The following is a 144,179-nucleotide window of genomic DNA, read 5'->3' as shown; positions in this document are numbered from 1 at the left end:
TTCTTCTCATTTTCCTTACACTTGGGAGCAATGATCTCTCTCTCTCTCTCTCTCTCTCTCTCTCTCTCTCTCTCTCTCTCTCCTTTCTAATGATCGACTTTTCCTTTGTTGAGTGGTGTTTCTTATAATTCGATGCCATTCCTTGTGTGAAGTTGTTTGATCAAGGATTATCTTTTATGAAAGAGGTGTAAGTCCTTGTCTACAACCTCTTCTTCACTTGGCAATGTACATCTATTATAAACTTACCCCCTCACATTGAGTTAAAAGTGTGTCATCCTTCATGAAGAATCTCTTTCACCTAGTAATAGGGGGAAGGCATGTATTCTTGTTCCCCTTCCTTTATTTTGGTAGAAGATGTTATATTTGTTTAATAAACTCATCTTGGAGGTAGATGTATTTTGAGAAAAGATCTCTTCTCCTCCAAGGATCTCCTTTACACTTGTTGCTAGATATCTCTTTTTTAACTATCTTTTTCTTGCTTGAAGAGTATTCCTTTTTAGCTTGGAATTATGAACATTGTTTCCTAAAGGATATCTCCTTAGTGTTGAAGGTTAGGTATCCTTATTTCTAGCTTCCTTAAGACATCAACATAGGGCTATGTTGACGTCTTAAGGGGGGGGCACCCATATCACTCCCTTTGTACCATATTGCACTATATTTTTTCATATCACTTTTTGTATGTCTTAGACGGGGTGTTCATTCTCAAAACCAGAGGAAACAAAATCTTACATGAGATGCTTCACGCCCGAAACTAGATGCAGCATTGATATATGTCTTAGACGAGGGTATACATTCCCAAAACTAGAGAAAATAAACTCTTACACAGGATGTCCTCGAGACCAAGCATGTATCTATTATTTGCCCCTTGGCATTTGCATTTACATTACATGTGTTAAACAGGTCGATGCGCACTCGAAACTAGAGGAAACAAACTCTTATATGGGGTGCTATATACTTGAAACCAGACATCATTTGCACACATGCATGAGGATGAGTGGAACTAGCGGAATAGGGATAGACTATTCTTACTCTCCTCCCCAACATGGATAATCTAGAAAACACATCTAGGGGTGAGGTATCTATGTTCTCCTTTTTCATAATTCTTCTCGTGAATCACCTAGAAAACACATCTAGTGTGTATTCATTCTCTCTCTCTCTCTCTCTCTCTCTCTCTCTCACACACACACACACACACACACACATGAACTCATAGCTTTGCTATTGATACTTCATTTATGATGCTTGCTTTTCTCTTTTATGTGATTGTTTGTGTTTGTGAGATGGCATTTTTCAAGAATGATATTAGTTGTTGAGACATTTTGATATCGAGCTCTCTTCAGCTAGGTGATTCAAGGTCTTGTTTTTTGTCTTTAGCTTTTGTTGTGTGTCTTTTACCTTTCTTTGTCTTTGTTTGATTTTTTTTTTTTTTTCTTGTTTTTTTGTGTGCCCTTGCATATGTTTGAGTGAGTTAAGATCCTAAGATTGGGGGCTTGGTTCCTTGAAATTAGTGATGTCTTATACTCCTTGTGAGCTTTCTCTTCCTTCCTCCTCTTCTTTATTTCTCTTTCTTCTACTTTAATGTGAGTATTTGTGTAAGTTGATACTCCCGCTAAAGTGGGGGCTAAATGTAGCATCCTAAATTGTACCCCCTTACAATTTAGAAAACATTTGGGGCCCTCACCTTAGTGTTCACATCCATATGCTTGACTAGGACCCATTTATGCTTGCATCATACAAATATGGAATTGATATTACATTTTACCTTGCATTGCCCCTTTATCCTAGCCCCATATTAGGGTAGGACCAGGGTGTGGCACCTTGGTCCTCACTGGGACCATGGCGCCACGCCATGGTCCTCCCTAATTGGGACCAAATTAAACCCTTTTCCCCATCTCAAATTTGAGTGATAAACCTTTCTCTATGTCGGCCTATGTTGAAAAAGTAACATGATTTCCCGAAGGGCAAGTATATAAGGAGGTCTTCCCCTCTCATTTTGATATATAGATACATTCATACTTTCATGATAGGTGAAATTGAGAGCAATCAAGCATTCAAGCATTCAAGCATTCATCATCAAGCATTTCTAGAGGTCTTCAAGGCTGCATATTCTTCATATATCTATTGTGGGGCAACTTTACATCATTCCTATGCAAGCATGTGTGTGTGATTAGGGTTTTGTCATGTTCATGCCATTTCATATAGCGTATGTGATTACATTCAAGAAGCAAAGCATCATTATCAGTAATTGCAGATCTGAGGTATATCTTTCCATTATTTATTTTAGTATTTGCAACATTTCATTCAAGGTTGATTCCTCAACCAAGGTTTGACTTAGACAAACCCCTATTCCCAACATATTTCCCCTTATTTCTATGTGTAGGAAACAGGTTTGGAGCTGTGATCTTCAGGATAAGATTTAATTGTAGAGATGAATCAATCCCCCTTCGATGCATGAAAAGTGCAGAGGACAATGGTGATGGGAACCACGGTCCCAATATTTTAGGTTCTTTTTTGGGAATCAGATATGAGTTTGCTCACATTTCTCAATTCTAGGTGTACATCTCAATCCCGCATATGTAGCTCACTATTTTCATGTTTTTATCTGTCATTTCTAGTACTTTATCTAAATTCAACAATTCAATTTACAAAAGAGGACTCCAAATCAATCAATCCAATCAGTATTCAATCTGAATCTTTGTTGATTTGTGATTGAATCTATTAGATTCCTCCTCTTTTGAATGTAATGGTTACTCCAAGCAAAAATTAATGGTTTTCTCCCTCTAAAGGTGGAAACCCTAATTTTTTACCATTACAATATATATATACATATATACATACACACACACACACACACACATATATATATACATACAGATATATATATATATGTGTGTGTGTGTGTGTGTGTGTGTATATATGTATGTGTATGTATATATGTATATGTATGTATGTATATATGTATATGTATGTATGTATACATACATATACATATATACATATATACACGTACATATATATACATACATATACATATACATACATATATATGTATGTATATGTATGTATATATATGTATATGCACATGTATATATATGTATGTATATATATGTATATGTATATATACATATACATATATATACATACATATACATACATGTGTGTGTATATATAATATGTATATATAAGATTGCAAAGGATGTACATATATACATGTATATATACATATCCATACACACACACGCACACACATATATATGTATGTATATATACATATATATATATGTGTGTGTGTGTGTGTGTATATATATATAATATATATATATATATATATATACATACATATATATATATATACATACATACATACATACATACATATGTATATATGTACATATACATATATATGTATGTATGTATATATGTGTGCATACATACATACATATATATATATATGTACACACATATATATACATATATATGTATATATATGTGTGAACATATATATATATGTATGTATGTATGTACATATATATATATGTATGTATGTATGTACATATATATATATATATATATATGTACATATATGTACATATATATATATATATATGTACATATATGTACATATATATATATATATATGTACATATATGTACATATATATATATATGTACATATATATATATATATATATGTACATATATGTACATATATGTACATATATATATATATGTATATATATATATATATACATATATATATATATATATACATACATATATATATATATATATATGTACATATATATATATATATATATGTACATATATGTACATATATATATCAAAAGAGATAAGATGTTGCGGTGCAAGACAAGACTCAAATGGGCCCAAAATTATCTCAATTAAATTTCTCAAAGTGGCATGGACACAAAGAAACATGGCACAAGCATAAGAAAAACTAATTTCATTTAGCCCATCAGCCATTAGTCACCCAAAGAAATAATATTGAACAACTTACAGAACTGGAAACATGGAGAACCTTCATGCACTTCAAACCTTAAGCATTTATGAGATATGTGGAGAGCCTATATGGGGTCATACAACATAAATACACAACCTTCTACTAGCACAAGTATATAATCATATGTATCGATCAAGACACGACATACTAGTTCAACTATATTACTTTGACACTTTAAAAATTGAACTTGTGATCGACAAATTCATCTAGAACTTGAATAGAACATACCTTAGACATCCATGAACATGTACTCAAAACCACATGACCATGTCAATTAGTATGGTGGATTGCAAAGCATTATGGCTTGTCCTCTGAGATCCCTTTACTCTGTCTTTACTCTTTATGGGAGAAGTGAGATTTATTTGAGGTCCATTAAAAGTAGTATCATTTATATCATATTTTTCATGGAAGTTGTCATACTTGGTAGTCTAAATATGATAGTCACTATAGTTTTGACAAAGAGTCATTGAGTATGGTGGTGGTGGAGTTTTTCTTCGTCTTTGGTTAAATTTTGTGGTGTCATTTTAACTTTGTGGTGGGAGTTAAAACAATCAATTCAAAATATCATTTCAATGTTTCCATATTTGTTGGTCTTTGTGAATTTGAAATTTGTATTCGATAGTGCTCTAAGTTTTGATTACTTTAATGGTCACCACCCAATGGAAGGAGGTGCATGTGTAAAGATAATGATCATTAGTGGTTGGGCTTAACTAGCACACTTTAAGCTAATTTGTCTACTTAGGTGGTAGTTGTGGGCCCTTGTTCCTATCATCCATGTCTGTTTTTGTTGCCAACACCAATGTTTATTCCTATTCAATTGGTAGTTGTTGTTAATTTTGAATTTAGTCTATCCTCGAATGACATCAAGTGGATGCATGTGATTGAATAAAATATTGTTGCTTCAAGTTCTAACCCCCAAAAATATTTTATAAGCAGTGACAATGGGATCTTCAAAACAAGATATGTGCATCCATCAAAATACAATAGAAAGGGGATTATGGTTGAGAAAGAAAGCCAATATGACTTGAATCATTAAAGAATAGAAATAATAAAATTTATGGAACTAAGAGAGATACAAAAAGGAGCTTATGTGTTTTATAGGGGGCTATCTATATATAAAAAATTGTTCAATATTTTTTATAATTGATAAACATAGAACTATAGGTTTTATCCTTCTATTTCACTCACCCTATCCTTCATTACATAAAATTAATGGTATAAACCATCTTTTCCATGTCAAATAATTCCTTAGTTGAGTGTCTCCTCTTAGGTTCGTGAAGCACAAAAACATCCAATTATTGGTTGTAAAAACTCACAAAACCTTTGAGAACCTTAAATATTAATAACTATTGTATCCAACAACATAAATCCAGTCTCAATGAAATGAAGAATATCAATCAAAGTAATCACATGGAATTTCAAAGAAATATTACTCATACTTACCAAAGCAATTTTCTTAACAATTTATTCCATGCTTATCGTGCTCTTATTTCAAATGTAATATTATCCCATGGAGTTGATAGGTTCCTTGTCGTTGAGTGTATATATATTACATAGAACTATGGAATATGTCAATGTTGACATTGTATCAAATAAATCCTTTGATTAGATGCATACCAAGCACTTCTAAAGTGAGAATCAAGATAGCACCACCATGGAAGAAGAAGAATTTTCTCAATATAGTTTTGTTGATCTTCACAAGGATGGCTATCTACTAGAATTCACCATCAAAGTGAAATGGTAAACTCCATTGTGATACTTTTAGTAGCAAAGAGCCAAGAGAGAAGAGAGCATGTATATGAAAAAATAACTATCATAGAGTTGAGGAGTGAGAAGCAACTAGAAAAATGAGAGGCTAAAAACCTTTCAAACTAAACCAAATGTGTTTGAAGTAACACTCCAACATATGAATTGATTGGTGCGCAAGGCAAAGAAAATGCTCACAAACGGTGGAATGATTGTAGAAACATCAATACTAAATGTCTTATTGGTCCCTTATATTGGTAAGGCTAAATCTTACTATTGGTGATTTTGTTAACAATAAGAGCAACACCAAGATTGGGAATGATATATCTTAATGACAATAATTTGCATAAAGTGGATAAAAGTTTGTAGTGATGCTAGAAACAAATTCATTAAAGATGCTTTGGATAGCATGTTAGATTGCTAAGTTTGTTATTAATTAATGATAGTGATTTGACTAAATATGACTAGATTTATCTTACATATGTAATAATTCCAACAAAATTTTTGACTAAATATGATTAGATTTATCTTACATATGTAATAATTCCAACAAAAAATTTGACAAATAAATTTAAATACATTTTTGCTTTTTTAAAATAAAACATTACAATCTTAGATCATATATACTTTTTACATAAATAAGGATAACCTATAATAGCAAATAAAAGAATAAAGTAAGATTGTCCTACTTAAACCCACAACAAATAATTATATATAACAAAAACTTGAATAGTTCGAATCTTGCAATTTTGAAATCTTATTCACAAACTTTGAGTCAGATTGTTATCTAGGGCCAATGAAGTATGATCAAATCTTATATTTAAGTTATATCACCTTTTATAATGATATATTAGGGTAAGTGCACAAAGATGGTGGTCAAAAAGGGGGGTATAAGTGGACACTTTTTTTAAATTTTTTTCTGAAATCAGATGAACCTGAACTTGGAGGCAAAATTTGAAATTCATCCATTCAAGATATGAAGATAATTAAAGAACAAATATTATATTACTATGAATCTAGTTTCCAAACTACTAAACTTTTTCAAAATTGGATAAGATTAAGGGGGTCAAATCTTTTGCGCACAAAAAACAGACCCTGATTTTTTCTGAAAAACATAACATAGTGTCTGACATGTACACATCAAAAAAGTCATAGTTATATTTTGTATTTTGAAAAATCCTTTGGCGAAAAGATAGTTAAGAGTGAGCACTAGAATATGTGTAATTTTTTGTTGAGTATTTTTTTTTTATGATTTTTCCAATCGAGCACATCCTGAAAAATTAGGTACATGTTCATGCACGAAGCGTAAGTTGCACTAAAAAAATTGAAAATACGATTTTATTTTTTTAAAATTGTAAAGAATCAAGTTCACTACAATAATATATAAAGTTTTTTAAATTTGGACAAGTAGATCAAAAGTTATTAAAAAAATGGTACACGTATGTCTGTGAGAGCTATGGAGACACTGGTAAATGAAATTCAATAAAATATGTTATTGTTGTTTAAAATTAAATAAAATTATATGTTTAGAAATCTCAGAAGATGGGTGAAAATATGGTGGCATTTTTAGAAATACCCACTTGATGAAGTGTAAACCTGATGATGACAAAGTCGAGAAACCAAGTTGATAAAACAAAACATGTCAAAAAGGAGGGAAATGGAGGGAAATCAAACTTCCAAACCGTAGCTTTGTCATCCAGGCCTATTTCCAAGCCTAACTAGTCAAAACTGTGTACGGGGTACCTATGGTATAAAAAGCGCGTACGGGGTACTTCTGGTGTAAGAAGCATGTATGCTCTATCTTTACTATAAACAGCGTGTACGTGCTACTTTTGTTTAAAATTTGGGAGTGTGTATAATATGATATTGTATATATAAGATGTATATACATTTAATATATAATTTATATATAATATATAATCTTTATATATGTATATAATAATATAAAATATATTTTATATAATATATAATATATTAATTCTATATATACACACATGTGTATTGTCTCCATGTCTCCCCCTCTCAAGCGCGTATAAGGTCTCTCTCTCTCTCTCTCTCTCTCTCTCTCCTCTCTCTCTCCTCTCTCCTCTCTCTCTCTCCTCTCTCTCTCTCTCTCTCTCCATACCCCATCCCTCTCTCTCTACCTCTCTCTCCCTCTCTCCCCCTTCTCCCTTCCTCCATACCCCATCCCTCTCTCTCTTCTTCCCTCCCCCCTCTCTCTCTCTCTCTCTCTCTCTCTCTCTCTCTCTCTCTCTCTCCCTTCTCTCTCTCTCTCTCTCTCTCTCTCTCTCTCTCTCTCTCCCTTCTCTCTCTCTCCTCTCTCTCTCTCTCCTCTCTCTCTCTCTCTCTCTCTCTTCTCTCTCTCCTCTCTCTCTCTCTCTCTCCCTTTTCCTTCATAGTTTCTTTACTACAAACAACGTGTACGGGGTACTGAGCCTATTAGTTCACTACCCTGCCATAACATTTTTAATGCGTAGGAGTGCATATGCGCTAATTATGAGTTCTAAGTGCGTACAGGGTGAAAAAAAAAATATCGTTGGGCTTGCCAACATTTTAGGGACTAACAGCGCGCATGCGGTTATTAATATACCATGTACAGGGTACTTAGACATATTTTTATATGCCCGAGAGCCTCAACGACCTCAAAAGAAGTTTTTGAGGTCGTTGAAGGCCCCACTGCAACTGTGTCTGCACTTCTATCACTATTTTATACATAGAAGTAAGTGAATTTTCTATTTTTGCATAATTTCAAATGATTGAGTTGTTGTTCTTATTAGTTTTGTCGATATTATTGTGATTGTTTAATAGTTTTGATTCAAAAAAATAATGATAAGATGCATATTTATGGTTATTTGTTTGTTTATGAACTTTTGTTTACATATATATGTAATATGATTCTATTTAGGACAACCGATATCAACCATGGAAAAGAACAAGCGAGGAACGATGGAACAACAAGAGGCTGAAAAGGAAAGACAAAGGCAATGTATGAAGAAATTACGTGACATAAGAACAATGGGAGAAGAAAGTATGCCATCCTCAACATCTCAATTCGATTTACCAAACAAACATAATGCACTTGAAGAATAGACATTTGATTTACCATATGAACCTAATGCAATTGAAGAAGATACCACATTGAATAATCAATTAAATGACGAACATACACCCTCTCTATTTGATGAATTGAATGCACACAATGCACCGATGTTAACACCTCCTAGAATCATTCGTAGGAAACCAAAGTATCTAATTGACATTGATGAGAATATATTGAAGCCAATGCCTGATAAAATGAATGAATGAACTATTAGGAGAATGGTTAAAAGAATATGGCAAAACTATTTTGAAAACTTAAATCAAACCACAAGATGTCAATTAATTGTTCAAATGATTAAAAATTTGAATTTTAGAGAGATTGAAAATTCTAGGCCTAAGATCATCTAAAAGTAACAACGAAAGAACTATTGTGAGAAATCTATTTGATGCATATCAAGCTATTGGTTCAAAATCATGTACTAAAGATTCTAATGCTACTTGGCGTGTCATTACATCAACCATAATGAGCAAGAAAATAAAAAAAGATCGTTTGATAAGCAAAACAATTAAGTCATTAAACGTTACTAGAACAACATTAAGTAAAGCATTACAGAGGCGAGAAAAAATAGAGGAACCTAACAATAATTCTCTTTGGGCATTCTCGGGTAGACTACCACGCAAAGACAAGGTTGTTGTTGATGAACTAAGAACATTAATTGAATTTTTTTGGCATGACAACACAAGAGTTTCGCCCAACCAAAGAGATGTTGTTAGAAGGCGAATCGGGTCTACAAATCATGAGCCACATGCCAAATACTATTTGGATATGACTCAAACAAAATTTTATGAAAGATTCTTTGAAAAGTTTCCTCAAATAAGAATTTCTCAAAGATTTTTTGAAATGGTAAAACCTTTTTTATATTAAGATTAATCATGTACGCACCACATGTTGTTGTAGGATGCATATTGAATTTTCCATGCACTATGATATTTTTTGTCATATTTGTTCTACTTTTCACACTAACGATGTTTTGTAGGAACGCAATATACAAGCACCTCCCGAGTCGGTAAGAGAACTTATTTCAAGTGTGCCATGTAATAGACATGATGGTTGCATTTATTATAAGATGCCTTGTTTGGAAGGTTCTTGTGCTATATGTGGTGGTTTGCAACATTTACCAAGATGTGTATATTTGGAGAGCACACATGAAATTGGTAGGAAACTAGTTTCTTTTGGAAAATACAAGATAGACACATATGGAGTTAAAGATGAAAAAGATTTGTAGAGATGTGAGCTAGTGAAAAATGATATATGTGTAGCTGAATTTATGAAAATGTTTCAAGAGAAACTAGTTTATGAGTACATAATGCATACACATAGAACTCGATGCTTAGATGAGCAATTTAAGTTATGTAAGGAAACATTTCCTCTTGGCACCATTGTCTCTATCATTGATTTTGCTTAAAATTATACACTACAACCTCAAAATGAAGTGCAATCTATATATTATCATTCTACACAAGTTTCTATTTTTGTACACATAACATTCATGCATGCAGATGATAGCACAGAGGAGGATAGAAAGGTTGTAAGAGAGTATCATTTCTACATAAGTGATGATTGTACTCATTCATCAAAGTTTGTACAAGGACGCTTTAAAGTTTTCTATGATAATTTAAAGGAAATAAACATACAATACAACTGACACTTAATATGGTCAGATAATTGCACCGCACAATTCAAGAATGCAAGGATGTTTTATTGCTTGACAAGGATGCATATCACAAGTGGTGTACAATATTTTTGGAATTTCACTAAGGCTGGACATGGTAAGGGAGAGCACGATGGTGCAGGAGCATGTGTAAAAAGAGCCCTAGCTAGAGAAGAATTGAAGTACGAAGGTGGTGCTGAGTTGATAGATGCAGAAACAATTGTGCAATGGTGTAACTCTATGATGGGTCCAGGTAATACAGGTACATCAATGGTTTATAGATATTTTTGGTTGATCACTAAATCTAACATTGAAAACTATCTAGATTGTTATACAGTTGCAGGATCGAGTGACATGCACTCATTTATGAGTTCAAATGCAAGTTCACCAATAATTTATACGAGCCAGATGGTATGTTTTTATTCTTCATGCATGTATTGTTTGTGGGAAGAATGTGAATCACAAGAGTGGGTTGACAAATGGTCTTGTAGACCGTTGGTTCCCATTGATACATATCAAATTCCCAAAGCAATACAATTGAGCCAGATGGAGACATCAATGGATTTTGACCATGTATCCGACCTAGTGGATTTGGGTGATTTTTTGAATTAATTTTTTTGCAAGTATTCTTTTTGGTTCATTTTGTTGTACATCACACTTTATTTTTGGTATTAATTATCACTTTATAAAATGCAGGTCATGTGTATGCAGTTGTTGCAGAAGAGAACAATGAAGAAGGAAAAAATTACTATTTGTGTCATTGTGTTGAGCCTAAAACAAAATTGACAACCACAATCATTAACGGAGAGGGTATTGAGTACCCAATAGGGTCTGTTGTCGTGACAAGAACATGGCTAAGGAGATACCCTATCAAGAATTCTGATGTTTGGTTGTTCGAGGACTTTGAAACACATAGACATATTCTTCATTTCTCTAACCTTGTTGTTGCAAGAAATATTCATTTGATGAAGTATCGTGGTAGACCTTATAACAAGATTTTATGGAAAGTTCGTGAATTTGACCATGAGGCAATACTTGACACAATACAGGTTAGAGTCGATCCTGAAGGCTCTCTTGATTGATTCTACGATTAAGAGTAGAATGATTTTGAGAATTTTGTATATATCATCGACGAATTGTTCTATATTCATTTTTTGTATATGTAAATGCCCATGAGCTGATTTTTACATGTTTAGGGGCATAATTTTGTACATTTAAATGGCAATGAGCTAATTTGTACATATTTAGATGCCAAATTTTGTATATTAAAATGGCGATGAGCTAAATCGCACATATTGTAATGCCAAATTTTGTATAAAAACCCATCAGATGATTTGTAAGAATCTTTTTTGTATATTCAAATAGCTAAGAGTTGATTTGACCATATTTAAAGGGAAATTTTTGAATAATATGTGACAATGTTTTGTGACCATTTTTTGTGTCTATGTTTTGTGACTATGTTTTGAGTTTATGTGATGTGATAAGATCAATCATGACCATTATTGATAAGGTCAATCATGAGCATTATTGATTCTTGTATAATCATGGATAATTATTTGAGTCACTATCAGGTCATAGGAGTCATAGATTGAGTCTAGATACAATTTGAGCAAAAATTGTCATTATTTTCAAAAAAAATTGTCTAAAAAGTTGTCAAGCAACTTGTACATCGCGTCGATAGGGTATGACTCTTGATGTTCTGATCCTTTAAGATGCACAAGAGGAGCATGCTTAGTGTAAACCTACCCACTCGAACGCGCTTGTGACGTCAGTTTGTGCACACGACGAACCGAATCAATTCTAGCCTATCTTGCAACTTTGCATTGCATGCAACTGACGGTTTTTGTAGCAGGCAAAAAAATGCTACTAATTGAAAATGGCTTTGAGTCATCAAAAATAAAGATAGGCCATTGTAGAGGAGCCTCACGTGACCCCACATGTTCAAACAGATCGATCATATGTGTCCTGGATTGGAAGAAATAGTTCGTCAAAGTTTGACAATTTTTTGGACTCAAGGCACTTGAGAGATCAGGTCGGTAGGGTATGATTCTCAACGTTCTAGCACTTTGGGATGCATGAGAGGGGCATGATTAGTGTAAACCTGCCCACCTAGATGCACTCGTGACATTGGTTTGTTCACACGACGAACCGAATCAATTCTAGCCTATCTTGCAACTTTGCATTGCATGCAACTGACGGTTTTTGCAGCAGGCGAAAAAATGCTACCAATTGAAAATGGCTTTGAGTCGTCGAGAATCAAGATGGGAAATTGTAGAGGAGCCTCATGCAACCCCACAGGTTTAAATAGATCGATCATATGTATCCTGGATTGGAAGAAACAGTCCGTCAAAGTTTGATAATTTTTTGGACTCAGGGCACTTGAGAGATCGTGCCGGTAGGGTATCACTCTCGACGTTCTGACGCTTTGGGATGCACGAGAGGAGAATTCCTAGTGTAAACATACCCACTTAGATGCACTCGTGACATCAATTTGTTCACACGACGAACTGAATCAATTCTATCCTATCTTGCAACTTTGCATTGCATGTAACTGACAGTTTTTGGAGCAGGCGAAAAAAATGCTACCCATTGAAAATGGCTTCGAGTTGTCAAAAACCAAGATAGGCCATTGTAGAGGAGCCTCATGTGACACCACAGGTTCAAACGGATCGGTCATATGTGTCCTGGATTAGAAGAAATCATCTGTCAAAGTTTGATAATTTTTTGGACTTAGGGCACTTGAGAGATCGCATTGGTAGGGTATGACTCTTGACGTTCCGACACTTTGGGATGCATGAGAGGAGCATGCCTAGAGTAAACCTACCCACCCAAACGCGCTCGTGATGTCATTTTTCTCACACGAGAACCAAAATTTGATCATTGCGAGTGTGAGGGTGCTTTCGTACCACACACATATTGTTGTTTATATTCATATTGTCATTTTTTGTTGTTTATATTCATATTGTTGATTATATAGGCAAATATTAATTTAAATTTATAAATGGGCAGCCACCAAATACAACGAATACACAATAATGAACTGAATACAAGGAGTTTTGTAGGGTTAATTTGACATTTTAGAAATTTTATCAAAATCATATTCCATGATTGCAATGTTTATATCATAGATTTTTGTTGTTTATATTCATATTGTTGATTACATAGGCAAATGATCAATTAAATTTATAAGAGGATAGCTAACAACGAATACACAATAATGAACTCAGTACACATTTATTGGATCGAATATCAATATTTATATATATATCAAAAAAAGCCATGTTTGCCAAGTCAATACAAGTATTACAAAAATGTGGCATATGCCATGTCTAAATCGATATACAATAAAAATGCAGAATATATCTACATGTATTGGTCATTCTATGACCACAACTAACACTATATGATCTTATACTTATGGTGGATCATGAAAATCGAGCCTCTTCGATGCAGTACGTGGCTCTGTAGATGGCTGTAAAACCATAATTCAAAAGCCAAGTTAGAATTATTTTGTAGAAAATAGTTCACAATTAACAACATAACTATGCAATTAAACTATAATTCCTTTGCAATTGAAATGTAGATTACCTCATCAGTTGATCTCGGAGCTAATATCTTCGCTCTCCTCTCCTTGTCACTCTTAGGATTTTTCTTGAAGACAAACTTAAATGTACAATTAATATTATGGCCAAACTGTGAAGGGGGCTATTGTAGATTAATTGTACAATTAATGCAATGTACTAACATAAATACATCAAAAACACTTGAAAGCTATAATATAGAGAACAATGACATACCGGTGCCTAAGATGCTTCTCCAATGGACTGAGGATGGCTCACCATCGATGGAGAAACTGTCGCTATTACCTATACAAAAAATGATCAAAGATTAAATATAATTAATATAATGATAAGTATTGTAGGTTAAAAACAATTAATGTAATATATCAAACAAAAGTGTATCGGATCCTGAGATGCTTCTCTAGTGCACGAAGGAGGGCTCGCCATTGATGAAGTAGCTATGGAAATTTCCAGTATGAAAAAAATATAAGATTATAATTTATCATAAGTTCACATGTACACTTGCATATAATCATGAAATCAAGAAAATAAAGTAGACATAGATACCTCCGCCCTCTCTCGATCCACAGGTGAATCAGGTGCATTCAACAAATCCACATAGTTCAATGGTCGTTGTACATGTAAAATAAACAAAAAACACTAATCAATCTACAAATCCCAACTAAGACTTGATTTCAACATTTTCAAACAATTGTACAACTAAAAATGTGTTCAATTACCTTCTTCCCACGTTTTGGTGTCTTCAAGGAATTCTTTTGCTTAGGACGAGGCCTAGATGCGAAGGGGGTACCCTAAAAAAACAAAATTAACATGAGATATTAGTACAGATAATATATTAAACATAATTTTAAAAATCTAAAATGAAATGACTTGCATATTCCATCAAAACAATACATAAAAAAGGTTGTACAAAATATAATACCATATATCCTTGTAGGCCAAAATCGATCGCTAAGAGCGTGATGTCATGAATCTAGGATATTTGGTCCCCTGGCAACACCTACAAACCAAAAATTGGACCAAGCATTAAATATAGTTAGTATATCTTGTAATTTTTTTGAATTAAAAGTGTACTATTTTATTTTAACATGTTACAAAATTTATACCTCATGCATCGAAGTTGCAGCTATAGTAACTGCGGGAGGAGTATGGGATACCGATGCTACAACTTGAAATGCATATTATTTGTCTCAATTTAAATCGATGTATAAATGAAAATTTATTTATGTAATTACAAATTTAAAGTGACTGATAAATAAAATACTATGAATTCAAATCAACACACCCGTGTCTGCGGTTGATGGGCAAACAATATGTCCATCAACTCCTTTGTCAGCACCACATCCTCAACCATGCGGGCCTGACATCTATTCCCGCAAATCGTGCATGAATGAGATGTGGATCCATCTGCAGCAGCCTCGTCAGCCGTCCCTAAGCATATCCTCGAGTAACTGACACATAGATGCTAAATGGGCTCTCTGTTGCCACCTGGAGCAACTAATGGCTCATCATCCAGTACAAGAGGGTGTGCTAATGACGTCCCATGTTTGATGATGGCACCAGTCAATGTTGTGGCCACCTGAAGAGTCTGTAGCTCCATTGACTCTTTCATCTCTACTGGGATAGCCTAATGCACCTTGGGTTTGGGTGCTAGGGGGCGAGGACTCTCTAGGGCTACTAGCCTATGGGCTCTAGGTCTATCTTGGGCAGAGCCACCACCTCTACCATGGAACTCTCTCATGTCAAAATAATTTGGCCGCACATTGAGGACAAACTCACAGTATACTTTTCTCAAAAAATACAATGGCACCTCATAATTATTACAAGGTGGATCATCAAAGACCATCCACCACCTCTACCAAAATGGATTCTTCATCTGCACATTGGTACACCAGTGTATGGGAAACCTCTTTGCATTAAGAGGTAATGACTCACCAGTTTTAAGATCAACAAAAAGGGCACATATTTGTTGTTTACTAATATTTTTGTTTTTCACTCCCTCGTATGATAACCCATTAGCATAGTATTGGCGACACCTATCCCTAAAGTTTCCCCATTTTGTAATTTGTGTGGAAATGGTTGTGGAACCACTAGCTAATGTTTCTAGGCTAGTGGCGAGGGATTTATGATGCTCAAGATCAGATGTTTTCAATTTATTAATCAGTCTATTTATTTTAGACGTGTTTTGCCCTAACTGATTAATCAATTGCTCTTGTGTTTCAAGTATACAGTCAAAAGGAGGAATTAAGGTGTATCTTATGGGTTTTCTTCGGGGTTTTCAGGAGGTGCATTTTGTTGTTCTTGTTGTGGATTATCAGAATCTGGTTTTTGAAACAAAAAATAAAAAAACCTAATCAAAATAAACGAAATTAAATTCAAAACGTAAAACAAATCGAATAAACCGGAAAGAAAGACAAAAATTAAGAAAAACTAACCTTGATCCATAGCGTCTAGAGGAGAAATAAGGCAGACCATTCGCGGTTTCGTGGAGGAAATGGGGGAAAAAACGTCATGGTCACCGGAAAATAAGACCCAATTTTTAAATTTTTTTTTTTTTTGACAGGTACTTCGTATGCGGTTCTTTAGGGCTTATGAGTGCATACGCACTCACTTTCCTAAAAGAAGTGCATACACACTCACTTTCCTAAAGACAACGCGTACGCGCTATATTTTTTAGGCTCGGGAACAATGGACCTAAGCGCATACGGGGTGATTTCAAATTTTAGAACCACGTACGCACTGCTTGTTTTTTCATTTTTTTTTGGGATGGTGTCCACTTTTCTGACCACCATCTTTGTGCACATACCCATTATAGCAAGTAGTTCAAAACTAGGCATAATTTTGATTCTAAAATTACTTCTAGTATAAATTTAAATTATTATTTTTAGACTAACCCATATGCAAGATAAGGCACACTCATGATAATAGTACTAAAAAGGTGATTAGAACAACAAAATTTAAGATCTTGTAGAATTGTAAATTGTAACCAGTCCAATTTACACCTCATATTTGTGCTCCTACTTTAGCGTGTCCTATCTCCATCCCTTCTCTAGGTTTGTTTTGGTCCTATTATCCAACCCTGATGTCATGAACACCACCTAGTGGACCCCATCCTGGAGGTACCCTCCTCATTTCCCTTTGTATTGGTCCTCTTTGTAGGAGGAGTGGGGTGTGGAGCACCCTGGTGTGGACTAGGGTGCCCCAAAATGCGCTAGTCCCCCTTAAATAGGCCCCAATTTAAAATGGGGCAGACCCTTTATCTCCCCGATGGCTTTTGGTCCCTGTGGCTACACATGACCATTGGCTTAATCTTGGAGATATAGTCTTGGATGTTGTTGAAACTTTTTGGATCAAGATTCATCATATCATTATCAATCTGATAACCCCTAATCTTATCAGTTTTACCATACAAGTTTTCAAGAGTCTCCCAAGCCTGCTTAGGTGTCTTGCTTGATTCAAGATGAAATTGTAAATCAAAAGTGACTAGTTAACAAATATAACCAAGATATCTATCATTATTGATCTCCCATGCTTGAAGACCATTAGCATTAGTAGGTGTAGGAAAAGATTATTTAACATAGCCAGTGCAACCTTTTTCCCTTAGATAATTCCATACTATTTTTTTCCATGATTCCTAATTATATGGAGTTAGGAGTTCAATTTGAGTTTTCCCATTGTACTAACACACGACAAAGAAATCAAAACACACAAGATCACCCCCCCCCCAAAAAAATTTACTCAATCAATGATACCCCCCAAGAAAAATATGATGGTGACACTTTATAAATTAGTGCATTTACAATGAAGTTTTAACAAAGTTTTACAATGTTCAAATGTGGACTCAAATACTGAAAGTACAATACAATCTCAATATGAAAACCTCAAACTAGCACCATTGTGTAGTGCTTAAAAATTATCAACTTAAAAAAAAATAACACCTCGATCCAAGGTTGTATGTGAAAGTTATAATTGCTTGAAGTTACAAAAATTGAGGATTGTACTTCAGATTTAATGAAAAAAACAAAGTTTCTAGAAAATCTGGATCACTTGAAGAAAAAATGATGACACCACTGCAAATCTTGTGAGATTTTACCCCAAAATTTTTTTTAAAATGCTCGCAAAACAGAGCTCAAATGCCTAAATTATTGCCTTCTGAAGTTGAGGTGCAAAAGTGAAAACTACAATGGTGAGGGGTCAAGTTTACAAAACTACCAAATTTGGCAAGGTTCTTCTAAATTTGGAATACCCCCAAATTTGTTAAAATTCCTCCAAATTTAATGTACTACCAAAATCACTGCTAACTATTGTAGTATGCCAATTTTAGTTGATCTCCTACTAAGTTTAGAACACTACCAAATTTGATGGAAATTGCCAACTAAATTAAATCCGTCACCAAAACTGGAGGGACCACCAAAAATGCTACTGAGTTTAGCAAAGATGCTAAAATCTATTCATAGGTGGGGCCATATGGTCCTACCTAAAATTTGTTTGCCTCAAATTTGACATTATCAAAATATAGAGAATTTTATATCAAAATTCATCTGTTCATCCTTCTAGACTCGACGGTGATGCCCTTTTTAGCTAAAAATGCACCCAACAAAAGCTCAATGTTGAATTTCTCCCAAATTCAAGAAGGGGCTTATAGATCTAGAAGATTTGATACCATGTGAGAGTCACTCATGGACTCAATCTCCCAAGATCATCTACAAAACCAAGGTCAACCTTCTACATGAGAACAACAAAGAGGATGAAATATAATGTTTGAATATGGTGTGATTGATACAATATGAATCAACACTCCCTTGTACTGACTGATCCGATATGAACTCGTCTAAATTAACTTATAAGGGAGAGATGAGTGTTGATTATATAATAAAATGTGAGAATATAATTCCAAGAGGAGTAATAACTCTCAAAGAACCAAATTAGGTGGGAGTTGCACCTACCTGGAAAATGCCAAAGATGTGGCTTAACCTACTCAAAAGGAAACAAACCAGAGGTTATGAGAGGTGTCATAAGAAGCCAAAAGAGGGTGTGAGAATCAAACACCCATGTGTGGGTGAGAGCAACACATGTAATCAGTGGATTACACCACATGTCCTAACATAAACCATGTCCCCTATAACCTAAGTATGCTTAATAATGTGTAAGAAAAATAAATATAAAAAACCTATGCTAACGCAATCTACATCCAAATTTCAACTCAAAATAGGGAGATAACAAATTGGTGAATTTAATTAGTGCTTAAACCATCCTCCGAATTGAATTGTGGCTAGATCTATTGAATTCACCCCCACTTTCTAATGTTTTGGTTCCTTATGTAATATTAGTGGGTTCATTCTCTTAGTTGGTGAAATCCTAATTTTCCCACCAACAAATTTTGGTGAACCTGACTTCTTTCATGTTTATTTTTTATTTAGTTTCTCATATCTAATTTGTATGCACTTTTACAATTAAATTTGCACTCATCGGTCATATATGCATTTCAATTACATAAATTTAGAGGTTAATTCCATAAAAACCCTAATTTATTCTTCTAAAATTGACTTGTGGGTTGCATATTTTTTCAATTGTGGTTTCAAATCTGATTGTTGTGACATTTTATGTTCAAATTTAGATGAATCTTGTGTTCACATTCATAAGTCATATTGTTTAATTCATTGGTTAATCAATCATTTTACAAAGAAATTGCATTATTAATCATAGTTTCAAATCTTTGCCTTCAATTTTCCTTCTTTGTGCATGAGTTTTGTTACTCTTAGTCCTACATATGTAATATTCTAGTGAGAAGAAGTCATAGACTTAGGGCTTCCCAAGGTTTAAACACTAAGGACATGGAACCTCACTTTACTAACCTATTCCATGTGAATGTTGGTGCTTCCTTTAATGCAACAAATAACATCACATATTCCCACTCACCTCATATTTCTCATGATGAGGATGAATCACTAACCAGGGTTACTAGTGACCAATTGGAGAAGATTGATAATGAGTTTGAAAATCTTCAATGATGGATGGGTCAATAATACCTGAATAGTGAGGCAATCCCCTTGATTGCATGATTGAAAAGAATGATACAAAGTGATAAGATAGGTGTGGATTTGTTGCATGGCCTTGCTCATATTATTGATACTAATATTATGCCAATCAAAAGTTGAACGGAAGTCCTTGGTTACTCTCAACCTACTAGCCAAGTTAATTATTCCATTCCTATGCCTACATCCTTGCCTAGTGTTCCTACGTTTCATCTTATATCATGACTACTATTACAGAAAATGTTTTTCCTACACAGGTTATTCATGGAGTAAATCCTTTTAATCAATATTATTATATACCTCCTTCTGTGAGTCTTTTATTTCACAACCATCTCCCATACCAACATACCATAATGTACTCCCTCCATATTCTCAACCTCCACCTACCTATAAAAATGTTACTCCTCCATCACAATCTAATATGCCCAATTTTAATCCATCCACTAAAGCAACTATCAATAACCTAGCTCAAACTGTTACATCCTTACATCACCAATTGGCTTCCATTACTCAATCCAAATTCAATGTTCCCAAATTTGATATAAAAAGCCCACTATCCAATGACATTGTCCATGTGGTTCCTCCTAAGCATATGGAAATTTCCCAATTGGAGTTATACAATGGAAAAGGTGACCCCTTGACTTAAGTGGAAACATTTTAAACTTTGTGTAGTGATTTCTCTCATGATCAAGGAGTCATGGCAAAATTATTTACGTGAACCTTTAGAGATAAATTCTTGCAATGGTATTGTTATTTCTCCTTATTCCATTACTTCTTTCCAACAATTGGTTAATGATTTCATTAAAAAAAATTAAAATAACATTGGTCCTAAGATTACTTTGATTGATTTGATTCATTGTAAGCAAGGCGTTAAAGAAAAAGATTGATTTTATTGGTATATATAAACATTTGCATTCACAAATTGCTTAACTTGTGCCTAATCATTATGTTCAAAGAGTTTTTATTGCTAATTTACAAAAGGTATAAGAGATAATATTTTGTTTTCTAAGTTTGTTTCTTTCACACAATTGTGCATGGTTCTTCATAATTATCAACTTCAAGTGAGTCAATTTGATTCATCCTCTTTAATGGATCTAGTTGATAAGAATGAGAGTTATCAACAATTGTTTATGAAGTTTACACATAATAAAGGTTTCATCAAGATAAATAACAACATCAATACTCAAGTGGCATCCATGACATCAAGTGTGGTCTTTTTATCTAAATACTTTAGAAAATAATCAAGTCCTTTTTCTAAGCCTTTGCATAATATAATGTTGAGGTTGATGAATGATAATGTGTTGCAAATTCCTCCCATAAAACAATTGACCATTCTAAACTATTGCCAACTTCCTATGATACTAAAGTCTTTTGTCAATATCATTGTCAACTAGGTCACGATTTTGAGAAGTGCTACCAGTTGAGAAACAAGATTCAATAATTTATTGATAAAAATACTATATATGTAGCTGGTTTGAATGAAAAAGGAAATAAGTTCGTAGCTCCTCCTAACCAAAACCTCTAAATTTTCACCAATATGTTGCCTTCTAATTCTACCAATGTTGTTGAGTCTGAGCCACTTCCTTTTTCTCCTAATGACCTTATCATAGGATCTAATAATGTTGTGAAACTTGTTGGAAAACCGAGCAACCTACAAAAGACACATGCATTACATTTGATCCTAGTGAAACTATTGTTGCACTTGATGGCCCATTATATATTACTACAAAGAGAAAAGACAAACTCTGAGGAGGGATGATCATGCTCCTTGATCCAACATGCATGGTGAATGTGATTACCGAAGAACATCTTTTTACTCAACAATTTCATGAAGTAACATATGATAAATATGATGTTATGGTTAAGGTGTATGATGGTTTCTCTTGCCTTACTATTGGTTCCATTACTCTTCTCATTGAGGCTAGCACTAAGTTCTTAGATGTTGCCTTTGTTATTATTCCTACATCGGATCAATTTTGTTCACCTTTGTTATTATTCCTACACCGGATCAATTTTGTCTGAAGCTGGGACATATTTGGCTCTCTTCCATGAAAGCCATCCCTTCCAAAATTTAAATGTTTGAAATTCCCTCATAATGACACCATTGTAACTATTAATCATAGCCCTTTTCAACCCATAATGAAGTGTGAAAATTTCACTCTTGATTACTTTTGGCCTAAACAACCTAAGCCTTTAAAGCCTCTAACTGACATCCTTTTCTTATCTTACCAAAAATGGAAGAATGATATGCTAATGGACTTGAGTAAACCTAGAGACCCTACACCCATGGATATTCATCCTCTTTATAATGAACTTAGTATTCTTCCTACTCCTTCTATTCCTCCCATATATGTGTCAGTCCCACCTCCTATGTCCTACAAAGGAAAGTGTTTGACATCATCCTCTATCTCTCAACCTATTGGGGTTTCTTCCATTCCCCCACCTATAAGGGAAGAAAAGAAGCCTATGCCAATTGATCCCCAACCTTCAAAAGCCTCAACCAAAACTAAAAGTAATCATTATGCGAGAGAATGTTGAATAAGATGTTGTGATAAGGTTTGAGAGCTTTCTTCCCAAACCATTTCCTCCTTGAAGACACCAAATGTTGACTTGGTTCCATTTGTCCAACCTTCGGCTAACCCTAGGGAGGAAGTTCAACTTAAATCACCTAAATTAAAAATGCTCAAGAAAAATGATGGTTCAACTTATTTTTGTGTTAAAGATCTTTTATATTAATTTAGACGATGATATTATTGTTCATGCTAATGTTGATGATCTTAATGATCTTGATGATATGTGTGAGCTTGTTGAGATTAATCATGAGTTATCTTCAGAATTTTGATAAGAATTAACCCTAGATCCTAGTAATATACAAAGTGATTCATCATTAGAGCATGGTCCTTGTTTGGAACTTGCAAAAGCTCCATCTATCGGGATCGATGTGGCTACTCTTGCACTTTGTCCACCATCCCTAGATGATATTAAGCAAGATTGGAAGACAGACGACTTGCTTGACTAGCTTCATTCATGTTGTGGTTTCTCTTTTGTTTGCTTGCTTGCTTGTAATGTGCTTCCCCCATAATGTGTTGCTTGATATGTTTTTGTGTTATGTTAGGTTCTCTTTGGATGACCCTTGCTACTTTGTTGGTGCAAGGTAATAACACAAGTCGGATCTGTTGTGACATTATTTTATTTGTATCTAAATTCTTCTATATGCCATATCTATGTTATGTCATACATGTGCTTTTTTTCGTAAATGTGCCTTATGTTGTCTACTTGGAGAGAATGCAAATCAATGAGATCTCTTTTTTGTCTCTTCCATGTTGACCCAAAAAGACATTTGCTTGTTATCTCTTGTGCTCTTCTTCCATTGTGTTCATAGTTCCACTACCTTTGGAGGATGAGGTCTGATCAATACAATTATTTTCGATATACATTATTTATTAAATGCATATTGATCCTAGAGTTAGTGGATCCCTTATGTGCTTTTTCCTCTATGTTTTTTTACCATTATCCTTTGATTTGTCCTTTCTTGGGGCATATGCGTGCTACCTTAAATCTAGTACTCCCGATATGCAATTGCTTTAATGTGGGGGAATACACTCAACTCAACGTTACACTTTATGCACACACCATGACACATTTTCAATATTCAAGTTACTTTGCAAGTTGAGCCTTTTTTCTTTGTAATTTGGTATTTTCTTTTTCATGACTCAGACTAAGCAAATCTTACTAGGACCCAGTATAGTCAATGTCTTTATTTCCCTCTCATGTGTTGTCCCTTTTATCTCGATATTAGAGTAACAAGATCCTAAAGTCCCTGGGGGCTTGGTGTGTCTTTTCTCTTCAATATCTTGGTGAAAGTTTTTCAATGCAACTTTGTACTTTATTGTGAGTATGGGTGGAGTCTCATACTCCCGCTAAAGTGGGGGCTAAATGTAGCATCAAATTGTATCCACATATGATTTTGTCCTCACCCAGACCTTACCTTGGTATTTTGTCTTTCGATGTCCAATGCCTTTTCTGATTCTGTTCACACCCTTCACAAATCTGCTTTTCACCTTCTCTCCTGTCTCTATCCCAAAGTTGAGTCTCGATTCTTAGGATTAGGGTGATAGGGTGCCTTGGTCCTAGCTCAAGAAAATGGCACCACAATTCCCTAATCCTCTCAATAAGGACTCAAATTCGGTCCTCACAGTGGTCACTTTAAGTGGGAGAGAATTTAGGTCTCGTGTCGGCCTGCTCTGAAAATTCAAATAGTTTTTGGACAATTAGGTATAAAAGGAGGCCTACCCCTCTCATTTGAAGTTTAAATTGTCTAATATAAGTTTAATTATACTCTAGAAAATTCTATTCAAGTGAGAAAGCAATCAAGCATTAGAGAAGAAGTGAAGTCAAGTTCAAGCATTCAAGATGGCATCCATGAACAACCTTCTATGAAGACATTCTACATGACATCCTAAAACCCTTGTGTGATGATTCAAGGAAGCTTCATCAAGGTATTTATTTTCATTATAAATATTCAATTTCAGATCTTACCATTCCCTCAAAAAGGAAAGCATCTTGCTGCAATTTCTATTACAATTATCATTTCAATTTTAAGGTTAATTCCTAAACTAAGGTTTGACCTAAAGCAAACCCCTATACACAACCTCTTTTTCTCTCTTTTTGTGTGTGGGGAATTGACTCAAGAGTTGTAATAAGAGATTTTGACAAAGTTAATAATGATGAACAATTTTAGATTTTGATTGAGCAAAAAGCGGAGGACTAGGGTGACCTACCATCCCAGTCTCGACAATTCCGCCCAAGCTTTCGATAATGGATCCGATGCATCTCCCTAATTTGGAAAAGATCCCACTTGCATGTCTCAAAGTTACAGGACCAAGGCGGCCTACCATCTCAATCTCGACAATTAAACCTGAACTTTCTGGAATAGGTTCTAATCTTATTCCTCTACTCAAATCCCTGTCTATGGCTTTGTTTGACATCTGTAGCAGTCTGTTATTACTATTTCCTTTCAATTGTCCATGATTTTACTCTAATTTCATGATCTACATCCAAATTTCAACTTAAAAGAGGGAGACAACAAATTGGTGAATTTAATTAGTGTTTCAGTCCTCTTCCGAATTGAATTGTGGCTAGATATACTGAATTCATCCTTGTCTTTTAATGCTTTGGTCCCTTATGTAAGATTAGTAGTTTCATTATCTTAATTGGTGAAACCCTAATTTTCCCACAAACACAAAAATGTAGAAGAAAAATAAATTATATTTAATTTGCCATTTTTAAATTTTTATTTTATTTTTAAATTCATGGAAATTAAATAGACATGTTAAAATCAAATTAGAAATTTTATACAATTTGTGTTGACAACACTTTTTGTATAAAATTTACACAACGTTAATTTTAAATTTATTTATTGTATAAAATATAAACAACATTAATTGGGTCTTCTATTCGAAATTATGTTTGTGTAATTATATCGTAGTCTTTGATCATAACACTTTTGGTAGAAGGTAGGATGATTTTGATAAAAACAATTTAATGAAGCTATAAGTGACTCATTAGTGAGGCAATCTTTCTATTTACAATTTTTTTAAAATCTTTAAAGGGAGAACATATGAATTTACTAAAATGTATGAAAATAAAATTCTCCATTACATAAATCTTAAAGAAAAATTAATTATGCCAAATCCCTTGATAGAAAGTAACATAATTTTTTTAAAAAATGATTTAGTAAATTTTTAATTAACCCATTGCTGAAACACCTTTCTACTTACTCTTTTTTTAAAAAAAAATTCAAAGAATTTGAAAGTTGGATTCATGAAAATGTAAGGATTTAATATTCTCCATTACCTAGGTCTTAAGAAAATTAATTAAATAACCATCAACAAATGAATATACTAAGAATAAGAGATACCTAAATGATAAAGATATTGTATTAAATTAATAAAAATTAAATAAATAAGATAAAATATTGAATTTTTTTTTTTTTAATATAGAATAGTGTTCTAAATCAATTTGTTAATATGATTGTAAACAATGATATATTAGTCAAATGTATAAAAAAAAGTAATAAATTGTTTGTAGAAATGTGGATCACTTTAATAAATGCAAATGTATCTCACACAACTACAACATTAATTATGTGGTAATGGATTTAAACTTTATCATGAATGATTTATATTAATTATTTATCTTGTAAATCTATATAAAGCTTGGTTGCATGGTCAAAAAATTTCATGTAATTGGGATATTATCTCCCTTGTACCAAATCTTACAAAAATACTAATTAGTAACTTTTTAGAAAGATCAAAGACATAATGACTTAAAATGATGATGTCACTAGATAAGTTTTTCAATTTCTTTATTATTGATCATATACTAACTCTTAGCAAAAATCACACCCATTGTATCATTCATATTATAAAAAAGAATTAACTTAACTAAAATAAATAATACAAAGCAATGCATTCTTATGCAAGGTTTAACTGTTTTTTTATTTAAATTACGTTGAAGGTGTTCCTTATGTGAACTTTACAAGCTCAACTAAATGATCTAGGATTGATATCATCCTAGAGGTGTGCAAGACGTTTGAAACTTTTATAGTCATATGGAAAAGCAAAAAAAAATCCACAATATTTTATTTAAACTTAGCAAATATATTAAATCTTAAAATTTTGTTTAAAAATAATTTCATTTAATAAATTACAATATTTTTTTATAATTAAATACATAAATTCTTTTTTATTTTAAGTTGTTTTCTTGTTAAAAGTGTTTTTTAAAAGAAAATAGAATGCTTTTTAGTTAATATATAATCTATTTGGTATTTGATATATTTTATTTATTTTATTTATTATTCATTTAAAAATTCTAATATGAAAAATTAAATTAGAATTGAAAGTTAGTTTTAAATCTAGATTTTAGTCTTTTAACTTTTTCTAAAATTATATAATTGTGCATTGTTGATTTATTCACAAATGAAAAATTAATTTTATTTTAATTTATGTGCATTAGATAATAAATGTTTATGAATTTTAAAAGTTACAATCTATTATAATTTTAGAATTAATTGTAACCTTAAAATATTGTGGTGATTTGATTGAATTTTTTATATCATTGTTTGTTTTTTTCAATATAACTTATGTTTTTAGTATTTATAAAATAATATAACATGGTTTATAAAATATTTACACTTAAAAGTTGTCAACCACATGATATTTTATTATTAGATTTTTTTTAGGGAGAGATCTTATATCCATTTTTTATTATTGTAGTTTTCATTTAGTAATATTATTGTAATGGGCTTTTGCTTAATTAATTACTACTAATTGGATTCTAAACAAATTAGAGGTTCAATTTTTGCTTATTTGAATTATTTCAAAAATTATTTATTAAAAGAATTTGATTTGCTACTTAGTCATATGACTAAAATAGGATTTTACATGACTGCTAAGTTAGATAAAAAAAATACCTTTCATGCCTAGTTTAATAATTTAATTTTAAATTAACAAAAAGTTAGATTGATTAATTGTGAATGAAATTGAATAATTGACAAATGAATATACATTATAATTGTATAAATTTGACTGGAATTACTTTGACTTTAATGTAATCTCCATCTTGATTATTTTGATGTTGACAAAGATTTAGAATCTCTCTCTCTCTCTCTCTCTCTCTCTCTCTCTCTCTCTATATATATATATATATATATATATATATATATATATATATATATATATATATTCTTACCTCTCCTTGCATCTCTGTCTCTATCTCTCTTTCCCTCTATATTTCCCATTATCCATCCCTCTCCTCTCTCTCTCTTATTCACTCCACTATCTCTATCCATATCTTTTACTACTTATATCTCCCTATCTCTTTATCTCTATCGCTATCCATCTATATCTCTCTCTATATATCCCTCTATCTATATTGTTATCCCCCCCTCTCTCTATATACATATTGAGTTGTATCTCCCTCTCTTTCTCTCTACCTATCTCTCTTCCTCTCTCCCACTCCTCTAACTATCTATCTCCCTTCCCCCTTCTTAATCTTCTCTTTTATCCATTATCCATTCCTCTCTCTCTCTCTCTCTCTCTCTCTCTCTCTCTCTCTCTCTCTCTCTCTCTAATTATATCTCCACTTCTTAGTATTTGTCTATCTCTCTATCATTTTCTTACCGCCCTCCATCTCTCTCTTTCTCATTTTATCTCACCACCTATCTCTCTCTCTCTCTCTCTCTCTCTCTCTCTCTCTCTCTCTCTCTCTCTCTTCCTCTCTCTCTCTCTCTCTCTCTCTCTCTCCCTAAACACACACACACACACACACACACATATATATCTTTTAGTATATCTCTATCTCTCCATTTTTATTTAATTCTCCCTTTATCTCTATCTCATTATTTCTCCATCTCTCTAGCCCTTATATATCTCCATCTCTCTACCTCTCTCTCTATATCACTTTCTACCTCTATCTTTATCTTTCTCTCTATCTCTAACCCCCCCCCTCCCTCTCTCTCTCTCTTTCTCCCTCTCTCCCTATTGCAAACATAACACGAGTCTATTAACAATGAATCTTAATTATCTTCTTGATTTATAGTTTTTTGTTTTAGTTATGTTTGAATCATTGTAAGTGGATGCATAATTGATTTGAAGCTATCACTTAGAACTCCATTTAAACTTTTTTTGTACAAACAACATCATTTTCCCTAATTGATCTTTCACACCTATTCGGTGTACCTATTGCACACCAAAGTGCAATTGCTAGTACTTAATCCCACACAAAAATAGAATTGTACTTAAAAGTACTTATAGTATTTATTATTAATGCCAAAATTTATAATAATCCTAACCATAACCCTTATAATACTTAATTATGGTTATATTTAGCCAAGATGCACACATAACCAATTGAAAAAAAAATCACAATTATACTTAAGTTATTTAGACACAATAGAATATCCAAAGATTTGATCTAAATAATGTGAGAACATACCCTACCAAACTACATAATGCATCATTTGAGATATGTTAAATCTTAAGGTTAGGATTCAGATTGTGAATCAATTAATGTTAATGTTGTTTCTAATCTATTAGTTATATTTGAATTTTCATATATTGTGATTTTGTATTTAGTTTATTCTATTTCTATTTTTATTTTAGATTTAAGTTTAAAATTCATTTTTAATTATTTATCTTTTTATGAAATTATAAATAATAATTAAAATTTATTAGAATTAATTTAATTATAATTATTTATCTTATTAAAATTTTAATTTATTACAGAATAGTTATATTTTGAAATTTAATTTAAATTTATATAATACATTTAATTTATCTCTCCATCACTCTCTCTCTCTCTCTATCTTCCCCTCTCCTTCTTCCTCTATGTCTCCCTCTCCATCTCCACATCCCCCCCCTCTCTCTCTCTATCACTTCCTCTTTCTATCCCCATCTCTCTATCTCTCCCTCTTTGTCTCTCTCCTCTTTGTGTTACTCCCTCTTTCTATATCTCTTTATTTCTCTATCCTCTATCTATCTATCTCTTTAAATCTTTCTCACACACTCCTTGTTTCTCCTCCCCATCTCCATCTCAATATCTCTCACACTTTCACACACACTCCTCATTTCTCCCCCCCCCTCTCTCTATCACTTTCTCTTTCTATCCCCATCTCTCTCTATCTCTCCCTCTTCGTCTCTCTCCTCTTTGTGTTACTCCGTCTTTCTATATCTCTTTATTTCTCTATCCTCTATCTATCTATCTCTTTAAATCTTTCTCACACACTCCTTGTTACTCCTCCCCATCTCCATCTCAATATCTCTCACACTTTCACACACACTCCTCATTTCTCCCCCTCCCTCTCCCTGTCTATCTCTATCTCTCCCCCTCTCTCTTCTCTCTATTACCTCCTTTTTCTCTCTATTTCTTCCTCTCCCTCTCTATCTATATCTCATTATCTCTATCTTTCTCTTATTCACCCCATCTCTCCTACTCTATCTTCTTGAACATGATGATATATTTTGTGAATACCATCTCTCTCTCTCTCTCTCTCTCTCTCTCTCTCTCTCTCTCTCTCTCTCTCTCTCTCTCTCTCTCTCTCTCTCTCTCTCTCTCTCTCTCTCTCTCTCTCCTCTCTCTCTCTCTCTCTCTCTCTCTCTCTCTACCTATTCATATATCTATCTCCCTCTCCACCTATTACAAACATAATATGATCTTGTTCCAATAATGGAATCTAGTTATCTTCTCAATTCAAAATTTTTTGTAGTCATGTTTAGATCCCTATAACTAGATGCATAGTTCATTTTAAGCTATTACTTCTCGATTGAGACCTTGGTTGTACAAACAAAATCACTTTTTAAATGGCCTACCAATTGAACTTATGCACTGAACAAATGTATGCAAAATATCAAAATTTTCCCTCATTGACCTTCCACACCTCTTCGACATACCCATTGCACACCAAAGTGCGATTGCTAGATATAATTATCTTTCATCTTTTGTACTAATCTTTAAATGAAATTTATTTGTTTATTTATGTATTTAAAAAAAAAACAATTTTTAGTTGGATAAATTTTTTATAAGCTTTATATATATCATATAAAATTGTTGGATTTTCTAAAATGTTAACATATTCTAAAAAAAAAGTTAAAAATGTAAAGGAATGTTCTAATAGACTTATAATATTCTATTTTTCATAACTATTTAGATGATTTTTTTTAAGTAAAAAATCTCTTCAAAGAAATAAAAGCAAAATGTGTAAAAAATACTACACATTCACTTAAACTTATAAATATTTAATATTTTAGAACTTAAAGTATGTTAGAGTGGACATCTAATAATACCTTAAAAAACCAAATAAATATAAATGATGAAAGAATGAATCAAGGAAGTAAAATACTTACATGACTAGATTAACTTCGGATTTTAAGACAAAAATTAATTAATGATATGCTTGATTTTGATGATTCGAAAAGTTTTTCGAGGAATTTTGGCAGATCTGATATAGCAAAAGTGCGAATTTTGGTGACTCCCGACATAATTAGTATGTCAGGTCACGATCCGCCAGGGGATACCGCTGGTGTCACAGGATGCGTGGGATATTTCGATACTGGCGAGGTGGCAGGAAATAAGGATGATGACTCAGCGACCGGACAAGTTACTAGGTGTGATCCACCCTTAATCTCTAGCCCTAAACTTAATATATCGTTTAAATTTTCGGCTACTTCAGTACCCCATAGTATTAATTCATCTGCTGCGAAATCAATCCAAAACGCTACCAACAATGTGTCAAAACTGAGCCCAAACCCTGGCAATAAGCAGAGATCTTTTCTGGACGTGGTTGCTAAATCTTCTCCTGCAATCGCTTCTGGTGCTCGATTCGCCAAACCTGCGCAAAATGAAGTCACAACAAACGGTAAGCATCCTGGGGACCCTTCTGCATTTCATGTTACTCCCAATCCTGAAATGTTGAATGAGATTATTAAGGAAAAAGAAAGATTGAGTAACACAGCCATTTTCTTCTCTGCGGTTGAAATTGATAAAGTGCCTGCCAGAAAATTTTTAGACGATTGGTTTTATAATTATTGGAACTTAAAGCTTGGTTATCAAATCTCATTTTGTAGGCAGATTCAGAAAGGATTATTTGTTGTATTTTTTGTCAATAACGATTCTCAACAGGCTGTGCTAAAAAAAGAGTACTGGATGGTCGACAACACCACGTTTAGGGCTCTGGCTTGGAATGCAGAGGCTAACCTTGATGAGGTGGTTGCTCTTTCGGCTCCAAGATGGGTCCTCATAAAACAAATTCCTCCTTTCTTATGGAGTTTTATACCTCAGCTGGTTGAACCTCTAGGGAAATTCCTAAGAATGGATGATTCTGCTCGGTTAGTCCCGCATTTAGATGCAAGGGTTCTTATTGCTCTGAAACCTGGTCAGGATCTACCCAAAGAAATTAACATATCCATTGTTAATGAGCAAATTTCCTGCCCTATTGAAACCCTAGGTGGTTTGAATGCGTGTTTTTTATGTAGGAAAGAAGGGCATCTAAGGAAAGATTGCTCGATTATCAGAAATAAAAATCAAAAAGTTATTAACCCTTTTAACCTCCCCATTTCTAACCAGCCGATTCCGCCTTATTCTGCTAAAACTAATCCTGTGCCTTCCCTAAATGCTCCCTCTCAATCTTTCCCCTCTCCGATACAAACAACGATCTCTCAAAATGTGTCATTTACCAGCATTGTGGATACAGATGGTTTTCAAACTGTTACAAAAAAAAGGAAGAATCGGTCGAGCAAAAAGGACTCGACCCCTAATATGCTTCTTATATCCCCTCCTTCAGCAACTAATATGATTACTAATGATGTTGCCAAACCCTCGGCCTCCCCTCTGACTGTTCCTAAAGCTCCCACCAAACACACTTCCTCAAAACAGAACCCCCTTGTGAAAGATTTTAAAGAGATTACGGATGATTTCATAGTTGAAGTCATTCCGACAACCCCTGTCGCTAATAATCAGTTTTCGAAGTTGGAGGCTTCCTCTCCTGTTCTATCAGATAATGAGGACATCCTCACCGCTAGAAGGAAAGGAAGACCTCCAGGATCCAAGAATAAAAACAAGAACAGTAAAAAGCAAAATCAAACAGACTCTGAAGATGCTTCTCCTATGGAGGAAATTGTGGGTGCTGAGGCATCTAATGCTCTAATCATGTCACAATGAATTGTGTTTCTTGGAACATTAGAGGGCTGGAATGTCCTGATAGAAAGTTTATTATCAAGGATTTTATCAAGTCTCAAACTAATATTGATATGATTATGCTGCAAGAAATTAAATCTACTGGATTCAATCTTGAATCCAATCTTAATTTTATTTTGAGAGATGCTATCAAATTCTCCACTAATCACCCTCAGGGTAGGGGTGGTGTGACGATTCTTCTCAACCCCAAATGGGGACCTAAGATTAAAAGTTTCGGCTTTTCTCCTTGTAATAGAGCTATTTGGTTAATCTTTAATCATAATGATATGGAATTTGGTGTTTGTTCTGTTTATGCTGCCAATGATTATATGGAAAGAAGCTCGTTTTGGACTTGGCTCACCTCGCTTCCTGACATTCCCTGGATGTTTGGAGGTGACTTCAATATGGTTGAGAATCAGGAAGATAAAATGGGAGGTCTGCCTTTTTCTTGGAAAGATCAGGAAAGACTTACCTAGAACAACTTTAAAAGAGCTAAATCCCTTTTTGATCCTTTAAGGGGAAACAAGAATAATAACCCTCGCCTCTAGTTTACTTGGTGTAATTTTTAGAAAGGTCAATACAGAATCTACTCTAGGCTTGATAGATTCTATCTTAATAGCAATTTCTTTTCTGTGATACCTGATAAAAATAATAACTTGGTGCTTGTCTCCCCTACCACCCTTTCGGATCACCACCCTATCTCTATATCTGTTAATCTCGGTTGCTCACCTAACTCTAGTAATCATTCTGACCATAAATGCATTCTTAACACTAGCCTTCTTGAGGTTAATGACATTCTTGCTGCCATCTCCATTATTAGACTCATCAATGAGTCCCATTTTCCCTCTCTATCCTATATCCATAGGTGGAATCTTGATGTCTCTGCTTGGCAGAATTTTTTAAAAACTATTGGCCAAAAGAAGGCCAAAGATTATATGTTTAAGGAATCTTGGCTTAATAATAATCTTTATAATGCTGAGAATGATATCCAAAATAATCCGGATGATCCTTATCTCTGTCACCAGCTTGCCCATGCTAAAAATGCTCTCAGAAATCATCAACATCATAAAGCTCTTGGTGCGAAAATTCGTTCAAGAGCCCATTGGCTTCAATATGGAGATAGAGGAAGTAAATTTTTCTTTAATCTTATTAAACATAAGCAAGCTAAAGAGTCTATAGATAAACTGCTTATTAATAATCACTTGACTACAGACATAGAGATTATAAAGAATGAATTTGTTGAATTTTATAAAAATCTTTTTACTTCAGAGGATACTCAGGAGACTAGGGCCCTTAGAGACCAGTGTAAGAATCTCATTCCTCATAAGATCTCGGCTAAGGATGCTTCTAATCTTGAGCAGCCCTTGTCTCTAGAGGAAATTGAGAAATCCATCAATTCCCTTAATAATGATAGAGCTCCTAGACCTGACGGGCTGCCTGCTAAATTCTACGAGGCCAACATCAAATGGATTAGCAAAGTCTTAATTAATATTTATAATGAAGCCATTGATACTGGAACCCTGGGTAGGGACATTAATTCTGGTATCATTAAGCTTATCCCTAAGGTGGGTGATAAATCCCTTATTAAAAACTGGAGGCCTATAACTCTCTTAAATGTTTCTTATAAAATTTTGGCTAAGATTATGTCAAACAGGCTTGAGCCCATTCTCCCCAAATTTTTTTGTCCTACCCAAACTGGATTTGTGAAGGGCAGATATATTTTAGAGAATCTTGTTACCAGCTGGGAAGCTCTTAACTGGGCCAAGCATTCTAATCAAAAGGTTGCTATGTTCTTGCTGGATTTTGAAAAGGCTTATGACAGAATTGAATGGAGCTTTATTAATATGATGCTCCAGGCCTTTGGTTTCCCGTCCTTCTTTTGTGGCATTGTGAATATGTTTCTCAAGGATGCTCATGCTCAAATTGATGTTAATGGTTCCCTGTCTACTTCTTTCCCTTTGGGAAAGGGTGTCCTCTTGCTCCCGCCCTTTTTGTTATTGCTTCTGAAGCTCTTTTTTATATTCTTAGAGACAACACTTTATCCCCAGCTGTTAAAGGTGTCATTCTTCCTAATAATAAAGAGATTATTAACTGTCAGTTTGCCGATGATACTTCTCTGTTTCATGAAACCTCTGAAGACAATTTTGTTGCTATGATTAAAAAACTTAATTTCTTCTGTAAAATTTCAGGAGCTAGATTGTCTCATGCCAAATCTATTTGTCTTGGTTGGGATGATCAACCTCCTAATTGGTTTAATAAATTTGATTTCCAATGGGGTGGCCCCTCTAAAATTGTCAGATATTTGGGTATCCCCTTTTTTGTTGACCCCTCTTTGAAAGAGATGTGGGCCTGGGTTAAGGATAAGATCCATAATAAACTAAACAAGTGGCACAATAGGTCTCTATCTTTTGCTGGAAGGATCCAAGTCTGCCAAAAAATTCGGTCCTCTTACAACATTTATTATGCCTCTGCTTGGATGTTTAATGACTATCAAGTTATGGAAATCCAGAAGGCTATAAGAAATTATCTTTGGTCTGATGGGAAGGGAAATAAAAAGATGCATTCTGTCAATTGGAAGTGGTGTCATGTTGATAAGCTCCTTGGAGGCCTGGGGTTGAAAGACCTGAGACTTAGCGGTCTTGCTTTGGCCTCCAAATGGATCTTTCATGCCTTGGAGGGAGATGAGCCTTGGAAAGTTTTGATTCGTAACAATATTGAGAGGGGATATCCTAAAAGTGCCAAATTCTGGAAAAATCTTCCTCTCACTGATCTCATTTGTGGTGAATTTCCTATTATTGTTCAAGGCTCAACAGTCTTTAAATCCATCTGGAAAGCCTAGAACCATGTTAGGCAATTCATCACTAACAAAGATTTTTTTGATAATAAAACCCTCCATGGTGAAAGGTCCATTTGGTGGAACCTTAAGCTTGGTGATAAACCTCTTGCTCTTACCCAATGGTGCTCGGCTAAGTATTGGGCTAACCTTGGAATCAAGCAATTCATTGATATCTTTGAAATGGACAGACTTATCATTTGGGAGGATCTTAAGAATAAGTTTAAACTTCCTGATTCTCATAAAAAGACTTATAGTATGATTGTTAAAGCTAGTAAAAACATTCCTTTTCTGTGTCATGTGGACTCTAATAGTTATTTAAAAATAAAATGGCCTGATGGTATTATCATTTCTAAGCTTAAGGCTAAGAATATTTATTCTGTTTTAAATTATAATGTTGATGTTATCAATCATGTTAACAATATTTGGAATACTGATTTGGATATTTATTCTTGGAAAAAGTATTTTGATTATCTTTGGAAAAGCTCCATTGATCCTAAAATTAAATGTTTTAAATGGTTACTTATTCTTAATAAGCTTCCTGTTAGGAGCTCTTTCTCTGATGTTAACTATTGCACCATTTGCAGAACCCCGGAAACGGGAAATCATATTTTCTTTGAGTGCAGTTTTGCTAAAGAGGTTTGGTTAATGTTCGGTATTTCTATCCCTTCTAATTTCAATTTCTTTGAAGTTATTACTGGGTTTATCTCTAATGCTAAAAAAAATGTTAACATGTTTTGGGATATTACCTCATCTAGCATTTTATGGCAAATTTGGAAGTGCAGAAATGAAGAAAGGTTTCAAAATATCCCCAGAATGCTTACTGAGTCTTTTCGAAGTCTCACATATTCTAAATTTTTTTCGTAGATTCAGATCACCATGAAAATCAACAAGGCTAAATTCAAAAGGCTGCTCAAGGACGTTCATGCTACCTTTTTTGCCAATGACATTAAGAATGGATATTTCGGAGGTTGCATTTGGATAATATACATGATTTCAATCAAACTTTCAGCAGAATTAGAAAGGAGATTAAAAGAAGACCTCACAATGCTACTAATGAGACGGTTTACATGCTGAAACAAATTCAAGATCAGAAAAGCATGGTGTGGATGGATGGCGCTATGGGTTGGCTGGCTTGGGTGGATACCTGGGATGATGTGCTTTACTAATTGTCGTAATTTAAGTTATATATGCTGCTGGTTCATTGTAAATACTCTTTTTAGATGGTGTGAGGCTTAGCCTCTGTACTCTGATACTCTGCGATCTCTTGTAATTTTGATCTCCTTATTCTTAATATAAAAGTAAATATAAATAATAAAAAAATTATAAAAGAAATTATATAGAATTTATAATAATGATTAAATATTAAGGTTTTTCTGTTGCTGCAGAGTTACATTATTTTTCCTGCAAACTCTAAACCATTTTTTTTTTCTTAGGGTTAGGTGTGCTTATAATGTGTGACCGTCTCTAGAAAGGATTGATTTTGCTGGAAATTATTATATTGAAAACTTATAACTTGGAGGTATTTTATTCTTTATTCCTTGATTTAGACTTCAATTTGTTTGAAATTCGGCTGCTTCAATACTTTTATTCCTTCATTAGCTGAGAAGTTCTGATATTTCATTTCTTCTGTTAAATTCTCGTTAAGTTCCTGAATAATTAGAGATGCCAAAATCTTGGTTTTGAATGGTTTATAGGTTTCGGTCACTCAAATTGAAAAACATCATTAGGGCTTTAAACAAGCTAATTGCAGGGCACAATTTGAAAGTGTTTTAGGATTTTCTAGGCCTGTACTGTACACTTGAATTTGGGATATATGACTTTGCTACCATATGAGATTACCTTTTTTGTGATTTTGGCATGGAGATGACCGTGTCCAAATCTGTATTCGATTTTCTGGGTATTGGAACATGAATGCATTAATTTGGCATTTTGATGTTTGCAGGAAATGACACTTGGGAACTGGGGGTTAGGGGTTGATTGAACTGAAGTGTTTCTACGTTATAATCGCCTGAATTTGGTTACTTCGCAATGTGTGTGCGAAATTTGGGTTTTTTAACGAAATATTACCAGTTTATTAATTTTCCTATTACAATTAGGGACTTCTAAGACTAATGTATTTTATGCATGTATAAATAGAAATAAGAATTTATATGACCTTAATTCCAATGAGCTACAAATTTTCTTCTGGAACTTCTTAAATGACTTATTTTTTCACTATCAGTTGCTTTGAAAATTTTATTATATACTGTTGTGACCAATAGTGTGAGAGTATATGATCAAAATAAAGGGGTTGCTGGATGTTTAAGGATCCCACCTCTTCTTTCCAAGATTGAGTCTTTGTGCAGTAATCATCATGAAAGTTGGTAATTTGCTCTTATAAAATGGTAAGCTAAACTTTTTAGATTTTAACAGTCTTGTAGAAATTTATGCACCAATCCTTAAAAATTTTCTACGTTTGTAAGATTGAGGGTAGCTTTAATGGGGTTTCTTGGTAAATGACTTTGTTGTATGTCTTCTTGAATACGATGATATATTTTGTGTAGGCTTTGGGATTTGTCTCATATAAGGAAAGGAATGGGTCTTTTATAGTACACGATGCCAGCAATCTGTATATGGGTATACAGATGGGTTAGAGCAATATGGGACTACCTCATACTCCTTGCGGGAGGTACCTAACTGCACTACAAACGAGGCGTACATACCTTACCCCCTTGTGGGATTTAAACTTGTGACCTCTCTTTCAAGAGCACAAGTTTTCATTGTTTCTAAATCTTTCACTTAATTTCTGTCACACATAAAGTCTAACTGGACTGATTCTCCTTACCTTCAATTTAGTTTTCCAAAGCTTTGAATAGTTTTTGTAACGATAATAGGTTCTCTCTGTTTTTTAATTACTTCAAACTTTTAGTAGATTTTCTGTGTTTATTGTATTATACTGATTTTTTAATTTTCTTTTGTGAGATTGTTTCAGTTGCTCTGTGTAATTGTTTTTTTTTAATCAGTGTTGATGTGTTTTTTATGACACCTTTAAACATATAATAAAAAATTAAGTATCTTATCCTCTCTTGAACAAAAAGCTCTTGGATGCTAAACTTTGTGATCAAATAAGACAACTCCAAGGTTCGGATAGTCAGGTCTTGACTTTATATTGTGGATGGACTCAGTGTTCTGATGTGATTATTGCTGGAATCACAAGGGGATTTACGTTTTACTTGAACTCTTGAATGCAGTTGGAAGTTTACTTGATTTTAAAAAAAAGGACAAAAGGGATTGAGGGTTAAGAAAGCTAAATCTAATCCTAAGATGTAAGAGACTATGAATGATTTAGTGAAACTCTACTAGATTTTGCTATGCCATGCAAAGAACAACTCCACAAAGCTAGTGCAATTTTCTTAGGTAATCTTATGATGCTTAAATCACCACCAACAACATAGACACCATCAATGTGATGCATATCAATGGATTTGTAGTAATCAAAGTTGAGCTTATATAAAGAGTTTTGTTAACCATGCAAAGTATTTAGCAATCAACAAAATACAAGAAGTATGAGCATACGAATTTCACCATTAATCATCCACAATAACTTCCATCCATCTAATCAACATCAAAACAAATGAGAAGCAAACACCATGCAAAATGTTGAATCAACACATGAAATTCACCATATCTTCAATGAAAATAATATGCTTCTTGCAACAGAGTCTTGACAACAATCGCCTTTTCTCCTACTCACTCTAGCTATTTGCTAATGATCTACCTGCCAAGTATTGTCTGTTAACCTTTACAAATGAGGAGAGAAAGCCCTTTATAGACTTCCCTTTACAAATGAATGGCCAAGATCAAATCCAAATCAATTGCCAAGATTGAAAGATAGAAACCCTAATTAGGGTTTGTTATACCCATTACATAACATTTAATGCTTGACCATTGATAAAATTACATTTTAGGACACATGTCCTTTGAATGTGCACCAATGAGTGATGAGGCTAGGTACATCAAACTTTGTGCCTCCACATGTGGTAGTTATCCTCCTCGTTGGATGAGTCAAGTGCATTGAATCTGGACATCTTGACTTGGAATGATGTGATTGGGTTGAAGATGACTAGGTGCCACCTTAGCTTGCTCATCTTGTAGATCATCACAAAGTGTAGGTGTTTGAAGCATATCTCTTGAGGTGAGATGATGGTGGGAGATATTCCCAAATTGTATCATCTTATTTAATTTGATCACCTTCACCTATCCTTGATCTTGAATCCTTTCATTTGAAGCCTTTGTCTTGGATTACTCTCTTGTACTGGTAACAATTCTTGGATTTTCAGAAGAAATTCAAAATCGTCCAACTTCCTCCTCATTGTGAATGCCTGATCCTCTTTGTATGATTTGATTCTTGCAACCACCTCTTGTATGTCTTGACATTCTTGAATGCCTTGATGATGGGTAGATTTTTCTTCTTTGAAGGATAAATGTAATCCACCTCCGGCTTGTTGTCTTCTTCATATCCACTTTCAGGTTGGTGTGAGTCTTCGTGTGGCCTGATTTTGAGATGCATTCTCTTGCTGAAGTGCTGTAGAGAGAGCCTTGGTGAAGCCTTTCCCTCGAAGTGCATCCCTGCCTTGATGTTGCTCGCAACTAGCTCCTTCACTCTCTTCCTTATTCACCTGCAAAAACAAACAAGATACCATCAAATATACCTGATATTCCACTCTAAGTATTCTGATTTCTGATTTTCATGTCTAATTTTAATCACTTCAAGTCTGATTTTCCATTGACTAAGATCTGATTGGGGTTTTAAGTTTGAGATTTTTAACATTTTGAAGTCTGATCATGGATTTTGACAAGTGGTGGGCAAATTGTTGCACTTCACCAAGGGGTCGTGGATTTGAGAGAGTCATGGATAAAATCATTGCATTCCACCTCAAAATCGTGAATTTGAGCAAGTCAAGAAAAAATTTCACCTATCATTTGACTCTCACTTATCACTTGAGTACTTAGAGCTGCAAAGACTCCAAACTAGTCTAGAGGGCGATCCGATTGCTGCTAGACTACCCGACTTGATCACATCCTGATGACAAAGGCATTGCATTCCCTCACAAGAAAGAGGTTAAAGACACCAAAACTACTACCAAGCTAGACGACTAAGCAAAGGAACTATGCTACCAAGCAAAAAAGTGGGGGTCCCCATTTGCATTGGGACAATGTGTGAAAACGTTACAACAATTGGTAATAGAGTTTTTAAATTTTATTAATATATTGGGTTTTTGAAACTAGCCCGAAGGAGTTGGGGCTACAAATAAGGAGTTGTTGATGTGTTTTTCATGCACATGTGAACACAAAATAGAATACCGAAAAGTATCTTACCTCTCTTGATCAAAGTCCCTCAAATGTTGAAGATTAGCTTAAGGATCACTTGAGACAACTCCAAGGTTCATAAATGTCGGGTCACGGCGTGTAGATAAGTACAATTGGTCGTTGTGATTATGATGGAATCACAAGGGGACTTACGTTGTACATGAATGCTTGAGTTGTTGGAACTTGATCATCTGATGTTGCAATCTTGTAATGCTTTTTATCCTAAACTAGCTTGAGTTGAAAAAAAGGACAAAAGGAAAGGGTTTAGGAATTCTATTTTGATCCTAAGAATGCAAGAAAATGGGTGAAGGATTCAATGGAATTCTACTGGGCAAGGTCTCACCATCAAATTGAACAATCTAACACAAGCTCAGTGCAATCTTCTAAGAGATAATTCAAAGATATTAAAATCATTACCATCAAACATTGATTACCATTCAAGTTAATGCATAAACAATGGACATATAACAATTTGAAGTTAAGCTCATATCATTCCAGTTGACCACGCAAGACACACTTACAATCAGCAAGAGACTAGTGGTATGGACTAAACGAATTTCACACAAATGTATTCAACAAATTCCTCCATTCAATCTAATCAACATGAAAGCAAATGAGAAGTAGAAACCATGGGACTTGTTGAAATAACACATTTCACCATAACTTCATTGAAAAGAGTATCTCATTTACAAGTCTTAACAACAATTCCTCCTTCTAATCTAACTTCTATTCTATCTTCTGATCTATCTATCCTTGGACTACACACTATTCTATTGACCTTTACAAATGAAGAGCTTGAGCTTTGTATAGAGAGCTCATTACAATGAATGACCTAGATCAAACCCAATCAATGGCCAAGATTTTACAATGAAACCCTAATTAGGGTTTGTTACAACAAACTTTATTTTGGCCAATGAAATATTTGCATTCAGGTTCAATACTAAATGTGAACCAATAGAAAATGGGGGTAGGTGTCTCAAAGTTTGTGCCTCCATATGATGAGCTTGGTTCATTGAATTCGGACATGCTGATGTGGGACTTCCTTGATTGGTGAATGGTGACTAGAATGCCACCTCAATTTGCACTTGTACATGGTAGATCATCATGAATGAGTTTTGAGCAATACATCTTGATACTCAACATTTCAAGCTCGCTCGATGTGGTGGTGATGCGAAACATCGTTATGGTTGAGTCATTCCTCCATCTTCGCTTGCTTATCCTACCTTGAGGTAGTTGTGTGATCCCTCCTTTACACTTCAAGGTTTTGTCTTCTTCATGTCATCATGATGCGATGAGAGTTCTTGAATACCTTGAGATTCTCCCTTCCTTGATACCCTTGTGCTTGCCGATGAAATCTTTCCTCCTTGTGTTGTGTTCTTGATGTTGCTTCTAGTCCGCATCTCCATCCTTTCTTTAGTTATTCCTGCAAAATAAACAAAGATGGTATTAAGCACACATGATATATAGCTTCTATATAACCTCCTAATTTGATATAATCTCTGATTTTATGTGATTTGCAGGTTTGATAAGAGGAGGTCGCTCCTAAGGGTAGGCAATGGAAGTTGGAGCAATGGGGACCAAGTTCGCTCCTGATAAGGAGCAAAGGAAGTTCGACATCATTCCATCATCAATTGATCTCTTGTACCTCATTCATTCCTTAAGTTTTTCAGTCTCTATGTGCAAAAACCATCAAATTACCCTCAATGAGTACCTTAGAAGTGAATTCGGTCTCATGAAGGAGCAAAGGCAGGTGATTTCGCTCCTCTCAGGGAGCAAAGGAAGTAGATTTTGCTCCAAAATGGGAGTAATGGAAATGCATCACAAATTTGCCTCTTAGCTAGGTTTTATCAATTTCTTGCCTTTGCATCAACCTAGACTTTGTGATTTTGCCCTCCTAGTGTGTAGATATGTCAAATTAGCCTCAAGGGGGACCTTAGAAGGAATTTCGCTCCTAAACCAGGGCAATGGAAATGAAATTCGCTCCCACTGAGGAGCAATGGAAGTGGTAAGAAACTCGACTTTCTTAGGTAAATTTCACCAATTTCACATTCTTATGCCTCAAAATCATCATCTCTCCTATGTGAAATGCTTGAAATTGTCATCAAAATTGCCTTGGGAAGATTTTCGCTCTCAAAGAAGGGCAATGGAAGGTAATTTCGCTCGACTCCAAGGCAATGGAAGTAACCATTTAGTAAAAAATTTCATTCAATATCTCTAATCCATCAACTCAAATTCTAGGTTCCAATCATCCATGGGTGAAAATAGGTCAAAATAACTTTAAGACGAGCCTTGGAATCAACTTCGCTCCTATCTAAGGGCAAAGGAAGAGCTTTTCGCTCTCAAAGGGAGGCAATGGAACAAGGATTCGCTCCTAGAGAGGAGCAAAGGAAATTTTTTGATACTTAGTCAAATTTTTGTTCTTCATTCATCAGCTCATCTCTTGAATTTAAGTCCTCATATGCAAGAGTTGTCAAATTTCCTTCACCAAATGTCTTGAAGATGATTTCACTCTAAGATTGAGGCAATAGAAGTGAAATTCGCTCCCAATGAGGAGCAATGGAAGAACATTTCGCTCTAAAGGGGAGGCAATGGAAATTCTCTCACACTTAATCAAATTTCACCCTTCATCGACTCATACTTGGGTGTTTTGCTATGTATGCAAGTGGAGGTATCGAATCAACTTAAAGGAAAGCTCTATAAGCAATTTCGCTCCTAGACTCAGGCAAAGGAAGGCAATTTCGCTCCCACTGAGGAGCAATGGAAATAGCTCTCAAGTTGAAGTTTAACTCTCTTTTTCTCACTTACATTCATTCTCTCAACTCAAATGCATCAAACCATGCTCATGTGAGGCCTTAGAGGTGAATTCGCTCTCATAAATGAGCAATGGAAGTAAATTTCGCTCCCAAAGAGGAGCAATGGAAATAATCTCCAAGCTGAAGTTCAACTCCCTTTTACCCCTCAATTTTCATTCTACCAACTCAAATGCATTGTATTACGCTCATGTAAGGTTCTAGAAGCAAATTCACTCCCAAAGAAGGGCAAAGGAAACATATTTCACTCCTGGAAGAGAGCAAAGGAAGTGGTTTTTGCATTGAACCTTGAGCAATGGACATAGCTCCCAAACTCACCTTCTAGCTTGGTCTTACTAACTTGCACCCTAGGGTTTAGCTCTCATGCATCAAAAGACCTCAATACTTGCCTTGAATGTGATTTCGCTCTCAACCAAAGGCAATGGAAGGGAAATTCGCTCTCAAAGGAGAGCAATGGAAGTGTTTTTTCGCTCCTAGAGAGGAGCAAAGGAAGTGACCTCAATTTGCTATCTCCCCTAATTCCTTGGTCAAAATGATAATGCTTTCTACTTCTTCTATGATCAAAATGATGCTAGAGGCTTCAAAACTTACTCATCTCCCTCAAATTTGCTCAAGAAGTCTCCATCGCTCCAAGGTAAGTGCAATGGAAGAGGATTTCGCTTCGACTAGAGAGCAAAGGAAGTTGTCTCCACACTTGACCTAATTAAAAGTCATTGATCCTACATTGCATTCCTTGCTCAAATTAAGACATCTTATGATGATTAGAGGTGATTTTAGTGACTTGAAAGGCTTGGAGAGGGATTTCGGTCTTGAAAGAGAGCAATGGAAGCAAAATTTGCTCCAACTAGGGAGCAATGGAAATTTTTAGATACTTAGTCAAATTTTACTCCCTTACCCCACTTCTCACTGAAATATACTTTAGTCAAATTTTAGATACTGGTTTATATTTTAAAACCAATTCGATTACATTACAAATAATTATCACTAATAAATGCAATTTTTACATTCTGCAATTTCGTACCCTCCAAAGTATATTTTACTATCAATGTACCCATTGCACCTCCTTTCGGTTCATGTGCTAGTAAATACATTTATTTTGGAAGAACAATATACAGATGCCACGTGTATTTGCATTTGTTCAGCTCATTTCTGGAGTCTAATTTAGTAATTAATGTACATATTTGATTTGTAAATGCTTTTATGTGTTATCTATATTGCAAATCTGAATTTTTTTGTAAGATGCATGAATTATGATATTTCTCATTTGGCTTCTGCCAGTTCCTTTTGATGGTTTAATGTTGATAGGAAAGTACTAACAACTGCTATTTTATCATTAGTATGGCAGGAAATTATCAGGGATGATTGGAACCTCCCATGTTATCTAAATATTTGACATGTTTTATTATTTTATGAGATAATTGGATCATTTAGGTACTCAATTATAATTTGTGTAGTGAGAGGATTTTCCTGATTAACTATATTATGTATCAGATTTGAGACATGGCGACCCCAGCTTCTCAATTGCCTTCTACAATAAATCGAATATTGGACCTATTCACTAATTTTTCTGAAGTAAGTACAAGTCTGTTGCAAATGACATTTTTATTTTTCTATTATCTAGACTGAGAAATTTTACCTTGAGTGTTATTTTGCGACTAGAACATTGTTTTTAACATTTTAGAATAATATCTCAACTAATGATAATTGACAGGGCTTGACAGATAAAATTATGGAAGAGAATCTTAGAGGTGTTGAACTGGGAGTCAGAGTTCAGGCAATCAACTCGCTACTTCAAAAAGTGGGTATTTGCTAATTGTTGCATATTCTATGCAAACTAGCTTATGACATTTCAATTTGTCTAATTTTTTTTTCTTGGTGAATAGCGTCAAATCCAAATGTTCAAGCAGGGTGATTTCATAGTATATAAGAGACAAGCAAAAGATGAATCTGGAAGGTCAGTTTTCTATCATATGAAAAGTCATAATTGTAAAAATTTTAACTGCAATTTTGACTTATAACTCCAATTTTCAGCTCTTTTTCTTGAGATCTATACTAAGTTCATTTTAAAGCACCAAATGAAAGATTCCTATGATAACCTTCATCAAGAATAAGAACATATATGTCATTCACATAACTCTTTCACTTGTAAGACATCCATTGACATAATTACATCTATTACAATAGTTCTATTACAAACTTTCCACTTAGAATATTCTCAAATATCTTTCATAGTTACCAATACAAATAAACAGTTATTCATTTTAAAGCACCAAATGAAAGATTCCTATGATAACCTTCATTAAGAATAAGAACATATATGTCATTCACATAACTCTTTCACTTGCAAGACATCCATTGACATAATTACATCTATTACAAACTTTCCACTTAGAATAATCTCAAATATCTTTTATAGTTACCTATACAAATAAACAGTTACATATTCCTTTACATCATATCTGGAAAATATATTACAAATAATTGTCGTATATGGTGCAATGTTTAGATTTTGATATTTGGACTTAATGTTTAAATAAAGTCAAAGGTAGTTTTTTTGGTCACTGCCAAGAGAGACACCAATTTGATGTGTAAGACTTGCTTGGGAAAGTCCACATTACATTTACCTTATATATTTTTCAATAAGGTGTACACATCGTACCCCACTCTAGATTTAAATCTGTGCCTTATGTATGGAGTACACAGCCCTTCACTCTTAGGCCCATTCAAGATGTGGACATAAAATGGTTTAATCAGATGTGCACATTATTTCACGGTTCTCATTTTCCCTACACATACCTTGAAAGTCTTGACTCTCCCAAAATATTTCAAGCTTTGGTTTACTGAATGCTGGACCTATTTCCAGCAAGCTGAAAACTTATTTCCTCATTGCTGAAACTTTTCCCCATTCCAGCAATGTTGAATACCCTTTGGATGGAGGTGGAAACTGCTGGAGATGTTTTCCTTGAAATCGAATATGTTTTTTTGAAACCAGAAACATTTCTGGCATAGCAGCAGCATTTCCACCCGTCTCTTTCACTTTCTATTCTTTTTTAGTTGTTTTCCTTGAAAAGGTAAAAGTAGTGTAAAATTGAATTGCTTAATCCGATGTGCCATTTACAGTACATATTTGCCTGATCCTAATGCTGTTTTCATGTGTCAAATAACATTTCCTGTTACTTCTCTGTTTTGTTGAGAAACATTTTTTTAAGTGACTCTGTTTCCTGATCTCAGTTGTCTCACTCTCCACTTTTTGTGTGTTGCCCTAATCTAGTGTTTTAAAGTACACATTTTTTCTTCTGGGCATAACATAGGTTCACGACTGTGATTTATACCATTCTTGGTCAATCTGTCTCCAAACTCTATACTGTGTATTTGCAGTGTAGTCCTCTTATTACGATCTGTATATGATCATGTCTTAGAAGATATTTTGCTGTATATGATCTGTATATCTCACCTCAGATTTATGATCTGTATACGTTCATATCGCATGTTATTGACTTTGGCCTTATTGCATTTATGTCTGTGCATAAACTTTTCTTTTTCAAAATGAACTTCTATTTTTAAGAACACTCTACTTATCACACAATAATAGCCAATCAACCTCTCTCACTCTGCTTTGAATATGGACACACATAAATAACAAAGGTTTTCCAACCACTCATAACCGAGTTGGTTGGTGTTTACCAATTAGTTTGTGTATAGTTACAACCGCCAACTAACACACACTTAATATTGTTTAAAGCCAATGATAATTTGTATGTCAAAGTTTATAAATACCAACCACAATCATTATTGTTTCCATTTGATTCGAATGCCTTGGTATCGTGATAGTGTGAGGAAGATTTTATAGCCCATGATCTGAAAAATACATGAGGATACATACAGATATCAATTTGAAAAATCTTATGCTGTGAGAATACATATATCACACAGATATCAATATGAAGTTTTATGCAAGGTAATCAAGATCTTTGTTTTAACTATTTCAATTCTTCTTTGCCACCATATGAACTGAATCATAATTAATTTCTTTTTGCAGATGATACGTGTCATATTTTTCTCTTGAATAGATAGTATATAGTGTTGATTTTGTAACTAGGTTAGGAAAATAAACAGGATTCGGATTGCCTTAAGGCATCATCTGAATCCTTATAGGGCAGGGCCCTATCTATTGTATTTATATGTAATGTGTAAAACCATTAAGGGCTGGACCTAACATGTAAAGGGGCGCATCTCTAGGTCCAACGTGTGGACCTATCTCCAGCACACACATTTTGTGGCGTATAGTCTTATGTATTGATCATTTATGATGGGCTGGGCCCAAATGATTGTATTATTAAAAGGACACATCCCTTCTCCAAACATGTGGTCCTATATCTTATTTTAGCACATCTCTATGTAGCGTCGGCTCTTGTAACGTGGAAACTATATTGTTTAGGTCCCATGCTTATGGTGGCGTGTGGAACTAATAAATAGTGTTGGCCCCAAGGATGGATTGGGCCGACCCAAGATAGGGCTCACCTCTTGTATATATGCACAAGCATATCACTAGTCGAAAATGAAATCAAGCAATCCGAAAATTAGACAATCAATGTGAAGACCCTGTGCTCTGCAATAAAAGGTCAATGCAAATTCTGATCAAGGAATCAGTGAATTACTTCTGCCATCAGCATTTACCATACATGCAATCTTGGACAGCGAATACATTGAAGAGGATAGCGAGTTCCTCTTGAAGGTCTACAGACATCATTAGGTCTTCAATCTTCAGTGAAGAACTACGAAGAGCTGGAAGCTGTATGCTGATGATATTCTTATATAAGAAAGAGATAAGTCTGCTATCTTCTGCTGTTACATCGTGCCCTAGCTGGGTTACGACTGTAACTCTAATTCTGCCCTAGGTTGACAGTTATATCAGATAAGTAATTTGACTGCCATTGTATTCTACAATTAATAAAAGGATCTAGATCTGATTTGTTGCTGGGTTTTTCCTCCAAGAGGGAGGTTTTCCCAGGGTATGTGTTGTGTCTTGTTTCTTGTTCTGTGCATCATTACTTTTTTGTTCATTTTGCTAATCTGATCGCGAAAACTAACATGGTATCAGAGCCTAGGTTTGCATGTGCAATGATCAGATTTATAGCCTGGACTTCTAAGTGCAGATCTAGGGTTTTCAGATGATTACATGCACAGTCAAGGTCCTTCATCTGCATCAATGGATTCCTCATCCTCTTAGCATCTTAGAACCTTCAAAGGTGATGAATCTCAATTTATTTCAAGGGAGATAGGTAAGTGAAGTTGTAGGTGATTTGAAACTTACCTTATTTTGATACTTGCTGTCATCCTTATATATTTCTGCTATCATATACCTGCTATCACTTATATATTCAATGTGTTCATGGCTAAATAGTGATAGTATAGATATATGAATGTGTATTAGGATCCCAGTATAGATAAATGACTTCTATCTATATGTTTGAATCTGTGTTTTGAGGGTTTGTAAGGGTTGGTGTTTTGTTTTACTATATCATGTCTCTAAGGTAACCTAATGTCTACTCTTGAAGATAATGTTTTCAGATTATGTCTCTTTGAAGAAAGCTTTCATGCATGACCTGAGAAGCCCTCCCTCAATCAGATCTTGTCATCGGACTAATTATGAAAGTCTACCTTTCATCTCTCTCTTTTAAGATGCTATGGGTCCACTTCGTAAGTAAGAATGAATCATCAGGTCTGTGAATTCTTTATTTAGATAGGGTTTTAGAGGGAGTCTTGACATCTTTTAATATCTCAATTTCATTCTTGGGTTCTAATCATTATGGTTTAATAGAGGAATTGATATATATATATCTAATGTATATTCCTTGTCTATTGCAAAATGTTTATTTATGATGATACTAACCATGATACACTGGGTGTATCATCCACCCTCTACGGAGTGCAAGGTGGCAGTTCTCTCTCACCCTGTGCAGAGTGCAAGGTGAGTCCACCCTCTGCGGAGTGCAAGGTGGCAGTTCTTTCCACCCTTTGCGGAGTGCAAGGTGGCAGTTCTTTCCCACCCTCTGCGGAGTGCAAGGTGGCAGTTCTTTCCACCCTCTGCGGAGTGCAAGGTGGCGGTTATTTCTCACCCTCTGCGGAGTGCAAGGTGAGTTCACCCTCTGTAGTGTGCAAGGTGACAGATTGTCCTTCTCTGGGAGAAGTTTATGTATTCTCTGTGGTTGTGCATGATTTACGTTATATGGTTATATATATCTTTGAGTATTAATTATTGCAGGTGTGCATATGGAAAGGGATCCTCTGTGGATGTGCATGATGAAAGATAATGGTGTTATATGAAAGATAATGGTGTTATATGCAGGTTCCCAAGAAAGTGTGAAGTTATGAAGCGTTGGCTTCTTCCTTTGCAAGCATTGCAAGGAGAACGTCATGAAAGATTCATATTGTAATGTAATTGTGTGATCAGATCACGATGTGTATCTTGTTTGTACTCTTAGGGCTGGGCCCTAAACCTTGTAAATGTTCATGCCATGGGTTTGTCCATGTGAATTTGGTTATGTATTTATTTTCCTCCCTAGTTAAGAGGGAGTGTTGATTTTGTCACTAGGTTAGGAAAATAAATAGGATTCGGATTGCCTTAAGGCATCATCTGAATCCTTATAGGGCAGGGCCCTATCTATTGTATTTATATGTAATGTGTAAAACCATTAAGGGCTGGACCTAACATGTAAAGGGGCACATCTCTAGGTCCAACGTGTGGACCTATCTCCAGCACACACATTTTGTGGTGTATAGTCTTATGTATTGATCATTTATGATGGGCTGGGCCCAAATGATTGTATTATTAAAAGGACACATCCCTTCTCCAAACGTGTGGTCCTATATCTTATTTTAGCACATCTCTATGTGGCGTGAGCTCTTGTAACGTGGAAACTATATTGTTTAGGTCCCATGCTTATGGTGGCGTGTGGAACTAATAAATAGTGTTGGCCCCAAGGATGGATTGGGCCGACCCAAGATAGGGCTCACCTCTTGTATATATGCACAAGCATATCACTAGTCGAAAATGAAATCAAGCAATCCGAATATTAGATAATCAATGTGAAGACCCTGTGCTTTGCAATAAAAGGTCAATGCGAATTCTGATCAAGGAATCAGTGAATTACTTCTGCCATCAGCATTTACCATACATGCAATCTTGGATAGTGAATACATTGAAGAGGATAGTGAGTTCCGCTTGAAGGTCTACAAACATCATTAGGTCTGCAATCTTCAGTGAAGAACTACGAAGAGCTGGAAGCTGTATGTTGATGATATTCTTATATAAGAAAGAGATAAGTCTGCTATCTTCTTCTGTTACATCGTGCCCTAGCTGGGTTACGACTGTAACTCTAATTCTGCCCTAGGTTGACAGTTATATCAGATAAGTAATTTGACTGCCATTGTATTCTACAATTAATAAAAGGATCTAGATCTGATTTGTTGCTGGGTTTTTCCTCCAAGAGGGAGGTTTTCCCAGGGTATGTGTTGTGTCTTGTTTCTTGTTCTGTGCATCATTACTTTTTTGTTCATTTTGCTAATCTGATCGCGAAAACTAACATGGTATCAGAGCCTAGGTTTGCATGTGCAATGATCAGATTTATAGCCTGGACTTCTAAGTGCAGATCTAGGGTTTTCAGATGATTACATGCACAGTCAAGGTCCTTCATCTGCATCAATGGATTCCTCATCCTCTTAGCATCTTAGAACCTTCAAAGGTGATGAATCTCAATTTATTTCAAGGGAGATAGGTAAGTGAAGTTGTAGGTGATTTGAAACTTACCTTATTTTGATACTTGCTGTCATCCTTATATATTTCTGCTATCATATACCTGCTATCACTTATATATTCAATGTGTTCATGGCTAAATAGTGATAGTATAGATATATGAATGTGTATTAGGATCCCAGTATAGATAAATGACTTCTATCTATATGTTTGAATCTGTGTTTTGAGGGTTTGTAAGGGTTGGTGTTTTGTTTTACTATATCATGTCTCTAAGGTAACCTAATGTCTACTCTTGAAGATAATGTTTTCAGATTATGTCTCTTTGAAGAAAGCTTTCATGCATGACCTGAGAAGCCCTCCCTCAATCAGATCTTGTCATCGGACTAATTATGAAAGTCTACCTTTCATCTCTCTCTTTTAAGATGCTATGGGTCCACTTCGTAAGTAAGAATGAATCATCAGGTCTGTGAATTCTTTATTTAGATAGGGTTTTAGAGGGAGTCTTGACATCTTTTAATATCTCAATTTCATTCTTGGGTTCTAATCATTATGGTTTAATAGAGGAATTGATATATATATATCTAATGTATATTCCTTGTCTATTGCAAAATGTTTATTTATGATGATACTAACCATGATACACTGGGTGTATCATCCACCCTCTACGGAGTGCAAGGTGGCAGTTCTCTCTCACCCTGTGCAGAGTGCAAGGTGAGTCCACCCTCTGCGGAGTGCAAGGTGGCAGTTCTTTCCACCCTTTGCGGAGTGCAAGGTGGCAGTTCTTTCCCACCCTCTGCGGAGTGCAAGGTGGCAGTTCTTTCCACCCTCTGCGGAGTGCAAGGTGGCGGTTATTTCTCACCCTCTGCGGAGTGCAAGGTGAGTTCACCCTCTGTAGTGTGCAAGGTGACAGATTGTCCTTCTCTGGGAGAAGTTTATGTATTCTCTGTGGTTGTGCATGATTTACGTTATATGGTTATATATATCTTTGAGTATTAATTATTGCAGGTGTGCATATGGAAAGGGATCCTCTGTGGATGTGCATGATGAAAGATAATGGTGTTATATGAAAGATAATGGTGTTATATGCAGGTTCCCAAGAAAGTGTGAAGTTATGAAGCGTTGGCTTCTTCCTTTGCAAGCATTGCAAGGAGAACGTCATGAAAGATTCATATTGTAATGTAATTGTGTGATCAGATCACGATGTGTATCTTGTTTGTACTCTTAGGGCTGGGCCCTAAACCTTGTAAATGTTCATGCCATGGGTTTGTCCATGTGAATTTGGTTATGTATTTATTTTCCTCCCTAGTTAAGAGGGAGTGTTGATTTTGTCACTAGGTTAGGAAAATAAATAGGATTCGGATTGCCTTAAGGCATCATCTGAATCCTTATAGGGCAGGGCCCTATCTATTGTATTTATATGTAATGTGTAAAACCATTAAGGGCTGGACCTAACATGTAAAGGGGCACATCTCTAGGTCCAACGTGTGGACCTATCTCCAGCACACACATTTTGTGGTGTATAGTCTTATGTATTGATCATTTATGATGGGCTGGGCCCAAATGATTGTATTATTAAAAGGACACATCCCTTCTCCAAACGTGTGGTCCTATATCTTATTTTAGCACATCTCTATGTGGCGTGAGCTCTTGTAACGTGGAAACTATATTGTTTAGGTCCCATGCTTATGGTGGCGTGTGGAACTAATAAATAGTGTTGGCCCCAAGGATGGATTGGGCCGACCCAAGATAGGGCTCACCTCTTGTATATATGCACAAGCATATCACTAGTCGAAAATGAAATCAAGCAATCCGAATATTAGATAATCAATGTGAAGACCCTGTGCTTTGCAATAAAAGGTCAATGCGAATTCTGATCAAGGAATCAGTGAATTACTTCTGCCATCAGCATTTACCATACATGCAATCTTGGATAGTGAATACATTGAAGAGGATAGTGAGTTCCGCTTGAAGGTCTACAAACATCATTAGGTCTGCAATCTTCAGTGAAGAACTACGAAGAGCTGGAAGCTGTATGTTGATGATATTCTTATATAAGAAAGAGATAAGTCTGCTATCTTCTGCTGTTACATCGTGCCCTAGCTGGGTTACGACTGTAACTCTAATTCTGCCCTAGGTTGACAGTTATATCAGATAAGTAATTTGACTGCCATTGTATTCTACAATTAATAAAAGGATCTAGATCTGATTTGTTGCTGGGTTTTTCCTCCAAGAGGGAGGTTTTCCCAGGGTATGTGTTGTGTCTTGTTTCTTGTTCTGTGCATCATTACTTTTTTGTTCATTTTGCTAATTTGATCGCGAAAATAACATATAGAAGTACAGATTTCATTTCAGAATCTGATCAGAACTGTATGATTAGAGGACATATTGTTGATGCAACCATGTATAATCTGAAATCTACTACATTGACATCAATGACAACCTGTAACATAACCTCTAACTAACGTAATGCAATCCTTTAAAATACTTGTAAACTACTTATTGACCGTTATGTAACCTTTTATCTTTTTTTGTTTTAGTAGTCATGTGCATGGTGTTGGTTAACAGATTTGTCTTGTCTTAATTTTATGTTGACTGACTCGTGTTACACCTATTTCTTGAAAGACAAATTGAACCAACAGTGGGGTAAATTTATGAATAATTTACCCTCTGCATAAGGGTGCAGCTTCCCGTATGATATTCAATGAATTTTATTTAAAATTCTAACTTCACTTTTAACCATAAAGCGAGTAAAGGCATTCACATTCATAAGTTAACACCACATGAATGCTATAAAGATAAATATTATGTATGTAAACTCACAGGCTTACAACTAAGATAGCTTCACTTCTCAGAAAACTTCCTCTTAACACAGATCTGATTGAGTCTCTCTCATGTCTCATAGGACAAGGGGGATCAAAACATCCATGTAAAATCAACAAAAGACCTACTTATTAAATTCATTCACAAACTTATGAAAGTGAAATAACCAAAGAAGCAACAGATGCTGCATAAACGAATATATCTCAACAGAGATTTTCTATTCACATTCAAACACACAGATTTGAAAGCTGCAGAATAAGTATCATTCTATTCATTGATAAAATGTCTTCCTTGAAAATTCAACACATTCATAAGAAAACTAAGTCTGCTAATCTATATCACCACCAAAATTTCTTAGACCTTATCAAAGTCAAGCAAATCAGTTTATATAGCAGTTCATATGGGAAACACGGAAAACAAACCATTTCCGCCGCGCGAATTCAGAGAAACCAGTGTTTAAACATGAAAATAAAATTGTTTTCACAACAAACAACTGAAAAAAGACATCCTAGCATAGAACATTCCTAAGCAGTTTTGATAACTACTTTCTTCTTCCAATCCGCGTAAGCAACGACAAAGTGTTGAATGATTGTGCTATGCGGTAGCCCCACACGTGTCATTCTTTGCTTCCATACTTCCTTCTCGCGGCGTATTTGTGCTACTTTATCTGAATGCTCACCTAGGTTTTGAATGCACAAGAAAAGAAGTGATTCCGTTATAGACATGAGGCTCAAGTCATTTGAAATCAAGCCCTTGGTTTCTTTGATGTGGTTGATTTTCTCTTCTAACGACCCTGTTATGACCTCAACTGTTTCTAGAGTTTTTCCATCATCTTTTAAACACTTCAAACCAACGCAACGAAGCTCATTGTGCATGGAAGATATCAATTCTGCAAGTTGATTCACCAATTGGGTAGACTCTTCATATGCTTGTCTCACCAATGCATTTCTCCATTCTACATTTCGTTGGCACATGTACAAAACATTATCATCCAGGGCAGGAACTGGCTTCTCTGACAAGAACTTCATTACATCATATTTATGTACTTCTCTCATCTAAGCTGCCCTTTTCACCCCCTCAGCTTATTCATTATTCCATTTGACAATTTCATTCTCCAATTCCTTTGTTACCGTGTTTGCATCATCGTGAACCTTATTTAGATCCACAAAATATTTCCCTCCTGCTTTCTGAATTTCGCCTAGCCAATCCATAACAAGTCTGTCATTAATCTGCATTTTTGAATTTGCTCGATTGTTTTCTGATTGACAGGGGACTTAGTTTCAAAAGATGTAGGAGTTTGAGAAATGGGTTGTAGATTAGGACTATTGATGGCCTCAATGTATTCTGCCATGCTCCTCATTATCTCTTTCATTTCAGACTTATCTTTTTCATCCTTCCAGGATCTTTTCAGCATCTTCTTGGTTGAAACTTCCAAATGTAATGCATTTGCTACGCGAGTTCCTGCCCCTAAGTTCACTTTTTCCACCGTGAAATCTTTACTTGTCGGATCAGCCATAGTTTCATCAGTTTTTGGGCGGGTAATCTCCGCAGTCCAATTACCTATATCTTCATCAAAATCAATTTTTGATACAGTCTTTAACCTTTTCGCTTTGGAAACCTTTCCCAAACATTTACTGACCATATCCTCGACGAGGATAGATATTGGAAGAATGTTCCTTTTCTTACTAGCTAATGTGTTCTCCAACCATGTTGGCCTTGGGGTTGCGAGAGATTTGTCTAAACCAATTTATGCCTCCTTTTGATCTCTCACTACTAAGGTAGTGTCCACATTCAGGGCTTCACCTACTTGTTGGTTGTCACCCTCATCGACTAAATCCTGTACTCCCACATTTGGATTTGAAACAAAGATATCCATCTTGGGTATGGTCTCAAGGTCAATTACTATATCAGTAGGGGAAGATTTTCTTCTGCTCTTAGTTCTAGAACGAGTGATTCTACCTGTTGGTAAATCTTCTTTGCTCTGTACCCTTTCTATTACCAGCTCACCCTTCTCCTTTTTCCTGGAAGAACCTGCACAAGATGGAACAAGGGGATTAGAAACCAAGGATTTAGTGGGAGAGGTTGAACTTTTTCTTGAACTTCTGCTCAGTCTCCGTTCTCTAAGCCACTTTTCTGTCCTTCGGATAACCGAGAACGTCCTGGTTTGAATATGTTCTTCTTCATTCTTTCCCCAATCTATTTTTGAAATTACCCCCTTCTGCCTATCATCAACAAATTGGGAATCACGCAAATCACTTTCATCATCAACAATATTTGCCTTGTTCATCTTCAGACCATAATTCCTAATCTGTTGTACTGAAAGCCTTGAGTGAGCTCTTCTTCAAACCTCATATTCATCCATGCAATCTGCTTAGAAATCTTCTAGGTTCAGTATATGTTGAAAATCTTTCCTGAGTGTAAGGTGGGCCGCTGCAAACCCCTTAGCATCAAAATCAATTCTGGGAGTATACAACTGAAAGTGTAGCTTCTTGAACTCCAACTCTAAATTCAGGGCATCTGAGACACTATTACATGTGCAATAAGTCAACTCAATGGGGAAAGAAACTCCTGTCCGGTGCTTCACCCTGTATTTCTTGTCAATATGAGCAAGTTGCCTGCATACTTCAATTAAAACTTGCCTGCCAAAGACATATCTTGGCAACTTATTTGGTTCACCTTCAAAACTGCTAACCCTCAAATAAGTGAATCTGGAGAACTGAATATAGAAGCTCCCATATGTGCTTACAAACTGCATGGCTTCCTCGGTCAATCTTTTATGGATATCCCCTTTCAACTTAAACACCAATCTCCCAAGGAAAACATCATGGAGCCTGTGATAATTCTTAGTGGCTCTGTTCTGTTGCAAATGCGGGTGATAATCATATATCCTCATGTCATTTCGCCAATTTTCACGGTATAAGCCAACCCATTGGCGAGTGCAAGCTAAACAGCATATGAGGTAAGATGACATATAGAAATTTTTGTTACCAAAACAATTTAAACCCTCATTCATCCTTTCAGCAAATAATTCCGCCCAATCTATGTATCTCCCATCATCTAAAATAACCTGAACAAAGAAGTACATCCAATCTTCCCAAAAGAAGGCCATCTGATTCCCTCTAATCCTATGAAGCAAAATGACAATATCCCGTACCTCTCTAATCAAATGGTCTCTGGTTAATGGTCTAGGTAAACGATAGCCACCCTTCTGAAGCTTCAATAACCAGTTGCGGGCAATAACACTTCGATATATTGTCTTCTTTTTGGAAAACAACCCCTGTGACTTAGACACTGTCCAGTCTTCATACCGTTCTTTCTCAAGAATCTTCATGACTGCAACATGGTTTCCTGATTCACTTTCAGCAGAACTTCACCATTTGCGGTTTGGATGCTCCTCTGAACAGGGTCATAGTGGTTCATACATTCTTGGACTAATTCTGGATAGAGAACGACTGGTGGAAAAGCTGCCGCTTCTATTAACCCGCTATCAATTATTTTCTATATGAGACGGGAATTTGCAGAATCCCGCACTCTCATTAAATTCCTTTAAATCTACCGATGGGAGGAAAGTATCATCTAAATCTGGGTGTGAACAAACTAGCCTTGAGTTTTGGTCAATTTTAGGCAATGTTGGTCTCATCTTGGGTTTCTACACAGGACTCGGAGGTAAACAAGAAACTTTGCAAGAAAACAAATTAATAGAGCTCCTGAATACATGGAATGACAAGGATGAGGGAAAAAAGGACAAAACTCACCTTGAAAGAGGATTCTGGATTGCAAAAACAGAGGTCAAGTCACCATGTGTAGCGTCCAACACTTGCTTGATTGTGAAATGGGCAACTACGAGAAATGATTTTAGAACAAACAAAAAAAACTCAAGTAAGGGCGAAATATTTGCTCACACGATTCATTTAGGATTAATTGACTACTTATATGTGTCTTCTTACTCCGAAAAGACCCTTTCCTGACATCTCATCATTATTCGGCTTATTCCTTCCTCTTCATGATTACCATGCAATATAGTACACCTCACGGCTTATTATCTCGGGTTATTTTTAAATTTGGAATATTCTTTTTCGAAACACCCACCAACATGATGCTTTCCTTTTCCGCTTGAAGCTGCATTCATCCAATATTGAACCTCGAACTATGAACCCCTTCAACGGTGGTTCAAGGGTTCAAGTTCAACAAAACCAAAAATAGTTGTTGATACATGATAGCCTCGGTAAGATAAATGATTGAATAAGAGATAAATGAAGTCTCTCATTCAATCATCTATCTCATCGATAGACTATGATAAGACTTCAGTTATCATTCCTTTGTCTAATGATTATTATAATTACTCTTCGATATGTTATGTTCGTTTTTTTTTCTTATATCAATAATCATGTAGATATTCACATATATACGATCTTGCTGTGATCGTATTCTTCGATTTATATATATATAACCTTGCATACAAATTTCAATCAACATCGGGTCCTTAAGCAATGCCTAACTACCGATTAATATCGGTTGCAAATCGTAAAGCACATAATACCGATTGGTATTGGTTTTACTTGTTAATTACATACACACTAATTGGTATCGGTTAAACGCGATTATGGTTTGAAGAGGTACTATCAAGTAATATCTTGATTGGTCATGTCTAATAGACATGAACGGTCAAGGTATTGCTTGATCTTCTTTATTGGCATATATATATATATATCAATCGATGATTGTGTGAAGAACATCGAAATTTATAAATGCTCTTTCTCCATCTGCAACATACCAGATAATAATCGGATTTATTATATTGTGAATTAATGTACACTTGAAAGGAAAATAACCTCGAATATAACTTGCCCCTTGAATTGAAAATTGAAATACATTTACATGGTATCAGAGCTATAGTTAAATCGAACCTGAGGCTATTCAATTTTGTGGAAAATTCAAGACAAGCATATATTCAACATCACATTTTTGCAAATGGCTAGCACTATCAGATTCGAAGATAGACTCGGAGGAGGCGATGACTTCTTAGCATGGAAGTTCAGAATTAAGATGATTCTAAGAGAAAATAAAGTTGAATCATTTGTAGAAACTGATACTACAAAACCTGAGACTAAACCTGACAAAGCAACTTGGATAGAGGGAAATGAAAAGGCCATCAAAATCATAGTTGATGTGGTGAGGAATAATATTATGCCCATCATAAGGAAACATGAAACGACCTACAACATGTTCAAAGCACTTGAAGATGCATTTGAGATATCCAATGCAAGTAGAACCTTGGCTTTAAAAAGAGAAATAAATCATATAGCTATGATCACAGGGGAGTCAGTCAATGCCTACTTCATGTGGATATGAGCCCTAAGGCATGAGCTAGCAACCCTTGGATATGAGATCCAAAGCAAAGAATTAACACTTATTGGTCTAGATGGGTTGCCTAGTATATAGGAAACATTCGTCCAAGGCATCAGTGCAAGGGCTAAATTTCCAAAGTTTGAAAGTCTAAAGGCAGACTGTCTCCAAGAAGAATCAAGGTTAAATAAGAAAGGGATCAAACAAAAGAATATAGATGAAGATCTTCAAGTCCTAAATACAAAATCCAATAAGAAAAGCAAGCAGAAACAATTTAGGAAGAGGAAAGGTCGTCATGGCAAGAACGCCTTCAAGAAGGATCTTTCATAGATTCAATGTTACAGATGTGACAAATTCAGACACTATGTTGCCAAATGTCCGGAAAGAGTCAAACAATAAGCCACATTTGCCAAAATAGGAAAATCTAAAGGGGAAGATGACTCCAAGAAGTATGTACTCTACTCAGCACTTACAAACCAAGCATCAAACAAGGTTAACTCCTGGGTGATCGACAATGGCTCATCCAGACACATTACAGGGTTTAGAGAAGTGCTAGACTCCATGATAGAGGAGAATGATGAGGAAGTGACTATCGGAGATGACTCCACACATCTAGTCAGAGGAGTTGGAACCTGAACCATCAAACTGAAGTCAGGTGTATCATTGCAACTTAAAGGAGTACTATATGTCCCAGGCATCAAGAGAAATCTAGTCTTTATATCAGCACTAGAGGATAATGGGTACAAAGTGACCTTCATGGACAACAGAGTGTTGGCTTGGCCAAAGAATTCATCTATCAAGAAAGCTAAAACCATTGGTCAAAGACAAGACTTCTTGTATGAGTTGTGCACAGAGCCCAACCTAGCCCCAATCCATGAAACTACAGATGCTAATGAAGTTTGGCATAGAAGACTAGGTCACCTGAATTTTAGAGCTTTATCATCAATGGGAAACTTTGTCACAGGCCTACCTAAGTTAAAGCAATATCATTCAGGGGCATGCAAGGGATGTGCCCTAGGTAAAAATGCTAAAGGTGTTTTTCAAAATAGTACTAGGAAAACAAGCAAAGTTTTGGAGTTAGTTCATTCTGATGTATGTGGACCTATGTCCGTACCTTCTTTAGGGGGATTTTTGTATTATGTAATATTTGTTGATGACTACTCTAGGAAAACTTGGATCTACTTTCTGAAATGTAAAGAATCAGAAGAGATCCTTAATAGGTTTAAGGAATTTAAATCACTAACAGAAAACTACTCAGGAAATAAAATTAAAACCTTAAGAACTGACAATGGGGGAGAATACACCTTAGATTTGTTTAAAGATTTTTGTAAAAATGCTAGGATTAAGAGGGAGCTTGCTATACCTTATAATCCTCAACAAAATGGGGTAGCTAAGAGGAAAAATAGGACAATTGTAGAAGCTGCCAAAGCCATGATTCTTGATCAGAATATAAATACCAATCTTTGGGCAGAAGCAACCAGCACTGCTGTATATATACAAAATAAATGTTGTCACTCCCATCTTGAAGATAAAACCCCTAAGGAAGTCTATACTAAAACAAAGCCAGATATCAGCCACCTTAGAATATTTGGGTGTCCTGTCTATATCTGGTACCTAAGTGTTGTGCGTTGCATACGCCCCCTGTCGCCGACAGGGTCCCCCTTTCCAGTTTTGAGTTTTTTGATCGTCATCCCGAGAATCGAATCAGAGTTTCTCGTGTCTCCTCGAGCGAGTTCGTGATCAGCCCGTAAGCTGATCAACGTTGGAGTAATGAACCAATAAGCCCTTTTGACTGATCTGGCTTTCGGGCGTAAATACCGAGAGTTTGTTCCAAAATTTCAAAACTTAACATAATGCATCTCCTTTTCGGACCCCAGGTCCGAACTTGGCGAAAGTCAAGTTAAGGTAAAAAAACGTTATGCGCTCCTCTTTTTGGATTTAAGTGTCCGAAAGTGAAAATCCAAAATTTAAAAGCGTAAGGTGGAATACCATTTTCGGACCCCAGGTCCGAAATGTCCAAAATCAAGTTAAAACGTAATGCTGCGTGACCATTTTCGGACCCCAGGTCCGAAATGTCCAAAATCAAGTTAAAACGTAATGCTGCGCGACCATTTCGGACCTTAGGTCCGAACTTCAACAAAGTGAAGTTTTAAAACATTGTGCAAACATCCATTTCGGACCTTAGGTCCGAACTCCAACAAAGTGAAGTTTTAAAACACTGTTCAAAAAACCGCGTTTTCGGACCCCCGCGTCCGAACGAAAAAGGCGAAGTGTAAGTTTTAAAACACATCAAATAACATACTTCGGACCCTAAGCTCCGAAAAGGGCGAAGTTAAAGTTTTAAAAAACGTATCAAATGCATACTTCGGACCCTAAGCTCCGAAAAGGGCGAAGTTAAAGTTTTAAAAACACACGAAATGCATACTTCGGACCCTAAGCTCCGAAAAGGGCGAAGTTAAAGTTTTTAAAAGCAACATCAAAAACAACGTTTCGGACCCCCGCGTCCGAATGACCAAGGGCGAAAGGTAAGTTTTTAAAAAAACGCATATCAAACATTCTTCGGACCCTAAGCTCCGAAAGGGAAAGTGTGGTGTTTCAAAAACAACATCGAGACGCACTTCGGACCCCCGCGTCCGAATGACCAAGGGCGAAGTAAGTTTTAAAGGCATTTCTCCAGCATCGAAATGCATACTTCGGGCCCTAAGCTCCGAATGAAAAGGGCGAACTGAGGTTTTAAAAATGCAGCGCATGGCACACTTCGGACCCCCGCGTCCGAACGAAAAAGGCGAAGTGTAAGTTTTAAAACATATCAAATAACATTCTTCGGACCCTAAGCTCCGAAAGGGAAAGTGTGGTGTTTCTAAAACAACATCGAAATGCATACTTCGGGCCCTAAGCTCCGAATGAAAAGGGAGTGTTAAGGCTTTAAAAGCAACCATATCAAACACGCATACTTCGGGCCCCTGCGTTCGAGCTTCAACAAGGTCGGGCAAGCAGCATTTTCGGACCCTAAGCGTCCGAAATTCCAAGGTGAAAGTTTAAAAACGAAGTCCAAAAGCAAGCAAAACATTAAACGCAGAAGGCACAGTGTGTAACGCGGAGGTCAGGACGAGCAAAACCACGAAGGTTAGATTCGAACACCTCCAATTCAAAATTCGAAAGGAACTCTTAAATCCGAAAACAAGGAGGTAAGACACTGCATCATCCTCCCATCAACCATTTAAAATTCAGGTTGCTAGGCACAGAACCATGTGAAATTGATAAATCCTCTTTCATCCTCCAAACCGCGAAAATTTAAACAGGAAGGATAACCGTTGGGATTCAAATTTTGCAGGATCATCCGCTCGCCCCACGCAACAAGGTCGGGCAATCACCCATCATTCGCTCCAATCAGGTAAGTACGCCTTATCGCGTACGGTCATTTAAAATGTGTGAATCAAATACGCAAATACGCAAAATTTGAAATGCTTAGAGTCTGCATCTCCATCATTCGAGCATCCAAAATTTAGGACTTATTCCCGGAGTTTGGCCGAAAACTGCATCTCTTTTCAAAATTCTCATGTTTTGCCTTTGTTAAAATTGATCCAAAAAATTCGAGAGTAAGAATGCTTAGTCATAAATCTTCAGGAATATGATGCTGTAGAAGTTAATCAGATTGTTAGCCCAGAGTGACATTTAAGCTAATCTCGGTCTGTTGAAACACTTCTGTTATTATCTAACCCGCATCGTCATTCTCGTGTCACCTTGTAATCCGTGTCTGGCTGTGCAGGATAAATGCCTAAATCAGCGGCAGAATCATCAAAAACACCCGCTGCAGCAGAAACCTCACGAGCATCCAAATCAGACATCCCACGGAAAGTTGAAAGAATGAAGTATCAGTATCAGAGGGGAGGGTTAAGAGAGTCAAAGGTCCAGAGTATCTGGGACAACATTGGTGACACCGACCTTGGCCACATTGATATTCAGGATTTCAGGGATCGGGTCTTCTCACCCAATGCATATGGCAGGCCTAGGCAAATGCTGGAAAGTGGCATCGCCCAAGCAGCAGGTTTTCCTCCAGCAATCCAGAACTATGAGTTAGTAGTGGAAGCTGCTCGGCATTACGAGCCAAAGTCCAGATTAGTGCTTCTGGAAGATATCACTATTGCCGACTTCTCCCCTGAGGCTATCGGCGATGCATTTGATATCCCCTTTCCAAATAATCCCATAGCTACAACAATGGACGAGGCACAGGGGGCGTATGATATGAACCCAGCTCGATGCAAGGCACTAATTAACGAAGAATGGTTCAAAGAAAAAAGGCCTTCAAGCACCAGGATTGTGAAAAAGACCCCCAGAAGTGACTTTCATAATGAACATGGTGATATGGTCACCTTACTTAGCCGAGTCATGGGACTCCCTAAGTCCAACTACTTTGAAGAATGGATGTTCTATTTTACAGAACAGGTCTTTGCCGGAAAGTCTAAGTTTGACTGGGCTCAGATCATAAGTGATAACATCCACGCTCAGCTGATTGATCTTGAGACAAATAAGTATTTCACCATGACCTCCTATTTGGTCTATATGTTCGCAAAGAACCAGCCACTGCCAGGATTAATAATGAAAGGTGAGATCGGGAATGGGCCTGGTCAGGTAAAGGTTTATGATTGCTACCCGCAGCTGCACTACCAGGATATAGCTCAAAGGGAAAAGAGCAGCCCGGCTTACGCGGTTGGACAGTACGAACGTGTCAACGACGCCTTCACAATGCGCCTAGTCAGGCTAATGCAGGGAGGGTTACACATAAGGCTCTCGGAGCAAGCTACCATTTTAGTGCAGAGGTATGGGGCCTGGTTTATTCAGTTCCCAAGATTCTCCTACATCCGAATTGCTGGCTTCGAAGGTGCCCCCCTTCGACTTCCGCGGTACCCAACCGATAAAGTAGTCCTCATGGAAGTGGCAAGGCAATCACGCCCTGCCGGCATATTATTACGAGAAAGCAAGCAGGCTGGATTCGCATTTCCAATGATCATAGGCAACCATGATGTCCAATTGAGAACTCCCACCCTAGCAGAAGAGTCCCTTGCAGAGCTAGCCTCTTATGGCTTACAGGAACATTTCCCAAGAAAATGTTTCGATCATGACAATTTGGCAAAGAGAGCTTACGGTAGGCGCTACAGAGCAAAGGAGTCAATTGAAGATTACTGGAAAAATTGCTCCGATGACTACGAAGTCAGGCGACGGGAATATTCTAGATTGAGTGTGCAGCAAATGCGACTCTTTGAGTACCGTCGGGTCCCGGATCAGCTCACAGACTCGGGGAATTGTCTCCAAGTCCGGGAATTCGAAGCAGTGAGGCATCTCTTGCCAGGCGTTGATTGGTCTCAAGACCCAATCACGGATTTCGAAGCAGTCATGGCAGCCCCGGCAAGATACACAGATCAATGGTTACAACACCAGATCGAGAGGCTAGTCCATGAAGGGGTCCAGTTTACTTACCATCTGATGGGCAATTTCGACTCTCAGTCTTCCGAAGATGAAAGGACATCAGCTGAAAAACCAGAGAAAAGGAAGAAAACTAAGGCTTGCAGAGGGACTCGGACGTCCAAGAGAACAAGGAGGGAGAAGATTCCCATAAGAAGGCCAGAGACCACTTCATCTTCAGACCCCAGTTCGCCCGATGGTGCCATAGATTTGGATTGCATACCTGCTCCGCCTTCCCAGAGCGACATAGAGGCATTCCAAGCCAATGATCCTCCTGCTCCAGATATGCCGGACACCGAGCAAAAGGGCCCCAATCCGACTAAGCCGGGTGACCAGATAGAGGAAGGAGAAATCCCATCCACCCAGGGGATCGAAGTGCATGAACCTACCCAGCAGAGCCGCCATGAATTACTACTCCTCCATGCAGCCAAGGACGACTCAACTGTCGAAGGGGAACAAAGAACAGACGAGATCCATGAGCTCGAGGGAACCAAGGAGCCACCATCACAGGAAGATATCAGACAATTATTCAGTGAGATAGGGGAGAACTCAGATGCAAACAAAGAGCTTCCTCCTTCTTCCACCCCTCCGATGGCGGGACAGCTGTTAATTTGTGATCAGCCAGTTGAAAGTATGGGAGCACAAGGTGCTAACTTAACCCTATCCTCAACCCAGACGGTGCCTCAAGAGTGGCTGATCGCCAGAGCTCAGCGTAGGGCCGCCACCAAGGCGCCCATCGACCTTGAAGACATCTTCTCACGAATGGATCAAACAAAAGCAAAAGGGAAGAAGAAACCGAGAACATACTCTAAGATAACCAAGGATGGGCAAAGGAACCGCACTCTTCATATTGCTACCCCGCCCGTAAACAAGCTAGCAGATCAAATAACCCTGGCAGATTATAGCATTACGACTGTCCCCATCGGACGAGCTACAAAAGAGCAAGAAAAGGAGGAATTTAAGGACTCGGTGCAAAACATACTCAGACAGCTCGAGGAAATCACGGCTGAAAAGGACATGTATCGAGCCCGTGCTGAACAAGCCGAGGGATACATCAATAAGCTCCTACGGCCACTACACAACCCCTCTGAATCCCATATTCCCCCAATGGCATTGGCGCAGAGGACCACAACTGAATTTGAAGGAATCCGGGATACCGCAAAGGCCGTTAAGGAATGGGTGCAAGACATCAAGAAAAAAGGAGAACAGATCCTCAAAGAAGTAAAGGAAATGGCTCTCCATCGAGAGCTCACTCTCGTCAGGTTGTTAGAAGTAAAGAGAGAATCCCTCCACATGCATGAAGTAGCGGCCTCTACCCTTCCCCTCCTAAGAGCTCTTTTCTGGACACATACACAAATTCCCACACTGCCTGACATCTTGAGTCCCCATAGCATCAGTGTTCTCAAGGAATGGTATTGGACCGTCACCATGAAGAACGATGCCCAGGAAATTATTGACAAAGAAAATGACGCGTGTGAGGCGATTCTGGGGAACATGCAAGAACTAGGCAAGACCATCCTCCGATCAATGGTTTCGGGGTGGATAAATGACCTGTCCGACAGTGTAATCCGGCCGGATTGGGAGGGAAGATTGGGAGCAGATAAGGCTTCTTATTCCATTGAAGACTTAAGTTTTGCTGGTCAGTTCCATTCAGACATATTATGCTTCGAGCGTAATCGCTCCAGCTGGAAGGACGGTTTAAGGCACGTGGACCAGTATCTCGAAGGCATGCAATACAAAATTCGCCACCCTCCCATGCCACCTTTTAATCCCCTCTTCCAATTATGCATCAAGTTTCAGGAATATGTCCGCGAGGAACGAGCAGCAGGTCGTGATTTATGGCGAGAATACCTGCATGGCGAAGACCAGTTTCTGCAAAAGGAATGTGAAACCAGAATAGAGAAAGCAGTTTCTCAAAAATGCTTTTTTCCCTCCAAGTCTTAAAAAGTGCACTTTTGTCCCAAAAGGGTGACAGTTGACTTTTGGTCAACATATTGTAAAGTTTTTTGTGCACCTCCCTTTTTTGGATTATTTCAAAGTTGTAATTATCCTTTGGTAGTTATTGCTCCTTTTGAGTAGTTGTAGATATTTATCTCCCTATTTATGAGTGTGGGTCCCTCTTTTTGTAAGGATGAATCTGGGCCACTTGTTTAGATTAGATCTTGGCCATTCATCCATTTTTGGAAACCTATTTAAGGGGACTGGTTTTCCCTCATTTAGGAGGAAGTTCTTGAATTGTTGCGAAAGCTCTGAAGAAATTTTGCAGGAATTAATACAATGGATTGAAATTACCTTCAAATTTCCTTGTGAGTGCATGGTCTCCTTCTTCATTTAAATTAGAAAGCTTTTAATTATGTCTGTTCATTTTACACAGCAGTTCTTACCAAGCATCTGATAGAATCTCCACAGTCCATACCATTAGAGGATAGCTGATTGCTTTTTTTTCCTTTCTGCATGGTTAATCTGGGCTATTTTATGATTCAGTTCGATTATCAAAAGTACACGTATCATGAATATAGAAGTTCTAATATTGTATTTGGTAATATGAAAATCTGGTTTCTCCTTTGAAGATTGCACTAAGTTTATGCAAACATTGTGTCTGAATGACTGATGATGCTTAACCTGGTTTCCTGGAGGTGTCTGTCTGCTTGGGTAAATCTGTTGTCCTAGTTAATATTTACTGTTCTCTCTCGCTACCCTTCCTTTCTTTCCTCCCAATTTTATCTTTTTTTTAGGAATCCAGTCTTGCTAAATCAGCTTCAAATAAATCAACATCACCTGAAAGAAAACCAAAAGAGGTCCCTGGGAATTCGCATATGAAATTACTAATCAAACGTAAGCCCCCTTTGTGTTTCCAGCATAAACACATAAAGCCACTGAGAGATCCCGCAGTCAAGACCTGACAAAAGAAACCTTGAGGTAGTCTCCTTTGATCAAACTTAGAAAACAGCATTAGAGACTTCCTTATCTCAAGAGAGAGTAGGATAATCAGTCGGCTATTCTATTCTGCGTTGGCCGTATGGAGTTTGCAGCAATGCGATTTCAGACACGTCAACACTAAGGAGAAAAGATTAAAATTAGAGCCTTCTGGAAAAAGGGGAATACTTGTAGGATATAGTGAAACCTCCAAGGCCTACAAAATCTATATACCTGGTCAGAGGAATATTGAACTGAGTAGGGATGTAATCTTTGAAGAAGACTTAGCCTTCAAAAGAGCCCAAAGCTCAATAGAACCTGAAGTCTATATCCCTACCCCTAGCATAGATGAAGACCCTGCTCCTGAGCTTCAGAGTCTTGAGGAAAATGAAGGTGAAACTCAAAACCCACCTAGAGAAAATTTCAAGAAAAGACCACTATGGGCCACCAAAACTGTAGAAGGAGCTCATAAGTATGCTGCCCCTTAAGTAACCTTCAGAGAAAGCAAAAGGCCTAACAAACTTACCAACTACATTTCTCTCATGAATGATCTTTCAAAAGCTGAACCTACTAATGTATCAGATGCACTTAAACATCAAGTATGGAAGAATGCCATGTCTGAGGAATACCAGTCCATTATGAAAAATGATGTTTGGGAGATTGTTCCTAGGCCAGCTGGAAAATCTGTTGTCACCTCCAAATGGCTCTTCAAAATCAAACATGCTGCAGATGGCAGCATTGAGAAACACAAGGCTAGATTTGTAGCCAGAGGGTTCTCACAAAAAGAAGGAATTGACTATGAAGAAACCTTTGCACATGTAGCCAGATATACCTTTGTAAGAACAGTCTTAGCCATTGCAGCAGCAAAAGGATGGAAAGTACATCAAATGGATATAAAGACAACATTTTTTAATGGAGAGATTGCACAAGAAGTATACCTAGAGCAACCTGAAGGGTTTGAGATTCATGATGTAGAATCTCATGTATGTAAACTCAAGAAAGCTCTTTATGGGCTTAAACAGGCTTCCAGGGCCTGGTATGAAAGAATTGACATTTATCTCTCAGGGCTAGGCTTCTCAAAGAATGATGCAAATCCAAATCTCTACTATAAGCAAGACAAAGGTGATATGCTGATATTGATTTTATATGTTGATGATTTGTTAATTACAAGGAAAGATCACCTCATAGATCAGTGTAAGAAAGACCTTGCTAAAGAATTTGACATGAAGGACTTGGGACTCCATTACTTCCTAGGTTTGGAAGTATGGCAGAATTCTGATAGCATTATACTAAACCAAGGTAAATAAACCTTGGACATTTTGAAGAGATTTGGAATGCTAAACTGTAGACCCATGACCTCTCCAATGGAAACAAACCTTCATAAACTTAAGGAAGCAGCAACAAAATCACAACCCTCAGATCATACTCTATACAGGCAAATGATTGGGTCCCTGATGTATCTTGTAAATACGAGACCAGATATCTATTATGTAGTTAATGCCTTGAGTTAGTTTATGTGTGAACCAAAGGAGATACACCTGGTAGCAGTAAAACATATCATGAGATATCTACAAGGTACCCTAAAACTTGGTCTCAAATATGAGAAAGTTGAACTAGATTTACATGGATTCACAGATTTAGATTGGGTTGGAAGTGTAACTGATAGGAAAAGCACCTCAGGATGCTATTTCAGTTTAGGTTCAGCCATGATATCTCGGATTAGCAGAAAACAGTCATTAGTAGCACAGAGTTCCACTGAGGCCGAATACATTGCAGTCTCCATGGCTGCTCGAGAGGCAGTATGGCTTAGGAAGCTGCTTGTGGGGTTATTCGGTGAACCAATGAAGCCTACAATTATTCATTGCGACAACCAAAGTTGTATAAAACTTTCAATGAATCCGGTGTTTCATGACAGATCCAAACATATTGAGATTCCATATCATTATGTACGAGACATGGTAGATAGGAATGTGATCCAGTTGGAATACATTTGTACAGGAGATCAGACAATATATATTCTTACCAAACCACTTTCAAGGGTGAAAGTTGAGCACTTCAGAAAAGGCCTTGGTATGATTGAAATTTAATTTGCTTTGTACTCCTATACTTATTAAGATGTTTTATGTGTAAACTTCTTTGTCATGTTAGGACTTTTATTGGTTTAACCCCCTATGTTCATGTCTAAGAGGTGACGATCTCTCAGATGATGAACACTTGTATGTAAACATTATAAGGTGACGATCTTATGATGTTCAAACCAGTTATCATTTTGGATCTCTGGTATGCCATGGATGTGCCATGATTGTGTTGGGGTAAAACATTTGGATAAAATGTTAGTGCACATACCACAACTTGGATAAGTTGAGAATTTAACTATTCTCATGTGCTTATTCTTAAAGTATTGCATGTTTAGGCAATACTGATATCACGTGCTTAGGTGGTATCTTGTCATCACAAGTTGATGTGATGAACGCTTGTATCACGCGTTTAGGTGACACTTCATGTCACGTGCTTAGGTGATGTGATTTCTTGTATTAGATGATTGATGATACTTCATGTCACATGTCTAGGTGATATGATCCCCTAGAGATTAAGATTACGTAAGGAATACTGACTATCATGAGAAATGTGATGCTAGATATGCTGTCTTTCATTTATCTTCCCTAGCTAAGAGGGAGTGTTGATACATGATAGCCTCGGTAAGATAAATGATTGAATGAGAGATAAATGAAGTCTCTCATTCAATCATCTATCTCATCGATAGACTATGATAAGACTTCAGTTATCATTCCTTTGTCTGATGATTATTATAATTACTCTTCGATATGTTATGTTCATTTTTTTTCTTATATCAATAATCATGTAGATATTCACATATATATGATCTTGCTGTGATCGTATTCTTCGATTTATATATATATATAACCTTGCATACAAATTCCGATCAACATCGGGTTCTTAACCAATGCCTAACTACCGATTAATATCGGTTGCAAATCGTAAAGCACAAAATACCGATTGGTATCGGTTAAACGCGATTATGGTTTGAAGAGGTGCGATCAAGTAATAACTTGATCGGTCATGTCTAATAGACATGATCGGTCAAGGTATTGCTTGATCTTCTTTATTGGCATATATATATATCAATCAGTGATTGTGAGAAGAACATTGAAATTTATAAATGCTCTCTCTATCTGCAACAAACCAGATAATAGTCAGATTTATTATATTGTGAATTAACATATACTTGAAAGGAAAATAACCTTGAATATAACTTGCCCCTTGAATTGAAAATTGAAATACATTTACAATAGTCTACCGACGAACCAACATGAGAATATACAATGGACCTTGCTAAAGACAAGACTTCGGACCAAATTCCACTCTTACACATATTGAACCTTGAACCTTGAACTTTCGACAACGGTGGTTCAAAGGTTCAAGTTCAAAGACGCACCCGACAAAACTTTACTAAAGACATGACCACGGAGCGACAAGACCGGTTGAACCTAAACTTCGTACATTGACGAGTTCAACAGAAAGGTTCAAGTTCAAAGAATTTATGACCCGACATATAACTAAACTTTACACAAGGCTTCACTTTAAAGAAAACCACCAAGAATCATTCAACTTAACAATTGAGAATTAAGGGAGGGTAACACATGACAAACTAATTGTTGAAAATTCACCCACCCACCCATGCACAGACATGTGCATATATATATACACACACACGTTTTATTTATTTATTTCACATATTTTTATCTGTTAAGCTTTGGGAATTCCAAAGATGGGGTGATAAATATGTTCCTAGTCTAGGATAGTCATCTTCTAAAATGTGTAGAAATTCCTTACTAAAAACAACATTTCTTGTAGACTTCAGTTTTGTATTTATGAAACCTTTTGCTAAATTTCTATCTTGAAATGCTTGCTGTGCAAGAAATAGTAGTTAAGAACATAAAACATTCCTAATTTGATGATCTTACACATTTTTATATGCATTTTTTGAAATCCAGGTTTAGGGGTCTCTCAACTGAAGACATGCTTGTATATCAAGCCATTCAAAAGGCTGGAAATATGGGTATTTATATACAAATATTCTTGATAGTTATGTGGTGTTCTTTCTTTTCATGATAATTATTGTTCATTTTGTCTACAATAAAAACCAATTATTGACATTGTGGGTGTCCAAGAGTGAAATTCATTAGCTTTACTTCTGTTTATGAAACTCTTTGCAATTCCAGTATACACCTAACATGTAATGGACATAAGTATGGACCACACAAGCACAACCTTAAAATTAAGGCTTTGAGGTAGACTATCCTTTATAACAAAATACTTGCAACAGGACACACAAAAGAGAGACCATTTGGCAAACACATTCAATAATATCAAACCAACATTGAAGCATATCTTTAAAAGTCTTTCCAATTGAAGCAGGCTTAACTCAGAAATGAAAATGATCTAAAGAATGCATAGCCTGGGTTTGTTAAATGGTTCATTTGAAAAGAAATAAATGCTCGACTATTTAAAGATACAAAATTTCTGGTTGACATAATAGTCAAAGCCATCAAAACCCAGATTAAAAGCATCTCATTAATTTAATCTATTAGGATAGGGGACTGTTATGCATAGTTGAACTTCTCGCCATTAGCAAAAACTCGCCAAGGCCTGAAAAAAAAACTCGGGAAAAACTTGGCTAGTACTCGGCAACTTAAAAAATTGCCTAAATTTAATTAGAAATGCATTTTTTTTGCAAAATTCAATGAGAAGATGCATCCAATGAGTCAATAAATGAGAACACAAAAGAAACAAGCCGAGTCTAGATATATTTAAATGCAAAGTGGATACAAAATCACATCGTCATGACGAATGTTGATGGTTGGAAGCAAAATAGTAAATAGTTTTTGTAAAACTAAAAGTAAATACATCATTACAATTACATCTTCCTCTTCCCAGCTCTAGTAAAAACTAGGGGAGAGGTAGAACTGGAGGGTCTAGTCCTAGAAGTCTATTGTGGGTGTGACTGTACCTCCTCACTCGGTATGTCTCGCTCAGGTCGTGGCTCGTCCTCCATCCTGGATGAAGCTATGTCTCTACTTGCTCCCGGCACTGGCAATGACTCCTCATCCTCCTCATCCTCCTCAATGTCATCCAGTGTGAAACCAAATCCACCCCCCTCCTCCTCCATAGCCTGCCTCTCCAAATCAGTGATTTCATCCTCTGTAAACAATAGAGGCTCTCCTGTAATGCCCAATCACTGTAAAGATCTATATCATCCAATTCAATTATACCAACTAATGCTTCCTCTACCTTCCATATGCGCAACTGAAGATTATATTGCACAAAGACAAGGTCATTGAGGTGTTTTTTCTCTAACTTGCTCCTCTTCTTCATGTGGATGGCTTCAAACAAGCTCCAATTGCGCTCACAACTGGATGAACTACAAGGTTGACATAAGATTCTGAGGGCAATTTTTTTGAGATTTGGGGTATTTCCACCCCAACTTTGCCACCAAGCATCTGCAAAATAAAAAAATATTGAAAAGTTAGAAAACAAAGAGAAAAGTGAAAACATAATTTATCAATTTATCAATCACTTTAGACCCCGAAATCCAAATGGCAAATGTTATACCTGGGGATTGAGTGGTTCTTCCTCTCATGGCCAGCTTTGAAGAGAATAGCTTACCCCTTGCTTCCTCATAATTTTGGAGTTCGGCCACAGCGAGGTCTCTCACCTCAATCTCGGGTATCATCCTTTGAATGCATGTAGTGAGGCCCTCCATGACCTCTCCATTAGGATCTGAGTAAGAACCCCCTAACTTAAAACGAGAGTTGAGGAAGTACCCTGTTGCATGAATGGGTTGGTGGAGCTGATTGTTCCACCTCTTATCAATAATTTCCCAAATGGGATCAAATTTGAGTCTATCCCCCTTCTAGTAATTTTTGATAGACTCCTTGGCCCTATCCATGGCCTCATAAATATACCCCATTGGGGTTTTATCCCCATCTACCAAGTGGAGAACTCTAACCAAGGGCTCTGACACCTACAATTGAAAAATACAAATTACAAAAAGATTAATTAATGAAGTTACAAATTAATAATGACAGACTTGAATCAAGAATAATTAGAAATTCAAGTTTAGAAGTTACCTTCACAATCTCTGCAACCTTTTGTGCAAAATGGTTGTCAAAGACTATGCATGTGACACCCTCTCCTTTAGCCTTCTTTGAATAAGGTGAGTCTAGCCATGCTTGACTCACAAACATTTGTTTCAAAGAAGTCAATGCACCAAGAATGCTTTGCAACGTCAAGAAATTCGTTACAAACCTTGTGACATCGGCTCTCACCAAATCTCTTCCTTGGGTGTGCTCTCTCATCAAATGTAGAACCCAAGGGTGATTGTAAATATATTTCGTGATCCTCCTTGCATCTTCCACAACTGGAGTCACCCAATCAAGTTTTCCTATGTCCTACAAATAAAGGTCAAGGACATGTGCTGCACAAGGTGTCCAAAAAAGAGTGGGATGCCTATCTTGGAGGATTCTACCTGCAAGGAAAAATGCTGCTTAAAAGAGACAACAAGAAGAAAGTACAAGATACTCCAGATGTAAAAGGAAAGCTTACTACAAGTGAGATTATTCTAAAAGAAGAAGTTATTGCTAAAGGTGATAATTCAAAAGGATTCTACCTGCCGCCACATATGCTGCTGCATTATTTGTGATTATTTGCACCACATTCTCTACTCCCACCTCCATGACAATGTGCTCCAACATTCTAGCCAATGTTTCTACATTTTTCACCTTATGGGAGGCATCAACCGATTTCAAGAACACCACATTGTCCTTGCAAGCAACCAAAAAATAAATAATGGCGCGGTTTTTGCCATCTGTCCACCCATTGGAAAGAATGGTGCAACCATATTTTCTCCATTCATTTCTTTGGTCCTCCACCACTTCTTTTGCCCTATCAACTCCATTTGTGAGCAACCTAAAAGAACAAAGTGAAATTAGGTCTTAGTACACAATTTTGATTTAATAAACAAGAAAAACAATTAAAAATAAAATCAAGTGGACTATTTACTAACCTCCCACCCAAATCCCTACGAGAAGGAGCCTTGTACCCTTTTCTTGAAATTGTCATCGCGGTCACCAAATTTAGCCAATAAGGACTGTCTGCCACATTGAATGGGATGTTGTTGAAGTACCAAAAATCAGCACATGCAATGTTTGTTTTCTCATGTGCCTCCCTATTCCATTCAGTGGCCTCTAATGATGGTTGTGCTCCAGGTGTGTTCCTAGGCACAAAATAACTACCGATAGACTGTGTCCCTGATGGTGATGCAGCAGGTACTCTACTAGAGGAAGCAAAAGTGGTGGCCGAGGTGGTGCTGGGTTTGTTGATATGTGGGCCATGACGAGAGCCCACTATGCCCTGAAGTGCTTCTTCTTCTTCAATGTCAATTGAAGCACCTTGAGATTCAGCTATGGCTACTCTCATGGCTAGTTTTGCCCTCTCCTTTTGCAATTTCTTCTCTTGCCCAGCTGAAAGTAAGGCATTAATGTCTCTTTTTATTTCTTCAGTGGCCCTAGGACATACTCTAGCATCATGTTTCTCGATGCCTGCAAGGTGGTATTTGAGGCGGTTTATGCCTCCATGAATTACTTTTTCATATTTAATGCAAATCACCAAACCAGGGTCCGGTCTTTTCACAAGCATACCTCCAAGCCCTATCTCTAGCACCTTTAGAACAGGTGCCTACATATCCAGATGGGCATGGTTCTAGTGGCCAATTATCCCTTGAATTTGCCATAATTAATGGTCAACTGTTAACCTACACGTACAAAGTGAAAGAAAAAGTTAATATTTTAGTTTAACAATTTAGCAAACTATTTAAATTAGTTTTAAAATTTTTAGACATCATTCAAAGTAAAAAAAATATAAAAAAACTATTAGGGTTTGATTTTTTTTGAAAAACTAGAGATTCTTCAAAAAAATAGTGAAAAATTCAACAAAACTTGTTAAAAATAGTGTTAAATCTTGTTCGAATCACTCAAAAACATATTTGAATACTTAGGAATGATTTTCTATTCATCTAGATGCAACAAAAAAAAAAAAAAATGTTTAAAAATAACAAAGAAAAAAAATCAGAAAACCTACCTGGGAATCTGATTTTTTTAAAAAACCACCTCAAATCCGCTTCAAATCGATGGAAATCAGTAGTCAAGTGTTTGGAAGAGTTTTTTTCCCCCTCTCAGCAAAATAGAACACAAGAAATGATGAAATAAAACTTTATTTTGACATATTTTCACAAGCTGCCGAGTTATAAACACGGGCTTGCCGAGTTTTTGGCAAAAACTCAGCGAGTTTTCAGCGAGTTTAAGTGGTAAAAACTTGTGAGCGAAAAAAACTCCAGACTTTTTTACTACTCGCCGAGTTTTTGGTTACAAGTGTGAGATATGTCAAAATGTCATACAATGGGATATTCTTGTTAGTGCTTTATTTTTTCCTTTTCAGGGCAATGTAACAATGTGTAAGGTAAAACCTATCAAATCAAAATGGGATGTGCCTTGTAATGGAAAACTGAAAAAACCCTAGAACTCTAACCGTGGAGATTAGCGTTTTACTGTATGTACAAATGAATCTCTTGGTTTTTTTTGGCAAGCAATGGAAACAAACTAAAAACCACCTTATCTTTTGGTTTCCAAGTATGAGCACAAGTCCACAATAACTTTTATAGACACAAATGTGAGATTTAATATTTTCTCACCAACACAAAATCAGACCTGCAACAATGACATTCCTGCTTTTATGTCATTATTATTTTGAACTGCAGACCAAAATTGAAAGTGTCATGTGTCACTTTTCCAAAATTTGGACCAAAAAGTCTAAATTGTACTTTTTTTTGTAGCATTTTGATAATTTGGTCATTTGAGGCAAACTTAATTGATTTTGGAACTTTTCACTTATGAAATTTTTTTGGCTTTCTTGTATGTAGTTTTGTGATTTGGATCCTTTTGGCACCTTTTTACTTGTTCCATTTTTGGGCGCCCCAATAGTGAGTTGTGCGATTCTCTTAAGGCGTACCATTTTTTTTATTTTGTTCATTTTTGGGCACCTTATTGAAACACACAAAATATTGAGAGTGGGGGGGGGGTGAATCAGTATTTTAATTTTTAAAACATGAAACCACATAGAATGAACTGCATAGAGTAAACATAAACACAAGAACACAAGATTTCACATGGAAAACCCTTTCGAGTAAAAAAACCACGACAGATAAAAATATTTCATTAGCCAAAAGGGCACCAACCCAGATTACATAAGTATCCACCAACTCACTGAGAGCACCAACCCTCCTTGAAGCACCAACGTCATTCAACTGAAGTACCAACTTCAGTTTTCACTCAAAAGCACAGAAAATTTGAAAAGAATTTTACATCATATGCTCAAAACTTCAATTATAGAACAAAAGCCATACACATATCTCAACTCTAGACAACAATCCTTAACAAGTTATCTTCAGCACTATGAAAGAACATATATTTGACTTCATCATTCACATTTCTCAACGTGTTGTGACGTATTCACACATCGCCCCATTGCAAATGGGGACCCTTGCTTTTTTTTTGCTTTGTGGGGTTTTGCTTTCTGGGTTTTAGAGTTTTGTCTGTTAGCCTTTGCTTTTTGAGTGTCGCCAAGGGGATCACTTGGATAGCAGGCTTTGCTTGAGCTAGGTCAAGTTGGTGAGTGATGAAGTCTGGAATGTCATCCTGATCTTCAAATGCCCTGAAATTTGGCTAAGTCTGGAATGTCCTGATCCTGAAATTTGGCTAAGTCTGGAATGTCCTAATCCTGAAATTTGACTAAGTTTGGAAAACTGAAGAATCCTCCAAAAACTAGATTTTGCAATATAATTCCTGGAGGTCCGAAACCACTCTCAAACATCCTGACAGTATATATGGAATATAACTCACTTATACTTAAATGTTATATTCCATAAAATGATCCTGACGGAGAGTCCAAAATGTCAAATTTCGTTCCTAACCCTTCCAAAGGGTCCAAAGCGAATTTCGCTCCTGGCCCTTCCAAAGGGTCCAGAGCGAAATTCTTGAAAACATTAATTTTTCCTTTAGCCAAAGTCAGGATCAAGATGGAGATGCATGAGGAAGTATCTATGTTTGCCTCCCAAGGAAGATTAGAGTTTGAAAAATCAAGAATCAAGGTCAAAACATGATTTTCGCTCCTGACCCTTCCAAAGGGTCCAGAGCGAAAATCCTTATAACCCTTGTTTTTTTCCTTATTTTGGCTAGGCGTTGGCTTGATGGAGGTTGAATGGGTATGTTTTTGCCTTGAGAGGGAGTTAGAGGCTTTGAAGAATCAAGATTTTAGCTCAAAAAGAGAATTTCGCTTCTGACCCTTCCAAAGGGTCCAGAGCGAAATTCCCTATAAACTTCATTTGCTCCCTTGTTTTAGCTTGAAACCTTGCTCCTTAGATGGAAAACGATCTATATTTGCCTCCAAGAGAAAATTGAAGTTTGAAAAATGAACAATCAAGCCCAAATGGTGATTTTCGCTCCTGACCCTTCCAAAGGGTCTAGAGCAAAAATCAACCTAAGACTCATTTCTTGCCTTATTTGACCAAATTTTTGATTTGTAAGGCATCTTGAAGGGAAGAGTGGACATGTTTGGATGTTGGAAATGTTTGAAAGCTTTGAAAAAATGAAGGATTCTAGCCAAGAAGGTGAATTTCGCTCCTGACCCTTCCAAAGGGTCCAGAGCGAAATTCCTTGCAAGCCTATTTTTTTGACCTTGCTTAGACCACAAACCTTGTCTCCTGGGTGAAGAATGATGTTTTGTTACCTTCCAGAGAAGATTGGAGTTGAAAAGATGAAGGATCAAGTCAAGAATGAGATTTTCGCTCTTGACCCTTCCAAAGGGTCCAGAGTGAAAATCCTCCTAGACCTCATTTCTTTCCTTATTTGGCCAAATTTTGATGTCCAAGGTATGTTGAAAGAGAGAATGGGCATATTGAAACCCTTAAGGACGTTTGAAAGAGTTGAGGAATGAGTGTTTTAGCCAAGGAACGAAATTTTGCTCCTGACCCTTCCAAAGGGTCCAGAGCGAAATTCCTTACAAACCTATATTTTTTACCTTGCTTGAGCTTAAAACCTTGTTCCTAGGGCGAAGAGAGATGAGATTTTACCTTGCAATGAAGATTGGGTTTGAAAGAATGATGATTTTGGTCTAAAAAGTGAATTGTGCTCCTGACCCTTCCAAAGGGTCGAGAGCGAAATTCCTAAAAACCCTTATTTTCTTAGCAAAATCAAGTCAAACTTGGGTTTCTATAACTTGGATGTGAGAGGAGAAGTGTTTTCTTGCCTTTTAAGGTGGATTCAAGTTGAAATGATGGAGGAGTGAGCCTAAAACAAGATTTTCGCTCCTGACCCTTCCAAAGGGTTCAGAGCGAAAATCCTAAAACCCATCATTTTCTCCAAAATTTGTGCCAAGCCATGCCTAGACTAAGGCGAGGGATGCCCTTGAGATTGCCCTTGAATTGATTGTTCTCTCCAAAAATGATGATTTTGGGCTAGAGGAAGAAATTCGCTCCTGACCCTTCCAAAGGGTCCAGAGCGAAATCCTCCAAGACTCTCTTTTATCTCAAGTTTATGCTAAGTCAAGTGTGGATCGGAGTAAGTTGAGATTGGAGATGTCCTCAGGATTGACCTTGAGTTGCTAGTAATCAATGAATTGGAAGGAATTAAGCAAAAACAAGAATTTCGCTTCTGACCCTTCCAAAGGGTCTAGAGCGAAATTCTTCAAATCCATCATTTTCTCCTTGGATCAAGTCAAACTTTTGGTTTTTATGGCGTGGATGGGAGTGAGAAGGTGTGTCCTTTCCTTTTGAAGTTGATTGAGGTTGAAAGAATGAAGAAATGAGCTCAAAATGAGAATTTCGCTCCTGACCCTTCCAAAGGGTCCAGAGAAAAATTCTTCATCTACTTATTTCCTCCTTGTGTCAAGTCAAGACTAGGAGTCCTAAGGCGTAGTTGAGGTTGAAATGATGTTACTTTGCCCTGCAAGATGAATTGAAGTGAAGAAAATGAAGAGTTGTGACCTAAAAGGTGAATTTCGCTCATGACCCTTCCAGAGGGTCCAGAGCGAAATTCCCAATTTCACTCAAATTGCTCATGATAGAGGTCAAGGCGTGGATCCCTGGGCTCTAGAGGAAGGAAAACTAGTGTGTTCTCGCCTTGGAAGGTATTTTGGAGAGGAAACATGATAGATTTTGTCCTAAAAAGTGAATTTCGCTCCTGACCCTTCCAAAGGGTCCAGAGCGAAATTCTTAAAAACCTCTCTTTTGCCCCAAATTTGCATCAAGATTGGTGTTGGTTGAGAATGAGGGCATCCTTGGGCATGTATCTAAGAAAGTACGGTTGCAAAGTGAGAACAATTTGAGCCAAGAATGCAAATTTCGCTCCTGACCCTTCCAGAGGGTCCAAGGCGAAATCCTTATAGGGCCTATCCCTGAGGAGAATATTGAGCAAGCTTTATTTTAACATCTTCTTGTTGATGATTTAAGGTAGAAAATGCTACGTTGAAATAAATTTATTATGTGTCCTTAATCATCTTTTGGTTTGTCTTGCAGATGAAAGAAGACCAGGCCAGGGCAAGGACAACCTCCTCCAGTCCAACATCATCAAGGATGACCTCCTCCAATCCAGCATCAACAAGGACAACCTTCTCCAGTCTAGCATCATCAGGGATGACATCTTCCAGTCCAGCATTCCAAGGAAAGGTACACCATCCATCCTGCACATCAAAGACAAAGGAGGTTAGAGCAAGACAATTTCAAAAGAGTTAACTAAAGTTAGCTTCCCATCATCATCAAATTGAATATCTACCAAGTTGCAAGTGTCAGACAAGGTGGCATCCCAATCATCACTCCTCCAATCGGATTTGTCCACCTCAGCGTATCCAGATTCAATGTACCTGACTCATCAAAGATGGCACTAACTTCGATGTACCTACCCCGGTTATCCATTGGTCGAATATTCCAGAGAAGACATGTGTCCAAATAATGCAATTATTTCATTGGCTAGAATTGAGTTTGTTGTAACAAACCCTAATTAGGGTTTTCATTGTAAAATCTCAGCCATTGATCTCAAATTGATTTGAGCCATTGAATTGTATTGAGGGCCTTGGCTCCTCATTTGTAAAGGCTAATGGTTAGCTAATAGACAATAGTTAGTCAGTAGTTAGAAGGTGAATAGTTAGAAATAGTGAATAGTCAGTTAATAGTATAGCAACTAGATCAGAATAGAAAGAGAAGGCAAAGATTGTTGCCAAGATGTTGTTGTAAAAGGCTTGTAAAACTTCATTGAAGAAATGGTGAAATCTATGGGTCGATTCAACAATTTGCATGGTCTCTATACTTCTTAGATTTGATTTCATGTTATTAGACGAGTGGAAGAAATGTGTTTGATTGATGGTGAAATTTGTATATCCATACTACTAGCAGTTTGTTGATTGCAGACTTGCCTTGTGTAGTCAACTGGAATCATTCAGCTTAAGCTTAATTTCAGTTGTCGCTTCTTCACTGATATGCATCAATTTGATGGTGTCTATGCCTGTAGCAATGATCTGAACATCATAAAGCTTTCCTTCGAAGATCGCACTAATCTTGTGGAGATGGTCCTGGGATGTCAAAACAAGACTTAGTTAGAATTTCATCAAAGATCATTCATTGCTCCTACATTCTTAGTGTCAGAATTAGATCCTTTCCTCGCCCTCATCCTTTTTTCCTTTTTTTCAAAAAATCTAGGGTAGTGAAATCCTATGTTCCAGCAATATTCAAAACAAATCAGACGTTTAGTCATCAAGTGTAAGTCCCCTTGTGATTCCAACAAAATCACATCATACCACAAAGAGCTTATCCACGAGTAGAGAACCTACATACAAGAACCTTGGAGTTGCCTCGACTGATCCTTCGGCGAGATCTTCAACAGTCGGGAAACTTTGCTCAAGAGAGGATAAGGTACCTTTAGGTATTTTATTCTGTGTTCACATGTGCATGAAAGCACATCAACAATACTCTACTCTGATTTGTAATTCATACCATATGTCATAAACCAAAACTGAAAGTCTTAAGACTGATGCTTGATACCTTCAACGCTCATACCACGATAAGCTCACTTAAATTTTTCATTCCTTTAGGACTTTTTGTTTCTCTACTCAGTTCTGCTACTTGCACACCTCTATATCTTTTTGTGTGTTGCACACCCTGTATGTATTCGACACTACACAATTATAACTTAACACACACACGATATTCAGCAACACTCTACTTTTAAAAACACTAGAGTGACATATAAAGCTTTAGACTCACATCTTGGTATCACTTCATAATACTCGTTCAACACATTCTTACTTATTACTTGCTCCACGCACACTATCCATATGCTCTGTGCGTTAAAGCCTGACTAGCGGCAGACGTTTCACGAATAGGTGGAAGGCATATATTAAGTGCTATGCATCCACTATACATGTATTGAGCTTGCCTTGTTAATGATCTTGTTGTGTTCTTATTCCAAGTAAAGCCGCCTCCAAAAATAGACTTTCCACTCACATAAAAAATGTTACTAAACACTTGTTGTCAGAAATAAACCATTGCACATAGAGGAAGATGAAGGAAATAAAGAAAACGTCAATTCTAACGCAGCCCATGAATCATGCCTTTTTATTTACTTGTTGGCTGTTTAGAAGAGTCAACCTTCAAAAATGACTGGCAAGAGAAGTTGACAGCAAGTAGGTGACTTGGACAAGCAGTCAGCTCAAGTTGACAACCACATAGCTCAAACACATAGCCAAGTAGCTCAAGTAGACAACTAGGTAGCTTAACCAGACAACCAAGTAGCTCAACCTAGCAACCAAGTAGCTCAACTTAGCAACCAAATATATTTCAAACAAATAATTGCTAAACAACTTTGATCGTCGTCCTTTGACATCAATGACAAAATATCCAACAATCTCCCCCTTTGTGATTGATGGCAAGCAACCAACTTGAGACAAAAAAAACTTTGAAATAATACTGCTCCCTTTGACTTACTACTCCCCCTTTGACATTAATGATTGAAACCAACCTGCATAACTGAAATGGGGCTAATAGAATACGACAATGAAAATTCCTCTTGAGGTAGAACAACACTTCAAAGATGGAGTGGAATCACTCCCAACTTCTCACTTCTGATATCATCAAGAATGTATAGATTGTTAGAATCCCTACATGCATCAGCAATATGTTTACTGTCTTTATTGATTTCACAACACTCTGAATTGAAAACTAAAGTGTGTCCTTGATCACACAATTGACTCACACTATATAGATTATGTTTCAGACCTTTTACATATAAAACATTTTCAACTTTGGTCTCACCATCATCTTAAACAATTGTACCTATACCTTTGATTTTTGCAGATTTATTGCCACCAAAACTAACCTTACCTCCATTAGTATTCTTGAGAGTGAGAAACTTGATCTTGTCTCTAGTCATATGCCTAGAACAAACACTGTCAACATACCATATGTTCTTTTCATTCTATGCAAGAAAGGTTGTTTGCCTTTGCACAATCAAGGACTCTTCTAAAACTTATTTCTCCTTCTTCCTGCACATCTAAGTGACCTCCTTTGCTTTGCCCTCTTTTTCAACCTTCGTGTTCTCCTTAGAGGAATCTGCCATACCACTTTTACAAACTTTTGCAGTGTGACCAAAGTTATTACATTTATAACATATAACATTGTAGTTCCTTGGAGGAGCAAAAGAGTTCTTATTCATAAATCTGAAGTTGTTTCTTGCAAACATTCTACAGTTGAACGCTTTGTGTCCAAAATAATTGCAAGAGAAACAATAACCATAAAAGAAAGAATTGTTAAACCTGGTCATATGTGCTTGCCTTGAGATAGGAGGCCTTTTGAAAGCGTCATTTTTTATTTTTGATGATGAATCCATTGTGCCATCAATGTTGGTCTTCTGCTGTTCTTCTTTTGTAGACTTATAATTTTCACCCTTTTTAGGACCAACTCCACCTTTATCAGCAAACAATCTTTGTGAGCCAATGACTTTGTCCAAAGACATGAGATTTTTTTATTTATCTTCTCATGCTTCAGCTGCGTCAAAGATTTATCTAACTTTCTAAGTGAAACAATTCCAGCTTCAAGTCTTCCATAGTTTTCTTCCTTGAACTTAAGCTGATTTCTAATCTCTTCTTCTATTTTCTTTGCTTCTTCAACTTGAAACTTCAAATCACCTATCAATTTTTCTGCTTCTTCAAGAGCTTGAGATGTCTTGGTTTTCACCTCATTCTCTTCTTGAGATGTCACTAACATTGGATGAACAACTTTCTTCTTTTGAATAGACTCGTTTTGTATTTTTGAGACTTCTTCTCTTTTCCCTCATACTTCAACTTATTGAACTTAGGCTTTTTTTCATAGTTGCTGTCTTTACTTTTTTCATATGAACATTTAGCTGCAAAATGTCCTACCTTACCACAATTAAAGAATTTGAAAGGCAACTTGCCTTTATATTTACCATAACCTTTCTTCAACTTCCTCATAAAATGTGCTTCATCAGAATCAAATTCTTCATCGGAACTTTCACTAGATATATACAATTTATCTTTTCCTTTATTCGAAGCTTTGAAGGCTGCCTCCCTTTTGAATGAAGAATCAGAGTTTTTCCTCATATCATACGCTATTAGAATGCCATGAAGCTTATCAACAGTTAACTTATTAAGTTTTGTCATCTCTTCAATCACTGAAACCTTTGCATCAAAATGCAAAGAAAGAGACCTCAAAATTTTCTGAACAATTCTAGACTCCTCAATCTTTTCTCCTAAACCCTTAATAGAGTTAACAACTGTTGTCGGGAATAATCATTATGTTATGTTGACATATTATGTTTATGTTGTCATCGGTAATAATGAGTTACGACAGTCAGTTAGTTAGTCGTCCCGAAGGGCAGTTGGACGCGACGGTTGGTCGCACCCCTTTGGGTATTATATATTGCATACCTTTCCTTAGGGCATTTAGGATGCTATACTAAATCAAATTTTAAAATTAAAACTGGAGGTGCCTGTGAAGGTACATGACCTCCTTTAGACAATGCCTCAATTACGAACGGCGTTACTAAATAATCTCTCCCAACCACGCACCAATACCAACCATCGTATAGATGTTCCTGGGGGGTCTGCAATAGACCCCATGCTGCTGGCAGTTAACACTGGAAGGAACCCGACCGTTGTGGAGATGGGTATCCTTGGCACCATTCTAACTGATACCATCGTTGATGGTGGATCAGGGGTGAATGTTCTTCCAGAAGAGACCTGGCAGAAGCTGGGGAAGCCGATGCTGTGGCCATCTACGTTCAATTTGCTAGGAGCAGATCAACATGGAATCAAACCCATTGGGACACTGATGGGCCAACAAGTTACCATCGGGACGCAACCCTTCATACTAGACTTCGTGGTAATCCCACTAAAGAAAAAAGGGTATGATGCGATCTTAGGAAGAGGGTGGCTGGTGGCAGCCAAGGCCACCCACAACTGGAAGAAGAACACTCTGTCTATCTAGAATGGAGGAAGGAAGTTTATCATAGACCTTGGGACGCAGTTGGTTAGTGAGGAACTGGCATCATCTTCGGAATCAGAGGGTGAAGGAAAAGGCGACCTGAGGGATGAAGGAAGGGGTTGCAGGGAGCCCAACGACGAAGGGATTCTCAAACTAGGAGAGTGCTCTGAGGATGAGACGGGGTCATTGAATGGGCTCTTCCACTGGCAGATGGAGGATTACGAAATGTTCCAGAGCTATAGGCTCGAAGTAGAGGAACCAGAGAAAGTAACAGAGGAGGTGTACTTGGTAGAATATAGAGAATATTGGAAGGGAGACGCCCCAAACCTCGGTGACGTTGATAATCCCAAGATCATTTGTGTCGGCAACGATTGGAACCCTGTGTGGAAGGCCACAACCTTCAAAATCTTTATTCTTCTTCTTCTTCTTATGTACGGGAAGGAGACTGTGTTCCCTGTAGAAATTGTGGTTTTAGGTCTTCGGATGGCCATTGAAAATAGACTTGCCACCAACGGGTCCAAATTGAAACCCTACCACGAGAAGCGCACAGGGGACCCGAGAGGCCGGAAGGACACCCGAGAGTCCGGAGGGGAACCCGATAGAATGGAAGGGGACCTGAGAGGCCAGGCAGGCGACTCGAGAGGCACGGGACCAAAGCGGGAGACTATCGGGCAAGGCAAACCGAGAAAGGGCGATCCCAGAGGCACGAAACCTGAGCCGAATCTGGACACTTGGAAAAATAATAATAAAAAAAAATCCGTACGATCCGTATGACATAAAAAAGAAGAATAAAACCACAGTGGAATCACCGTACGGTGGGACCACCGTGCGGTGGCAACACTGACAGTGAGGCCACCGGTGGTGGAACCACCGTGCGGTGGCAACACCGACGGTGGGAACACCGTGTGGTGGATACCACCGCCACTGCAAGGCATAAAGCACAGCCAAAGACATAAACACCTGCAGACGCAGCAGCCCCTGCCCAAACGCATAGACACACAAACACGCACTCCACCCAACAATGCAACGCGCAAGTACAGGGAAGGCATACGCAGCCATACACAGCCATCCAGAAGGTAGTTAAGCGTTCGATGTGCAGAAGGAGACCCGTACGGTGTGTATGGTAGACGGTTGGTCATGTATTTCGTATGGGGTGATCCGTACGGTGGAGGGGTGTTGACCGCATGGGAAGGTGGCCGTATGATTGGAGGTGTCAGTGCTGTTGTTGACCGTATGGGGAGGTTGTATGGCTAGGGTGCCATCGAGGACATTACAGTGGAAAAAAAAAAAATGACGACGACCAGATTGAAAAATCATTCGATGACATTTGGAGCCAGGACGCTGAAAATATTAGAGTGGAGAAGAAGGGTTTTTGACATCTTAAAATATCACAGAAATGATGCACGCCATGGACTTTCGTGTTGTTCTGAGGATTGTAAATTGGTGTTGGCGGTGGGGGCGCTGCCCCTCGGCCTCGCCCTGTACTACGACAGGGCGTTGCCCCTCGACCCTGGTGGGGCGCTACCCCAGACCCTGTTGGGGGCACTACCCCCAGACCCCCAGCTTATTTTTGAGCTACAATACACTTTTTGAGTTGGGCGAAGGGCATCAGAGAAGGCACGGTAAGTGTTGGGTTGTCCCGTACTGTGAGAAAGAAGCCTGAAGCTTAGCATTGGTATGGCATTGCAGGCACGCGAAGTTGTACGGTACCAGGGAGTTATTCAGTTCAGTTTATTAGCCTTTGGGGAGTGTGATGGAGGATTTGAGGTGTCTCCTAGCCTTTGTGCCAGAGGGTTGTGCCGTTGTGGCCACCTCTAGGCAGGAATGGTACGCTTGAGGAACTTGGAGTATGTCTCGGCTGGACGTGAGGTTGCCTTGGTGGATGCACAGAGGGCTCGGGAGGAGCTAACCACCAGGTTGGAGGCTGTAGTAGCGTGAGACTTAGCTCAGCCTACCCAGGAGTTGGATGCCACGAGGGCAGCACGGGTGGCTATCGAGGACAAATTGGCTAGAGAGACAGTATCATTTGAGTAGCAGTTGGTGGAGGTTGAGACTGAAAAGTGTGTTTTGCAGACAAGTTTGGTTTAGGCACAGGAGGATTGTGCTGTCAAGGGAAAAAACAAAAACAAAAAAGAACTCTTGCAGAAGCAATAATGGTGACATCCGCACTTGAGCATAGGATGGTAGCAGAAAAGGGTTTTCAAGTGAGGACAGAGCAGGTGTATAAGTTCCGGGCTCGACTGGCATCAATAGTTCTGTTTAATGTCATCTCTATTTTGTATCAAGTCGTCCGGAGACGACTTCTTTTCTTGGGGGGGATGATGTTGCCGGGAATAATCATTATGTTATGTTGTCATATTATGTTTATGTTGTCGTCGATAATAATGAGTTATGGCAGTCAGTTAGTTAGTTGTCCCGAAGGGCAGTTGGACGCGACGGTTGGTCTCACCCCTTCGGGTATTATATATTGCATACCTTTCCTTCGAAGTAGGATCATGATAGTCGTATCTGGGTTTAATGTTATAAGCACTTGATGTACATGGACTGTTGAATTAATACAGAGACTGGTTATTTAATATATTTCCATTATGTTCTGTGCGTTTAATCGTTTACCCCATAGATGAAAAACTCGGCGAGCAATTCAAAAACTCGCGAGTAATCGCGATCCATAATCCCGCGCGAGTTAATCGCGGAAATACTCGGGACGATTTTTTTATATACTCGCCGCGATTTTTTTGGCAAATAATCGCCGTTAATGGCCAAAACCCGCCCGAAACGCGGCACAAAATGCGAGAAAAACGCGACTTAAGTCGCAGGCAAAAAAAAAACCGAAGTCTTTATTCCATTTCGCGGCTCGCGCGACTCCGGAAGGCAAAAAACGCCACGCGATTTGCATAGGGTTTGCATTTGCACGCACGACCAGGTATCTTTTTGTATTGTTTCATTTCGAATACACAGTCATTTTGACTGTGTAATACACAGTCATTTGAAATGACTGTGTATTACACAGTCAAAATGACTGTATTGTTTGCATTTGCACGCACGACCAGGTATCTTTTTGTATTGTTTTATTTCGAATACACAGTCATTTTGACTGTGTAATACACAGTCATTTGAAATGACTGTGTATTACACAGTCAAAATGACTGCATTGTTTGCATTTGCACGCACGACCAGGTATCTTTTTGTATTGTTTTATTTCAAATACACAGTCATTTTGACTGTGTAATACACAGTCATTTGAAATGACTGTGTATTACACAGTCAAAATGACTGTATTGTTTGCATTTGCACGCACAACCAGGTATCTTTTTGTATTGTTTTATTTCGAATGACTAAGACTGTGTAATACACAGTCATTTGAAAATGACTGTGTATTACACAGTCTTAGTCATTTCAAATGACTGTGTATTACACAGTCACAGTCATTTCAAATGACTGTGTAATACACAATCATTAGTAATTAGTAATTACAATTTACAGTCATTTCAAATGACTGTGTATTACACAGTCATCAGTCATTTGAAATGACTGTGTAATACACAGTCATTTGAAAATGACTGTGTATTACACAGTCACAGTCATTTCAAATGACTGTGTAATACACAGTCATTTCAAATTTTCAAATGACTGTGTATTACACAGTCATCATTACACAATCACAGTCATTTCAATTTTCAAATGACTGTGTAATACACAGTCATTTCAAATTTTCAAATGACTGTGTATTACACAGTCATCATTACACAGTCACAGTCATTTCAAATGACTGTGTATTACACAGTCACAGTCATTTCAATTTTCAAATGACTGTGTAATACACAGTCATTTCAAATTTTCAAATGACTGTGTATTACACAGTCATCATTACACAGTCACAGTCATTTCAAATGACTGTGTAATACACATTCATTTTCAAATGACTGTGTATTACACAGTCATCAGTCATTTGAAATGACTGTGTAATACACAGTCATTTCCAAATGACTGTGTATTACACAGTCATTTTCAAATGACTGTGTAATACACAGTCATTACAGTCATTTCAAAATTTCAAATGACTGATGACTGTGTAATACACAGTCATTTTCAAATGACTGATGACTGTGTAATACACGGTCATTTGAAATTTTGAAATGACTGTGTAATACATAGTCATTTTCAAATGACTGATGACTGTGTAATACATTAATCATTAATGTACATTGTAATTAATGACTGTGTATTACACAGTCAATTGTGAAATACTCATAGTCATTTGAAATGACTGTCAACTGTGTAATGTCAATGTGTATTAAAGTATTTCATTTAAATTTAAATTTGAAGTTAAAAACTTAAAAAAATACACAACCAATTAAAAATTTTAATTTTAGAGTCATCTATTTTGACTGTAAATAAAATACAGTTATACAGTCATTGTAATTTTTGGATGTTTGTGATTTTTTTTGGTAACAATGTTATTTATCTCTAAATGTTGCCTCTCTTTTGCTAGGTTCTTTTCCACATCTTTTTGAAAGAAAATGGATTCAGCTTCTACAGTTAAAGTTGGTGGCAAAAAGAGAGACCCTTGTTGGAAACATGGGAGACCAGGTCCAAAACGAGGAGATGTTTTTTGCAACCATTGCAAAAAAATTGTAAAAGGTGGCATTAATAGGTTCAAATATCACCTTGCAAAAATTCAATGCCGAGATACCACAAGCTGTACGGAATGTACTGAAGAGGCTACGAGAGATGCAATAGCAACGCTTGAAGCATATGATCAAAGGAAGGCAACAAAAAAGAGAACAGCAGAGGCAATGGCAGCCCCAAGGGCAGATTTGAGTTCCATGGGGTCACATACCGATGTGGGGACATCTGGTTCTTCCCTTGGGCCACGGATACGAGCAAAGGGAATTTTGGACAGCAACATGGAAAACTTCTTTATTCCACGTAACACTCCTGGTGCACAACCTGGATTGCTTGGCACTGCATGGAATAAAGAGGCTCACCAACAAGCCAAGGTGGCGTGTGCTAGATTTTTTATCTACAACGATGTTCCGTTCAATGCTATTTCTAGTCCATCTTGGGACCAATTGGTCACCGCGTTGACTGTGGCAGGTAAGGGGTTCAAATCCCCAAGCCGTTACGAGGTAAGTGGACCGTTATTGCAGGATGAGGTCCAAAACACTCATGCATTAGTGGAAGAGCAAAGGACTATTTGGGAAAAGAATGGCTGCACCATTCTTTCTGATGGATGGACAGATGGTAGGAACAGGACACTCATCAACTTTCTAGTTGCTTCAGGAGGACAGTTAGTATTTTTAAAATCAATTGATGCCTCCAATGAAGTGAAGAATGCGGAGACCTTGTGCAACATGTTGGATGAAGTGGTGATGGATGTGGGAGTGCAGAATGTCATCCAAGTTGTGACTGATAATGCAGCTGCATATGTGGCAGCCGGCAAACTTCTAATGGCTAGACATCCGACATTATTTTGGAGCCCTTGTGCTGCCCATTGTCTTGACTTGCTCCTTGAGGACATAGGGAAACTAAGTTGGGTAAAGAAAGTGGTTGAAGATGGAAGGAATATCACCAAATACATCTACAATCACACATGGGTCCTGAATCTTATGAGAGAACACACTGAAGGTAAGGATCTTGTGCGGTCGGGGGTCACACGCTTTGCTACCAATTTCCTCACCTTGCAGAGCATACTTGCTACATTGCCCAACCTGAAGCGGATGTTCGTGAGTGAAAGATGGTTGGGGAGTCCTTATGCTACAAAGCCTGAAGCAGAGAAGGTTGTGATTGCCATTTTTGATACTAATTTTGCCAAGATGGTGGAGGAGATCATCAATGTAAGTTTTGAAACTTTAATTGATGATTTATTATTTAATTTTCTAATATTTCAATCTGCTGATTTTGTTAGATTTTTTATATCTAGGTGTCGGAACCGTTGGTGAGGGTGCTACGAATGGTGGATGGGGATCATAACTCCATGGGGTATCTATATGAGGCCATGGATAAGGCCAAAGAGGCGATTCAACACTTGTATGGGTCAAACAAGACCAAGTATGAACCCATATGGCGCATAATTGATCGGAGGTGGAACCATCAACTCCACCAACATATTCATGCTGCTGCCTACTTCTTGAATCCCAAGTTTTTTTACTCTCCGAGTTTCAAAGCAGATGCAGAGGTTAGAATTGGCCTTGACACATGCATTCGGAGATTAGTTGATGATGAGATCCTTCGAGACCTGATACTTGATGAGTTGCAGAGTTATAAGAAGGCCTTAGGGGAATTGTTTTCTTCACCTGATTGCAAACGTAGGAGAGCCACCTTACGACCAGGTAAAAAAAAACATATGTTTAATTTTTACCATTTATTTCTCTCTTTAAGATTATTGAAATCTTTACAAGTTATAAATCACATTTTGTATCCTTGCAGATTTGTGGTGGGAAGATTATGGTGCCACAACGCCTAATCTTCAAAAGCTTGCCATCCGCATATTATCACAGCCTTGTAGTGCTTCTGGTTGTGAGCGCAACTGGAGTGTTTTTGAGAACATCCACACAAAAAAGCGCAATAGGTTGACTCAACAACGCTTGAATGATCTTGTCTATGTGCGGTACAACATTCGATTACATGAGAAGAAGGTGCTAGGGCAAGATTCACATGAAGCACTTGACTTGGATGACATTGATCCATATGCAGCAGAATGGGTTGCTTCTCCTGATGATGTTGATAATGATTTGGATCCATTCCTTACTAATGAGCAGCTGAGTGAGTTGGAGAGGGCAGGAGAGGAATGGGATGCGGAAGTGGCAGCACGTGAGGAGGAGCAGGAGGTTGATCATGCAGAAGAGGCACCTGTTAGTGTTGAGGATGTTGCCACTACTTCAGCACCACCCACCCAGCGGCCACAATCTATTTTGAGCTTTAGTCGTAGACGCAATTTATGATTTCTTATTTTCATAATTTCATTGATACCAAACTTTGAACTTGATATGTAATCAGGATTTCAGAGGTTCTTGTTTTGTGGTCTATGACTCTATAACTCTATGAGACTGTCACTATGATACGTTGATATGTATTGAACTCTTATACATATGTTGCACTTGGTTTTTGGTTTATGCTATGATACTTGCATTTGTTGCTATGTATTACCAAAAAAATTTGATTTATATATCATGGAAATCATATATGTTATACAAATTTGGTGTAAATGTGTGTTTTTGAATTATATATAAAAAAAAATGTATTTTCAAATGTTCGATAAAGTTGCCGAGTTTTGCCGAGTTTTGGCGAGTCCCGAGTTTTTAAAATTTTTTGGCCTTGCCGAGTTATTGCAAAATCCGAGTTTTTCATCTATGGTTTACCCGTAGGTGGCAAACAACAACTTCATCTACTTGCAGTTAATAAGAAGCAATGCTTTCCTCTCCTTGCATCTTGAGGCTTTCAAAAATCCTTCTATGAGTCTGGAGTTTAGCTTTCTTAAGCTTGTCATCTCCTTCATATGTTTTCTGAAGTTTCTTCCAAATGTCATGAGCTGTATCACACTGCATAACCTTCACAAATTTTGTCTCTGACAGACCACATAAGGTTACATTAATGGCTTTTGCATTATTTTCAAAATCCTTCTTCCCATCAACATCCATTGGAGGATTTGTAGGAATTGTATAGCCAGACACTACACTTTGCCAAACATCAAAGCCAAGAGACAATAGATAAGTATGCATTCAAACACTCCAAAATGCTTAGTTGGAGCTATTAAATAAGGGTGCTCTATTCATAGCAAGACCTTCATGAGAATCCATGTGTGCAAATAGGATCAACCTCCAAGCGTTTAAGCTCAAATTTCGAAAGACCTACTTTGATACCAATTGAAATGCACACAAAAAATACTGAGAGGGGGGGGGCTGAATTAGTATTTTAATTTTTAAAACATGAAACCACATAGAATGAACTGCATAGAGTAAACATAAACACAAGAACACAAGGTTTCATGTGGAAAACCCTTTCGGGTAAAAAAACCACGACAGATAAAATTCTTTCATTAGCCAGATGGGCAACAACCCAATGTAATGCCCCCGATAAGGAAATTCCTAGATTTTCGCCCTAAAATAACAATTCTAGCTTAAGATGAGAATTGTAATAAATATAATTTATCAAATTTGAAGACATTTCATCATAACATTTAATTTAAAATTCTAAGAACAATTTGGAAGATAGAACTTATCTTGATAGTTTTCCCTAATTTGTCACCCGATTACTATCTCCTTTTCAATTCTGCTATAAAACTCTTCAATATAAACCTGTTCTAAGACTCCTTATATCTGATATAGCCTACTCATAAATCTATCATGAATATGATCTCAAACTCCTTATATTCTTCTCATTTACTCTGCTATTTGTCTTCTCATGCTTTCCTTTGGATTTGCTATGAATTCATATTTTAAAGCTGAAATAATGTTTCCATACTCCTTCCTAAGTCTGTCGTCAATCTCCTTATCAATGATACTTGGTACATATGTTTGGTTGCCCTTGAAATCATACCCGACCAGCTCACATTCAAATCTGCATTTTACTACTTCTTCATACCTATCTGCATATATATATATATATATATATATACATGCCTTGGTGTATATCTGATATATATTTCATATACACTATACTCTATTCTCTCCTCTTTTTCTGATGTACTTGTATCTCTTTTTACATGTCTCCAAACCTCCATGAAGAGAGGCATCTCTTCAAAGAGTGACAACCCTTCTAAAGGACATCACTCTTAGTTTATAACCTTTCTTTAACCTAGTCGCTGACTTTTCCGTTCTTTATTTACTCATTAACATCGTTGCTCATTATCCTATTTGTGTTTGTTATTAATAGACACTACTTTATCGCAGCCTTAATTAAACATATAACTGTTGTTTATTTTCTATAGTTGTCTTATATAGAATTGTAGCCTGTAAAAGTCTGACGTGGAGTTTTACGATTTGGTACCATGTTATTCCCTCCAAGGAAAGAGGCAAATAAAACAAACAATCTCATTGCCACCTCATCATCAGTCATGCAGCCCCTATTCTTCTGACGTAACATCATATTGTCCCTTGCAAATTTAAGGGAACCAAATCTGACACTTCTCTGACATTCTCTGTGGGTTGTCTGCTGAAGATATGGTCTTATAATCGTATCACCTAAGGAGAAATGGATTTAGTTTTAAGTTTTTCATTAAATATTTCATTGGTGAACAATTTCTTACAAGCTGAAGCAAGCTGGTGGGTCTCAGATGCTGTGTCAGAAAAAAATACAGAATTTTATTATTGATTTTCTATTAAAAAAGAACCTTTTAACCAAACAGGTTACAAGGCCCCTAATCTTCAGTTTGATGGGGCATGACAATTCTGCATAAGAACATTATCAGGCTTCATATATTAAGCATACATATTAAGCACATCCCCCAATTGTTCTTTGTTTGTTATCTTTTTGGGTCAAAGATGGGGACATGACACCCAGATTACATAAGTAAGCACCAACTCACTGAGAGCACCAACCCTCTTTGAAGCACCAACTTCACTTTTCACTTAATTAGAAGCACAAAAAATTTGAAAAGAATTTTACATCATACGCTGTAATGTCCCTACTAGTTAGAGATTACTTTCCTGCAAAACAGACTGTTAGAATGCATCAAAATATATATTACTAATCTAATTTGCAATTAAACTTCAATTACTTAATTAAAACTAATCTCAATTCTTAGGTAATAAAAAGGATACGAATGAAGTATTGGGATATGTCCTTAGGCGGTTGTAATGCTCGCCTTCTTGGAACCCATCATGGTTCCAAGCCTTACCAGGAAAATCGATGGATAATTCGATTCCCGTCTTGAATGTAGCATCTTACATCCAAGCCTACCAAGGAAGATCGTCATATATGATCAATTCCTTGCCTTGGATGACACATCTTATCATCCAAGTCTACCAGAGAGGACCGGCAAGATCCATCTCTTCTTGGGTGAGCTTCCGACACCCAAGTCTTTAACATATATGCATATGAGTACTCAGTATATATTGCCTACCAGGGATTATCATAATCCCGAATTAGGCTAAGGGGATTTTCTCCCAATAGCCTCCATCACATAGCCAAATTATTGTTATTCATATAACACTTTATATTTCATTATCATTTCAATCTATAATTTATGCCTGCCTCTACATATTTCTTAATTACTATTATTGCTCCTACAAACATACATATATCCTGCATACATACATATATACTACATACCTACATATATATATTGGTACATATACATGAGACAATATTATGCTAAGACTCTAACTCTGTCAAAGAGGTTCGAGATATATCACATATGACAGATCATTATAAACATATATGTGTGTGTGTGGCACACACGTCCACACACATATATATATTCTTGAGGCGTACAACTATTCTCTTACCTTTTCCACAATCTGCTGGCGCAGCCTCCCGTTCTCCCTTCCTTTTCTTTTCCTTGTAATGTCCCCTACCCGATTTACATAATTAATCTATTTCAATATACTAAAATTGAATGAGAGTAATCATGAAGCTAGTCATTGATATTCTTCAAATTATTAGTTATTAACAAATGCTTATTTATTTTCCTCCTTAGACAATTAATTTTGTTATCCCTCTTATTGACTATTTCCTAAGAGTTCTTTAGATTCTTTATTTTAATCTATTATTATTATTTTTCTGATTAAGACATCTTTATATATATATATATATATATATATATATACACCAATTGTTAACATATCACCCATTATTAACATATTTTCTAATTACCTTTTTTATTAAACATTAATATTACCATTTCTTTAAAAAAAAAAACATTAATTATCAATATATTTAATGGCTGGTAAAAGCAGACAGATCTGATACATGTCAGATCTGGTCTGCCACTGTTTGCAGCCAATATTAATATGATTATTAAATTCTGCATTAAACATTATTGGGCTTCATATATTAAGCATGCATATTAAGCACCAAGAACAAGAGATCCCAATTGGATAAGAAAAATAACAAACAAACTTCTACCTACAAAAATATTATAATGAATAAAGAAATCACTGTGTTAGTTAGTTGGCTCTGACTTGAATATAAATAAAGGAATTAAATTATATTATCAAATATTTATATATTTTCTAATTATCGAATATATATATATATAAAATTAATTAATAATAGCACTATTGCCTACAAGCAATAATTATATTTAGTGGGGTGTAAGGGCAGACAGATCTGACTTGTGTCAGATTTGGTCTGCCATTATATAAGAAATGAATAATTAGTGTCATATGTGTTGCAGTCTATATTACTCTTACTATTAAATTCTACGTTCAAACCTTATTAGCCTTCCTATGTTAAGCATACGTTTTCAGCCTCTCTCCCCCCCCCCTAAAATGGAATCGATTCCCACCATACATATATCTTGCAAAATTGAATATTTACATCTCTTAACCGCCTCTCTTCATCATTAAAACTAATTGGCTTATTATTCAGATCGCACCTTTCCATAATTAATTTGTTATTTCTCTTAAATCGCGTGTATATGTTAATTGCTGCCTTATAATTGATGATTATCATTTATTTACTTTATTTGCTAATTAATTGATTTTGACTTCCCTTGGGCAGCAATAATGTATTCACCTATGTTTGATGCTATTTTCCTTTGATTGGTATAATCATCTTTGGATAATCGATCCTTGTAATCTCTTCTCAATAATAAGTGATAACTATGGTGGTGGTCATGTGATAACATCAATGTGGTTGCGGACTGTTTACTTCATGGATTAACATAGCAATTTATTGCAGATCAATTTGCTTATCAAGATGATGCTTGTTCATACCTCTTTCTCTATTATTATTTGATAAATATGGAACTAATATTAATATTTAGTAAATATAAAATATATATTAAATCTTGTTTATTATTATTATTAAGAATTTATTCTATTCTTTTTATTTGGTTATATATATATATATATATATATATATTCTATATTTTTAGTTGTATTATTATTTGTTATTAAATTCTATCATGTCTAGATGGGGACATCACATACGCTTAGAACTTCAATTACAAAACAAAAGCCATACACATATCTCAACTCCAGACAACAATCCTTAACAAGTTATATTCAGCACTATGAAAGAACATATATTTGACGACTTCATTTACTCTTCTCAACGAGTACTACACTCTGATTTTTAATTCATACCATATATCATAAACCAGAACTAAAAGTCTTAAGACTGATGCTTGATACCTTCAATGCTCATACCATGATAAGCTCACTTAAGTTTTTCATCCCTTTAGGACTTCACGTGTCTCTACGCAGTTCTCCTACTTGTACACTACTATATCGTTTTGTATGTTGCATGCCCTGTATGTATTCTACACTACACAGTTATAACTTAACACACACACACGATATTCAACAACAACCTATTTTTAAAAACACTCGGGTGACTTATATAAAGCATTAGACTCACATCTTGGTTATCGCATCATTTCATAATATTCATTCAACGCATTCTTACTTGTTACCTACTCCACGCACACTATCCATATGCTCCATGCGTTGAAGCCTGACCAACGGCAAACGTTTCACGAATAGGTGGAAGGCATATATTAAGTGCTATGCATCCACTATACATGTATTGAGCTTGCCTTATTAATGATCTTGTTGCATTCTTATTCCAAGTAAAGACACCTCCAAAAATAGACCTTACACTCCACATTAAAAAAACATTACTAAACATCTGCAGTCAGAAACAAACCATCATACAAATAGGAGGATGAAGGAAATAAAGAAAACCTCTATCATAAATTCTGACGCAGCCCATGAATCATGCCTTTCTATTTAATTTTTGGCTGTTTAGAAAGTCAACCTTCAAGAATGACATGGCAAATAATTAATTTGACTTGGCAAGAGAAGCTGACAACAAATAGGTGACTTCGACAAGCAGTTAGCTCAAGTTGACAACCATGTAGCTTAAACACACAACCAGGTAACTCAACCAGGCAACCAAGTAGCTCAAACAAATAATTGCTAGACAACCTTGATCATCATCCTTTGACATCAATGACAAAATATCCAACACTTAGTGGTTTGTCTCTTGACTCTAAAGGCACAGTACTATATTACTTTGTTCATTTTTGGACACCTTAGTGGTTTGTTGCTTGACTTTAAAGGCACATCACTTTTTGGCTTTAAAGTCTTTTGGGCATGTTAGTGGTCGTTGCACGATTCTCCAAAGGCATACCACTTTTTGGCTTTGTTCACTTATGGTACCTAGTGATTTGTTGCACGATTCTCCAAAGCATGCTATTTTTTGGCTTCAAAAGATTTCTGGCATGCTTGTGGTGGATCCAAAGAAATGGGACTCCGACTCGGCTCGGACTCAGGACTCGGAGTTAGACTCGGTTGGACTCGAGAAAGTGAAAAACTCAAGAAATTTAGAGATTTTTAAAGATTTAAAACTTGTGTCATACACCCTTTATTGAATACACCTTAAAGACACAATAACATCATCAAACTCGACTCATTTGGTTACATACACAAGTATACATCAATCACATAAGCATAAACGCAAATTGTAGGTGAAGGAAATAACAAACATAGATATATAAATATTGTCAAATGTATACAATATTACAAAACTCATGGAATAAAAAATCCATGTTATCATATGATCATCATCAAATGTTCCATACAAATACCAAAGGTAAATACAACTACAAGCCTATGGCTCAAAGGAGCCTGCACCCTCCGGCCCCAGGCCCCTGCGAAGGCGTCTAAGGTAGGTCCTGGATGATTCGACAGCCATAGCAGCTTCTCGTGACACCATGCCATGCTCACCAACATCAGGAACATCTGTGTCACCATCTGCCTCTGCATCTCCTGTCTCTGCTCGTGCTCTCCGCTCCTCCTCTACCATGGCTACAGTCTCAGCCTCTATATCTACCTAGTCGATCCAATCAGTGTCAGACTCGGAGGTTAAATTTTCCCTACTTTTATTGACGCAATTTCCCCCCATATTTTTCAACGGGGGTTTGGGGGCAGCACCCCCAAGGTGGGATCAAGGGGCAGCGCCCCTTGCGCACTCCTTGTCGCGATACAGGACGGGGTCGAGGGGCAGCGCCCGGCGAGGCCAAAAAGACTTTTATTATTTAATAAAGGCATCGGGTGTTATTTTTCTATTGGCTGACATGTTGTAACCCTAATTTTTCTCATTCTCAGGCGGAGGTTGTAGTGAACAAAGATGAGATCATTCATTTTAAAAAAACTTTTTAAAATGTTTTTTTTTTGTAATTTTATTTAACCCAGCTGGTGGCCGAGTTTCAGGCACTGGACTCGTCGAGTTTGGCAATTTTAGGCCAAATTCACTAACTCGGCGAGTCTGGCGATTTTGCCTCCTGGACTCGGTCGAGTCCGAGTCCGAGCTCTGCAGACTCGGGAGGCATGACTCTGACCCGGACTCGCCGAGTTTGGGCGATTCCGGGTGATTCTCGTTTCTCCCATGGATCACATAACTCTCCCAAGGCACACAACTTTTATTACCTTAGCCATAAGCTTCTCATTTGGAATTCGAATTTTACCTTATTTGAAGCATTGGAAGGCTCTCATAGTTGACAATAAGATTAAATTAGTTTGGTTCAGATAGTTGTGAAAATAAATAAAGATCATGAGTATTTGAAAGTGATGGATTATATAGAGGAAATGTCATCATTTACATGTAATGACTTAGGAAGAATATTTTTTTTGCGTGGGTACAACAATTTCTACTTGATATAAATTTGTCAAGTTCAATATTTCTCCTTGTTATGAGTGGGCTCCACTTCCCCTGGGATTTAACAAATTGAACTTTGAAGAGATACCAAGAAATAATTTGGGATAAGAAAGAAATAGTAGAATTATGAGGGGATATGTGAAGACTTTTGGTTTTAAACGCGAGTGTAGGATATGCCCCCTACCCTAGCATGAATACTATTGTACTTGGTATGGATACGAATATGGTGTAGTTCGGATATGGTGTGGATATGATACCCCTTGCAACCAAAAAATATGATTTGGCAATTGTGCTTGATGTGTAGGGATTCTGTTGCTTAAATAATTGATTTGAATCTTATTAAAATTGTTTAAAAAATTGACAATCATGAGAAGTGGCTTAGATCTCCATTGTGGAAAAATATCACTATTTTTGATAAAGTTTAAGGTGGTGGAGGTTACAAATGAACATGTCATGAGTACCTAAAAGAGTACAAAGGTTTCTGTTACATGTTTTTCATTGCTGTCAAAGGATTTCTTTGAGCCTTTAATATAGTACAAAGGTTTCTGTTGGATATAAAAGAGCTGCATTGAGTCATATGGAGACTTCTGTCTTACAAGGCAAGTGAATCGAATAAGCTGATGTCAAGCATCTGAAACATCACATGCCAACAAAAATGTCGATGCAGGAACTGGTGTAAGATTCAAAAGGCTCTGATTAAATTAAAGTTTGGTTCTTGTGCTGCCACTGAGCATAGGTTTTGGCACTGGAGCCAGTCATAAAACTAGAGCTGTTAGCTGGATGGATTAGAAACTGTATCTGTTAACTTTGAGCAGCCATTCTGGCCATTGTGCACCCATTTCATATTTAATTTCTATTTTGAAGCTAACAACTTGGACTTTTCCAAATAACATTAAATCTACTTAACTGAAAAAATTTAACACTGGCGATAATGATATACTTTTTCTTACTATCTTGTTTTGAATTTTGGTTCTTTCAGGTATATGGACCAAGGATATGAAAAGAGAAACAAATTTGCAACAGCCACAGATTACAAAAGCAATAAAAAATCTTGAAACCCGAAGCCTAATAAAAGGAGTGAAGCCCGTTTCTGTAAGTATTTTATTTTAACTTCCATGTAATTAATTGTTTGATACATAGTAATATTGCTCTGTTAGATGTTTGAATGGGAAGCAAGCACTGGTGTGTCCGGAGGTGCATAAGTGAGAGTAATTTGGTTAAGAGAACCAGAAATTTATCTTAACCCATCAATTTAGGCTTTAATATATCCAAGAAGAAGTTGGTCATAAGTAACTTTCACTGGTAAAGCCTTAAAGTGAATTATAATTTGTTATCATTACATGGAGTGAAGCTTGTTTCTGTAATATTGCATATTAACTTCTATGTAATCTATACTATTATGGTCTGATACATAGTAATATTGCTCTATTAGATGTCTGCATCGGAGGTAAGGGCTGGTGTGTGTGGATGTGCATAGGTGAGAGAAAAATCCGGCTATTAGAACCTGAAATTCATCTTAACCCATCACTTTAGGCTTTAGGATATCCAAAAATAAGTTGGTCATATGTAACTTTCATAGGCAAAGCCTTAAAGTGAACCATAATTTGTTATCAACTTATTATTACAAGTGAAGCATGTTTCTATAAGTATTGCATATTAACTTATATGTAATGTATACCAAAGTTTGACGACTCGGTCTCAATGCAGACTCGTCAGCCCAAAATTTCAACTTGGACTCAGGGCTCGACATGGACTTGGCAAAAAACTTGGCTAGGGCTCAACAAAAAAAATCCGTAATTTAAAAAATAAAAAATAAAAAATTAATGCATTTAGAGAACGTAAAAGCCTAATTTGATTATCAATTTGTCATAATTCAAACATTACACATGTGATATGATCTTCACACTCAATATTTGAAATTTCATAATTCATACTCATAGTTACAAACTTTCAAATGTATACCAGCATCATAAGTTTATAAATGTTTACATAATGATATGTCAAAACGAGAAAAACAACCAAATAAAATCTACATTTTCCTCTTTCCCCTCCTAAAGTAACTCAATTTGTCAGGCCTCAAACTAAAAGGTGCTACAGTATCAAAATGATGATGAGTTGTTTCTTCAACATTGTCTTTTTGAATCTCAAATGCGCCTCTTCTCTTCTTCCTTTCCTATTTTGCTGTTCAGACCTGTTTTGGACAAGATTGGACAAAAAAAAGTGAAGAAAAAGTCACTATTTAATGCTTTTTTACCTCCCTAGCCGCACCCAAGCGGACCCGAGAGCCCACGCCTAGAACTCGGGAGTCCGAGTCTAGGACTTGGAGAGTCCTGGGGTGAGACTTGAGCGAATACTCCCTAGAACTCTTCTGGACTAGCTGTGAGAGCCAGTGGAGAGTGGACTCAGCCAGAGATAGGACTTGGGAGTTTGGAGAGTTCTGGAGAGTACTTGCAAAGTCCTCAAACTATGATCTATACTGTTATGGTTTGATGCATAGTAATATTGCTCTCTTAGATGTCTGCATGGGAGACAAGGGCTAGTGTGTGTGGATGTGCATAGGTGAGAGAAAAATCTGGTTCCAAGAACCTGAAATCCATCTTAACCCATCAATTTAGGCTTTAGGATGTCCAAAAAGAAGTTGGTCATATGTAACTTTCACATGTAAGCCTTAAAGTGAATTATAATTTGCTATCATTGTAAGGTTTGAATATTTTTTTGTTGGAATAAGAATCCCGAAAACATTACAAAACATTGCTATAAGAACAACAACAATAGGCATCAAACACAGCTGAAAGGGCACAAGTCATAGCCCAGCCATCCTTCAATAGGAGTCAACCATCTCGTAATTCAAACAGTTTTAATTACATTTTAACATATGAACATTTAGCTGATTCTAGATAAATTAAATTGCTATCATTTTAGATGAATTTTATTTCAGCAGAGACTACCTATGATTTGTGTGAAATTTAACCTTCAATATTTTTTTTTGATAGTCAAGCTGTGGGGATGGGGCCCATTCCCAATATAGAAACAAATGAAATAAAGGTTAACAGCTTGAAATCCATGAGTGGGGATCACAAAGGATAAAGAGTTGACTCAAAGGGAAATAATGGGCACAAGAATCCTGTGGAGAGAATGAAAAAACAAGTGTCTTTAGTGAAAGAGTTCAATTGAGAACTCAAGGGCGAAAAGGACTGCCCTCAAGACAAGAACCACACATCAAGTTTGTTTGACTAAACCCTTTTGCCTGCTCCTAATGAGAAGGGCATCCATGGCCCATTGGGTTCCATCATCAACAGTGTCTCTGCCTTCTATCCAAAGTTTCTCTGCTTCAGATTTATGCCCTTTGTTCTTCCTCGGTGCACTAATGTTTGGTTTTGAAAAGCCGCTGACAGTTTGAGCTATGGAGCACTTTTTTGTAGGAACAACCACATCATCATAATCTATGTAATTTACAACCTCATCGTGAAGGTCCTCCAAAAAGGGAAAAGTGCCCTCTGAATCAGAACAGTGATCCGCCCACTCAGCAAGTTGATTAGTTCCAAGAAAATCTTCTTCGGGGGGATTCTGACAAGAGGGTGGCTCCACAGGTATGGAGGCATCTGCAAGAGTCTCAAGAACAAGGTTGGGCTCTGTATGGAGAGCCATGAACTTACCCTGATTCTGGATTGGTAGGCTTCTTGATCAAATTTTTGAGGTTGAAGTTGAACTTCCTTATAGTGATTGACTTAGAAGAAGTGCACCCAACAAGCTTATGGCCTAACATGTTGCAATGATAGTATCTCAATGGGAGGCCTTCATAGTTTAAGAATTGAATCCATGTGCCAAAAGCGAAATGTATTGAGACTGAATGATCATAGGCTTTGATATGTCAATATAGGCACAGACTTGAGTATACCTCCTAAAGGAAACAGCTGAGTCAGAATCAAGCTTCACAAAAGAACCAACCTGATCAATCATATTCTTGATGAGCCAAGGGTCTTGCATGATCAAAGGAAGAATATACAATCTGATCCAGATAGGAATGGAAGAGATGTTTTGCAGCTGCTAGATAAAAAAAGGGGGACCAAGGGGAAATAAAAAAAGGTCTGATTGTCCATAAAACCAAGGGCCATTTTGCCTCATAAAGGTGCAATCCTCCATAGAGTTAAAGCAAAGGAGAAAAAAGCCAAAATCTAGAATTTCAATAGTGGGATGGCCACGCTACTTAAGTTGAGTTCATCCAATCCACAAACTGATCAAGGGTAGAGCATTTGCTGAGACATGATGATAAGGGATTGATTCTTAACCATGGCGAAAATCCCATCAATACAGGAGTTAGAGATATGAAAATCTATAGGGTCTTTTGCTTAAAACCACCTTTGATTCTCCCAAAGTAAAGGTGTGAATACCAAACGGATGGGAGGGAATAGGACTTGAGATTGAGCTTGGAACTTGAGGGGGATTTGGCATCTGAAATCTGTGATGATGATTTAAGAGGCGGGTTAGGGTTTCCCAAGGAGATATTCATTTTATAGAAGTCGCTACACTCATGAAATCAGTTGCCCATATTCTTGCACCCCTTGACAAGTAAGCGGGCCGAAAGGGGTGTGGGCACCTACTGGTTAGGAACAATAGGATTGGGGGAAATAGGAAGAGGGGAGTCCTATTGCAAGCCGCTTGACAAAGCCCTGAGAGGGTCTAAACCCAGACCAAGTGCATAGAATTTGCTAGGAGAAATTGCCAAACCCTTCATTGATGCAAGTTTTTGAGTGTTGTGCCTCCGAATGCCACATCTCCCGCTCTTCACCACACTTACCTGCTCTCCTTCATTGTGTCACACTCGTGCTCCAGGCCCCTCGCACATTTCCGAACAGAATCTCCATGTTGAAACTTTCAATATTTAATGTACATGCTTCGATTCAATTAACACATGCTGAATACCCCCCAAAAAATTAAATTTGAGGGGGATATCAATGGTGTATCGATATCAAAATGTCTACTAATGGATACATTTCGGTACACCAAGGGTTGGACTCAGGGATTGAACCAGAATCTCATTTCTATAGACAAACCACAAACTAGTTGCTTTCTAGTGATATGCTGCTAGTTGTAGAGTTCACTAATGATTTTTTATGTCGCCTTTTTGAAATGGGATTTAATAATAAATAATAATAATAAATTACAATATAAAAAAAATACAATATACTTATTAAATATAAAATTAAAATTTAATTAAGTTCAATGAATGGTCAAAAGGCGTGAAATAAAGAGTTATGACTATTGAAGGATTAAGGTATAAAGGAGAGGTTATCAAATTCAATATTTTCTAAGGCCAAGTGGTGGTCGTCATAAGTGCATCATCCAGAAATGCACTCCATGATTTATTGTAGAAACTCAATGTAGTTAATGATGAGCTTAACTCCATGTAAGAAAATATGATGATGAAGGATCAACTTGTTTTAGACCACGAGAAATTGAAAAGGTTGATCTAGTACCCAGTTATGGTGACAGAAAATGTGGGACTGGTAATACAGCTTGAAATCCAAAAACGGAATGCTATAAGAAACCAAATGATTGCAGAAGCAGCAATAGACAGCTCTAATTGTATTGTTCAAGGCTTTGGCTGTCATTCCCCCATCGCAGCGATCAACAAACCAATCGCAACATTATTAATACCTAGGATGCATGGCATGTTAAGGGCCGACTAGGGCAGAAGGAAGTAATCGTTGACCCATGAGAAAGATATAAGCAACATTTATTAATTATTTCGAGTTCCTAATGCTAGCCAACCTCCTCCATCTTGGCACCCAAGAGAGATTGAATATAATATATTGGCCTATTATACCTATGATGAAACGTTGAATTAAAACTTAAAAGCCATTAAACCTACGTTACTCGGGGACGTGTCCCCGGTATTTTTTTTAGGCATCCCTGTCCCGGGGATGTCCCGAGGACAGGGGACTCCTAGGGACGTCCCCATAAATTCTGCATATAGACAGTGAATTTTGATCACGAATTCTATAAGCAATTTGACTTTGACTCTCAATTTAACACAAATTTGCCATAAGAACTCTGCTGGTTCTTATATGTTAAGGTTCTATAATGTATATATATGTTTTATCCATGTTTTCATATGAATATTTTAAATTTCCCATTATATTTTAATTTTCCCTATTTTTATATAGCCGTCCCCTAGCCATCCCCAAAAGTGACAAAAACAATCACCATCCCGGAAATGCGTACCCCCTTCCCCTGTCATCCCCGTCCCGGAAACTTGGGGTAACATAGCATTAAACTAATTGTTTTTCTCAAAAGTGGCCAACCCATTTTGGTGCTTAAGTTAGAGTTTTAAAGTTTAAAAAAATAATAATAATTATATTTATTTCAAAGGGGCCGACCCCTTAAGGCAAGTGACCAAGTTTGAAAGGGTGCATATAAATGTTAAGTTGTCCTCCTTTGTAAAGGACACGTCTTTTCAAGGAGTCGAGCTTCTCCAAGCATGTATAAATGAAGTTGTGGTTTATAGTAAAGTAGAAAAAAAGGTATACAAGTTAGATCTTTTAACATCAGCAGATTTCAAGTGCAGAAGATTATTTCAAAGAGCAGAAAATTACTTAGAGAAGCAGACTTGTGTGAAGATTATATCTGGCAGATTTAAGAGAGAAGTACATGCAGATTTAAAAGAGGAGCATATAGTGATATAATAGAAGATCAGTTAAGGCAGATTTCTGTGTTGATGATTTATAGCTTCGGTTGGAGTAATCTCATCAAATCATATGTATAAGTAATGCTCACTATAACATCAGCATGATTAATGATTTGTTAATATGTATATATACATATTAATATATGTAATAATAAGAGTAATAATAAGTGTTCTTATTAATTTTTATATGTATGAATATATATATATACATAATTTATGATTGAAATATTAAATCATTAATTATGCTGTTGATAAATCATTGAGATTAAATTCATGTTGAATCGATAAGTAATATCGATTATATTAATCACATTGTTTATACCAAATTGAATATGAGCACCAAATTACTTATCATTTGGTAAATGATCATAAGTATCGATTATATTGATCAAATGGAATGATCAATATAAATCGATCATCCACATTAAACAGTTCGATATTATTAATCGCTGTTTGAATCGACTATGGTCGATCTTCATATCAAAACGATTATGTGAATCGTTACCTGCTGATAACCTGCTGATAATAATAATAACCAATGATTATGAGAATCGTTACCTGCTGTTAATAAATAACAAACGGTTATGTGAATCGTTATCTTGCTAAATGGTTATATGAATCGGTATGCAGAGAGGCATCTCAATGAAGAGACATGTCTCCACGTACGTAGAGGCATGTCTATTCATTGACATGCCTATACCGTGATATATATATCATGATAGAGTTCGATTCTAAAAGGTAAGTACAGAAATCGAAAGTGCAAGCCAATAAGACATCGATCTCCTTCATTTGCAGTCCAGCAAATACTTTATGAATTAAGTTGTGTTCTCTTCATACATGCAGCAACCTGCACATAGAGTTCATAGTCATATAGCTTAGTTGTGAACCAAGTAATAGAAATAAATTTAAAACCACTCGCATATCAAATCTGATCCAAAATTTAACATTCTGAGCATAACAGCACATTTATGGCAGATGAGTTAAGGAAGGACAGATCTGATATAAGTAAATCAGATTCAGGCATACAGCTACAGCCATTCTGCAATATAGAGTGATTGGTTAATCCCAAGTTGGGACATTACATTGGCATGTTCAGTTTGATGTTTTTCCATGGATTCTTTTGCTATGTGAAGAGAGGGGAGTTTAGAGCAATGCAGGATTGTTCAGAGCAAGAGCTGATTGTTTGGGTCAAATTGATATGGATCATTGGCAGAATTCTGTGAGCAATGATTTTGCAGAAGATTTTTTTATAGACTATTTAAAAATGTTAGATTGATCAAATAGCATCAAGAGAGTTTTGTAGGCTTATTTTTGGATGAGGATGAGTGTGATCCAATTGACACATCTGACATCCTATTTATTTCTCTCACATTCCTTCACAGTTGCAAGCCCTCAGTTTTCTTGATCTCCCAAAAATTCTGAAAGAGTGTTACAACAGGAACACATTTGGTCCCAAGCATTTATCCTTGCTGGAAGAGACTGGGGAACTTAAAGAAATATTGTTAACTTTAGAGATGATTGTTGGTATACATGGAAAAGTGGTCTGTACGTTTACTCATTGAATTGGAGGATTGGAAAGACATTGAATTTTTTTGTGGCAGTTTGCATGATGTCTTTTGGGTTGTTTAGCACTGTTGCATCATGGAAGGCTTAGCAAATGGACTAAGTTTATTTGGTGGCACTGTTGGCAATTTGGAGGAATTGATTATGTGTTGCATTGATGTTTTGTCATTGATGTCAACACTAGTTGCTTTGGTTGTTTACCAGTATCCGGTTGGTCCTAGTAGGATGATTGGTTTCTGGTTGGTAAGATTGTGTTGATCCGGTACTCCGGTATGCTTTGGCTTAGATCTGCTATTCATGCTACTCAGATATATGTTCAGTCAGTTGGTATTGATTTGGTGATCGGATGCTATCTTATATGCTGGTAACCCTGGTTTATTGATCCGGTGAGGGTTTCATCGGCAGAGCTTTGTTGAAGATCTTTTGATACTATGCATAAGTGGTGTTGGTGCGGCTTCTAGTAGGGATTCAAGATGCTGATGGTGATCGTGTTCGAGCCTTGACTGATTGGGATCATTGCTTTAGCGTGTGTGGACCTAAATTGGGTCCGGTGCTATCTAGGTTATGGACCGTCTTAATGTAATGTGTTGTTGGGACTTCTCGATGTGTTTCCAAGATGACTTATGGGTTGGATGATATTTGTTTGGCCTCAGGCCGACATGTTTTATAATTATGTAATAGGTTTTATTGTTTGGGTGGCCGACCTAATTGTTTAAAGTCTAGGGTTTGTATATATATGTGTATGATCTCATTGTAGATCATGGTATGCAAGCGAATAATGTAATAATCATTCATGCAGAGGATTTGGTCGATCATAGGTGATCGAGTTGGGTTTATGCAAGAGGTTTAAGACCTTCGGTATTGAGCACAACCGGAACCGTACTCAGGCATAGGAGATGCTATTATTGCAGTTCATTCTTTTTTCCGGATTGTAGTATGGATTTCTTATGTAGTCAGTGAGATTCCTTTTGTAATGAGCAGTGTGCTCTAAGCTGTTGGCCTTCCTGCAAGTGCAGGCCCCTCAATTTGTAATCACATACTTACTGCAGAAGTATTATCTAACTATGGGTAGGCTTCTCACCGTGGTTTTTCCCTTCACCGGGTTTTCCACGTACAAATCTTGGTGTCATGTGGATGGTAACTATTCTCTAATTGTTGCTTGTGCTTAATTGGTATATCTATTATTTCGGTAATTGGTTTATGTATTCCGGTATTGATCTTATGTGTTCCGGTAATAAAGTTTTAAATGCTTAAGGTTCCGGTAATCTGGTGACAACCGATTCACCCCCCCCTCTCAGTTGCCCTCTGGTTATTTGAAAAGTCTAACAGGCACTTTAAAAACTGCAGATTCAAATAGTTGCTTGTTTTTTCTGTTTGTCATTGATTTTAAAGGTATGTTATTTTGTTGTCTACAGATTCTTCATCCTGCTCATATATATCTTTTGTGTTTCTCACTGAGCAATGGAAAGGAGGGAGGGAAGGAGGGAAGAAGACAATGATATCTCCAACTGTCCATAAAACAAAGAAATCTAGAAAACAACCATCTACCACATGCATTGATGATGACCACCCATAGACTACATGAATAAGAAGCAATATGAGAATAGAGATATGATTATAGTAGTGTAATATGTTGTAATATCCCTTGGCTAATCTGACCCTGTTTTTGCTTATTTGAACACCAAGGAATATTGTCAAACATTTGGCATACAATGTTTGAAGCCGCTGTAGTGAATACTTTCTTTGTCTTCTTTGGGTTTGTAGGCTGCAAATGAAGTTATGGAAGCTTCTAACAATGCAAAGTTGTTATAGAAATGATATACTAGCTGTTTTAGACCTTTCCACACATATGTAATGACTGAAATTAACTAGTACAGCTAGTTGACATTAAGACAAACACTTGTCATGCATCCCAAAGTACACCTACAGCCATTAGGCATTTAATCAAACAATTGGCATGAAAGCTAAATGGCTGATCAATGTTGAATGTGGAATATGCAAATTATATCTCCATTAAACATATGCAACCTCCAAATATTTCATGATATAATCATAATAGAAAATGATGCAATGAAGTAATGATTTTCTAATACAGTGACCATAGATAGAAAACCTGGTATTTCAATGGCTGCCTTGATATATTGGTTTGATTCTCCTCATATGCAAATCCCTTGTCACATATATATAGCTGTTCAACCTCTCTAAATCCCCTTCTATAGAACTCCAACTACTGTAGCGCACTGTTCATGTGCACTGTTCACGGCACTGTAGCGCACTATTCATGGCACTGTTCATGCGCACTGTTCATGGCACTGTAGCGCACTGTTCACGGCACTGTTCATGCGCACTGTTCATGCGCACTGTAGCAGCAAGAACAAACTTGCAATCTGCTCTTAAAACCTTGAATAATTTGTTGATAATCTCTCCCAACAAGAATGATATAACTCCATGTACCAAAGAAGGATGATTCACAACCAACTATAAATGTTCTTCAACAATAAACTTCAAACCCTTGTCGAAAACTTCACCAATTTGCACAAATGAAAGAACTGAAGTATTCTTTCCCACAACTACAATAATTCAGGTGTTATTTCACACCTTCAAAATTGCTATCAATAGGAAGTTTTCGTTTCCTATGATCAAAGAAGAAAATTGCGAAAGCCCTAGGCTCCACAATAAAAATCAATCAAAATACTATTCATCAACTGGATGCCGAGAATGAACTCTTGCCTTTCCTTTTATTCTTTCCTTAAGAGAGCTCAAACACCTTCCTCGCCAATGTGGGATAAAAGATTTATTCCCACATTAAATTATTCACTTAATGCACTTTATTATATTAAAGTGACTTTATTATTATAAAGTTACTTTAGAACTTTATAATAATATTAAAATATTAAATAAATCACTTAAGTCACTTAAACTTTAATATCTCTTGATGTACTTGTCTGATTGCTAAGCCGTCTGAGCCAGGAGTCGACTCTCCCTGTTCTCCATGTGATTGGATGCCTGCCTAAAAATAGAAACCCTGAATAGTGACTTACTATAAATAGTAAGTGTGTGCCAATCTGAGTCAAAAAACCTGTGCAAAGGCCAAAACCTGAATCCAGCTGAAGAGTAATGTCTCTAATCACCAAGTAACTGCCACACGAGGCCCTCTATCAATAATTATTAGCCTACGAGGGTCAAATGATAGGCTAATTCTTACAAACTCTGATGCTCGCAAAATGGGGACATTACATATGTCAATATATACAAGCAACAGGACACCAACAACTGCAATGTAGCTTAAATTTGTTGTATTGACATTTAAAAAACATCAAACTCACGTTTAAATGTAAAATAATTTGTCTCCTAAATGTGTAGACCATTTGTATCTTGTACTCTTCAATGTAAAAGAGATCAAGTTAGAGGAACTTTTAAAGGTTTTGCTATTTCATCGCATTCCATATTATTTTCAAACTCTTGTGGTTGCTGTTGTGTATCTCTGGTTTGATAAATAAAGTCATTCATGGCTATAGACTGGAGAAATCTGCAGTATCCTGTGAGTTGATGTTCTCTGGTTGTTCATTCTTCCATGTCACAACCCATCAATTGTGAACTTCTCCAATTTTGTTTTCAGCAAATATTAGATACTTGTGACAGCAAGGTTTTGACTAGAAAATCTGTCTAGGATAAAGGTAGACAATCAAATGGACAAAGAGATTCACCTTATTTATATTTGGAAATGGGGATAATTTAATCATCTTCAATATGAAATGTACACTTTCTTTGTCGTTGTTTAAAAACTCAGACTTGTCTAAAACTTGGTAGGCTTAAATTTGACTTGGTCTTGGGAATTGAAGAAAACTCAGCAAAATAACCATGCTTTAAAAAACATATAAAGTTTTAAAATAATTTCTAAAAATATACATCAAACTGAATTTACAGAAGTCTTTAAGTAGTTTATTCTTCATTTATAGATCACAAAATGAGCTCAATGCACATCAGAGTATCATATGATTATAAATTTCAAATTGTACTAATATTTTTACAACTTTCATTTGTGGAAAACATGGGCCCCAAAAATATTTTTTTCTTTTAAAAATTAGAGCAAGGGTTTGGGAGTAGTAGCTTCCAATAGGGTTGAGGGGTAACTGCCTTTTTCAGGGGTTGGGTGCAGCTCCTTGGGCACATTCCCTGTTGTGATAAAGGTGGGGTTGAGCTTCCACCACCAAGCCCAAATTAAGGCTACTGAGATCACACAGACCTCAATGGCACATGCCATTTTTTATAAATTTGTAACATTTAAGTACTAAACAACTCTCAATAACTCGATCATTTGGAAACACACAGTAACACATGCAAACAAATGCGATCTGCTCAAATATGTCAATATATCAAATGAAATGATGTGAAAAGTGACTGAATTTGAGTGTCTTTAATGGGTAGATTGTTCCTTTCTTTCCCACCTAGTGAGTTTTCTTGTTGGGTCAAAAGGTCAAATGAAACGGTGTGAACAATGACTGGATGCGAGTGTTTTAATGGGTGGATTGGTCCTTTTTTACCCCCCTACCTAGTGAGTTTTTTTTGTTAGAGTAACAAGTTTTTGTGGATTTTTGGGCAGTTTTTTCGGTGAATTTTTGTGTAACTCACTAGCTTTGTTTGCCTTGTGAATACTTACCAGCTGGCGAGTTGTTTGCCAATTTTTTATACTATGATATCTGTATACAATGGCCTTCTCTTCTGGTGAACAAAACTCTGTGAACTAGTGATCAAATACATATAGAATGGATAAAACTAAGGGTCACTTGGATACAACCATCTGTATGTAACCATATTTGACATGAATAATAATTTCTTTAAATAGGTCTAAGATAATTAGACATTGTTTAACCATACCTTTTTTTGAAGAATTTTATGTTTTTAAACAATGTGTGAGATAGAGAAGTACAATAAGCATAAAATTTGTTATCTACAAAAGATACCACTCCATTTGTAAGCGGCATGCCAACACCACCCAACTTGTACGATTTAAATACTGTTCTTATTTCTGGTTAAATAGATAGTGTGGTATTAGAATTATGAAACAAAATGAATAGCTACTTGGAGGTGTGGGGATACAGGTATTGGTAAATGGACGTGATTCAAATTAGGGTCCATGACTAAATGAATAAGGATATGGCTATATTATATATAAATGTAGTCACCAGAAAATGTGGTTATGGTGATATTGATTCTGCCCATTTTCCTATAATGGATTTTCTGAGTTCCTGCAAAATAGTGCTCTGCTTAATAACATTTAATACTGACATATTACAACCTTTGGTAACTAAATGGAAGGGCTGCAATTTTTAATAGTTACATTGTATTTGTTTTTAGTTTTTCAAGGTAAATATTTTCAATTGTGTTTCTATGTTTTGCAGAATCAAGCAAAGAAAGTTTATATGCTGGCAGAATTGACACCTTCAAAGGAAATAACTGGTGGAGCATGGTACACAGGTCAAACTTTTGATGCAGACTTATTTATGATATCAAATCAATTTTTGATATTTATGGTAATCCATTCTCGTGGCTTCTTGGGCCAGGTTATAGCAACTATTGGGAGCATTGCTGATTATATTAAAAAGTTAGGGATAGCAAATGTGGAATTGAATAGTGATGAACTGATGCAAGTATGAAACAAACAACCTTTTGAGTCTTCTTGCATTTCAATAATATTTCTTCTCAGGTGAATATATATTTTATGCATTTAAAGATGTTAATGCATTAGTAGCTTCCGCAAGATAAGACTCTCCTAACCTATTAATCTCCTTTGTTCTGTTTTGATTATGCTATCTGATTTATGCTTTCCGAACTGAATATGTTTATCGGATTACAACATTGATCATGATTATGATATTGACATTGATAAAAGAAGGATTAGATCGACGACTTGCTTAACATAGTTAGCTAGTAACCCGATAGCACATTATTGTTGATCCATAAATGGATCGGCATTAATATGCTATCGGGGTATTAACCCGATAGCATATAGAATGCTGTTGTTATCGAGTTTAGTTCATAAACCTGTTTGGGCCATTAACAAAGCATCTTAACTAAACACCACTTCGAACAAGAGTTTAATTATTAATGTTAGTTACCAAACATAACATAGATCGGGATGTGCACTATGAAGAGGCACCAATCAATGGGTGCCTTGATCGGTCATGTCTAAATGACATGACCGGTCAAGACATCCATTGACCAGTCCTCTAAACATATAAAGCCTGATATGAATCATTTGGAGGAGACATAGAAAATGTAAATGATCTCTCTCCTTCAGCCTGCAAACGAAACAATAAAATATTAGACAATATTATCACATATATATAATAGTTCTTTTATTGCAATTGAATATAACTTTACATGGTATCAGAGCCAAGTTGATCGAACTTGAGGCTATTCAATTTTGTGAATAATTTAAGAACAAGGTTATATACTACATCACATTTCTCCAATGGCCAGCGCAATCAGATTCGAAGACAGACTCGGAGGTGGCGATGATTTTTCAGCCTGGAAGTTCAGAATCCAGATGATCTTAAAGGGGAACAAAGTGGATTCATTTGTTCAAACTAAAAATGATCAAAACCTGAAAATGAACCTGACAAAACCGCATGGATTGAAGGAAATGAAAAAGCAATCAAAATAATAGTTGATGGGGTGAGAAACAACATAATGCCCATCATAAGAAAACATCAGACAACCTATAAAATGTTCAGAGCACTTGAAAGCACATTTGAGATATCAAATGCAAGTCGAACTCTGACATTAAAACGAGAAATAAATCATATCACCATGAACAAGGGGGAGACAATCAACGCCTACTTTATGCGGATATCAATTTGAAAGATCCCTGATAGATCTTTGCTGTTAACCTGCTGTAATTTTTTTATTTTTAATTTTGTTTTCCTGTTTATTTAAGTTTTTCTTACAGACTAGACAGAAGTGCAGAAAGGGTTGTTTGTTTTTGTGTTTTTGATTGTTTAATAGCATAGGAAGGAATAGATAACAGCAAATATGAAGCAATACTGAAATAAATGAGGTATACAGCAAAAGTCAGAATTATTGCAAATCGTACCAGGCAGATTTGTCTGAATTACAAAGCCAAACAATGAATCCAATGTATTTCCCAAGCTCTCATACAAATTCAAAGTCAAACTGGAAGATGAAGAATGTTCTCCAACCCCACATACACTGGAAGTGAATACAAGCAATACCCTATACACCACGTGGTGTATTTGCTGCAAATGGCATTCCTCCAGCTGCAATGAACCACGTCTCCACTGGAAAGATGGTAGGCCACGCTGAAACCCTACTGAGAATTGATGCCTCTGTCCTTAATCACCACACACAATGCCTTATAAGTCCGGTGCCAAAGATTGCTGAGGGCTACGTCCCAGCCAATCCTAATCTTGGGGTTTGCGTCCCAGTCTAGAAATCGCTCTCCAGAGCAAATTCATACAAGTTGTCAAATATGCAAAAGATGATGATAGAATGAAGCTCCTATCCCCTTATAACCCCTCTCAATTGCAAATCGAACCCTAATTGTCTCCAAGTGGCATGGTCTAGTGGAAATGTTATAATTTCTTATTTTAAAGTGGTCATGTTACTAGAAAATGACCTTTTTCCTCATAGACAGAAATCCGCTCACTGAATTGCCCTGAGACCAAAGAGAAAGATTTAAAGAATTTCAAGATCTTTCCAACGAGCTATCACACAATAGGGTGCGCATCCAAATGAGGCCAAAAATCCCCTTATTACTCCAAAATGGCTAACAACTTAGCCTTATTTAATTATTAAACGCTAACTTAGGAAATATTAAAAATATAACCCAAATAGCCATAAAATGCCCAACTGACATTACAAACCCTAAAATCATCCTGTCACCTATCTGTGACTGAAGTCGGAAATCAAGGATTCACTGGTAGTCTCATCCCTAAAATCTAGGGATGCTCCTAAAATTTAGGAAACAAGCCCAATCTCTCTGAAACTGAACCCAAAGAGGCATCTCATGGAGACCCAACCTTGGGCATGATCAAACCTCCTAAAAAGTAGGAACTGCCTCCTAAAAACAAGGAATGTCTCCCAACTGATCAATAACTGCTAGAATACCAAGTCTCCAACACTGAATAACCATACCGAGTCTCTGTCCAACCCTGTCAGCCTACAAGACCCCATAATAAGCTGACTCACATGTCTCTGCTAGACTGAGCTAGAGTGGGGACATGACAGTCCTCCCCTCTCGGAGATGCTTGCCCACAAGCAACTGTAATGCTGGATGCTGTAAAATGCTCTCACCTTCCCAAGTGGCATCCTCTATGGGAAGATCTCTCCATCGAACCAAATACTCTCGAATCACCCGGCTTCTCAGCCGTCGTTCCCTCACCTCAAGAATCTCATCAGGAACCAAAATCAATTTACCCTCCTCATCCATAGGAGGTAACTCGGGTGAAACTGTAATATGCTGTCCAAGGGCCTTTTTCAGGCAAGATACATGAAATACATTATGAATCCTGCTGCCAGGTGGTAACTCAACCTCATATGCAACCTCTCCCACTCGCCTGAGTACCCTGTATGGACCATAAAAACGTGGTTTGAGCTTCTCAGCTCCCCCCCTTTTTAGGGTGCTCTGCCGATATGGTTGTAAGCGCAGAAAGACCATATCATCCACCTCAAATGCTCTCTCAATCCTGTGCCTGTCTGCGTACATCTTTTGCTGATTTTGGGCCTGCTGTAAATTCTCCCTGAGAGATCTCATGACATCCTGGTTCTCCTGTAACCAATCCTGAGCCAAAGGAACTCTACTATCACTAATTGCCAAATCAGTGAAAGATAATGCCTCATATCCATAGAGAGCTCTGAAAGGCGTCATGCCAATGGACATATGGTGAGTGGTATTATAACAATACTCGCCCAAATACAACCAACGTACCCATGCTTTTTGTTGCCCTGACACATAGTTACGCAAATATCCCTCAACCCACTTGTTGACTATCTCGGTCTGTCCATCAGTTTGAGGGTGGTAACTAGTACTAGGTGTCAACTCAGTGCCTATAAGCCTGAAAAGTTCCTGCCAAAAGGAACTCATGAACCTGCTGTCCCTGTCACTCACAATGGTCTTGGGAAGACCATGGAGTCTAAATACCTCCCTGAAAAATAACTCAGCCACCTGTGATGCTGTGAAATCCAGTGCAATGGGAAAGAAGTGGGCATACTTTGTTAGCCTATCCACAACAACATAAATACAATCTTTCCCCTGAACCCGAGGAAGACCTGTAATGAAATCCATTGAGATCCCTGTCCACTTCTGTTCCGGTATAGGTAAGGGTTGCAACAACCCCGCTGGGTAGGTATGCTCCGACTTGTTCTGCTGACAAGTCATACACTCACGGACATGGCGTAAAACATCATCTTTGAGACCCTTCCAAGAGAATCTCTCACGAACCGCCCTGTAAGTCTTACCATATCCTAGATGTCCTGCTGTAGGAGTATCATGGAGAGCATGCAAAATTTGTTCCTTCAACTGAGAACTCGGAACAAGATAAACCCTACCCTTGTAGTAGATAATATCATCTACCACACTATATCTGTCATCCACTATCAAACCATCCATGATCTCACAAGCATGCTGATCCTTGGAATACTCAACTAAGAGTTGAGCCTTCCAATCTGCTGAAATCTCGCTCAATGAGCAAAGGGCAGCCAATGAAGGTTTCCTAGAGAGTGCATCAGCCACAATATTATTCTTCCCCTTTATGAATTCGATATCGAAGTCATAAGCCTGAATTTTGCTAATCCATTTTTGTTGTCTATCATTAAGCTCTGTTTGATTTAGGAAGTATTTCAGACTGTTGTGATCAGTTCTTACCACAAATTTGCTGCCAACAAGATACTGTCTGAATTTGGCTAACGCATGCATGATAGCCAACATTTCCTTGTCGTAGGTAGAGTACAACCTCTCATTATTTTGCAACTTTCTGCTCTCATAGGCAATGGGATGTTTGTTCTGCATCAACACGGCTCCTATACCAAATCCTGAGGCATCACACTCTAGAACAAAGGGTTGCGAGAAATCAGGTAGTGCCAAGACAGGACAAGTGCTCATCACCTCCTTGAGTCTATCAAAGACCCCCTGCGCTTGTTCTGTCCATCTGAAGGCCCCCTTTTTTGTAAGATCTGTCAAAGGTGCCGCCAACTGAGAGAACCCCTTCACAAATCTCCTATAATAAGCACACAATCCAAGGAATCCACGTAACTCCGTAATGTTCTGAGGGACGGGCCAATTCTGAATTGCCTGAATCTTCTCCTCATGCACCTTCACTCCATCAGCACTGATCACATGTCCCAAATATAACACCTCCCTCAATCCAAACTCACATTTGGAAAGCTTAGCAAATAGAGACTGATCCTCCATTATGCCAAGTACCTCCTCAAGATGTCTGAGATGATCCTCCCAAGTACAACTGTAAATCAATATATCATCAAAGAACACTAGAACCGACTTCCTCAACTGCTTGTTGAAGATATGGTTCATACAGGACTGGAAAGTAGCTGGTGCATTGGTAAGGCCAAAAGGCATTACCAGGAACTCATAATGCCCATAGTGACAACGGAAAGCAGTCTTGTGTACATCCTCAGCGCGTACACGAATCTGATGGTAGCCTGAACGAAGATCAATCTTAGAGAAATAGACAGCCCCATGTAACTCATCCAACAACTCATCTATGCGCGGAATAGGATATCTGTTTTTTATTGTCTTCTTGTTCAAGGCTCTATAATCAATACACATCCGTAGAGTCCCATCCTTCTTCTTAACCAACACTACGGAAGAAGCAAACGGGCTAGAACTCGGTCGAATGAAACCCATATCTAATAGTTCATGAATTGTCTTCTCAATTTCATCCTTATAAGCTCTAGGATGACGATATGGGGTAGTAATCACTGGCTTTGCTCCCTCCTCCAACTCTATACCATGCTCAAAACCTCTATCTGGTGGCACTCCAGGAGGTATATCACCAAATACTCTACCATGGCGATCCATCACTGACTGAATGTCCACATGAAACACACGGCCATCCTGGGGTGTGGGTGTTTTGGACTTAACCAAACAATGCGTAGCCCAGAGTACATCATTATGCCTGAGGATAGTCTCCATCCTGCGAGAAGTCACTTCCCTAGGTCCACCATCTGAAGCTGCCCTCAAAATCACTTTCTTCCCTCCAGACAGAAACTCCAACTGCATACGTTGGTGATCAATAATGTAACGCCCAATACCCTGTAACCACTGCATGCCCAAAACCACATCATAATCCTCTATAGGAAGCACATAAAAATCATCAGTCAAAGTATAATTCCCCATCTGAATACTAAGCTGTGGAATCCGTTTGGTGCAACCCAAAACTGCACCATCTGCCACCTTCACTCCAAAACCACCAAACTCCTCATACTGCAAGCCACGCCTCTCAACTAATTTCTGATCAATAAAGTTATGCGTAGCACCTGTGTCTACCAAGCTGGTGACCCGCTTACCCTTAAGTGTACCTTTCAACCGGAAGGCATGAAACTTAGGATAACTGGAGAGAGTAGCCATAGCTACTTTGGCTGACGCCAACGGCTCAGGGATGTCTAGCTCCAACTGTGTCTGAACCTGCTCAACATCCTCTATATCCTCCTCAATATCAGTATCAAGAACCTCCTCATCTCCTAACTCAGAAGTCACCTCAATCAAATGAACCTTTCCTTTACCCATGCAACGGTGTCCTGGTTCCCAAGGTTCCTTGCAGGAAAAACATAACTTTTTCCTCCTCAATTCATTCCTCGTTTCCTGATTCATCCAAGGGGTTTTCGCTGAAGTCCCTTCTTTGTTCTGGGACGTATTGGCCTTCTGTGCAGGCCGTGAATCTCTAAATGGTTTCTTATCTGCCTGATAAGAAGTGGGAACAGTATCTAGTCTCAATGTCACCTCAATAGCCTCCTTAAGAGTTGCTGGTTGGAAAGCACGCACTAGTCCCTTTAGCCTATCCTGCAAGCCCTCAGTGAACAACATCACACTACGTCTCTGGGGCATATCCGGTACCATCACTGCAATACGTTGGAACTCATTAATATAGGCTTCTGCATGACCGGTTTGTCTAAGGTGAGCCAACTCCCTGTAATAAAGTTCTGTATCCTTACGGTCAAACCGTGCAATGAGACGCTCAGTGAACTCAGTATAGGAGTGAACTAAGGTGTGATCCTGGGTGACCAATCCATGGTGCCACCAATCATAGGCAATCCCCTCTAAATGCAATACAGCAAACTGAATAGCCTCACGCTCAGGCATGGGCCTCAATGAAAGATATATGTCCAGCTTGTGGACCCACGCTCGTGCGCTAGTGTCTCCTGTGCCATTATATGGGGCCAATGTAATCTTCCCAGTAGCTCTATTCAAATCATAATTCTGCTGCTGCTGGTGTGGTCTATTACCACGATCTCCCCTGAACCTGGTTGTATCTCTACGCTGTGCACAATACTGGGGAAGAGGGAAAACGTCCCTAACCTCAGGGGGTAGAGCTCTCCACTCAGCTGTGGCTGCTAAAACTGACTCCTGGAACCCAACCTCCGGTGGTTCCACTTGTGCTGGTTGTTCACCTGGTATGAACTGAGGAAGCAATGGCCTATTCGTAGTAGGTGTACGATGGCGGTGCCTCCTGCTGGAATGATGGGAACTCCCAACTGAAGATTGGGACTGATGGCTGCGGTGACTACCAGCCACTGAAGGTGACCTACCACGCCTACCTCTGTGTCCATCCATATCCAAACGATCCAAGGTATCTTGTAACCTATCTAATGCCTGGACGATCCTGGGCTGAGTAGTGATAAGAGTCCTCATCATCTCTCTCTCTTCCTCATCCTGATTTCTTCTGTCGCCCACTTGTTCCTCAGCCATGACTGGATTCTGTTCTATCCCAAACTCACGCTCGTACTGAGCTCTTCTGCGTGTGTAATACCTATTTATATCCGCTCTACCCGAATGCATAGAAATAAAGTCTGATTAACCCCACAGGCTGGCAGAATACATGGCTCTGATACCACTGAAAGATCCCTGATAGATCTTTGCTGTTAACCTGCTGTAATTTTTTTATTTTTAATTTTGTTTTCCTGTTTATTTAAGTTTTTCTTACAGACTAGACAGAAGTGCAGAAAGGGTTGTTTGTTTTTGTGTTTTTGATTGTTTAATAGCATAGGAAGGAATAGATAACAGCAAATATGAAGCAATACTGAAATAAATGAGGTATACAGCAAAAGTCAGAATTATTGCAAATCGTACCAGGCAGATTTGTCTGAATTACAAAGCCAAACAATGAATCCAATGTATTTCCCAAGCTCTCATACAAATTCAAAGTCAAACTGGAAGATGAAGAATGTTCTCCAACCCCACATACACTGGAAGTGAATACAAGCAATACCCTATACACCACGTGGTGTATTTGCTGCAAATGGCATTCCTCCAGCTGCAATGAACCACGTCTCCACTGGAAAGATGGTAGGCCACGCTGAAACCCTACTGAGAATTGATGCCTCTGTCCTTAATCACCACACACAATGCCTTATAAGTCCGGTGCCAAAGATTGCTGAGGGCTACGTCCCAGCCAATCCTAATCCTGGGGTTTGCGTCCCAGTCTAGAAATCGCTCTCCAGAGCAAATTCATACAAGTTGTCAAATATGCAAAAGATGATGATAGAATGAAGCTCCTATCCCCTTATAACCCCTCTCAATTGCAAATCGAACCCTAATTGTCTCCAAGTGGCATGGTCTAGTGGAAATGTTATAATTTCTTATTTTAAAGTGGTCATGTTACTAGAAAATGACCTTTTTCCTCATAGACAGAAATCCGCTCACTGAATTGCCCTGAGACCAAAGAGAAAGATTTAAAGAATTTCAAGATCTTTCCAACGAGCTATCACACAATAGGGTGCGCATCCAAATGAGGCCAAAAATCCCCTTATTACTCCAAAATGGCTAACAACTTAGCCTTATTTAATTATTAAACGCTAACTTAGGAAATATTAAAAATATAACCCAAATAGCCATAAAATGCCCAACTGACATTACAAACCCTAAAATCATCCTGTCACCTATCTGTGACTGAAGTCGGAAATCAAGGATTCACTGGTAGTCTCATCCCTAAAATCTAGGGATGCTCCTAAAATTTAGGAAACAAGCCCAATCTCTCTGAAACTGAACCCAAAGAGGCATCTCATGGAGACCCAACCTTGGGCATGATCAAACCTCCTAAAAAGTAGGAACTGCCTCCTAAAAACAAGGAATGTCTCCCAACTGATCAATAACTGCTAGAATACCAAGTCTCCAACACTGAATAACCATACCGAGTCTCTGTCCAACCCTGTCAGCCTACAAGACCCCATAATAAGCTGACTCACATGTCTCTGCTAGACTGAGCTAGAGTGGGGACATGACACAATTCTAAGAGATGAACTAGCAACTCGGGATTACGAGGTCCAAAGCAAAGAGTTAACACTCATTGCTCTAGATGAGTTGCCTAGTGGATGGAGTACATTCGTCCAAGGCATCAGTGCGAGGTCCAAGTATCCTAAGTTTGAAAGATTAAGGGACGATTGTCTTCAAGAAGAATCAAGATTAAACAAGATGGGAATAAAACAAAAGAACATAGATGAAGACCTTCAAGTCCTAAATACTAGCACAAATAAGACAACCAAGAAGAAGCAATTTAGGAAGAGGAAGGGTCATCAAGGCAACAACACTTCAAAGAAAGACCTATCACGTATTCAATGCTATAGGTGCGATAAGTTCGGACACTTTGTTGCAAAATGTCCAGAGAGAGCCAAACAAGCCACATTTGCCAGAGCAGGAAAATCTAAAAGAGAAGATGACTCCCAGAACTATGTCCTCTACTCAGCACTTACAAGCCATGCATCAAATAAATCTAACTCCTGGGTGATTGACAATGGTTCACACAAACACATTACAGGGTTTAGAGAAGTGCTAGACTCCATGATAGAGGATAATGAAGAGGAAGTAACCATCGGAGATGATTCCTCACATCCAGTTAGAGGAATTGGTTCCTGCACCATCAAACTGAAGACAGGCATATCATTGCAACTCGAAGGAGTACTGTATGTCCCCGGCATCAAGAGAAATCTAGTCTCCATATCAGCCCTAGAAGATAACGGATACAGAGTAACCTTCATGGAGAACAAAGTGTTGGCTTGGCCGAGAAACTCTTCCATCAAGAAAGCTAAAGTCATTGGTCAAAGATGAGGCTATTTGTATGAGCTGTGCACAGAGCCCAACCTAGCCCTTATTCATGAAGCAACAAATGCAAATGAGGTCTGGCATAGAAGACTAGGCCACCTGAATTATAGAGCTTTGTCATCTATGGGAAACCTTGTCACAGGTTTACCTAAGTTGCAGCAATATCATTCAGAGGCATGCAAGGGATGTGCCCTAGGTAAAAATATCAAGGGTGCCTTCCATAATAGTACTAGGAAAACAAGCAAAGTATTAGAGTTAGTTCATTCTGATGTATGTGGACCCATGTCTACTCCCTCTCTAGGAAGATGTTTGTATTATGTAATTTTTGTTGATGACTACTCTAGGAAAACTTGGATCTACTTTCTGAAGTGTAAAGAATCAGAAGAGATCCTTAGTAGGTTTAAAGAGTTTAAATCAGTGACAGAGAACTACACAGGTAACAAAATCAAAACCCTAAGGACTGATAATGGGGGGGAATACACATCAAAATTATTTAGAGATTTTTGTAAAAACTCAGGGATTAAGAGGGAGTTAACAATACCTTATAATCCTCAATAAAATGGGTAGCTGAGAGGAAAAATAGGACAATTGTAGAAGCTGCCAAAGCCATGATTCTTGTTCAGAATCTAAATATCAATCGGTAGAAGCAACTAACACTGCTGTGTATATACAAAACAGATGTCCTCACTCTCACCTTGAAGATAAAACTCCTGAGGAAGTATTTACCAAACTAAAACCAGATATCAACCACCTTAGGATATTTGGGTGTCCTGTCTATATACATGTACCTAAAGAGAAAAGACTAAAACTAGAACCTTCTGGAAAAAGGGGAATACTTGTAGGATATAGTGAAACATCCAAGGCCTATAGAATATATATACATGGTCAGAAAAATATTGAACTTAGTAGGGATGTAATCTTCGAAGAAGACTTAGCCTTCAAAAGAGCCTTAAGTACAATAGAGCCTGAAATCTATATCCCCACTCCTAACATAGAAGAAGATCCTACTCTTGAGCTTCAGAGGGAGAATCTTGAGGAAACTATAGGTGAAATTCCAATCCCACCTAGAGAAAACCTCAAGAAAATACCTCTATGGGCCACCAAGATTGTAGCAGAAGCTCAGAAGTTTGCTGCTCCTTCAGGAACCTTCAGGGAAAGCAAAAGACCTAATAAATTCACTAGCTATGTTGCTCTCATGAATGATCTCTCTAAAAATGAACCAAACAATGTATCAGATGCACTTAAACATCAAGTATGGAAGGATGCCATGTCTGAAGAGTATCAATCCATTATGAAAAATGATGTTTGGGAAATTGTTCCTAGGCCAACCAAGAAATCTGTGCTTTCATCTAAATGGTTATTTAAAATCAAACATGTTGTAGACGGCAGTATTGAGAAACACAAGGCCAGATTTGTGGCCAAAGGCTTCTCACAAAGGGAGGGAATAGACTATGAAGAAACTTTTGCACCTGTTGCCAGGTATACATCAATAAGAGCTGTATTAGCCATTGCAGCAGCAAAAGGATGGAAGGTACACCAAATGGATGTTAAGACAACATTTCTAAATGGTGAAATCTCAGAAGAAGTCTACCTAGAGCAACCTGAAGGGTTTGAAATTTATGATGCAGAGTCTCATGTGTGCAGACTCAAGAAAGCTCTCTATGGGATTAAACAGGCTCCCAGGGCCTGGTATGAAAGAATTGACACCTATCTCTCAGGACTAGGTTTCTATAAAAATGATGCAGATCCTAATCTCTACTACAAAAGAAATAAAGGTGATATGCTAATGTTGATTTTATATGTTGATGACTTATTAATCACAGGAAATGATCATCTTATAGATCAATGCAAGAATGATCTATCCAAAGAATTTGATATGAAGGACTTAGGACTCCTTCATTACTTCCTAGGATTGGAAGTATGGCAGAATTCTAACAATATTATACTAAACCAAGGAAAGTATACCTTGGACATCTTGAAGAGATTCGGAATGCATAACTGCAGACCTATGACCTCTCCCATGGAAACAAATTTACATAAACTTAGAGAAGCAGCAGCAGAGTCACAATCCACTGATCCTATACTCTACAAACAGATGATTGGGTCCCTGATGTATCTGGTGATTACAAGGCCAGATATCTGTTATGCTGTCAATGCCTTAAGTCAGTTTATGTGTGAGCCTAAGGAAATTCACTTGATTGCAGTGAAACACATTATGAGATACTTACAAGGTACTCTAAACCTTGGTCTCAAATATGAGAAAGTTAATCTAGACCTACACGGATTTACAGACTCAGATTGGGCTGGGAGTTTGACTGACAGGAAAAACACTTCAAGGTGTTGCTTCAGTTTGGGATCAGCCATGATATCTTGAATCAGTAGAAAACAATCTTCTATAGCTCAGAGTTCCACCGAGGCCGAGTACATTGCAGCTTCCATGGTTGCTCGAGAAGCAGTATGGCTTAGGAAGTTGCTTGTGGGACTATTTGGTGAACCTATGAAACCCACTGTCATCCATTGTGACAACCAGAGCTGCATAAAGCTTTCTATAAATCCAATATTTCATGACAGATCCAAGCATATTGAGATTCCATACCATTATGTGCGAGACATGGTAGACAAAAATGTGATCAAATTGGAATATGTTAGCACAGGAGATCGGACTGCAGATATTCTGACCAAACCACTTTCCAGAGTGAAGGTTGATCACTTCAGAAAAGGTTTAGGTATGATAGAAAGGTAATCTGCTTTGTAAATAAGATGTTTAATGTGTAAACTTCTTTTGTCATGTTGAGACATTCTGGGTTTCACCCCCTGTGTTCATATCGAAGAGGTGACGATCTCTCAGATAATGAACACTTGTATACAGAAATCATAAGGTGACGATCTTATGATTCTCTAACTAGTTATCATGTTGGATCTCTGGTATGTGATGGATGTACCATGATGGTGTTGTGATAAAACATTTGTATAAAATGCTTGTGCACATATCACAACCTGGATAAGATGAGAATTTAATCATCCTCATATGTTTATCCTTAGTATTGTGTGTTTAGGCAATATTGATATCACGTGTTCAGGTGATATCTTGTCATAATGAAATAATGAATCTTTTATATCACATGGTTAGAGTGATGTTTTATGTTTGTATCTTGTGTCCTGATGATACTTCATATTAGGTGTATTGATGATATATATTTTGGAGACTGACATTATGAAAAAGAAATGTGATGCAGGTTACTTTATCTATCTTCCAAAGCTAAGAGGGAGTGTTAATGCATTAGTAGCTTTTGCAAGATAAGACTCTCCTAACCTATTAATCTCCTTTGTTCTGTTTTGATTATGCTATCTGATTTATGCTTTCCGAACTGAATATGTTTATCGGATTACAACATTGATCATGATTATGATATTGAGTCTTGACATTGATAAAAGAAGGATTAGATCGATGACTTGCTTAACATAGTTAAGCGTTGATCTAATGCTATCGGGCTAGTAACCCGATAGCATATAGAATGTTGTTGTTATCGAGTTTAGTTCTTAAACCTGTTCGGGCCATTAACAAAGCATCTTAACTAAACACCGCTTCGAACAAGAGTTTAATTATTAATGTTAGTTACCAAACATAACATAGATCGGGATGTGCACTATGAAGAGGCACCGATCAATGGGTGCCTTGATCGGTCATGTCTAAATGACATGACCGGTCAAGACATCCATTGACCGGTCCTCTAAACATATAAAGCCCGATATGAATCATTTGGAGAAGACATAGAAAACGTAAATGATCTCTCTCCTTCAGCCTGCAAACGAAACAATAAAATATTAGACAATATTATCACATATATATAATAGTTCTTTTATTGCAATTGAATATAACTTTACAAAAGAGAGCATGAGTGCTGGTGCAACTTTTCTTATTTTGGTTTTGATATTCTTCTTTTAATGAATTATATGAGCAAGTAGGGTTAGAATGTTTTCCTCATACAACCTTTTAACTCTACGATGCCCTTACCTCCACGCCTCCAGCCAAGTTTTGCAACTACAATTTGGACACCAGCAAGCACAAATTGATCCATCCAGTCCGAATAGACCTAAAAGTCCTCCTTAAGAGGAGGTTGTCTTCTCCTGAGCCCATGTTAACCAAGATTCAGGTCTTCAGTCTCTTAGGAATCTGATCAGGTTTCTAGAGAGAACCTAACAAAACAAATGCATTAGCACACAGAAAAATACTATCTAGCCAATTGAATATGTTGAAGCACACAATCAGATTAAATGATCAGCAAATAAAAACTCTTTAAATTCTGTTCAAAGATTCAATGTTAAAGAAGAAGTTTAAGACTGCAACAATGTTGTCGTGAAGGAATCAATAAGTGATTTCAAAACCTGATTATCTGAAACATGCCACACATATCATTCTTACTAACAACTCTTCATTCGGTACTCCAAGGAAGAAATCAACATATCAATCCTTGATCCTTCTCTTCTTCTCACTTGCCTAGAATATTCATCGATTTGTAATTTTGCACAGACCATCAGAATTTTTTAATAAGTTCTTCAAAGAACCCTCTATTGAACCCTCTTCAACAACAAACAACCCAATACAGGCACACAAAATATTCTTCAAAGCACTCACACATTTCTAACACACAACCTCCACTCTCGAACACAAGAAATATATAGACATTAGTATCGGTTAAGAAGACAGTTACAACTGTCATCAGTTAGAAAACAGTTTTACCCGAACCATAACCACTTCAAACTATCAAAACTGTTGAGACATGGACCAGCTAGGACTCGAACCTAGGACCTTCCTTACGCTGCTGGAGTGCTCTACCACTGAGCTACTGGCCCCTCTTGGACCAGTCCATCGTCAGTCCGGGTGTGGCTTATTTCCAACACCAACACCAACACCTCCCCTTAAGCCACACCTCTCGTGTACTTGGGGCTCCTAGCCTAGACCTGGCTCTAATACCATGTTGAGACATGGACCAGCTAGGACTTGAATCTAGGACCTTCCATACGCTGCTGGAGTGCTCTACCACTGAGCTACTGGCCCCTCTTGGACCAGTCCATCGTCGGTCCGGGTGTGGCTTATTTCCAACACCAACAAAAACTGTCATTTCTTCTATGTGTCAAATATAGAAAATTAATGCTGTTCGAACTTGAAAGAAATGTTGTTCACACATAACTGATAACTTCTTCAGGTATAAACGAACATGAGGAGTCTTAACACAATTTTAATCTGAAGTTAACACATAGTTATAACTAACCTCCAACTCCCAACTATTGTTTAACTGCTTTCTCAATCGTGTGTTTTCATTCTTCATAATGAGGACATCTTATATATGAATAGAAAACAAACTTAAAGAAAACATCGGAAGTCTGTAAATGATCAATAGAAAACAAACTTAAAGAAAACATCGGAAGTCTGTAAATGATCAATGCATCAATTGATATAAACGAAAGGTAATCAAGTAAAGAAAATCAAGCAAAGTCATTCTCCATGGCCACCTGCTGTACGTGGTATCATCTCCTGCCAACCATCATTCTGAAGGTAAACAGTGATCTTTCAATCTGAACCCATGCTAACTGTGTGTGGAACATAGATTATATAATCTGAAGCAATCATAGAAACATAATCTGATCAATCAGAGAATAGTGATTAAAACTAAAGGTTGATTTGACATTAATGACAAACTAATTCAACAATGTCTAACAGACAGATTTGGCACGAGCATAGAATAGAATATGAAAACAAATATTGGTAAGAGGTGGTTTGTGCCTGTAACAAGACAACTCTGCTTGCTATACTCTTCCAAACAATGAACAATACCGTGCCCTTACACTTTTCCCAGGTGACAATCCGATGGAACAACAATGCCAGAAATATGTGAATTCCTTTCCCTCCCTCTGTGAAAGGACTGAATGCTAGGGTCTTGATGCAGATAGAGTGCGAAGACCTCTGCAATGTTATAACAAGAACTCTGCATTGAGTATGAAACGATTGATGATAGTTTTCTTCCATTGAGCAAACCCTCTTCGAGGAGTAATCCCCGATATTAATGCATATTAAGACACAATAACGCCATTCAAGAAGGCGTTAGGATGGTGAAGCGAGCTTGCAACAGCTCGGGGTGGTGGAGAGATAAATTAAGGCCTTCTCAACGTATTCCATTATATTATACAAGGCTCGGCTTAGCCGCATGATTTTACTTAAAATATTCAAATCTTTACATTTAATAAGTAAACATATCCTCATTTAAGAATTATATAACATTTATTTATTTGTATATGTATATGTATATTTGTACATACATATTTCTATTGAATTGAATGTACATATACATATGCACATACATGTTTAGATATCTATCTGTTATATACATTCTCATTTGAGCATATATTTATATATTAAATAAATGAAATCATCTGCTAAAAGAATAATTATGTTCCAATTATTATCAATATTAAAATTATTTAACCAAGAGCAACATCAAACACTTAACTTCATAAAGACATCTAAGGTTAGACCAACTACCTACTAACTGACAAGACAAAGCAATCCACCATAAGTGCCAAGGTGACAACAAACTTCTTAACGAATTGAGACCGGGTTCATGGTTTGATGGCAAGTTTGATCAATCCGTTGTCTACACACCTCTCCTTGATGATACTCTCCCTCCCTTCGAAGGTATTGCTAATCCTGCATCCACTTAGTAACATAAAAATGGTTAGACCATTCTTACCTTCATAATATTCACAATTATAGAAATAACATTGTCAGAATCAATCATTTCAAATCCATAGTACAACTCAATTTAAGATTATGCATCCTCATATGCATGTAATGATATAATGAACACAATTGCATTATCATTTAGCAACCTTTATTGAAAAGAGAGATGTAACAACAAGAAACCTGAATGATTTTCCTGCAACCAGCTAGGGGGGAATCTTTCACAATTGAAACTGATGTTCTCGAAGAGGGTTTTTGTCCTCGAGAAAGCTAAAATGAACCAAGTTCGATCTCATAGAACCACAAGGGTTTCATCAAAGAGAAAATAAATAATCTACATAGTACAAATGAGCTCTCCAAACCTCCTTATGTACCTTTCCTGCCAAACTTTTCGAAAGACTTTTTTTAAAATCACTTTTTTAATTAAAAACTTCTTTTTAGCAAAATAATGAAATTTTTTGATATGCAAGGTCCCTATTTTATGTGTCCATGATTTAAAACTTTTCATTCTCTTTCCAACAAGCTATAACACTAAGGTGCTTTTAAAACTATTTTGATTAAATTAAACACCTTAGTTAAAAAATTAAATTATAGCCAATAATACACCCTAGTTATAAAAACTGTTAAAAAGCATCTAAATCAAAATTTGACTAGTGTCAGGATTAAGGTGCCATCCACCTTGTAAATCCTATGACATGGTTCCAACATCCTTGGAAAGTGTCTTAAGGCACTTCGGATGTATTGATAAAATAATTTGAAATATTTAATTCTCACCATTATTTGTAATGCATTCCTAAGGGGTGATGCATTCCACTAGCTATGGTAAAAGTGGGTTATGAACACAATTATTTAATATTGTTTTCCCCACTTATGGATGTCTAGAATAAGATTTAATGATTTAAGGAAGTGGAAAAAGAGTGACCTATGGGATTCTCTAAGTGGGAGCATGGAAGAGGCAATAGGTGTCTCTTGGTATGTGGTCATTTGTTACATTTAATTTAATGTTTATCTTGCAAGTATGGGCACCTAAGTTGGAGGGAAAGTATTGAAAGGTAAGCCGGTGTCTTTTTGAGTTCCGTGAAGGCATTCCGAGGTTTGTGATGGTGAGGAATGAAGAGGCTCCTTTGGGAACCTTTATTGGTGGTTTGGAGCTCTTGCCACTCTTAAAATTCAGCCTTTGGTTGTAGATTTTGTATGTAACAGTTGAATGTAGATTTCTCTGCGGGAACAAAGGACGAATGGGAGGCATAAGGAGTTTGTTCACATGTGCATGGTGCTGCTATAGTGGAGGCAAAGAGGAGAATGGAAGTGATTGTATTGCAAGCACATTTATTGTTGATAATGCAAGTTTGTACACCAGCCACACACTTATTGAGGGGTTCAGCAAAGCATTATGAGAAGGGCATGGAGAATAGGAAGAAAAGAATACCACGATAGGAAAGGAGACACACAAGAGGAAGTTCGATTGCCTTGGGAAGGCATTCACACGGTCACTAGAGGTAACTCCCTAACTGTAAGGGAGGCGGCAGGTATGAACCATTACACTGAATATTCACAGTATTATGATAATAACTTTAATTAAATTCACAGTATTAAGATAGTAACTTTAATTAAATTCACAGTATTACTGTATGTTCACAGCATGATAATGATAACTTTAATCACATTTATAGTATCACTGTATGTTCACAGCATTATAATAATAACTCTAATCAGATTCATAGAATCACAGCAAATTAATATAAATATAACATGATTAGATATGGGACTGAGCATACTCTAAACCATAGATGGAACACTCGCCGAGTTTTTGAGCTCTGCGAGTTTTTATGACTTTAACTCGCAGTAGAGTTTTGCAAAAAACTCGCCAAGTAATCGCCGAGTTTTTTGCAAAAACTCGGCGAGTTTCTTTAAAAAACTCTGCTAGACTAAAAAAGAGGCCCAAACATGTCAAAAAATTATCAATTTTTGTTTTTTCAGGTCAGTTTCATTCTCTTCATCAGAACATACACATGAAATATAACATTTAAGTATAAGTGGCATTTCAATATGTCTTTTTCCTTTTTTATACTTTATAACACCTGACTTGGGGGCGCTGCCTCCAAACAACCATCGAAAAATATAGGGGGAAACTGCACTGATGGAAGTAGGGAAAATTTAACCTCCGAGTTTGATTAAGCTCCATATAACAACATAATTAGCATTGAAGAAATCTTGGTATTATACATTTTAGAGTTGAAAGTTTGAAAATATGAGTATGAATGGTGAAATTTCAAATATTGCGCGTTTGTAGATCTCCACCAAGATCTAGACCTATCTCTCTACCCCTCTTTTTCTCACCCTCAGAATTGGGAAGACCTCCACTGGGAAGAGGAAGAGGAATAGTAAATAGTTTTAGCTAGAGTTGGGAAGAGCAAGTTGTAATTGTAATTTGTAATGATGTATTTACTTTTGGTTTTACAAAAACTATTTACTATTTTGCTTCCAGCCATCAGCATTCCTCATGAGGATGCGATTTTGTAGACACTTTGCATTTAAATATATCAGAATCAGCTTGTTTCTTTTGTGTTATCATTTATTGACTCATTGGATGCATCTTCTCATTAAATTTTGCAAAAAAAATGCATTTTTTATTAAAATTAAGTGTGTTTTTACGTTGCCGAGTTTTTCATCGAGTTTTTCCGAGTTTTTGCCGAGTTTTTTTCTCAAGGGCTTGGCGAGTCGAGCCGAGTCGCGAGTAGTCCAACTATGCTCTAAACACTGGGAACAATTAATCAGAATATAGATAGAGATTAATTCTAATTCATTGAAATTTTATTCAAAAAGTAATAAATCTCTGCACTCTCAATCTTATTTGAATAAATGGAATCGATCAGATCAGATCAGAACTGTTATTAAGTTACAGGCAGTAACATCTTGGTTCTTGGTGGTATGCACGGGGATGTACTTAATATGTATGCTTAATATATGACGCCTAATAACATTCTTATGCAAAATTTAATAGTAGTATTAATATAGACTGCAATATGTATTACAATGTAATAATGCCTATCTATCACTAACTATTCATAGGATGATTAAATAAATTATATTATGAATAATTAAATAAATTATATGACGGAGTCTGTAACACCTTTCAATCTCACTATCCAATTATGGAGGGAGAATACAAGAAAGCAAGAGCACTAGGCTCCAACAGGTATGCCAACCCCAAGTGTGGGCCAAGAGGCCAAGTTGACGAGGTCCTTGGTGCTCTTGGGCTTGTTGGAGAGGGATAGACTTGAGGCACCTTGTGTGACTGTGCTTGAGCTCCATATGAGGATAGGTGTAGGGAGAGAAAGGGATGTTGAATCCTTTATATACACTTTGCAATATATTAAGAATGACGAATATATGTTCTATCATGACATAATGGAAATGTTGTCTAATTTGTTGTGTAGGTTCCAGACCAAGCTTTAGTTGACATTAGTGTCCTTCTATTGTTCTCTCTATGTACTAAAATTGTGATTCTAGGACAGAATATACAAGGGTCCCATTAGGGGACATTACAACATACACATGGATATATGCAAACATGGAGCATACAAGCAAATACTCATATTGTTAGAGTCTTTCTCATTGACTAGAATGATTCATTGATTCCTCATTACCCTATAGGATGGCAAGATCAAAGCTCTGATACCATTTGTAATGTCCCCTACTAAGTTTAGGCCTGTTTTAACCATAATTAATCTATTTCACTATACTTATTACTTAAGCTAAATTGATTAGGAGACAAATCTATCTTAACATGAATCAAATCTGTGATAATTAATTTATCAATTATTAATAAGTAAATTGTTCATCTACCATACTAGATAATTAATTTTATCATCCATAGTTCTTAATGCAAGTGTCAACCTTTGTTACTACTTCAGTTCTAAGGAAGAAGAGGATGTCTATGTTACCAAAGCGGTTAGAGACCAAAATACATTAGGCTCCCTCAAAGTTTATGGATCCAAGCTCTTACCCTATCTTGGGAACGATCCTATTGATTGGGTTTAGACTACCCTTCTTTGGAAACAATTCAATCCATTCTTCTTGGATACTGACACAAATAACAAGATTTAGACTATAAGTATACTAACTTCTAATGTATTATGAATATATATGAAATTAAGTATGACTGTCATACATATTGCAGTCCATATTAATATTACTATTAAATTTTGCATAAGAACATTATCAGGCTTCATATATTAAGCATACATATTAAGCACATCCCCATGCATACGACCAAGAGCAAGGATGTTACTGCTTGTAACTTAATAACAGTTCTGATCTGATCTGATCGATGGTGATGTCACTAGATGCTTTTGATTCCTTCCCTTTATATTTGTCAATGTGAGGGAGAGATCACACCTTGTCATCATGTATGCCCTTTGGCAAAAGACACACCCTTTCACCATTAGCACCCTTTGAAAGAGTGCAACTCTTCATTATTTCTGCCCTTTGAAAGGGATTAATTAAATTTCAATTATTTATATTTTTTTATATTTTAATTTAATTTTCAATATTTTAATTTTATTATTACTATTTATTATTTAATTCTATTTCAAAGTGGGTACATTACAAGGAATCGTGAGAACATGATGTTTGAATACAAATCAAACTTGCAGCCTAGAGCAACAAGTGAATGGAGTTTTTCAGGTGAGTTAGGAAAGAAAGATAGGATGTGTTTGCTTTTTTTTTTTGTAGTGAGGTAGCTATTTTTATGGTTAGTTAAGGATTTTATTATTTGACTTTTTCATTTTGTGTTTTTGTTTATTATTATTGTTAGTTTTCTGGGTGTGGGGTATCCGGGTACAGCCTGATCACACCTGGGATGTACTCAGGCAGAACTCAGAGACCCGGGTTGCATTTTTGTCTACCCAAGGTGTACCTGTATTCAGTAGAGGTGGGCCCTGTGCTCTTGAAGAAACTGGTAATGTGGCTTTAATTCTTGAACTTCTGTTCTTAGTTTTCTCCATCTTCTTGCTCAGACTTGAATCTTTGGATCACTGATAATTTCTGTGGTCCTGAACTTTTTCTTAATTTTCCCACAAAAAATCCATCTAATGATAAATTGATAAATAGACTGAGCTCGTCTTGGATAAATTGATATGCTGATGCAATCCCGCTTTTTAAGAAGTTCTGATTCCATTGACTATTATCATGTTGTTTAACATTAAAACAGATATTGGATATGCTGGTGCTAGATGGCAGTGTGGAGAAAGTCAGAAGCACTGGAACTGGGGACTTTATTTCCATTCCTGTGGTAAGTCAGCTCTGATGGGTTGCAAATCTGTGTTCCTAGTTTGACTGCAGGCCCATTTACGATTTTGAATAAAACTACTCACTAATTTCATGTATTGGTTGTTTATATTATTTGGAATAATATTTGGCTGCAACAGTAATATAATTTTTGTTATTTTATTTGCAGAATGAGTTTTGCTTTAGGGTTTCTCAAACTCGTATTCAAGAGTCATCAGCATTCACAGATATTCCTTGTGGAGTTTGTCCTGTATGGTCTTACTTTCTCTGTCAACTGCAATCTGCAATATAATGTTTTAACTTTAGAAGAAATAAGTTTATGATATACAAAATTACAAGACTAATTATTTTTGTACCTATGTCTATTATATAGAAATCTAACGTGTTTCAATTTGTACACTAGGTTTTACACGAGTGCACAGATGATGGCTTGATTTCCCCCAAAACATGTATTTACTATAAAAAGTGGTTGGCATTTTAGGAGGAATCATCCAGTGAACTATTTAAAAAATTGGAGTTAAAGGTTGCAAGTGCTTTAGTAGCTCCCATTTTCCTAATCCAAGTAAAGGAGTACACGAATTGTTATATTGTGGTCAAAGGAAAAGTGACACATCTTAATGTTCCCATCTTTCGAAGTTCGTTATAGATGATCTGGGACAGTTTGAGAATAATCAGCACTCGTTTGGATCCTCTTTCTTTACCAGTTAGAACAGAAAGTAAATTAGAAGGGCTCTTTGAAATTTTCGTGGCCAATGGAGTCTAGCAGAAAAAATGTAACACATGTATCTGACCAATAAACTATCATTAATTGTTATATTGTGGTCAAAGGAAAAGTGACGTTTTAATGTTCCCATCTTTCGAAGTTTGTTATAGATGATCTGGGACACTTTGAGAATCATCAGCACTCGTTTCGATCCTCTTTCTTTACCAGTTAGAATAGTAAACTAGCTTATATACCTTAAATTTTAATTTAATCTATATAAAGTATGCCTCGAGATATCCTTCTCGAGGCGCCTATTTGACTTTAGGGTGTAAAATTGATTAAAAAAAATAGGTGCCTCGAGAAGGATATCTCTCGGTGTATTTTATATAGATTAAATTAAAATTTAAGGTATATAAGCTAGTAGCATTTGGGCGATGCAACATGAAAAACATAAAATAAATGCAATAAATAATTATATAGTATGTTTTTCTTGAATTGAATTATATTATAGTATTATAATATTATAATATTATTATATTATTATGTCGAGATATATGAAATTGTATATATCCATTTAGACTATTTTTAATAAATATTTATGTGTTACAAGATTAAAGCATATAAAAAATTGATATCTCTGATATACAAAATTGTAAGATATTTATTAGACTTTTATTTAATGATAGTATAAAACATTATTTAATGCTCACTATTAGGGTTAAGGTTAGTATTGTGGTTAGAGTTAAGGATTACACAATTGTTAGGGTTGTGGTTAGGGTTCACATCGAGGTTAGGGTTTGGTGTAGGTTTAGAATTATGTTTAGGGTTAGGATTTAGGATTAGGGTTAGGCTTAGTGTTAGGGTTAAGTTTATGGTTAGGGTTAGAGTTAAGCTTACTATTATGGTCAAGGATGTGGTTTACATCATTGTTAGGGTTAGGGTTGTGATGAAGGTTAGGTTTCAAGGTCAAGGTGATGATAATGGTTAGGGTTGGGATGAAGGTTAAGGTTTTGTCTAGCTTTCAGATTATGGTTAGAGTTAGAGTTAAGGATTCCAATTAGGGTTATGGTTATGGTTAGGTTTCCATGTTAGGGTTAATTTTATGGTTAGGGTTAAGGTTTAATGTTAGTGTTTCAATTATGTTTATAGTTTATATCAAATTTAGGGTTAGGGTAACCATAATTATAGTTAGGGTTAGGGTTATGATTATAATTGGGGTTGGGTTAGGATTACGACTTGATTTATGATTATTTAATGTAGAGTTAGGGTTTAGTGTTAGGGTTAAGGTTAGTATTATGGCTAGGGTTAAGGTTTACATCATTATTAGGGCTAGGGTTAGGGTTAAGATAATGGGTAGGGTTAGCATCAAGGTTCACTTTTGCTTTAGGTTTAGGATTATGGTTAGGGTTATGGTTGGAGTTAAGTTTATAGTTAGGGTTTTGGCTAGATTAGGGTTAATATTAGTCAAGGATTAGAGTTCAATTAAAATTACATTTTAATTAGGTTTAGGGTTAAGTTTAGGAATATAGTTTAATAGGGTTTAATTCTAGGATTAGAGTGGAATTTAAGGTTAGGTTATAGTTAGGTTTCAATTATAGTAAGATGAAGTTTAGGGTCAAGTTTAGGGTTAGGATTATAATAAGGGTTAGGGATAGGGATAGGGTTAAGGTTAAGGTTAGGGATAAGTTATGGTTAGGATTTAAATAATGGGTAGGGCCAAGATTTACATCATGGTTAGGGTTGGGGTCAAGGTTAGGATCATGGTAGGATCATAGTTAGAAATATGGTTTTGATTAGGGTTAGGGTTTATGTCATATTTAGCAATAATTTGAGAGTTAAAGTTAGGTTTTGGTTGGTTTGGGTTATTGTTAGGATTATGATGAAGGTTAGGGTTTAGGGTTATGGTTATGGTTATGGTTAATGGATTATGTTTAGGGTCAAGGATTAGGATTATGGTTAGGGTTTACATCATGGTTAGGATTAGAATTATGTTTAGAGTTTGGGTTACACCCACGTTTAGGGTTATAATTATGGTTTGGGGTATGGGTTAGAGTTAATTTTAGGGTTATAGTTTACATAGTAGTTAGGGTTAGGGTTACCATTTACATCATGGTTAGGGTTAGGGTTACATTTAGCATTTTGGTTATGGTTAAGGATAGGATTTAATATAGTAGTTAGGGTTAGGGTTAGCATCTAGGGTTGAGGCTGAGGATTATGCTTAGGTATATGGTTGGCTTAGGTTTACATTATTGTTAGGGTTAGGGTTTAGGGCTAAGATATTAGTTTAGAGTTAAGATATAGGCTTAGGGTTAGGGATAGGGATAGGTTTTGGGTTATGGTTAGGGCCATGGTTAGGGTTAGGCTTTTGGTTTTGGACAAAGGATTATTGCTAGGGTTAGAGTTAATCTTTAGGGTTAGGACAAAGGATTGTTTCTATGGCTAGGGTTCAAGGTTATTGTTAGGTTAGGGTTAGGATTAGGATTAGGGATATTGTTATTGTTATGATTCTGTTTAGGGTTAGTTTTACATCATGATTAGTGTTAGGGTTAAGATTAGGGATAAGTTTAGGGTTGAGTTATGGTTAGGGTTCAATTAGGGTTATATTAGGGCTAGAGATAAAGCTATATTGAGGTTAGTGTTAAGGTTAGGTTGTGATTAAGGTTACTATTCTAGGTTAATGTGTGGGGTTAGGGTGGGTGATCAATTAGAATCAATGTTAAGATTAGGATTAGTATTTAATAAGGCTATACACATAATTTTTCATTTATGGTTAGGGTTCAATTAATTAAGATTTTATTACCCTTCGAGTAAGTGTTAGGATTCAAATGTAGTTAGAGTTTAAGTATGAAGCATGATGTTTGGATTAGGCTCCTTCAATAAAGTTTGATTTTAAGGTTAAAGTTAAGGTTTAATTAGGGTTATGGTTATGTTAACCCAAAGGTTCAATTAGGGTTAGGATTTAATTTAATTTAGATTAGGGATACTATCAAGACTAGCATTTGATTATGGTAAGTGTTTAACTATAGTCAGGGTTAGTATTAGAGTTCAATCAACATTAGAATTAGGGTTATGATTCTATTACATTAGGGTTAAGGTTAAATTAGGATTAAAGTTAATTGAGGGTTAGGGTTTGGGCTAGAATATGATTAGAATTGTGGTTCAATTAGGGTTAGGGCTTAGTTTATGGTTAGGGTTCAATTATGGTTAGATGATAGTTCAAATTATAGGTAGGGTTTGATTCTAGGATTAGAGTTAATTATAGGCTTAGATTGAAATTATAGTAAGAATTTGTTTAGGGTTAAGCTTAGGCTATAATTAGGGCTAGGGTTCAATTATGGTTAGGTTAGGGTTCAAGTTGTAGTTAAGGTTTAATTTTAGGGTTACAACTGGGTTTAGGGTTGCGTTATGTTTAGGTTTCAAGTATGGTCAGTACTTATGGTTAGGGTTCAATTAGGTGTAGATTGGAGATATTGTCAAAGTTAGGGTTTGATTTTGACAAGGGTTAAATTATACTTAGGGTTAGTAATAGATTTCAAATAGGGTTATAATTAAGGTTATGCTTCTGTTACAATAGTGTTAGGGTTAGGGTTAAATTAGGATTAGAGTTCAATTAGGGTTATGGTTCCAGGTAGAATTCAATTAGGATTTGAGTTCAACTACAGTTAGTGTTTAGTTTAGGGTTAGGGGTCAAGTTGTAGGTAGTGTTTAATTATAGGGTTCTATAATAAGACTCACTTTCAAGGTTACGATTAAGGTTTAATTAGGGTTAAGGATTACATTAGCATAGATATTAGGGATAAGGTCAAAGTTAAGTTAGGTTAGGTTGGATTATAATTATGGTTTAGGGTTTAGGATTAGGGGTTAGTGTTAGAGTTAGATTTAGGGTTTAGATTATGGTTAGGGTTAGGGTTTACATCATGGTTAGGGTTAGGGTGAGATTAAATGGGTTAAGGTTTAATGTTACAATTAGTGTTATGGTTATGGTTAGGGCTAAGGATTATATTTATGCTTATGCTTATGCTTATGATTCAAATAAGGTTCCGGTTTCAAGGATAAAACATGTTGTTAGGGTTAGGGTTCTATAATAAAGCTTGAGTTTAAGGTTAGGGTTAATATTTAATAAGGATTAATTTATTTAGGCTTAAGTTAAGTTATTGGTTACATTAGCATAAAGGTTTAATTAGGGTCAAGGCCAATGTCACTTGTTGAGTTAAGGGTTAAGACTATGCTAGGGTTTATATTGTTGTTCAAGATAAGGTTTAATTAAGGTTATGATTAATTTTAGGGTTAGGTTATTAGGGTTCAATTAAGGTTATATTAGAGTTAATTAGGGTTCAATTAGGATTATATTAGTAATTTGTAAAGGCTCATTTCACCTTTTACACCTCTTTTAACTTAAAGGGTTGTTGATGTTTTTATCTCCTTTTAGTTATTTATAAGGTTATTTTTTATAAAGTATACATAAATATATGATTAAAAGCAAAATTACACAATACAATATACATAAATATACCATTAAAGACAAAATTACACAATACTTTAAGTATAGTTTATTAAAATTTAAGATGATGAATTATTAATAAATAATATTTTTTTATTTTCAATGATTATTTTTCTAAAATAATTATTTAGATATAAATTATATTTGTACCATTTTATGGATCTCAAATCATAACTCTAATAGTAATTATAATAAAAAAATATACCCTTCCTTGATTAAACCCTAATCTTAACTTAACCCTAAATTATAATAGTAATTTCTAAAAGCTTAATTGACCTTTTACATGTCTTACCTTAAAGAGTCATTGATATTTTTATTTTCTTTTTAGTTACATTTTTTCATTTATAAGGTTTTTTTAATGAAGTATACATAAAATATATGATTAAAGACAAAAATCCATGATACTTTTTATTTTCATGCAAATCAATTTAAATTTTAAAATTAAACTATGTTTCTAATTTATAAATTATTAAACAATTAATTTAGAATAAATTTTGAAACTAAATTCTAGATATGAATAAAACTTTTCTAAATTTGAATTAGATATATAAGCAACATTTCTATTCTATTTTTCCTTTTTGCATGTAAATAAGAACCTTTCTATATTTTTCCTAACTAACATTTCTATTCTATTTTACCTTTTTTTGGCATGAAAAATATTTTAAATTATAAAATTAAAATAATTTTTTTTTTTTCATGTAAAACAATTTAAATTATAAAATTAAACTATTTTTTTTATAATTTATAAATAAATAAACAATTAATTTAAGAACAAATTTGAAACTAAAATCTAGATATGAATAAAACCTTTCTAATTTTTTTTAGATATATAAACAACATATCTATTCTATTTTTGCTTTTCCCATGTAAATAGAATCTTTCTATATTTTTCCTAAGTAACATTTCTATTGTAAATAGAATCTTTTTATATTTTTCCTAAGTAACATTTCTATTTTTTTTTACTTTTTTTTTTGCATGCAATTCATTTTAAATTATTAAATTTAAATAAATTCTATTTTTTCTATACATTAAATAAATCATCAAATTTATATAAATGGAACCCTTTTTACTTTTGTACATAAAAAAATATATTAAATTTTTTTAATTTTAATAAATGATATAATTATAAAATGTATTATTATTCTAATCAATCAAATTTAATCAATTAAATCATGGGCAACAAGCATGCAATCCTCTCTTAACTTGTGCTCTACATTATTGTAGTTGCAACTTGTTTTTTTCTTGCTTGTTCCTTGCATTTTTCATTTCAAACCATTTGTAAATCAATTGACAACATAAATTTAAGAACTGTATAATATAGTCCTTTCTAAATGCAATACTTTTTCTTTATTTGTGAATCAGATTATAATGAATATAGAGAAAACTTAGTGGAGTTCCATGATAACACAATATATTTAAAAGGAATAGATGCCCCTAATTTATTAACGCAGACAGGTGGGGCATCTAAATCAAAATTAAAACTCATACTAATTGTCAATTCATCATAAAATCAGAAACTACAAGAAGTGATTAAAATACAAAGAAAATCGGAAACCCTAAATCATCTTATGATAGAAATATAGTCTCCAATATTGAAGATGTGATTGAGCACAAAAATTTCCTTTAGCATCTCCATAAATTCATGGGGTTTGATTTTATTACCAAGCCTTCTTGATGTGATGAAAAATTGTGAAAACACAGAACAAATCCTTGGAGAAGATTAGCTTGGCATTGGAGAATGTGGAGATTGCACAGGTAATCCAATCTTGCAAAAAACATAAAATCTAAGTGATACACGAGATGATTGGGGATTTGAGCCAACAAATAAATGTAATACCTATTCGTTGTTCTGCAAACTGTCAATAGGAGTAACCAAGAAAACAGAAAAACACACAATATAAACAACAATACTCACAAACAAAGAATAAATAGATCAAGCACAAAAAAGAGAAGTATATACTAGAAGTCAGGACATATAGAAAACTAAAACGATACAAAGAAAAAGCGTGATGCCTCCTTCCTCATTGAGCGCACGGGAAACACATTACTTATGCAAGGTAAATGTGAATCCGAGCACCTGGATAAAAAAAATAATGATTTATGGTTATTCAAGATGAATGCTAATCAATCTCTTGCATTGAAAATCGAAACTTACCAGTGAGCAAATCAAAGAACTTGCCAAAGAATTCCCTTGCAAATATTGCAATCCATTGATCAAGTTGTGGAGTATTTAATATTGTGTATTGAACATTGTAGCATGTATGGAGAACTCCAATTGACCACTTCATAACCGTTTCATATTGCATTTACAAATACACACAATTTTAGTAATCACTATTGATAGCTCACGAAAATAACTAATCGTGGTAATGTAGACGTTTTTTTTTTAATAAAATAAAATATTATCAAACGACCATCCAACTTCTTGAAAACGTAAGTGCCAAAATATTAATTGCTTCTTTTGGGTTTACACATAATATTCCACTTTTATTCTATCCTTCACTCCCCCTGCTGCGACTGTATAGGAAAGCCTCTCGGCATAATTATAATGGCTCTTTGAAATTTTCTTGGCCAATGGAGTCTAGCAAAAAACATGTAATACATGTATCTGACCACTAAACTATCATTAATTGTGTTATCTAATATTATCAGAGATTTCATTTTTTTCAAAGGGTGTATATTGGAGTTTGGAGGGTCCAACATCTTGATATTTGTCATATTTGTAATTTCTTCCTACCTATTTATCCAGGGTATCATCTATATGATTAATGTGAAAAAATATTAA

The 144,179-nt window shown here is 36.6% G+C and overlaps 1 protein-coding gene across 1 annotated transcript; it reads left to right on the top strand.

Moving 5' to 3' along the window:
* The first annotated feature begins 37,073 nt into the window (after positions 1-37,073).
* LOC131031208 (uncharacterized) lies at positions 37,074-137,048 on the top strand. The gene is made up of 14 exons (XM_059207840.1): positions 37,074-37,220; positions 45,352-45,432; positions 45,572-45,658; positions 45,744-45,814; positions 72,178-72,242; positions 101,593-101,705; positions 114,267-114,342; positions 114,429-114,447; positions 132,521-132,578; positions 135,440-135,587; positions 135,773-135,861; positions 136,114-136,194; positions 136,360-136,440; positions 136,594-137,048. Exons 2-14 carry the CDS (start codon positions 45,361-45,363, stop codon positions 136,669-136,671), a joined length of 1,038 nt encoding a protein of 345 aa, XP_059063823.1. The 5' UTR covers positions 37,074-37,220; positions 45,352-45,360; the 3' UTR covers positions 136,672-137,048.
* The last annotated feature ends 7,131 nt before the right edge of the window (positions 137,049-144,179 follow it).

Source organism: Cryptomeria japonica, chromosome 1 (assembly GCF_030272615.1).
Source record: "Cryptomeria japonica chromosome 1, Sugi_1.0, whole genome shotgun sequence".
NCBI classification, from domain to species: Eukaryota; Viridiplantae; Streptophyta; class Pinopsida; order Cupressales; family Cupressaceae; genus Cryptomeria; species Cryptomeria japonica.
Note: the sequence above shows the minus strand (reverse complement) of the source record. Positions and strands in the feature narration are given on the sequence as shown.

Bases quoted from the DNA above. Each gene is read 5' to 3' on its own strand.
- LOC131031208 (XM_059207840.1), top strand. From the start codon at position 45,361: ATGGCGACCCCAGCTTCTCAATTGCCTTCTACAATAAATCGAATATTG. The intron at 45,815-72,177 runs GTCAGTTTTCTA...TTTGAAATCCAG, and splicing joins GCAAAAGATGAATCTGGAAG to GTTTAGGGGTCTCTCAACTG. The intron at 136,441-136,593 runs GTATGGTCTTAC...TTTGTACACTAG, and splicing joins TTCCTTGTGGAGTTTGTCCT to GTTTTACACGAGTGCACAGA.